At 45.1% G+C, this 144,179-nt stretch overlaps 1 protein-coding gene across 2 annotated transcripts; it reads right to left on the reverse strand.

Annotated features, from left to right (window-relative positions):
* Nucleotides 1-6,999: 6,999 nt before the first annotated feature.
* On the reverse strand, nucleotides 7,000-116,950 carry LOC138299186 (E3 ubiquitin-protein ligase TRIM39-like). Of its 2 annotated transcripts, XM_069237281.1 has the most exons (9): nucleotides 116,496-116,950; nucleotides 109,882-109,977; nucleotides 102,035-102,265; nucleotides 92,547-92,569; nucleotides 60,986-61,092; nucleotides 50,971-50,988; nucleotides 50,854-50,880; nucleotides 34,909-35,010; nucleotides 7,000-8,124 (listed from the first exon to the last, which is right to left on the reverse strand). In XM_069237281.1, exons 1-9 carry the CDS (start codon nucleotides 116,898-116,900, stop codon nucleotides 7,580-7,582), a joined length of 1,554 nt encoding a protein of 517 aa, XP_069093382.1. In that variant the 5' UTR covers nucleotides 116,901-116,950; the 3' UTR covers nucleotides 7,000-7,579. The 2 variants fall into 2 exon arrangements, with proteins under 2 accessions (XP_069093382.1, XP_069093384.1); XM_069237283.1 differs by lacking the exon at nucleotides 34,909-35,010 and having other exon boundaries at nucleotides 116,496-116,948.
* Between the last annotated feature and the right edge of the window lie 27,229 nt (nucleotides 116,951-144,179).

Raw genomic sequence — 144,179 nt, forward strand, 5'->3', positions numbered from 1 at the left:
TTCTGTACGTAGGCAGTGGGGACACTGTGCCAGCTGCAGGGACATTGTGCTGGCTGCCATTCCTGTAAGGTGGCTGTGGGGGCAGAGTGCTGGATGCAGGGTGAGTGTGTTGGCTGCCCCTCCGGCAAGATGGCTGCAGGGGAGGTATGCTGGCTGCTGTTCCTTTAAGCTGGCTGTAGAGAAAGAATGCTGCCCTCAGGGTCAGTGCGCTGACTACAGGGGCAGTGCACAGGATGCAGTAGCCGTGTGTTAGCTGCAGGGGCACTGCATTTGTTCCAAGGACAGAGTGCTGGCTGCAGGGGCAGTGTGTTCGCTGCTGGTCTGGCAAGATGGCTGCAGGAGAGGTATGCTGGCTGCTGTGCCTTTAAGCTGGCTATAGAGAAAGAATGCTGCCCTCAGGATCAGTGTGATGGCAGCAGGGGAACTGCCATGGTCAGATCTAGTGGGCAGGCTGCAGATGCTGGCTGTAGGGGCAGTGCACTGGCTGCAGGGGCAATGCCCTGTCCTCAGGGGTAGTGCATAGTCTACAGGGGCAGTGCGCTGGCAGCAGGGGAAGTGCACAGACTGCAGGGACAGTGCCCTTGCCTCAGGGGTAGTGTGCAGGCTGCAGGGGCAGTTTGCTGGCTGCAGGGGCAATGTTCTGGGCAGATGCAGTGTGCAGAGGGCAGGCTGTGAGGGCAGAGGGCAGGCTGCAGGAGCAGTGTGCATGCTACAGGGGCAGTGTGCAGGTTGCAGGGGCAGTGTGTAGGCTGCAGAGACAGTGTACAGTGGACAGGGGCAGTGTGCTGGCTGCAGGTGGAACTTTTAGCTATTTTTCTAGAGAAAACTCACATTTTATGAACATCGTGGTGGGAGAATTGGTGGTTAAAAGTTTACTGCTCATTGATGACTTAAACGTTGTGCTTCTCAATCCTAACCTCTATGTTCTGGGAATGGTGAAGATGGTGAACAGTCTTGGGATGTGTATGGGATTCAAAGTGAAAAGGGATAAGCCACAAGTAATGCCTGTATTTAAGGGCTGGCGAGAGGATGATTTCAAACTGGAGCAGCCCTTGTTAAGTGGTTCTATGGCATGCAAGGGAATAACAAGAGTGTGCCTGTGGGTACCTTCTTTCAATACCCAGAGTGTACATGTGGGTAGCTTCTGTGAATACCCAGCGAGTGCATGTGGTTAGCTTCTGTGACTACCGAGAGTGTGCATGTGGTTAGCTTCTGTTAATACCCATAATGTGCATGTGGTTAGCTGCTTTGAGTACCCAGAGTGTGCGTTTGCATAGCTTCATAGAGTAACTAAAGTGTGCATGCGGTTAGCTTCCGTGAATACCCGGTGTGCATTTGGTTAGTTTCTGTGAATACCCAGAGTGCATTTGGTTAGCTTCTGTTCATGCGGTTAGCTTCTTTGAACACCAAGAGTGTGCATTTCGTTATCTTTTTTGAATACCTAGAGTGCACAAGTGGTTAGCTTCTTTGTATACCCAGAGTGTGGAAGTGTTTATCTTTTTTTAACACCCAGCCATTGATACATGGGATTATTGTGACTGAAAGACGTTTACTGCTGAAACTGGATGTTTGTTTCAAGCTCAACTTTTCTAAAATTAACATTATCTCTCCTTCGGTGTTTCTCATTTCACAGTACAAATAAAGGCAGTCATCTTTAATCACTGAGACAGTGCCTTGAAACCTTATGGTAAGAGAAGAATTCTAAAACTGCCCTAAAAATTCTTACCACCTGTACAAACACTGGTTGTGGGCTACCTGATGTACAGGCAGATAATATACATTTTATACACGTAAACTAAATAAATGTGTTGCAACTTACAAAATAAATGATCCTTTGTTGGCTGGACTGGAGAGAATCTTCTGAGGGAGCTACCCGTCTGAACTGCTCTTCATGTTAGTAAATCAGGTGGGATTACTACATATGTGTAGGGTGCTGTGATGCAAGGAAGGATGAATATTATTTATTTAATGATGAATATTCAATGTTACGACAGAGACCAGTGGTTAGTGAGAACAGCATAACTGAGTTGGCTGTGGAGTTGGTGGGGACTAGGGATTGGCAGCTCCTGGAATCCTTTGCGGATGAAAGAATTGCTTTAATTCGTGCAGTAGGAATAAAAACATATGAACCAAAATGTTTTTAAACAACTGCCCTTTGGTAACCGTACAGTCTTGTCTCTTCCCAGGAACAGATATCTATCTTACATTAACATTCAGATGACCTGCTGGGGTCTTAGAAGGATCAGAAGAATTGCTGATGGCTTTGTCAGAATGTGTTCGATATTTCCAGGATGAGGTTTGACATATTAAGTAAGTTCTCACTGACATATTAACCAGGTTCCTGTGCGGGATCACTGGTGTCCCCCAAAGTAGTCATTGGTGGGTTTCTCAGTGTCGGAACTGACAGGAACTGGAAGGAAGTTGTCGCTTACAAACACAACATTGGCTTGTTGAAGCGGTTAGAGCGGGATGGTACTGTTGAAGGGATGCATTTGGTGATGAGAGGATAATGTTAAAGGTGTTGCCAGGTTGCCACTGTTTAATAATTCTTTGTGTATGATGATTGATGACCTTCCAGGTTCTCTGGGTCAAAGGGGTGATTGTAATTGTGATGAAAACTGAAAGTGATTATCTGGTAACCGAGGCATTGAAGCTAGGATCTCTGGAGAAAGTGACTTAACTTGGGAGGGAGAGACAGCTGGGCACTTTCTGTTCATATATTTGCTTACATGTGATGCTTTTTGTGCACAGGATATTGTCTTTAATGATTCAGTCCATTTTAATGTTTTAGCAGTACAGAGTTACATGTGACTTTCAGCCCCCTTATCACTTTTGTATTTTGAAAACATTCCATCTGAGAATGCTAACTTCTGTAAGAGGAAGAGACCATGGGCTTCAAAGAGGAACATATTCAATACTTCTTGGGTTAGCTTTCTTCAATGGAAATAATCCTTATTCATGGAGGTTAGTTCTCATGAGAGAAACAGTGTTTGGCCTTTCATGGTCCTTGTCTCTCAGCTTCTCTTTGTTTTTCATTAAACTACTAAACAATCTGAACAAAAAGTAAATACATCCCCAGTTCATAACCTGCTTCCGACTCATTCGATATGATGTTCCTATGAACTAATAACTATTTTTCCTAGATTTACACACAACCTGCTGCTATATCAATTTCCAATTTCTGAAGCCTGTAAAGTAGATGCCAATGCAATGGAGTATCATCATGGAGCTCCCTGGAGCCTGACATCTAGATGGCAATGCAATGGAGTATCATCATGGAGCAATCTGGAGTCTGACACCTAGATGCCAATGCAATGGAGTATCATCATGGAGCAATCTGGAGTCTGCCACCTGCATGCCATTGCAATGAATGATCATCAGGCAGCAATCTGGAGCCTGACACCTAGATGCCAATGGAATGGAGTCTCATCCTGGATGGAGCTGGAGCCTGACACCTAGATGCCATTATAATGGAGTCTCATCCTGGATGGAGCTATCTAGAGCCTGACACCTAAATGCCAATCCAATGGAGTATCATCATGGAGCAATCTGGAGCCTGACTCCTAGATGCCAATGGAATGGACTATCATCATGGAGCACTATGGAGCCTGACACTTAGGTGCCATCGCAAGGGAGGTAACCAGAGGCACATAATTTATTAGTTTACAAGTTCTTAAGCACAGTTATGATTTAGAGGCAGGTTTGTTACTTTGTTCAACCGTGTTAATAAGAAATAGCCATGCACAGTTAGAAAGTCAGATTTATCTGTGTGCGTAGTTTCATGAATACCGATTTAAAAAAACACTCATTTATTTTGCATTTATTTCTTTTAAAGCACTGTTTGTCCCATTGTAGGGTGTCAAAGCGCTTTGCCTCTCATGCACATTAACCAAAGACAATGACTCATACAAGAGTGTAACTCATTGCACAGGAAATGTTGCATAGGACAATAAGGGTTGCATGTACTAATAATTCTTTATTACTACCCAAAGGAACCATTTGAGCTTTAAATAATGAAAGATGGAGAAAAAACAATACAGGTCCAAACTGTTGCCTTGCAGTTTGCATTCAGGTCTGTTGCAGTGGTTCATAGCTCACTGTGCTATATTAGAAGGATTGTAGCTCATGAACTGCAAGATCTCTGTGACAAAAGCAGTAAACCACGGAGCTATCCACCTAAAAAACAAACTTGTGAGCTATATTCTAGGCCTTGTGGTTTGCAGCAGGCACAGTAACCCGCTATGCTACTTTATGATGATTCAAAACTGTGATTAGGCAAAACATAGATCTCGCCATCATGTGCATTAACAACTTACCATTATTACTATCCCATGATAATTGCTGGGTACAAAAAGATCTCTGCAGCAGAGGCCGTAACCCCCTAGATATTTCAAAATGCAGCCTGTTTGTAACTAATTAAGTAATAAGGGATACACTTTATATCTCATGTGTCCTTCTTGCCAATATCTTTGTCAGAGATAGAAAAAATATAATTGACTCTCAAACTCTGCTCTCTCAATACTACACTCTTCACTCTCTCTGCTTCCACACCTTCACCCCCAAATAATGGGATCCCAGTGTAAATAATTTCCATTTCCTGCTCTGTGTAAGATTAACACCCATTAGTGACAGTGCTATGAACTGAAAAGTAGTGCTATGAAGTGGAAACGATTGCTGTAGAAGCGTGCCATCAGCATTATTACTGTTAGGTGGCTGAGGATCCTCCTGGAGAGGAGTGAGTGGGGCTGTTTGATGTGTGGGGTTCAGGCCCCCCCCAGTGACCATACAGAGAGAATGTCCATGTCTGAAGCCCTTATTTTTTCTTAGACAGGAGCTCTCCTTGTCCAGCATCAAAGGAACAAACCCCCTTGACCAGGCTCAGCCAGAACCCAGCTATAAATGCTGCAGGGTTCAGGGGTCAGTGCAACAATGCTGTACATACACTGGAGATTTGTGAGAGGGGGTGATGCCCCTCCCTACATACATGTCCCACTTTACAATGAAAACCTCACAGCAGAGGAAGGCTGAGCAGAAACATGTGAAATCATGAGCACAAGGCGGGAAACATTTCATGGGCCATTTCCAAAAACATGTATAATTCCATATTGCGCAACCCCTCTCACCCAGCGCAGTGCTTTAAATGGAAAAATAAGTGCAGGTACTCACCGAAAAGAGTGGTGGACTGGGGTGGAGTTTGGGGCAGGCATAAGGGTGATGCAAAGGGTGGGGCAAGAAGCGGGGCTAGGTTTTTGGACACTCTAAGCTTTGTATGCCAGAGATCTGCATGCACTGCAAGAATTAATGATGTATCTGTCCATCAGTCATTACACTAATAGCCATTTATATAGTACCTATATAAGAAATGGCGATTATTAACCAAAGTAATCCTTCTTTAGCAACCTTGGAATAACAATGTATTGAGGAAAAAACAGCAATGTTCCCAGTGTATGCCTTGCTGTTTTCATGTATTTTCTTGATGCAGGTTCATGAATCATTAATCTATATCCCAAGGATTTTAACTACAGGTAACACAAGGATCTCTGCAGCAAAATCAATAACCAACTGAGCTACCTACATAAACAAATATGTGATCTGCATGTTTCATTCTGTACATTATGGCAGACACAGTGATCCAGCCTTCCAGGGGGACCTCTGATACAGCCAGCTCTGGAGAGGGTCTCGCCCTGATGACCTTCAATAATTCTTAAACAGATTGTTCCTTTAATATATATTTTTTTTTATGTTGGTGATGTTTTACATTTTACAGGCAAATGTGTTTATGTTTAATGCAACCTCCATCAAAAAGTTTATTTCACATCAAAACAGTACTTCACATATAAGAAAAGGGAGGGTGTTACAGAGAATATTTATAGTAATAGTGAGCTGATGCTGTGTTACAAACTTAAAAACATGTCACTTTCCCAGAATATTAGATGTAAACACATTTAGAATTTGGCCGAGTGTGTCTGTGCACTGTCAGTGACCTGGCCAAAGAGGGCACAAAAGTGCTGAAACTGGATCATAAATTCAAAGCTGTTTCATACAGGGGCCACCAAAATACGTTAGGCCCAGGGGCCCGAAAACCTTAAGATGTCCCTGACTTAAACATCCATTTCATACTCTGAATCACCTTCAGTTTCACACAAACACAAGTTCCACATTTAATTCTCACAGGCATAACTTTTGGATTTTAATGTCCATCCCTCACATGCAGTGCATAATTTGTAAATAAAAACGTGCCAGTGCCCAAAGTTCTCCTCTGAAACACGCAGCTGCTGCAATTAAATGTGAGCGCATGGAACGCTGAGATAGCGTAATCCTGAAGCCATCTCTGGCCTCTTTAATCCATTTACAGCTCCTCCATGCCCCTTCAGCTCACTCCTGCAGCTTTCTGCTTTCTCCCATTGTGAAGCATTTTAGTTTTTCTCTTCCTCCGTCTTTCCCATATGTGTCTTTTGCTCACAGTAAATGCTTGAGGCAGAAAATTAAGTTGCGGCACAAAAAAAATAAGTGCTGGTGCCCCGCATCGGAGAAGAAACCACTGGCTCAAATTAGGCACTGCTCACATGTTGTCTAACACATGCACTGCCGGACAGTGGCAGCTCTAAAAAAATGCTGTAGAGCCTGCACCGGAAGGAGTGCCCTGAAGGATTCAGTATTCACCCAAAAAAATACCAAAAAATGGTCATGTCGATCTTTGTTCTATGCATAATGTGTGTGGACTCCCACAAAATATGTGAGCAGGGCCTGGTAGTCCCAAGTGGCTTGATATGTAACCTTTTAAATCCATTCCTGATTTTTACATTACATGCTTTATATGCTGAGATTGTTTAATCTCTTATTTAGAATGGAAAAAAAGGAAACTACAAATACCAGAATGCAAAGGGTTGGCCTCTAAAATTCCAAACTGTATGAAAATGTCACATCTTCCATGAAACATCCCGTAACAATTGGTTTAGATCTGGTTTTTCATCTAAAGCAAGAGGTTGCCACTTGTAGAACGCTAAAAAAATTATTTATTTTGCATCTTATGTAGTTTTTATTTGAAGTTAATTGGGAAAGATGATGGCGAGGGCAGGGATTTTTTGCACGCCTTCACTTTAAAACGCTGATGGTTGAACATGTGCATGCATTTTAAACATCAGGCTTACTAAACAAGCTGCAGTGCCCTGAACAATGCTTCCCACACCCATGCCCATTAGGTTTGACAATCACCCTTTTAACCTCACCTTTTAAGCTGAAGATAGCGCCCCGCAGCCCCCCCTCTCCTCCCCTGGTCACTTCCACAGCAGCTCAGGTAGCTCACCGAGTCCTACAAACAAGAGCTGCTGCACCGGCTCTTACAGCAGCTCAGATCCGGCTTCCACCCTCAGAGGCATTTGAAACTGAAACTGCTGCTGAGGCAGGAATTCCTGAGCAGCACCACTTGTCAATGCCAGGACCCCCGTGAGTACCGGTACTCTCCTTCTCAGAGGAAAAGCTCCGGTACTCAAGGGGAGAAAATAAAAAACTGCCGGTGCTCAGTCCCGGTGAGTACCGGCCCCTGTGAAGCACTGACCCGGCGCTGCTGAGGGTCTCTTCACTCCTGTCCTGTCACCGGCAGGATCCGCAGCGCCCCCGCGTTCCTCCATCCCTCCCTGAGATGGGGACTGAAGAAGGGCCGCAGGGTGGGGGGGAAGGAGGCCCCGCAGAAGGTGAAGAGCAGAGACCGGTCATCCACATTGTACAGCGAGAGCCTGCCCGCCTCATAGTCCAGGAAGAGACCCACAGCCCTGGGGGGCGCACGGGGGGTCAGGAGGGTGGGACGGGAGGTGAGAGCTTTGTATTCACCATCTCTGAGAAGCACTGCCCAGTATCCGTTCTCAGGTGATGCTGTGATCCCCCCCTTCCTGCTCACAGCCTCGTCACACACCCCCAGGTCCCAGCCCGTCTTGTCCCCCACCTCCACCTCCCAGTAATGCCTCCCGGAGCTCAGCCTCTCTCTCCCCAGGACATTGATGACAGGATTGAATCTCTGGGGGGTGTCGGGCAGGTCCTGTGCTCTGTCTCTGTGCCTCACGCTCCTTCCGTCCTCGGACAGGATGAGCCTCCGATGCGCAGTGTCAGGATCCAGGGTCACCGCAGCTGCAAGACACAGAAGCAGAGGTCAGAGGGTGTTATAAGGTGACGTAACGCGCTGGGGGTCATTGTCACACACAGGATGTCAGGACATGATGCTATGTTTGTAAATATACACACTGTGTTTGTTTACTGCTGTGTATTGTCCACGGCTGGAGTTCAGTTTGCACCTGTAGGTATATAAGGAGCTGACAGGAATGTGACGTCAGTTCCTGTGATCTATCACTTACGGGACGTCCTGCGCCCCCTGGATTACATTTGTAAGCTTACAACTCCCTCCTGCTGAAACGATTGTTTGTTACAGAGGCAAAGAACCAACCCTGTCACCAACAACAGCCCAAGTGCTTTTTTTTAGCCCAGGAGAATGTGCCCAGGAGCAAAGGGTTTATCAGTCGGGCAGTTTCCTGGGTGATTTGATACACTTTTGTAGACAGATTTAAACTCACTGCTCTCCTCAGGAGACTGCACAGGACAGGATGTCCCCCAAATCACATGACGAGCAATAAACTGCTTGACAACACCTGTTATCTTTATTTACAGCGCATAGACAGTAAAGCACTGCGCTATGGGGTGCTAAATAAAGACAAGCTCCCACTTTCCTTCAGTTTTTTCATCCCACTCAAATCCCTGCCGGGGGATCATTACTTGAGCAGTAATAAGTCTACAAAGAACGGATTCTGCTCCCGCCCGCTCAGGTGCAGCGTCCTTTACCACAGATTCGCACCAACTCCCAGGCGACACCCCCAGGATGTCACTCCGTCAGCTCAGTGTTTACAATCAGTGCTCATACCAGTTCTGACTGATACAGCTTAGGGTTTCCCTCGTGTGCTGTTGCATTATATTACATATGTCTGTCCGCCTTTCATTCCTTATTAACCATGAACCCTCGCCATCCGATCTGTACACCCTGAGACCGTGTACACACACAGCTGCGTGTCCTGTACATGTATGTGGCACACGCGGCCCCTCTGGAAGGAAATGCACATACAGTGTGTGACCTTGGCATGTCCTTGTGTGCCCTAAAGACCCCTGGCTGTGCTTCTCTGCTACAAGCAATGAAACAGACCAACAAAAAACAAGTACAAACCATCAACAAGGCCACGGGAAAGAGAAACCATGACTTTACTAGAACACAAAGTCACTTTTAGTCTTTACAGTTTACATTGGTGCTCAAAGCTTCTCTTTCTTTCTTTGGAGGCTGCTGGTCTCCCACAGAAGGTCACACACATCACTGGAAGGAGACAGAATGGTGGAGCTGTTGGGTGGGGAAGAAATCAAAGAAGAGAGCAAGAAAAAAGGAAAGAAGAGGGGGCTGAGAGAAGGATGGATTGATGGAAGAATGGATGGATAGATGGATTGAAGAATGGATGGTTGGTGAGACGAATGGTCAGATGGATGGATACAGGCATCGATGGACTGTTGGATGCTAAGAAGAGTGAACGGATGCAGAAAAGGATTGATAGATGAGAGATGGATGAACAGAACAATAGGTAGATAACTTTATGATGGAAAGATGGCTGGATGTTTGAATTAATGAATGGCTGGACGCATGGATGAGAGAAAGAAGGATGGGAAGAAGGGATGGATGGATAAAAGGACAGAAAGAAGAATGGAGAAAAATAAGGAAGGTAGGAAAGAAATATGAACAAATATGCAAACAAGCAACACGACAATGAAGGAAGGTAAGAAAAACTGAAAGAATGAAGGACATTTCCCATTTCCCTCGAGGAGTGGTGGTGTGGGGGGGAAGAGGGCGGCTAGGGGGCGTGAATCCCCTGGTCTCGCTCACCTTATTCGCTCTCTTTGCTATTTGGGATTTGGAGCTAAGTGAGGGATATTTTATTTTTCTGGCTACTCCCTAGCACATGAGCCAGTAGGTGGCGGTGTACGGCCGCGGGTAAATCAATGTCTCACGTATGAGGCCTCACAGTCACAAATTAATCATGAAACAAGCACTGACAATGCCAGTAGGTCTGACTTTAACATGCTGCTCCCTGCACTCATACAGGCACACTGCTCATCCTGCAGGCAAAAAAGTACAAAACCCTGTTCCTGTGCACTCACAGGCACACCGTGCACACATACTAGCCACTCAGCAGTCATATAAGAACTTCCCACACCCTGCACTCAAACAGGACCGCTGCCCTCACAGAAGTGCACCAGTCACCCTTCACTCGCGTAGGCACAACTCACTCTCCACTCAAACAAAACACCCCTCCCTCTGCAGTCACACAGGCACTCTTCTCACCCTGCAACACACAGGCACATGACTCACCTTTTAACACACAGGCACCACTCTCACCCTCCGGGCAGACAGGCACACCACTCACCCTGTACTCACACAGGCACTCATCCTGCAGCACACAGGCACTACTGTCACCCTGCGGGCAAACAGGCAAACCACTCACCCTGTACTCACACAGGCACTCATCCTGCAGCACACAGGCTCACCTCTCACCCTGCAACATACAGGCACTACTGTCATCCTGCAGCTCTCAAGCACACCTCTCGCCCTGCAGCACACCTCCTGCAGTTACACAGGCACACTTCTCACCCTGAGACACACAGGCACACCTCTTACCCTGAGACACACAGGCACACCGCTCACCCTGCAGCACACCTCCTGCAGTTACACAGGCACACTTCTCACCCTGAGACACACAGGCACACCTCTTACCCTGAGACACACAGGCACACCGCTCACCCTGCAGCACACCTCCTGCAGTTACACAGGCACACTTCTCACCCTGAGACACACAGGTACACCTCTTACCCTGAGACACACAGGCACACCGCTCACCCTGCAGCACACCTCCTGCAGTTACACAGGCACACTTCTCACCCTGAGACACACAGGCACACCGCTCACCCTGCAACAGACAGACACACCTCTCGCCCTGCAGCACACCTCCTGCAGTTACACAGGCACACCGCTCACCCTGCGACAGGCACAACCCTCACCCTTTAACACACGGGCACTACTTTCTCCCTGCAGGCAGACACGCGCATCACTCACCCTGCACTCATATAGTCACACCTCTCACACTGCACCCTGCAGGCACACCAGTGCTTAATTTGTGCTTGTGTTTTCCGGTGCTGAGCACCGGCACCTATTTTTGAGTGCCAGCGCTTATTCTTATGCCTCAAGCATTTGCTGGGAGCAAAAGACACATTTGGGAAAGACGGAGGAAGGGAAAACCGAAAAAGCGCCACAAAGGGAGAATGTAGAAAGCGGCTAGAGTGAGCTGAAGGGGCAGGGAGTGGCTTTAAAATGATTTAAGAGGCCTGAGATGGCTTCAGGATCATGCCGCCTCAGTAGTCCGTGTTCCCACAATTAATAACAGCAGCTGCATGTTTAAGAGGAGGGCTTTGGGCACTGGCACATTTTTATTTACAAATTAAGCACTGAGGCACACAGGCACACCTCCTGCAACACACAGTCACACCTCTCACCCTACAACACCAGGAGCACCTCTTAGGGTGTTCACTCAGGCACACATCTCACCCTGCAACAAACAGGCACATCTCTCACCCTGCAGGCACACAGGCCCACCTCCGACCCTGCGCTCAGCAGGCACACAGGCACATTATTCACAGTGCACTTACACAGGCACACCTCCCACCCTGCGCCCAGCAGGCACACCTCCCATCCTCTGACTCATACAGACGCTGCTCACTGTACACTCACAGAGCGAACCCTGCACCCACAAAGGCACACTCTGCAGCCACACAAGCATACCCCTCACCCATGCGTCCTGTTCTCAAGGCCGCACCGGGCATCGGCTGTTTCCCCGGGAGGCTGGAAGGGAGGTGGGGGGCGGTTTTGTTAGTGGGAGCTGGTTTTGTAGCAGTGCAGCAGCTTTAAAAGCACTGCAAAGTTCCTTGTATAGCCTGCAGTTATTAGGCAACAATAAAAGTGTAAAGATAACTGTGTTGATTAATGCACCTGCTGGGGAGAGATAGTTTTTTCAGTGGCAGTTTTAACTCATCTAAGGTAGTACAGCCGGTAAATATGCCTGCTGCAAAGACTGTGTGCCATGTACACCAAAGAACAGTAATTTATATAATCATGGCTCAGCGGGTTACTGCTTTTGTCACAGAGATTCTTTTGTTACTGTTTCAACAGTTACGACAGTTTCAACAAGGACAACCCATGCACAGAACCCCCCTTCCAAACCCTGACACCAACAAACCTACAATCTCCACCTGGACACCCCTCTCCACTGCAGAAACACTGAAAACAATAAAATCCATACACTCCGGAGCCCCCACAGACCCATGCCCCATCACATCTTCAACAGAGCTGCAGACACCATTGCCCCAAGCTCCGCCTCACCATCAACTGCTCACTAGCTGCAGCCACCTTCCCCGACAACTGGAAACACGCCAGGATCAACCCCCTCCTCAAGAAACCCTCGGCAGATCCCACCGACCTCAAAAACTTCAGGCCCATCTCCCTACTTCCATTTCCTGCAAAAGTCATTGAAAAAGCAGTCCACAGCCAACTCACCACGTTTTTAGAAGACCACAACATTCGACATCTCCCAATCTGGATTCAGATCAAACCACAGCACGAGACAGCCCTCCTGGCCACAACAGACGACATTCGCTCCCTACTGGACAAGGGAGAGACGGCGGCATTCACACCACAACACTTTCACGCACATTGGCACACCTCACACAAACACACCTCTTACATTGCACCACAAGGTCATACAGTCCACCCCGCAGTCACATGGACACTCCCCTCCCTACACACTCACACTAACACACCCCACCCTGCATTCACAAGTGCTCCCTCTTCCCACTGCACACAGCCAGGCACTGCACTCAGCCTCAGCTCACACATTTCACCATGTAATCACACATATACTGCTCACCCTGCCCTCATAAAACACACTCCGCAGCCACACAGGCCATCACTAACAGAGACACGACCCACAGGCACAGATCACTCTACATTTTTAAGGATGCACACCTTCCCCCTACACTCACTCAAGTCACAATTCATTTGTGTGGGTACCACTCAACCACAGTGCAAACACACAGCTCTCAACCTCTGACTCCTGACTCATACAGACACTGCTCACCGTACACTAACAGAGGCACCACTCTCCCTTCACTCACACTGAACTCTGACCCCTCATACAGACACTGCTCACAGTACACTAAAAGAGGCACCACTCTCCCTTCGCTCACAGTGAACCTCTGACCCCTCATACAGACACTGCTCACTGTACACTAACAGAGGCACCACTCTCCCTTCACTCACACTGAACCCCTGACTCATACAGACACTGCTCACCGTACAATGCACACAGGCACATTTCATGCTGTGCATACACTCAGGCACAAAACTTATTGTGCATTCACAAAAATCACACAGGTCATTGGACCCTGACACAGGTAGAACTCACTCTACACTCATATGTGCACAACCCTCACTCTGTGCTCAGAAGGGCACATTATTCACTGTGCACTCACAGGGGCACACATCTCACACAGGCACTACTCACTCTGCCCTCATACAGCTTACCCTGCAAACACACAAGTACAACCCTCCCCTGCACTCATACAGGGACATCGCTGGCCCACTGCTCACAAGGACATACTCACCCTGCACTCACACTGTTCCCCTCACCCTGCACTCAGACACAACAATGTGCAAACATATTCACAGGCACACAGCTCATCCTGTACTCACAAAGGCCCACCCCTCAACCTTCATTCACACAGGAACGCTGCTCATCTTGCACTCAAGGGCACACAGCTCACCCTGTACTCACAAAGGCCCACCTCTCAACCGGGAATCAACCTGTAATGCTGCTCACCTTGCACTCACACAGGTACCACTCAGTCTGCACTCAAAGGCACACCATCCCCACTGCACAAACACATTCACACAGCTCACTCTGGACTCACAAAGGCCAGCTCTCATGCAGGCAGAAGCGCTGCTCACCATGCGCTCGCAGAAACACCCCCTTCCTTATGCATTCACATGAGTACATCACTCTGCTTGTGATCACACCAGCACACTCCTTAGGCTGCTCTTACACAAGCACACAGCTCACGCGCAGTCACAGAGACACCCCCTTCCTTATGCACTCACATGGGTACATCACTCTGCTTGTGATCACACCAGCACACTTCTTAGGCAGCTCTTATACAAGCACACAGATCATCCTGCACTCGCAGAGACACCCCCTTCCTTATGCATTCACATGAGTACATCACTCTGCTTGTGATCACACCAGCACACTTCTTAGGCTGTCCTTACACAAGACCACAGCTCACCCTGTATTCACAAAGGTCTGCATCTTATTTATGCATATTATACACAAATGCAGATGATGTGAAATTCAGGTTTGAGCTCATTTCATCTGATAGGTTATCATGCGTAACGGTTTACAAAAAAAAGTGAATTTAGAGTAAATATTTATAAAAGATCAAATTGGCACAACTTGGTGCCAACATTTTTTGGGGTGCAAATGAAAGGCATCCAGAGCTGTGTTATGAAGAAGCCACAAAGCACATAACAGACATGAGCTTACTACAGGTGGTCGAGCCACTGAGAGGCCGAGTCAGGGTCGAGCCAGAGGCCTGGCTCTGGCGCAACCCGAGGTCCTCTTGGCACCTGAAGTCAAAACGAGCTGAGCTCTTACAGGAGGCGATGTGGCCTAGTGGCCACCACTGCGGACTGTGTAATATGTGGAACCAGGTCTGAATCCTGGCTGCTGCTCAGCATCATGAGGATCCTGGCAAATCTGAAAAACAGGTGTAAGATAGTCTCTTTCAGTTGTGAAGCGCTCGTGTGTTGTTAGGCAAAGTTTGCAATTTTCAAAAATGCCACAAATAAAAATGTGGAATCTGCCTGTCACCAATCCTCTAATCTTATCTTCCAAGAATTAAATTATGAACCTGTGATCTCAGAAAGAAATAACCTTCTAGTGGCTGAAGTGCACATTCTGGGATCTGGGATTTATCGTGGCTTTCATGCTTGACCAAACCGTGTGGTCCTAGGTAAATACTTTTCTCCAACCAACTTTTAGCTCATTATGATATACAAGAGCGCCTACAAACACATTAGTTCAGGTCGTGCGCTGTACAAAAACTTCTCATGTGTTTTATTTAATAGCCTACAGCGCTGCTCCATCTATAATAAAATTCTAGGTCTCCTAAGAGGAAGAGTCCTGCCTCCGCTGGTCTTGTGTCCAGTTGCCTTACTGATGCACCACCATGTGACATGGACAGTTTTGAATCAGTGCTGCTCCACGGTGGCTTCCATGTTGTGTTGCTCTCGTTGGGCTTCATAGGTGCAAGAAATTATTTGCGCTTGCATAGCTCTTATTCTTCTTCCTAACTGGAGAACCATCCAGGCGGCGCCTTAATAACGTTAGATGTATTAATTGGAATAATTATTCCAGTTCTACCTTTTTACTTTTTCCAGTTCTGATTTTCCATTTCGTGCTAGAGAATTTAATTTTCTTTCACTTTCCTTTCTCTGCCCCAGGTGCGATGGAGGTAACTACTTCCGGTCTTTCAGGAAGGTCTTTAGTATATAAGGAGATCTGGAAGGAATCCTGACGCATCACAGCATCTCTTGTTGTTAGTTGCTCGCTTGTGGTTTCTGTTGAGATTCCTTGCTCCTGCTTGTTTTTCTCTTGTTCTGATCCTGCACTTCAGGAGTTGCTTGTCCATGTAATTTGCCTGACTCTTGGAAGATATTTTTTCCTGGGATTCTTCCCTTCCCTTGAGTTTTATTTTTGTGGTAAAGCCCGGAGCCAGGTTTAAATCTGGAGCTGGAACTTGCCACCAGAAGCAATAGACAATACCTGCGAACCTAAAGAACCTTAAAGTTGTCACCAAGAAGGGCTGCTGTGGACAGGTTGTGACACCTAAAGACTGGAACCATGGATCAAGTACAGTACTTGTCGGTAGCAGTAAACTATTTACCTCTTCTAGTAGTTCACCCAGTTGCTCTCTCCCGATTCCATTAATTGATTATAGTGCTGAGATTTTGGGACAATTACTTCTGTCTCGTTTGGAAACTTAGGCTGAAGAAAATAGTATTTTTGCAAAAATGCAGTTTGGTTTCTGACCTGGATTTGGCACTGTGGAACACTGTTTACTTATTTTCTTGCTACAAGATAAAGATTTAATGACACGAGGAGGTGCCCTCCAAATAGCACTTATCGACCTCTCCAGTGCCTTCTATTTGGTAAATCGCTCCAAACTTTGGGCCTTTATGGAGTAGATGGGGGGGTGTAAAAAGAATTGCTCACCCTGGTAAGATGTCTGCATTGGGGAACATCTGTTAAGTTCCGCTATGGCCCGTTAGGTGAATGAACTCCCCTAATCAGATCTAACCGTGATATGCAACTTGGGTGTTTCCTGGCTCCATTTTGTTTCTACTTTATATAAACGGGGTTAGTCATTATCAGACAGGAAAAAGACATACCCCAGATGGGGAACCACTCCATTCCTATTTTACTATGTGGACGGTGCATTCCTTGTTGTCAGACCATCTAATGACCTCCAAATCTTGCTCAACTGATTTTTGTCTATTATGGAGGGTGTGGATTTCAAGTAAATTTCTCTAAATCATTTGTTATAACTTGTGGGCCCTCCAATATCAAGACCCTGTTATATCAAATGTAAGGTGTGCACCTGGAAAAGACAAAGACCTTCAATTACCTGGGAATTCCATTTAATTCGTCATTAAGCTTGGACCCTCTTTTAACTTTGAGATTACAACATTTCAGAAGAGCAACTGAGACAATTTTTAGGTTGACATATAGGGGGTCATTCTGACCCTGGCGGCCGGTGACCGCCAGGGTCACCGACCACGGGAGCACCGCCAACAGGCTGGCGGTGCTCCCAAGGGCATTCTGACCGCGGCGGTTCAGCCGCGGCCAGAAAGGGTAAACCGGCGGTCTCCCGCCGGTTTACCACTGCCCTACAGAATCCTCCATGGCGGCGGAGCGCGCTCCGCCGCCATGGGGATTCTGACACCCCCTACCGCCATCCTGTTCCTGGCGGGTCTCCCGCCAGGAACAGGATGGCGGTAGGGGGTGCCGCGGGGCCCCTGCAGTGCCCATGCCAATGGCATGGGCACTGCAGGGGCCCCCGTAAGTGGGCCCCACAAAGTATTTCAGTGTCTGCAAAGCAGACACTGAAATACGCGACAGGTGCAACTGCACCTGTCGCACCTTCCCACTACGCCGGCTCCATTTGGAGCCGGCGTCCTCGTGGGAAGGTCGATTTGCCCTGGGCTGGCGGGCGGCCTTTTGGCGGCCGCCCGCCAGCCCAGGGCAAATCCCAAAATACCCTCAGCGGTCTTGTGACCGCGGAGCGGTATTTTGGAGGGGGAACATTGGCGGGCAATGTTAGAATCACCCCCATAGTCTACCATATCAGCCAGTGAAGGAATTATTAGAAATCTATAAGAGCAAATGCATTTTGATAGGGGCGTATGGAGCAGGCGTTTGGGGATACAGTAATTTGGATATTCTCCAATGTGCCAAACATTGCCTTACTTGCAGGTTATTATAAGGTATCCCGGAGTCTGGCTACTTTTATTTGTCATAAGGACCTAGAGCCGACCTATTTGCAGGATGCTATTGGTCCAGCATCACTGATTTAATGGATCAATAAAATGGGGTAAATCCAAAGCGGGTTTGAGTAGAACGTTTCTTAAAGACTGTATAGCCTTCGATAATTTAGAGTGGATCCCCTAGTTTACTTATGTAAAGAAAACTTTTCAATTGATGGGTATCTCAGAACATTTTAAGAACTCACACACTATAATCCTTAGATTTAAAGATCTGGTCAAACACTTATATTTTAAATATCTTATGATGGAGCGGCTGGAAAGTGTTTTATTTATGGAAACAGTGATCATGTACTCCTCAGTGTCTACGTCCAGGGGGTGGATCCTTATTAAACTTTTTAAAGAAATTCCAGCTACCGATATTACTTGAATTGTTTAAGAATGAGCACAGTGCTCTGTATGGTAGCTTTTCCATTGCAGATTACTTGGCTTCGGGATCTGCCTCCTTGGCCTTGCAATAATTGTGTGATAGTGTCTCTAGTCAAACATGACTCACTTTATGCTATTTTGCACTTTATACTCAGCCCCATGGATCTCCTTTCTGGTTCCAATTTTACGTCAAGCCAACGTTAGATGTTAAAGGCTGAGTTGACGTTTTTACAACAACTAGAATGGCAATTATACATGCTATTAGAGGTACCTTCACAATTAGGAAATGTGCTGAGGTTTTAGATACTTTATTATAGGATGTAAATATATGAATTACTGTGGTATTCAAGTTATATTTTTAATATAATAACATCTATTTTTTAGGTTGTTTTTCCATTAAGCTATAATTTGTTGGCATTTGATGTTTCAAAATTTGTATATGACTTTATGAGGATTTTCTGATTGCATATATTTCACATTAAATTTATGGCTTTTTAGCCAAATAAATATTATTGACTGACTGACTGAATGTTCAAGTACAAATGTTAACTAACGATAAAGAGCCTTTAGAGAGTCTTTGGCAGTATTTTAAGTATGATCCTTGGACCCTCCGCTAGTTCGATTAGAAGGAATCATCACAAATTAAACATATATTTGGATGTTGGCCAGATTCACTTAATTTCAACCTCATATCTATGTCTCAGATAAGGCCATGGTAGGTTCTATTATTATTAGCGCAATGGGAAATGCCCTTGTTTGGGCCACAACTCATCTCTTGGGCTACTCCTCTCTAGGATAACTTTCTGGGTCATTAGGTGTAGTTCAAAAAGATGTTTGATTGACAGGTCCAAAAATACTCTACTCAAGAGGGAATTTTGGAAATATGGGAACTTTAGATCTGAAGCCTTATGTTGCGAAAATTAAGTAGTAGCCCAGCCAAGAATTTTCAGATGTTTTTTTCTGAACCTCAAGGAAGAGAGCTTTCTCAACATTGTCCTTTCGATTGCACAATAGAGCTGGATCCTGATGCTGTTGTGCCTTTTCATCAAATCTTTTCTTTGCCAGCTCTGGAAAAGGAGTACAAACCCACATAATGGATTGAGAGTCCTGCTGGGGGCGTCATTATTTTTTTTGTTCCAAAGAGAGATTCCCCTAAACTATGCCCATGTATATATTGCAGGGAGCTAAATAAAATATCAATTTAAGACCAGTAACCATCACCCTTGATCTCTGATATCCTTGAAATTCCTTTCCATAATACACTTGAGGGGAGAATATTACTTAATACGCATCAAGCCAGGAGATGAGTCGAAAAGTGTGGGCTAAGTCTTCCTTGGCCTCTTCGAATACAGTTATGTTTTTCGGCCGGTGTAATGCTCCATCTATTTTCCAAAGGTTCATGATAGCTATATTTTCTGAACCTCACTTATTCTCAATGATCGTCTATCTCAATAATATATTTATTTTCCCAAAAGACCATCACCAACATGAGGGCGATGAGAAGAAAGTTCGATCTGGCTAAACCCGAAAAGTGCCTTTTTCAACAGTCGTCAGTCACCTCTGCAGAAGGCATGGGTAAGAATAAGGATAAGTGGGCTAACCAACTACTATCAGAAGTTTATAAAAAATTCCATCACTGATTTAGTAAAGAAGAACAGAAGGCCTAGCTTGGCCACATGTGAGATGGTTGACGGCTAAACCCCTCCTACACTCTGCTGCCTATTTTGCCACAATGTCTGTGGTTGGTGGCCTGATCAAGCGAATGTGTCATCCAGAAGACATCACCGAGTTCAAGAGCTGGAGTGAGCTTACTGATCTGCGAGCCACCGTTGCCCACTACTTCCGTTTCGACCCCCTCCTATGCATCACAAAATGAGGCCTAATACTTGGACAGTGAAACTAAGGGATTCCCTTGCCTCCTAACTTATTCCCCCACTGCATTGTCCCTGGAAAGACCAAGACTCTGACCGGCCTGGAGCTGCTGGTACTGCCGTATCCTGCTTCTTCTCCGACACAGTAAGCTACCTCCGGTACCCGCAACCCACAGTTACTGAGTGCGCAAACAACATATGAATGAAGGTCACTGAAGAAAAACAATCAAGAAACACAAGGGACAGGAAAAATGGACCAGCTCAAATGTGTATATAATGGTCAGGAGTATTTGAAAAGTCATTGTTAGAAATGGGGTCTTTGGTTGACAGTCAGGTTACCCCCTGTTCAAGCAAGGACCCTCACTCTATTTAGGATAAAAGAGAATCACCCTCAGCTAACCCCTGCTTACCCCCTTGGTAGCTTGGCAGAGCAGTAGGCTTAACCTCAGAGTGCTAGGTGTAAAGTATTTGTACCAACACACACAGTAACTTAATGAAAACACTACAAAATGACACAACACCAGTTTAGAAAAATAGGAAATATTTATCTAGACAAAACAAGACCAAAACGACAAAAATCCAACATACACAAGTCAAGTTATGATTTTTTAAAGGTTTAAAATAAAAAGAGTCTTTAGGTAGTTGTAACACCACACTAGCGCTGCTAGCGTGAAAATGTACCTGGTTTGCGTCAAAAATATCCCCGCACGGGCGGTGTGCGTCGAAAGTAACCCTGCACGGCTGTGTGCGTCGAAAACAACTCGGCACGGCGGTGCGCGTTGAAAAAGCCAGCCACACGACGATCCGAAAGTCCCGCGGCGCAGGGTGCGATCTCTCAGCCTCCGTCAGCGATGCTGCGCGTCGTTTCTCCTGCTCCGGGCGTCGGTTTTTCGGTCGCGTTTCCTGCGGCGTCGTTTCCCAGCTGCGGAACCGGCGTCGCGTCGTTTTCTCAGCCGCGATCGGATTCGCGTCGATCTTTTCTCCGCACGGTGCTCGGTGCGTGTATTTTTGTCCTTAGGCTGCCAGCCTCTCCTTTCAGGGTCCCAGGAACTGGAAGGGCACCACAGAGCAGAGTAGGGGTCTCTCCAGAGACTCCAGGTGCTGGCAGAAAGAAGTCTTTGCTATCCCTGAGACTTCAACAACAGGAGGCAAGCTCTACATCAAGCCCTTGGAGATTTCTTCTTCAAGATGGAAGGCACACAAAGTCCAGTCTTTGCCCTCTTACTCAGGCAGAAGCAGCACTGCAGGAAAGCTCCACAAAGCACAGTCACAGGCAGGGCAGCACTTGTTCCTCAGCGATCAGCTCTTCTCCAGGCAGAGGTTCCTCTTGATTCCAGAAGTGTTTCTAAAGTTTGTAAGTTTGGGTGCCCTTCTTATACCCATTTTAGTCTTTGAAGTCACCTTTCTTCAAAGGGGACTCACACCTTCTTGTGAAATCCTGCCTTGCCCAGGCAAGGCCTCAGACACACACCAGGGGGCTGGAGACAGCATTGTCAGAGGCAGGCACAGTCCTTTCAGATGAGAGTGACCACTCCACCCCTCCCTCCTAGCAGAGATAGCTAATCAGGAAATGCAGATCACACCCCAGCTCCCTTTGTGTCACTGTCTGGTGTGAGGTGAAAAACAACCCAGCTGTCAAACTGACCCAGACAGGGAATCCACAAACAAGGCAAAGTCACAGAATGGTTTAAGCAAGAAAATGCTCACTTTCTAAAAGTGGCATTTCCAAACGCACAATCTCAAAATCAACTTTACTAAAAGATGTATTTTTAAATTGTGAGTTCAGGGATCCCAAACTCCACATGTCCATCTACTCTCTAGGGGAATCTACACTTTAATCATATTTAAAGGTAGCCCCCATATTATCCTATGAGAGAGAGACAGACCTTGCAACAGTGAAAACGAAATTGGCAGTATTTCACTGTCAGGACATATAAACCACATTACTATATGTCCTACCTTATCCATACACTGCACCCTGCCCTTGGGGCTACCTAGGGCCTACCTTAGGGGTGCCTTACATGTAAGAAATGGGAAGGTTTAGGCCTGGCAAGTGGGTACACTTGCCAAGTCGAATTTACAGTGTAAGAATACACATACAGACACTGCAGTGGCAGGTCTGAGACATGATTACAGAGCTACTTATGTGGGTGGCACAACCAGTGCTGCAGGCCCACTAGTAGCATTTGATTTACAGGCCCTGGCACCTCTAGTGCACATTACTAGGGACTTACTAGTAATTCAAATATGCCAATCATGGATGAACCACTTACATACAATTTAAACAGGAGCACTTGCACTTTAGCACTGGTTAGCAGTGGTAAAGTGCCCAGAGTAACAAAAACAGCAAAATCAGAGTCCAGCACACATCAACAACCTGGTGAACAGAGGCAAAAAGTTAAGGGAGACCACGCCAAGGATGAAAAGTCTAACACGTGTCCCCCCCAGCTAAAAGTGGGGAGCAACTACCCAACCTCATGGGAGTTCTCATCACTAAGGCGGAAGAACCTGGACAGACCATCAGCATTGGCGTGCTCTGTACCGGGTCGATGTTCCACCGTAAAGTCCATCCCCTGTAGGGAAATGGACCACCTCAACAGTTTTGGGTTCTCACCCCTCATCTGCATTAACCATCTGAGGGGTCTGTGGTCGGTCTGAACTCGGAAGTGAGTCCCAAACAAGTAGGGTCTTAGCTTCTTCAGTGCCCAGACCACAGCAAACGCTTCACGTTCTATGGCACTCCACCTACGTTCCCTGGGTAGTAACCTCCTGCTAATGAAGGCTACGGGTTGATCTAGGCCCTCTTCATTCAGCTGTGAGAGTACTGCTCCAATACCATGCTCTGAGGCGTCTGTCTGTACAACAAACTCCGTGGAGTAGTCAGGTGCCTTCAGCACAGGTGCTGTGCACATGGCAGCCTTCAGGGCATCAAAAGCGTTCTGGCAAGCCTCTGTCCAGATCACTTTCTTGGGTTGCTTCTTAGAAGTCAACTCAGTTAAGGGGGTAACAATGGTACCATATCCCTTAACGAACCTCCGATAGTATCCTGTGAGACCTAAAAAGGCTCTCACTTCAGTCTGGGTCTTGGGAGGCTCCCAAGCCAGAATCGTGTCAATCTTAGGCTGTAGGGGTGCCACCTGGCCACTCCCCACCTGGTGTCCTAAGTACACAACAGAACCCTGCCCTATTTGGCACTTGCTCGCCTTAATAGTGAGGCCTGCCTTCTGCAGGGCCTCTAACACTCTCCAGAGGTGTTGCAGGTGTTCCTCCCATGTGGAACTAAACACAGCAATGTCATCCAGGTAGGCGGCACTGAACTCATCCAGTCCTGCCAACACCTGGTTGACCAACCTCTGAAAGGTGGCAGGGGCATTCTTCATCCCAAAGGGCATCACATTGAAGTGGAAGTGCCCATCGGGGGTAGAGAATGCTGACCTCTCCTTTGCCCCTTCAGTTAAGGCAATCTGCCAGTACCCAGATGTTAAATCAAACGTACTGAGGTACTTGGCAGCTCCTAACCGATCAATGAGCTCATCAGCTCGGGGGATGGGGTGTGCGTCAGTCTTGCTGACCGCATTGAGACCCCGGTAGTCCACACAGAACCTAAGTTCTGGAGTGGCACCAGGAGCAGTAGCCTTTGGGACCAAGACCACTGGGCTGGCCCAAGGACTGCTGGAGTGCTCAATAACCCTTAGGGCTAACATTTTGGAGACTTCCTCCTTAATGCAAGCCCTCACCCTGTCAGTCACCCTGTAAACCTTATGTTTAACAGGTGTACTGTCCCCAGTGTCCACATCATGTGTGCACAGGTGTGTGACTCCTGGGATCAGGGAAAACAGTGAGGCGAACTGTCCCAGCACGTGGCGACAGTCCCTCTGCTGTTCCTCAGTCAGGGAGGGGGAGAGGATCACTCCCTCCACAGACCCATCTTTCTCTCCTGCAGACAGGAGGTCAGGAAGAGGCTCACTCTCTTCCTCCACCCCGTCATCTGTCGCTAGGAGCATGGATAGCTCAGTTCGCTCAAAGTGTGGTTTGAGGCGGTTGACATGTAGGACCCTCAAGGGGTTCCTGGGGGATTGCAAGTCTACCAGATAGGTGACCTCGCTCTTTCTTTCCACCACCTCAAAAGGCCCAGTCCACTTATCTTGGAGAGCCCTAGGCTCCACTGGTGCCATGACCCACACTTTTTGTCCAGGCTGAAACTCAACCAGAGTGGCATTCTGGTCGTACCACCGTTTCATATCCTCCTGGCTTGCTTCCAGGTTCTCCTGAGCGAGACTCCTGAAGCGGGCAGTCTGGTTTCTTAGTGCCAGCATGTAGCTAAATACATCCTGGGGTGGTTTACTAGGAGCTTTCTCCAAAGCCTCCTTCACCAGACTGAGCGGTCCCCTCACAGGGTGGCCATAGATGAGCTCAAAGGGGCTAAAGCCAAGTCCCTTTTGAGGCACCTCCCTGTAAGCGAACAGAAGGCATGGCAAGAGGACGTCCCACTTACGCCTCAAGGGCTCTGACAGGCCCTGAATCATGCCTTTCAAGGTGCGGTTGAATCTCTCAACCAGACCATTACTTTGGGGGTGGTAAGGGGTGGTGAACTTGTAGGTTACCCCACACACCTTCCACAGAGACTTCATATAAGTGGATATGAAGTTTGTACCCCTATCAGATACTACCTCCTTGGGGAACCCCATGCGGGTAAAAACCCCCATCAAGGCACGTCCCACCACGGGGGCGGTGACCGTCCTTAGAGGATTAGCTTCTGGGTACCGTGTGGCATGGTCCACCAAGACCAGGATGAACCTGTTGCCCATGGCTGTCTTGGGATCCAGAGGCCCCACAATGTCAATTCCTACCCTTTCAAAGGGAGTACTGACTACCGGTAAAGGTTGGAGGGGAGCTTTGCATTTCCCCCCACTCTTGCCACTTGCCTGACAAGTCTGACAAGATCTACAATAAGCAGCTGACTGCTTGTTCATCAAGGGCCAGTAAAAGTGGGAGACAAGCCTCTTATAGGTCTTGTCCTGCCCTAGATGTCCTGCCAAAGGCACATCATGAGCCAAACCCAGTAGGAAGGTCCTGAAGCCCTGGGGTACCACCAGCATACGCGCTGACCCCGGCTCAGGAACCTTAGGCTCACTATACAGGAGGCCATCCTCCCAATAAATCAGGTGAGTACCTGGCGCCCCGCCAGCCGCCTGGGCTGCTGCCGCAGTCCCTCAAGAGTAGGGCACTCCTTCTGCGCTGTGCAGAATACTTCCCTGGTGGGTCCCCCTTCCTGCTGCCACTGCGACAGCTCGGGGACCTCCCCCAGTTCAGCCACCTGTTCCCCTGTAGGTTCCGGGGCATCACCCTCAGGCTCTGCCTCCTCCCGGACCGTGGGAACTTCTGGGGCGGGTTTCCCGCGCCTCCTGCCTTTCCTCTTCTTGGCGGTCCCCTGGGCCACTGTTTCAGGCTCCAGGGGCTCTTGACTACCCTGATTGGCTGCCATAGACCGGGTGGATACGCATACCCACCCAGGCAGACCCAACATCTCCAAGTGAGACCTGTGTTCCACCTCCTTCCAAGGGGAATCTTCCAGGTCGTTGCCTAGCAAACAATCAACAGGCATGGTTGGACTCACAGCTACTTTCCAGGAACCTGAGACCCCCCCCCATTCAAAGGGAACCTGCGCCACTCTGCAGAGGCGCTCAGAATTGTCTACTGCAACTACTTGGTGAAGTACCCGGGGATCAATCTGCTCTTCAGACACCAGGTGACTCCTCACTGTAGTCACACTGGCTCCAGTGTCTCTTAGAGCCTCCACCCTCTGTCCATTGATGGTCACCCATTGCCTGTACTTCTTAGTGTTATCAGGCACTAGGTTTCTCTGGACCATCTCACTGTCCCCTAGTGAGACAAGGGTCATTTCTGCTGGTTCCCACCCACCTGAAACCAACTCCTCCCCAAGCGCTACACTGGCCAAACCCTGGGACGGTGCACCAGTGGGTGCCGGTGTACTTTTGGGGCATTTGGGGTCCCCCCTCACATGACCCACCTGGTCACATGAATAGCACTTACGTAGGGGACCACCTGCCATTGGCTTCCCTTTGGAGAACCATGGCTTCTTTTCACTGGGGGGTTGGGAATCCTTACCCTGGGAATCAGTTTGGGGCCCTTTAGAGAACTCATCCTGTTTGCCCTTACCCCCCCCTTTCTTCTGAGAGGGACCCTGCCCACCCTTGGCGTGGTCTCCCCCATACCTCTTTTGGACCCTGGTGCTCTCCCAGCGGTCCGCTTCCTGTGCAAGCTTCCTGGGGTCAGTCAGCTTGCTGTCAATGAGGTGCTGGCGCAGCTCTGGAAAACATAAACTGTACAAGTGCTCCCAAGCAATTAAATTGTAAAGCCCCTCATACGTGTTTACCTTACTGCCCTTCACCCAACCATCCAGTGACCTGCAACAAGAATCAACACATTCCAACCATGTTTGGGATTCCTTTCTCTTGTAGGATCTAAACTTCTCCTTGTACTGCTCAGGGGTGAGACCATACCTGGTAAGTAAGGCCTCCTTCATGGCAGGGTAGGTGAGACTCTGAGCATCCCCTAAGGCCGTCAGTGTGTCCCTCCCCTCTGCCTCAAAATGCTTCCACAGGGCTGCCCCCCAATGAGCTTCAGGGACCAGGTTCATGTGGAGAGCTGACTCATAACCCTTGAACCACAAGTAGATATCATCCTCCCTCTTATAATCCCTCACAAGGTCTTTTGGGATGTGTACCCTTCTCTCAGGCTGCACTGTAGAATTGCTGCCACCATCCCTACTGGACTGACTCCTCTGATCCATCTCTTTTAAACTGAGCTCATGAGCCATGTTTATCTTCCTTTCCTCAAGGTCCAGCTTTCTCTGTTCCACCTCACGGGCCAGCTTTCTCTGTTCCCCCTCTAGACTGAGCTTTTTCAGCTCCAACTGGTACTCCCTCTCTGCCTGTCTGTCCTGTAACTCTCCAGGTGTCAGACTCTTGGAGGACACACTGCTACCTGCCCTGGAGATCCTCCCCTGAGACATAGCAGGCCCACCCACTACATCAGTGTGAGTGACTTGCAACTCCTCTTCCCCCTCTGGCTCCTCATCTGTGTGCCCCTCAGCTGCTTTGGCTGTCACCCAGGCCCTCAGCGCCTTTTGCAGCTCATCCTTCTTGGATGAGCTCTTAATGGGACAGCCAACATTACTACAAAACTGCTTCAACTGAGCCACTTTGTAGCTCTCCAATTTCTCCAAGTCAAAAGCAGCTTCAGCTAGGGCATCTCCAGACTGAGACATGATGAGAGGTTAAAAAAAAATATGCACAGTTCCAAAAACAGAAAAGCAAGTTCTCAAATGAAGTTTCAGCAAAGTCAATCACGGGATCAGCGAAAAAGAAAGAAACTGAATGCAGAGAAAAACAGTCCAAGTAAAAAAACAAAAATCACAAGACTAGTAGTATGTGGTCACGTAGTGGTCTGAGATCAAAACAGTAGTGTACACTTAATTACTGTATGTTAAGTACAAATACAAGTCCAAATCCCGACCGCTGGTCACCAATGTTAGAAATGGGGTCTTTGGTTGACAGTCAGGTTACCCCCTGTTCAAGCAAGGACCCTCACTCTATTTAGGATAAAAGAGAATCACCCTCAGCTAACCCCTGCTTACCCCCTTGGTAGCTTGGCAGAGCAGTAGGCTTAACCTCAGAGTGCTAGGTGTAAAGTATTTGTACCAACACACACAGTAACTTAATGAAAACACTACAAAATGACACAACACCAGTTTAGAAAAATAGGAAATATTTATCTAGACAAAACAAGACCAAAACGACAAAAATCCAACATACACAAGTCAAGTTATGATTTTTTAAAGGTTTAAAATAAAAAGAGTCTTTAGGTAGTTGTAACACCACACTAGCGCTGCTAGCGTGAAAATGTACCTGGTTTGCGTCAAAAATATCCCCGCACGGGCGGTGTGCGTCGAAAGTAACCCTGCACGGCTGTGTGCGTCGAAAACAACTCGGCACGGCGGTGCGCGTTGAAAAAGCCAGCCACACGACGATCCGAAAGTCCCGCGGCGCAGGGTGCGATCTCTCAGCCTCCGTCAGCGATGCTGCGCGTCGTTTCTCCTGCTCCGGGCGTCGGTTTTTCGGTCGCGTTTCCTGCGGCGTCGTTTCCCAGCTGCGGAACCGGCGTCGCGTCGTTTTCTCAGCCGCGATCGGATTCGCGTCGATCTTTTCTCCGCACGGTGCTCGGTGCGTGTATTTTTGTCCTTAGGCTGCCAGCCTCTCCTTTCAGGGTCCCAGGAACTGGAAGGGCACCACAGAGCAGAGTAGGGGTCTCTCCAGAGACTCCAGGTGCTGGCAGAAAGAAGTCTTTGCTATCCCTGAGACTTCAACAACAGGAGGCAAGCTCTACATCAAGCCCTTGGAGATTTCTTCTTCAAGATGGAAGGCACACAAAGTCCAGTCTTTGCCCTCTTACTCAGGCAGAAGCAGCACTGCAGGAAAGCTCCACAAAGCACAGTCACAGGCAGGGCAGCACTTGTTCCTCAGCGATCAGCTCTTCTCCAGGCAGAGGTTCCTCTTGATTCCAGAAGTGTTTCTAAAGTTTGTAAGTTTGGGTGCCCTTCTTATACCCATTTTAGTCTTTGAAGTCACCTTTCTTCAAAGGGGACTCACACCTTCTTGTGAAATCCTGCCTTGCCCAGGCAAGGCCTCAGACACACACCAGGGGGCTGGAGACAGCATTGTCAGAGGCAGGCACAGTCCTTTCAGATGAGAGTGACCACTCCACCCCTCCCTCCTAGCAGAGATAGCTAATCAGGAAATGCAGATCACACCCCAGCTCCCTTTGTGTCACTGTCTGGTGTGAGGTGAAAAACAACCCAGCTGTCAAACTGACCCAGACAGGGAATCCACAAACAAGGCAAAGTCACAGAATGGTTTAAGCAAGAAAATGCTCACTTTCTAAAAGTGGCATTTCCAAACGCACAATCTCAAAATCAACTTTACTAAAAGATGTATTTTTAAATTGTGAGTTCAGGGATCCCAAACTCCACATGTCCATCTACTCTCTAGGGGAATCTACACTTTAATCATATTTAAAGGTAGCCCCCATATTATCCTATGAGAGAGAGACAGACCTTGCAACAGTGAAAACGAAATTGGCAGTATTTCACTGTCAGGACATATAAACCACATTACTATATGTCCTACCTTATCCATACACTGCACCCTGCCCTTGGGGCTACCTAGGGCCTACCTTAGGGGTGCCTTACATGTAAGAAATGGGAAGGTTTAGGCCTGGCAAGTGGGTACACTTGCCAAGTCGAATTTACAGTGTAAGAATACACATACAGACACTGCAGTGGCAGGTCTGAGACATGATTACAGAGCTACTTATGTGGGTGGCACAACCAGTGCTGCAGGCCCACTAGTAGCATTTGATTTACAGGCCCTGGCACCTCTAGTGCACATTACTAGGGACTTACTAGTAATTCAAATATGCCAATCATGGATGAACCACTTACATACAATTTAAACAGGAGCACTTGCACTTTAGCACTGGTTAGCAGTGGTAAAGTGCCCAGAGTAACAAAAACAGCAAAATCAGAGTCCAGCACACATCAACAACCTGGTGAACAGAGGCAAAAAGTTAAGGGAGACCACGCCAAGGATGAAAAGTCTAACAGTCATCAAACATCCACCCCTACTTGAAAGGAGGACATATGCAGATGGAGGGAAGAATCTGGAGCCCGGAACATAAAGACCATGGGCAATACAATATGATGCAGTCAGGCTGCTATAAGGCTAATAACCTGGGTTGGGATGGGAACACAACCAAAGGAAGTGAAGAACATCATTTTAGGCTACACTAAAAACCTTAAAGGCCCAAAGATGCACATAAGAATACACATACATTATGGCTGCATCTTCCAGCCATCTCTCATGTTTCTTCTCTCAAAACCCTCAACTTCACAACACTTTACCACTCATAAAATTATGTTTTACCATGAATACATATTTTAACTTTGGCAAACCCTCAAGAGTCAAATGCCAAATAAAAATTAAAACTGAATTTGAATATCATTGTGCTCTACTTTTATGCAATGGAAAAATCAAAGGGCCTCTTTCAATTGACATTTTAAGTACCTTAAGTACTTTTCTATGGTGCAACTGAGGCAGAGTGAAGTCTGGGATTTTCCTTACACATTCTGCTTTACCAGAAAGAAATCCCAGGGTGTGAGAAAGTGTCTGCATTTAAACCATTTCATGGAGGTTTCAGGCAAGTTTTGGAGACAATGCAATGTGGGAAGGTTACTGATTGTTCGGTTCCTCTATCGTTTTTGTAAGCTTGTAAACCATCTTTTGGTTTGCCCTTTCATTAAAACATACTTCCTGTTGCTTCCAGCCTACAGCGGATAAGAAATGTGGAAGAAGATACTCTAAAAAGGCATCCCATGCACTATGGGAATGGAATGGGATTTCACCCTCAAGGTCATAGAAATAGATTTAAGAATCAGGGCTCCCTATTTAAATGGAAAATTCTCTAAGTGATACTCTGGTGAGTTCTTATAATTGCCCTTAAGAAATGTGGACATTTTAGACATTTGGAAATTAATCCAATGACCGTCTTCTAGAATTCTTTTGAGACCTTAACATGCCTGAAAGAAATTTCCTGATACTTCTTTAAGTTGTAAATAGTAAATTGTATTTTGAACTTATCTGTAGAAGCAAAGATAGTATTTTGTATTTAAAACTTGGATATTGGAGTAGAGAGGGTGATTTGACTCCTGATGAATACCACTGACACCTCGTTTGAGGACTGGCACGGGCAGAAACATGTCAACCTCTGGTTGTGGGTAGAACTATCCCCCACTCTTTTTTATTCTGTTACTAGTGAATCCAATAAAATGGATTATTCTACCTAGCAGGTAGTTTTATTCTCTTACAACTTATCATTCCCCTCTGCACACCCTCACACCACTATAGCGCATACGAGTGGCATAGATAACCCTTTACCTTCTATCCCCCTTCTGTGAATTCAACGATTCCAACTGATCCTATACTCCACTTCCTGCAAGACTGGCATGTATTTATCCTAACCCTTAACACAAACTAAATAATATTTTTTCACAGTGCACGGACATTACCTGTTTGCCTTCAATAAAAAGGGTATTGGTTAGTGCTAATTTGTGCATTCTGACATTTCTTCATCCTGGCAGGTCTCACTGTGAAGTACTGCTAAAAAAATCTGAAGACACATCCTTTCACTTGTCCACACATTCTAGATGATTGGTATAGTTTAATATATAGATCTGAGTTTTGAAGATAAACATGATTTTAAGGTTACAGTCGGCCTTAGTGTATGTTTGGCATCATATTAGTCTTTTAAAATGTATCTTTATTGTTTACAACCTTGAAAAAGTCCCAGCTACATCGTGTTCTGGGTGTAACATGTCAGCTATATGCTTCAACTTCTAAAAATTGCTCAGGCACAAAATGAATGTTGGGTCTTAAATTTAAACTCATGCTGCAATTAACAACAAAAGCCTAGGTATTATAAAGTCCACTCCAATCTTCTTTATATTAAATCAAACTTTATTGCTTCTTCTGCACTCTGTGCCTTCCTCCTTCTCCCTCATCACCTTCTCTGTCAGCTCCTCAACATTCTATCACACACTCCAGATCCCAACCACTTCCAGATCCTTCCATCTTTAATTTCCCAATAGGGGAGGACGGATCATACCATTATGAACTAGGTCTAACAGTGCCTAATACATTTTGATGCCAATGACATTAATCATTAATAACTATATTTGTCTAACGCCATTACCTTAACAGAACTACATACCTATAATTTAGTAAGTAGAACTTTGGGTCAGAATATAACACATCTTCCCCGCACAATAATATAACCAAACTAAAAATAAAAAGAGAAAGGATTTACATTGGAAGGGATTCATTAAATCTAAATTGTGACAGTTCCAGACATTTGAAATTGAGTCAGTTCCAGAAAGCCAGATGTGTTTTACTTAATTGTCAGATTATCAAATATAATCCTTACTCCATGCGGGAGGCTTGGTCACTCGGCAACTAGGAGCTCTCTGCCCGTTATCCCGAATTTTTAACTGCCTTGGTTCCTTCCCATTTGGAATTTCATCTGCAATTTTGGTAGTGATTGGTACATACCTCGCAACTCTGTCCATGCTCCAGCACTGTCCATTTTCTAAAATAACATTCTTCTTTACTTTTGAAATGCAAAATGGTCCCATGAACTTGGTCTCTCTCATCCCCCTTCTCGAGTATCCTGCCGGTTTCCTGATCATAACTTTATCCCCCACCATCCAGCATTGTTTTTTAACACCTAATTTGGTATTATATCTTCCTTTATACTTTTCCTGGTTTACCTCTACATTTGTCTTAGCACCCGGAGATGTATTTTTGTACCGTGTTCCCCCACCCAACCATGAGGGACAGAATTTGGTACATGGTACTCTGCCTCGTAACGCTGAGAAGGGTGATATTTTCGTTATAGAGTTGGGAGTGGTGTGATAGGCCCATAACATTTCTCTAATGGTGTTTTCAATGTTCAATCTGTTAATACTTGCTAACTGGATACATTCTTTTATCATTCTATTAGCTCGTTCTGCTAAGCCGTTGGCTCTGGGACAATATAAAGCTGTGGTGTAATGTTTTACCCCAATAGAATCCAAAAACTGTTTCATTGGGCTTGAAGTTAATTGGACCCATTGTCTGTTATAAGAACTTCTGGAATTCCTTCTAAGCTAAATACATTTTTCAGGAAGTTGATGACTGATTCGGTGGTAATTACGTTAACTAATTTGGTTGTGATCCAGTGCGATTGATAGTCTATAAGTACAATTACAAATTTTGTAGACAGACCAGTATAATTAAGAGGCCCAATGATGTCTTATGCTAATTTAGACCATGGCTTGACAGGAACCTGTACCGGGGAAATAGGAGTCTTGCGTATGGACTTGGACTTATCGCTTAGAGCACAAAAGGAGCATTCTTTAACTTTGTTCTCAATTGTGGAATCCATACTGGAAAACCAGAATCTTTCTCTTACTCGGGCCTTAGTAAGACTTCTTCCTAGATGACCCTCGTGAGCTAGTTTTACTATTTTTTGTCTAAGATTCCGAGGAGGTATGATTTTGTCATTCCTGAGCATATAGTTATCTTTTTTCTTAATTTCCCATCTTACCTCCCAATAGTCTTTGATGATGTCCTCTAAGTCTTTCCTCATCTCAGGCCATCCCTCTTTCGCTTTCACCCTTAAAAGAGCTAAAGAATCATCTTGTTGATATGCAGACTTCCACTCCTCATCACTAATGGATGGTAAGTCAACCGCTAGAATAGGGTACTCTATAGTATCAAAATTTTCTACACAGTCCATTGGGCTTCTTGAGAGGAAATCAGCTGCACAGTTCTTGTACCCTGGTAGATATTCTACTGTGAAACAGAAATTCTCCAAAGCTAGAATCCATCTAGCTATCGGGGGTGTGCTATTATTAAACCCCTTGGTAGAAAATACGTATACTAATGGCTTATGGTCAGTGCGTAATGTGAATTGAGTGCCCCACAGTAAAAATTTAAAGTGTTTCACTGCCCAGAAACATGCGAGTGTCTCCCTTTCGATTACCGAATAATTGGCCTCAGCTTTGCTCAACGTCCTCGACGCAAACGCTACTATCCTTTCCTCTCCGTCAATAATTTGCGATAAGGTGGCCCCCAAACCTAATTTGCTGGCATCAGTTGTAAGGAAAGTTTTCCTACGGTGGTCAAAATTGCACAAGTATGGAGCATTCACAATGGCTGATTTGATATTCTTGAAAGCTTCGTCCTGGACTTCGTTCCAAACATAAGGAGCTTTGTTTTTCAGTAGCTCTCTAAGACTCGCAGAGACCGTTGAGAAATTTGTTTACATATTTTGCCATAAACTCGGCAAGGCCCAGGAATGACCTTAGTTCGTCTTTGTTTTTTGGTGCATTGGCATTCACTATTGCATCAACAAGAGAAATTTTGGGTTTAAAGCCATCTTTTGATATAACATGCCCTAAGTATTCTACTGAATTTACCTTCAGCCTACACTTTTCTTTCTTTAGTGTGAGTCCTGCTGCTTTTAATTTTCCTAGGACAACCCTGAGTATTTTGTGATGTTCCATTTCTGTTGTTCCGTATATAAGTACATCATCTTGGAAAAAAAGGGTATTGGACACATTGCCCAGAATGTTCTGCATAATTTTTTGGAAAACCGCTGCAGCTGACGCCAGCCCGAAAGGCATTCTATTGAACATGTAAGATCCAAATGGAGTGGTGAATGCTGTGAGCCACTTAGATTCCGGGTGCAATTCCACTTGATGGTATGCACTCGAGAGATCTAATACAGAAAAGTATGAAGCTTCCCCAATAGTGCTCAGTATTTCATGTATTCTTGGAAGAGGATGCCTCTCAACCCAGATATTTTTGTTTAGGTCTCTTAAATCCACACAAATTCTAATTTCATTTTTGTTATTTTTCTTGGCCACCACGATGGGGGCCAACCATTTGGAGCATTCGATGGGTTGAATAATTCCTTGTGACTCTAATTTTTCTAGTTCCTCTTTGACTAATTGTTTAAGGAGATGTGGAATAGGTCTGGTTTTATGCACAGTGGGCTTATTTTTGGGCTTGAGTTTAATTTTATTTTGAAAGTTTTTTAGTAATCCTAACCGCTGACAAAAAATATCTGTGAATTCTCGAATGAAAGCTTCTCCTAAATTAGAATTATCAATGCACAGAACTTGTTCAGAATTATTGGGATCTAATGTTATCCCCAGTTCTTTTTGATGTTGCCAACCTAATAGATTGGAACCTTCCTCTACCACATATACTTTCCCAACCGTGGACCTATCCTTGAAGGAAATGATACTTTTAAACATACCTTTCAGGATTATTGGATCTCTGTTGTATCCCTTTGGGCTTATATCTGGATTCTGTAACTCTATTATGCCATTCCTTTGAATTTTGTGATAGTTGTTTGCATCTATTAAGGTAAATGGGGAACATGAATCAGCATACATTCTTATGTTCTCTTTATTAATTGCGATTGTACATACAGGATATTGGGTGTTGATTATATTCTCGCTATTCACCTGTAAAATAATTTTTTTAATTAGTTGCAGTATTTCTTCAGATTTTTTGTTGTCCCCATACTTGGAACTATCTTTACATACCCTCGCAAAGTGACCTCTCCTATTGCATTTCCTGCAAATTGCCGATCTAGCCTGGCAGGATGTGGAATTGGCAAGGTGATTGTTACTGCCACAACGATAACAAGTGAAATTTGTTTTATTCCCATTATACCTTTGGGATTGTTTCTCATTACCTTTGATTTTTAGAATTTTCTCCTCTTTTACTTCCTCCACCACTTCATTTATATGCGTTTCAAGGGAAGGGGAATTCATTTCCTGTAGACAAATTGCTGTGTGTTCAATTGATTTGGCTAACTCAATTGCTTCTACTAACCCTGGTTGCTTCTGCAAAAGCTTCTCTTGTATTTTAATGTTGTTAGTACAACAAACTAATTGATCCCTAATTAGTGAATCATTTAACTCTCCAAACTCACATAACGTACTTAAACCTCTTAATACCGCAATATAGCTTGTTACACTCTCCTGCTTACCTTGGCAACGGGAAAAAAATGTATGTCTTTCTAAAACCACATTGATTCTATCTCCAAATTGCTTTTCTAGTTTCGAGTATGTAGTGACATACTCATCCTGGGCTTGTCCCTCAGGAAAGATTGGATCAGGGAGGGATTCATATATTTTCCTCCCATGAGTTCCTAGATTATGAAGCAAAATATGTTGTTTCCTAATGGGATTGAACTTATCCCCCCCAATTGCAATTAAGTAAGACTCAAAAATGTTGAACCAATCTTTCCAAGGTACATTTGGTTCACCCATCTCATTCAAGAATGGAACTGGTTGTGACATTCCCGCTGCTGCCATTGTTCAAGTTATAACTCAAACTTACTGCTGACAATATGAGAAAACTATTAAAAAAGATATGTCCAAATTCGTAGATAAGCTGTGCCTGTCAGCGTGATTGCTTAACAGGCAATTGCACCTCTTCAAATGCTGTGCTTGTCAGCGATGTTGAATTAGCGTCTTAATTCACTTGCTCGTTAGGGAATTACATTTGAAGGATTCAATTTCAGGAACCATTAACAGAATATTGGCTTCTGTTTAATCCCCGTGTTGTTAAACTATGTTTGACCTTTCTTCGCCGTAGCGCTCGAGTTCGAATGGAATTCCAGTCAGCTCCATGTAAATAGAAGCTTTGTCGCTTGTACTGAAATCTGAATACACGCGGAGCCAATCCGCATGCCGCTCGCTTCGGCCTTTGAATGCCTGAAATTCCTCACACGGCGCTGCTTCGCCTTTCACTCCGCTCGCCTTGACTGCTGACAAATTGCCCTGAACGATTGAACTTCCTCTCACGGCGCTGCTTCGCCTCTACCCTTCACTCACAAGCGCTTAATGCCGCCGTCTATTTTATATCTTCGATCACAGGTAAGGCTTCAATTACATACAATTAAACATGCGCTTGGCTTCACAACTTAAGTCTTCAAATAGCACATCACGAAGCGGTCTACCCTTAAATTTCCAAACCAGATGACAGGACACGTTCGATGTCTACGGGTTCCCTTTAATGTCTTACTCGTTAATGATGAAGGCAGATTCAACTCAAGTAATTAAGTGATACTTAATCTTCGCGTTGTTTGTAATATATAGATTACTTATTTCAGAGTAATCTATTTTACTGTTTTGATTAAATAGAAGGACACAGGACAGGTGGAGTGTCACCAACCTGAAAAGGGGTGAAGAAGGATGTGCCCCCTTACGCACTCCTCGTCGCCAGTATTATAAAGTCCACTCCAATCTTCTTTATATTAAATCAAACTTTATTGCTTCTTCTTCACTCTGTGCCTTCCTCCTTCTCCCTCATCACCTTCTCTGTCAGCTCCTCAACATTCTATCACACACTCCAGATCCCAACCACCTCCAGATCCTTCCATCTTTAATTTCCCAATAGGGGAGGACGGATCATACCATTATGAACTAGGTCTAACAGTGCCTAATACATTTTGATGCCAATGACATTAATAATTAATAACTATATTTGTCTAACGCCATTACCTTAACAGAACTACATACCAATAATTTCGTAAGTAGAACTTTGGGTCAGAATATAACACTAGGACTTCTTGATTTTTGATAATATGCTTTACGATAGGGGACTGTATCACCGTACTGCAAGTGGTATACTACACCACCTACACTTCTCTAAATGTGTTAAGCTGAGGAGGAAGGCAATCCACCACCTGAATTCAGGAAGAAGCATTCAAATAGTTATTTCTGCAGGGCCTCTTTTCTAAAGCGGCCTTTCATATAGTCTCAGGCCTGATGATATTTAAAGGTTAAGCAGAGAGAAGCACCACTGAAGTTGCAATCTTCTCTACTTGTTGTCCCAATATCAGCCGAATGTTCACAAGAGCACAGCGCATCCAAGGTAAGTGGGGCCTCCTGGGATTTCCTTACAGCCCGAGGCAATTGTGCCATCCGAGCTAATCTGTTATTACCAGGTCCTGTGTGTTTAACTTCTGACAAATGGCTTGAATGTTGTGGTTTGCATTTGGAAGCCCCGCTTTATGTAGGCTGCACGCCATACACCAACACAGCACACAGAGGTCAGGGTGGGCTGTAAACTCTGCTGGGGGAGGAAATCCATGCCTTGATGTGCAGGCAGGACAGTCACAGTGAGTCCATTGTGCAATTTACTGTACAAGACAGAAGGTGTCAGACCGGAAAGGCTCTTTGAAAACATCATGTCCTTTTACTTCAAAAAAGTTTCGATGTGCATTGTGCAGCCTGGATTTGTAAGAATGCCCAGGCGAGGCGGGAGCTAGCAGCATACGGTGAATCTTTGAAGCATTTGTAAACGAGGCGAGAAAATAAAAAACACGCGTTCCCTCGGTCTGTCTGGAAAAATAAATGAAGTTGCGCTTTACATATTGAGGAAAGCGTTTGTTTTAAATTAATTATCCACATCCGAGGCGCTCTTCTGCAGTTCTTTGACGATGCACTGACTGAGAATGTATGTACTCAAGCTTTTAAAGCTTTACAGCCTTCTGCAACAGTTCATTTTACATAACACACTCCTGCGGTGTTGCTGTGCTTTGAAAATATGCTGGACACGGCGCTATGATACTATAATCCGAAAAATACTCATCCCTCCTGCAGTGAAGCTTTGATTGTAAAATCCGTTTACTGAGCAGAGTTTCATCAGCCGGTTGCAGTGTCTCTTATGACTGTCTGTGAGCAGAGAGCTTCATCTTGTGAAATACACATTGCTTAAGGGATTTAGGAAGACACCACACAGTCCGTTTGCCAACTGCAAACCTCTATCCCATTTAAATGGACCCATTTTTCTGTTTTTATTTTTGCAGTTTTATATAGCGCAAACTCGCCGCATAGGTATTGCAGCGCTGTAGAGGAGCCCCAGTTACAACACACAACAACACATTAATTTTTGGTAGGCACCTCATGGGGAGATTTAGGCCCAAATTTATGGTTTGGCGTAATTTTTTTTACGTTAATGTGGCACTGAAAGTGCAAAAACACTGCACCATATTTACAAAGCGGCGCAATGCTTACATTGTGCCACATTGTAAGCACTTGCGCCACATTATGCCTGCGCCAGGCATAATGTATGCAAGGGGGGGGCGGTCCGACGCTTGGGGGGGCCCTCAAAATGGCACAAAAGAATCTATGAGATTCCTTTGCAACATTTTTATCTGCATTTTTTTTAACGCCTACTAAATGCAGGTGTTAAAAAGAGGCTCCCATTGTGTTCAATGGGCCTCCTGGTGCTTTGCAGGATTAGCATCATCATTTTTGATGCTAGTCCTGCACTAGGTGCAACACCACTTTTCACAAATCTGGGCCTAAGTGTTTTGCCCAGAAACACACAGGATGTTAAGCCGGTGCAGAGACTCGCACTTATCAACTTCTGCGCCAGGAGCAAATTTAAAATACTCCTAAATGATACACAGCTAAACTGACATCATGGTCACCCATACTCTCTCATGGATTAGAAATAGGAGAGTTTCCCTTGCGAGTGTCAGCGAACGCGCTTGAAATAAATCCAGGGTTTTAGGAAGCAGCATCGTATTATTGAGTTCTGCTGTCATTCTGACCTGGAATGATAACAGAACTCAATATCATGATGGTGCTTCCAAAAATCCAGCACCTACTCCAAAGCTGGGCTGGGAGTCTCAGAACCAGGCCAAGTTTTAGGATTCTTGCCCTGGGAGGGCCATAAACAAGGATGGGTGGGCCACGACAATGACTGGGCAGTGGACAAAAAACAGCGAAGTACTGCAGAGATCTGACATTTCAGATACGGACATCGGTGGACTTATGACATTTTAATGCCATAACAGCCAATGAGGTACATATACGTCGCTGTTCCTGATGCGTTTCCGCTTTGTGGAAGGGGAGGGACGCAGCATGCAGATAGGCTACAACATGCTCCTGGTCATGTGCAGCAGCATAAACATTCCTGATGGCACACGTCCCGGTGCATCTTTCATATTTTTTAATAAAACCGGTAACTTTGCAAAGCATTGAAGTTTAAAACAAAGTGGTGCGGTAAGCCCTGTTACTACGTTGCACCTAATACCATAATGCAGACCTTAGCATTATTTATTCTCCCTTTACATGCACACTGACTAAAAAATACAGTTAAAAACTGTGTTATGGTTTTGAGAAACGTGCACGTCCACTGAAAATACCAGTTGTAGTAACCAGCGCACACAATACAGGACGTAACTCAGGTTGGCGGTGATGCTCAAAACCCATTATCTACTGGGCCAGTATCTTTCTCCCATCTGTGTTTTCTGACCTGGCAGTTCGGGCTCGGCTGTTCCATGAGGAACAGGGTCAAGACTGATTTGCATATGGCTGGGTCCAAACTGGGGTGGCATGGTGAGCAAAAGAACAATGGATTAAACCCAGATCTGTGACTAGGGGTGAGTGTTTGCATTGTTCAGCACTTTGCCCATCATCCTTTTGTATTGTTAAAGTTCCCCTAAGCGGGAAGGTTATGCCTAGACGTGGGTCCCATGCTCACTGTGCCACTGGATTTAAGCCAGCCTGGCTGATGAAGTGTGATACCCTGAAACCGATCCCAGGATGCTTGTTTCTGATCCAGGGAGGACCTGGCCTAGAAGTTTGGGCTGGACTGTTCCCATGAGGAACAGGGTCAAGACTGATTTACATATGGCTGGGTCCTAACTGGGGTGGCTTAATGAGCAAAAGAACGATGGGTTAAACCCTGAGGTGAGTGTTTGCATTGTTCAGCACTCTGTCCATCATCCTTTTGTGCTGCTAAAGTGGGAAGGGTATGCCCAGCTGTGGGTTCTGTGCTCACTGTGTCACTGGAATCAAGCTAGCCTGGCTGATGAAGGGTGATATCTTGAAACCAATCCCAGGATGCTTGTTTCTGATACAGGGAGGACCTGGCCTGGCAGTTCGGACTGGCCTGTTCCCATGAAGAACAGGGTCAAAACTGATTTGCATATGGCTGGGTCCAGATTGTGGTGGCATGGTGAACAAAAGGATTAAACCCTGGGGGTGAGTGTTTGCATTGTACAGCACTCTGTCCATCATTCTTTTCTGTTGCTAAAGTTGCCCTAAGTGGGAAGGGTATGCCCAGATGTGGATCATGTGCTCACTGTGCCACTGGATTCAAACTAGCCCGGCTGATGAAGGGTAATATCCTGAAACCATTCACAGGATGCTTGTTGCCCGTCCAGGGAGGACCTGTCCGGGCTTAACTGTTTCCATGAGGAACAGGGTCAAGATTGATTTACATATGATTGGGTCCAAACTCGGGTGGCATGGTGAGCAAAAGAATGATGGATTAAATCTAGATCTGTAACAGGGGGTGAGTGTTTGCATTGTTCAGCACTTCGGCCATCATCCTTTTGTGTTGCTAATATTGCTGTTTTGGCCATTCTAGTCTCTAACAGCCTTTCCTGTAGTGGTGACACTTCCAGCATTCACATCTCCCCTTAATGAAAGAAGTAACAACAAGCTGGAGCTGCTAGCATTGAAATGTCTGGATTTTTGGTAGCATGACGCAAAGGAGGCGCTAACTTTTCATAAATCAGGCCCTTGGTTTGCTAATGTGGAAATTATACGTAACATACCAAGTGATAAAAGAAGCTTTATTCATTCAAGAAAACAATACTGCAGTGCCCTGTCTTAAACAAACACGCTCAGACTAGACAACACTATACTGTGCACAACAGAGCTCTGCTTAGCCACTCATTTAATATAAAGACTTCAACAGGAGTTAAGGGTACAACAGATGTGCACCAAGAACTATAAAACACGTATCTTGCAGGCACTGCAATACATCAGGTAAGGTGCTTGTGGAAAAAAAACATAATAGTGCTATGCAAAATGTTAATCTAATTCTGAATGATCATTACTACTATGCATTATGAATTCCTGTATAATTTAGTAATAACTAAGATATTTGTGTAGTGCTATAATGTATTTACTTTTTAAAAACACCTCAACTGATGTGTTACAGTACTGTTTAGATGTCCTTTCTTGGGTTGTTGCCTGCAGCAGTTGACATTTTAACATTACATGAAATATATATATATATATATATTCACTTGTTTTATGTGGAATCTGCTACCTCATATTTATTCACACATGATCCTATTAGTCAACAAAGAGACACCCATTTTATCAGCTTCATAAGAATGAAAACCTGAGATGACCCTGAAGGGAATCAAAATGGTGTCCAGCCGGTTACTCATAGGTTCACACACAAAGCACCATTCTATCAGATGTAACCATCCATATGCATATGAAGGTGGTGTGAACTCACGTCATGGTGCATGAAATGTTCTTTCTTTCACCCAATGGTAGAGTGAAACATTTGGGGCATATTTATAATCCCCTAGCGCCACATTAATGTAATTTATTATGACATTAATGTGGCCCAACAAGGCCAAAATCCTTGTGCCGTATTTACAGAGGGCGCAATGCATGCATTGCGCCACTCTGTAACCCTTTGAGCTACATTATGCCTGTGCCAGGCATAATGTATGCAAAGAGGGCATTCCCCAGTTAGGATAGCCGGAAAAATGGTGCAAGGAAATCTATGAGATTTTCTTGCGCCATTTATTACAGCACTTTTAATGCCAGCTCAAGAGCAGGCGTTAAAAGGGGGCTTCCATTCTTTAGAATGGGCCCCTATGTGGTCTGTAGTAGCTCCAACATTTTGGTGCTACTCCTGCAGAGTACATCAACAGCGTCATAAAAAATGACACTATTGCCCCCTACCCTGCCCCATGGTGCGCCGTATTTTAACACATATGGTGGCGGTAGAGGGGTGCTAAGGGGGTGCAGGGAAAGTGGCGCTGCACTCACTGCAGCGCCACTTTCCATAAAACTGTCCCTTCCTTTGTTGACTTTTCCATCCATGCCCTTTTCATATAATACTGCAAGTTAGGAATAGCCTCACTGCAGGAAGAACATAAAACAAACCCCAACCAATATCTATATCCTAATTGTACACTCATTTTCCCTTTTCTAAAAATGGGGAAATTCTTTGCATAGTGGTTCTGTCCTATCACTATATACAGGTACTAAGGCCCATATTCATACTTTTTGATGCAAACGCAGTTTTGCGTCAAAAAGTATAGCGCCGGCTTTCTTCATTCCAGAGTGCCAGCCGGGTGCCAAATTTAAGGAAGCTGGTGCTCAGAGTGCGCCAGCATCAGAAAAAAGGACGTTAGCCGGGTGAGGATGGCGGTATAGGGGTTTTGCCTCAAAAAATAGCACTAGGCTGGTTAGAGGCAAAAGAAAATGCCCCTAACCAGCCTAGTATCATTTCCTGAAGCAAAAACCATCCATACCACATGACTCCTGTCTTAGAAAAGACAGAAGTCATGCCCACCATCCAATATCCAGCACAGGGGACCAAGGTCCCTTGGCCATTGCACCCAGTGCCATGCAGGGGGGCCTATGTCAGGGCCCCTAATGGCACTTGATTTTAGTTTTTTTTAAATATTTACCTATACTTACCTAGGATGGGGTCCCCCACCCTCTGGTGTCCCTCTGGTGTGGGAGGGGGTGTTCCTGGGGCTTGGGGTGGGCACCTGTGGACCCATTGCATGGTGTTTAACCATGGAAATGGGTCCACAGGTCCCCTAACACCTGGTCTGACCCAGGCGTTAAATAATGGTGCAAAGCAGGCTTTGCACCATTGTTGAGCCCCTCCTTCCACCCGTGCGTCATTTTAGCACGGAGGGATAAATATGGGGTCAGCAACATTTTTTGAATGGGAAAGCCTACCTTGTATCTCAATGACGCAAGGTAGGTGCATGCATCCAGAAAATGGTGCTAACTCCAATATTTTGACGCTAGACATGTCTAGCGTCAAAATATAAATATGGAGTTAAGTTTGGCGCAAACATAGGATAAATATGCCCCTTAGCTGCTCTAATTTTCCCCTTTTCCTTCATCCTTGCATGAATTCCCTCCCTCTGACAGTCTATAAACTCCCCTACTCCCTCCCACCCATGTCTCCCATGTACGCTCTATCCTTTGTTCTTTTTCTACCTCCCATATCCTTACTCCCAATCAATTTCTGTTGTCTCTGTGAAAGCATGAGTTTTACTGCAGTTCTTTTTCCTGTTTTGACAATTCTCCCTTTCTTCAGCTGTGTTTTCTCAATTCAGCCACCCTCATTTCTCTCTAGCCCTTGAAATTGTGTTCTACACCTGTTACATTTTGTTGTGTCCCATTTAGTAAATTGTTGTTGTCAGTAACTACCCGCTTTATCAAACCTTGACATTTGCAGAAAACCTTTCTCTGTAGATGTTAAATATATTTGTGTCCTTGTGAGTGCCTTGAGTTCTGGATGCTTCCAATGGTTATTCAGGGAAGAGGAGGGGACATATTCTACCTTTAGTAGAGAACAGTGCAAAAGTCTCATGTAGAGGTGAGTGGTAAAGGAAAATCCACCTATTTCTGGAGGAGGTGTTAGAAACAGTAAAGAATCCATAGGTGACATTTCTTTTACCATGTTATCCCTTTTTTGAAGGTATAGTACCATACTGTCCCTTTTTTGGATCTTCGTCCGAGTTTGGCAATTCCTCTAGGTATCACCATCCTCTAAATCAAGCTGTAGACTGTTGGAACCTCAGAAGTAAGCAGTGTGTGAGTTGTAGTGTGTGTATGACCTTGATACATCATTGTCTTCCAGTTAATTCCTCTCATTTCTTTCTTCATTCACCCTCTTCTTTCCTTTCATCCCCTGCATGCACTCTGTTTTTGCTTATAGCCTCCTCTCAATCTCATGGCTACCTTAATCCTTCATATTGTAATTCCAAAACTGTATGATACTTCATTTCATGAACCACAACATCTCCTCCTTAAAACCCAATACCTGTAAACTAACATTAACCACTAACATTGGGTTCCGGAGGACTGAACTTCTAGCCGTAAAGCACTTCAATACCTCATTAGGGTGAGTAAGCGATAGATAAATACAATTACTTTTACTGAACAGGACACTTCCAACATCCTCTTCTGCATCCATCCTTTGCTGATCTTCTTGTCCCTTTGCCATCGCCCTTCTCTCCACTTGTGCTTCCTATCTATGTCTCTCTGTACCATTCTCTTGTTCTACCCTTCTCTCCAATTAAGCTTTCCTCACTTCATCTGGCCGTTTCCCTCTCTCCTTTCTCCCTCTTTCACTCTGTGTGCTTATCAAGAATTATTTCCCTCCTCTAGCCTCTTTTCCTCTTGTTCAGTTATTTCTCTTTCCTCTCAGTTTGTCTGTACTGCCAACTCTGTCTCATTTCCTATTGTCTCTCACTCTGTCCTTACCTTGTCTCTGTTCTGACCTCTTCTTTTGCCACGAGATAGAGGGTGAATTCATTTTTTAATTGTATTCATTTAGTTCTTTAAATGTAAAGTTATTTAATGTCTTATTGTTTTTTTAAATATTTTATCTGTTGCAGGGGACTTAAGCCGACGTCACCTGCCTAAGGCTTGTTAAGCATGCTACTCAAAAGAAGCAGCTGTTCACCCCACCCCACTCCTGGTCACCTGAGGAATGTAATGGCAGTAGGTGCACCAAATGCTGTGCCTCCTCGGCCGATCCATTGTCATGCGCACGTAGCAATAGACAGGCCTGACTCTCTGACTTGTCCAGTGACACTAGAGTTGTGCATCAGCAGGAAGTTTCGCCAAGGTACGTGGGCCCGCTTTTCCACTTCTGAATGGACTTGGGTGGGCTAGGATCATCCTGGGGTGGGCCTGGCCCACCCTCTAGAACTGGGCCTGCTCACAACTCTCTGTAGCAGTGGCCCTCACAGAGGGGTGCATCGCCATTGTAACATGAGTGCAGGGAGTGGGCGTGATGATATTGTGCAGGGGACCTTCTGTACTGAAGTCTCATACATACACTATCTTGTCACATAGCATATCTTCTCTCTTAGGTGCAACTGTTTTTAAGTTAAGCATGCCACACTGCGGCTGTGCACAACTGTGTTCTTGAGGCAGAAACTGCCCTGTCCAATCACACGACAGGCTGTGGTGTTCCAAATTAACTTGTAACATACACGCCTCGGGGTACACAACCCTGGACACTACTATTGGTGCCCTAGAGGGCCGCTCGTGGCACTGTGTCCCATGTGCCCGGGAGAGTTGAATATTTGAAATCATCCAGAAATATAAAAGCAATGTCATCCTTTCATCCTTATCAGGTGGATAAAATGCCAATCGTTGAGCCTGGTAATACTAAACATCTGATATGTGGCAAGCAACAGTAATAGGAGGCTAAATTGGGACCAAGATAGTGCTCTAGAAATACACTTTTTGTATGATTACTGCTTTTTATTCACCATTCACGTGGGAGAAGGCTAAACCAGGGATAGTAACTTCAAACACAAATTAAATTTAATTTTATCACCTATAAACGCACATATTGAAGACTGTAGTCATCAGCGGTGGCTCCTCCGCTGTGGCAGAGGAGCGTCACGTTGTCCCCCATGAGCAGCAGCAGCTGCAATCCTTTAACAAATAAAAGATAGAAACTGTGTTTATTATTGTTTCATTGTTTAAGGGGCAGAGCCATGGGGGATGATGGGGAGTGCACTGTGCACTCCCATCAGTGAGCATGTGTGTTTGGCCGGCTGTCTCAGGCCGGCCAAACACACATGCGCAAATTTGACTGACAGTCTTGGTTCGGCCAAACACACATGCGCACTGTGCTCTCTCCAACCTGGCACTGTGTTACCGGGCTGGAGAGAGCAGGCACAGACTCCCAGTCTGTCTGGAAGTGCCCTGGCTGGGTGCTCCGGCCAGTCCTAATGCTGCTCTGAGCAGCGTTAGGCTTGACTACAGGGCATGCTGGACGCCTGTGCTTGCCTGCAGTAACCTGTGCACTGTGTTGCTGGGCTGCAGAGAGCAAGCACAGGCTCCCAGTCTGCCAGATAGCGCCCTTGTTAGACACCCCAGACAATCCGAACGCTGCTCTGAGCAGCTTCAGGATTGGCCACAGGGCAGGCTGAGGGCCTGTGTCTGCCTGCAGTGACCAGGAAAGAGGAGCAGTATGGCGGCCAGAGCAGGTAATTTTTTTTTTTTTTTTTTTGTAATTAAATGTTTTTGTCCCCCCCTTCCACATGACCCTCCACCAGCCGCACGCCACGCCACCCCACCCCTTTACCGCGCAGAGAGCCGTGACTGGTAGTCTTTCATTCAGATAGCACCAGACAGACACACTGACTATCCGATACAGTGGGCCCTTGTAAAAAAAAAAATGATAATGGCACACACTTCTGACTTAAGAGGCCTAAATGTGCATCTTGTCAGTCACCCATTGTCAGCTCAGAGGTGGATGTCAGCACCTGGGCCCCTTTGAAGAGGGCGCTCAGATTTCATTACTTCCCTTAATGACCCCCCTCGCTCTGGGCCATTACGCCACTCTGAAACCCTTTGCGATACATTATGCTTGCGCCAGGCATAATGAATGCAAAGGGGGCTTTACCCCGTTAGGGGAGCCGGAAAAATGGAGTAAGGAAATCTATGAGATTTCCTTGTGCCATTTTTTACGGCACTTTTAACACCTGCTAAAGAGCAGGCGTTAAAAGGGGACTTCCATTCTTTAGAATGGGACCCTGTGCCCTCTGCAGGAGGTGCTATTCCTGCAGAGTACATCAAGAGTGTCATGAGAAATGACGCTATTGCCCCCTATCCTACACCATTGTGCGCCACATTTTAAATATGGCGCACACATGGTGGTGGTAGGGGGTGCTAAGAGGCGCAGGGAAATGGCACTGCACTCAGTGTAGCAGTACTTTCCATAAATCTGCCCCTTATTTTTATTTCTTCTAAGACGGCTGCCATGTTTTGAGTTACGAGAGATGTTCTGAATCTGCGTTATTGGTACTTTTCCGTGAAAGCCCCAATGTGAAGCTGACAGAGTAAGTTCCACAGTCTGTACTTTCCCACTTTGCGACATACTGTACTTTTTGAGGGGATTGTTTTCTAATTGCTGTCCCAAGCATGCTGTCTGATCTATTGTTTGGGAACACAAGATCTGTATATGTACATCTCATGCAGATAGGCTAATCAGAGGGGTTCCTACCAGATGCCATCGATGCGGTCTATGCCACATGTCGTTTTGAAGCAGACTCAGCCTTCATGTCATCACAGAGTTTGATCTAGAGACCTCATTCCAAGGTAACAAAGGTTGGGGGGCTCTTTCCATGGGCATGGTATTGTCAGATTATGTGTACCACACCCAGCTCTCTCCCTAGGCTAGAGATCAGGTTCATCATGCTAGGGTGTTAGGGCATATTTCACACATATGGTACATCTTATGTTATTGCAAGATGGTGGGGGTCTTTGTACTCATGACTCATTTTCACAAATCTGTGTCTTGCACTGTTAATTATCCTAATCGTTGCAGCTCATGCATTTCACAGTAGATTGCAGTCTTTTTAATAAAACGTATTGAAAACTTCACTGCATCTCTTTCATTGCCTGTGTGTGAATGAGACTCGTTGCTCTTGTGAGGAAAGGGTAATTTCCGTTTAACCACGACCTCCCTGAGATGTCGTACTCTTGAGTCCATGCGTGAGGGCTGCCACAAATCACCTTTTACTATTTTGGTGAGGTGCTGCTTGTGAGCCGGGAGGGTTGAGCCGACAGTGGCGACTTGTTGTAGGATTGACCTAGTCACTCACAAACAAAAGTGCTGTCATCCCTAAACCAGCAGTCTTGCCTAGAGCAAGAGTCCAACTACGACAATTACACCAACTAATTTTTTAATACACTTACTTACCTGTGTGGATTGTGGAAGGAAACTCCATTCTGTTTTCTGAATCAACCAATGCCTGCTGTGGTCTGTCACCTCATGCTACACCACGAAAATGACAAAAAAAGGACTGGACATCAGGGAGAGAGACAGCCTCCTCCCCCTCCCCGTGCTGCCTCTTGTCATGTGCACCACTGTGCACGTTCAACATTGCACCAGTATAATCCTGAATCGTGGCCCCCGGCACCATTGCCACCTATCAGTCTAAGCAGCCAATCTTGGAGCTGCTCCTGCTGTTGCTGCAACGCCAGGACACTGGGCAGGGTACCTCACTACTCATATTGAGACCAGGGGCTGCATCTTTGAGTCACCCCCGGCTCACTAATGTGGGCTGCATTGTAGACCTAGTGCGCATGTCTGGTTGGCTGGAGAAAGGCTGCCGTCCAACCTGACATGTGCACTTAGGTGCACGCTGCTCTGGGAATCTGACTCTGCCTGGCAACATTGCTGCTATTGTAAGCCCCACCCCCTCAGGCCCGCCTGGCTGTCTCAGGAGTGCTCCTCGCTCAATCACAGAGACACTCACAGCTGCTGCACTTTAAATATATAAAACATTGTTTTACTTAATGCATTTATTGGCAGTTATTTTGGGGCCAGGGGCCAAAATAATCAGTAGGGCAACGCCCTAATGAAGGCACCGCCCCTGGTTGTATCCCTTGTTCCCCTTGTTGTAGAACTTGGTTTTTTTAATAGTTTCTCTTTACAGACTTTCCATTTCCCGATCAAAGCCTGTCCCTGCATACTCCAGTCATCAGCCTCTGTGCTACCTTCCTCCCAAGCCTTCAGGTACTTACTTGTATATGTTTTAACCCAGTGCTGGAAATCCATTTTTCCTACAAAGAGCTCACACACTCTCTGTTCCAGTCTTGTCCCAAGCTCACCCATCTAGACCCCTGACATATACAGAGAGAATTTCTTTGTGTTGAAATTAAATCTACATCATAGACTTTGCATAACTCACTACACTTTGGGAAACCTCCAAGCCATTTATAGGTGGTCACATCATGAAACATATAAGCATCAAGATTCAGTCTAAGAGGCACAAGATTGCTCATGCAATATGAAAACCTGTGGGAGTTGTGATAAAATATGCAGTACAAAACCAGCCAACAGATCCAAGTGTGAAATATGCAGATTAACTTGTGAATACTAAATTGAAACCCGTTTTGGACTTCCAGTACTAGACTGAGAATGAAAATTCAGAATCAGATATTATAGGCAGAATAATACAGTAATGCATTGGATAGATTGTGGCCATGCAATAGAACACTGGACAGTTTGTCCGATCACTGAAGTATCAAATGGGGAAATGGTGGTGGTCAAGAATCAGGTTTTAAGATCATATCAGTAGCATTGGCTTCCAGTAAGAACCAGATATCCCAGACTGAAAGGCTTGCCTCTCTGAGTACCTGAAATTGTCAGACATTTAATCAAACATGGCTGAAGCAGGTAATACCCTGAAAAATCTTTTTGAAGAAACCCTCTAGACAAATAGCCCTGATCATTCATTTGCCAAATTAAGTTGAATGTGGAAGGATAGTTACTTCCTGCTATGTAAATGGGCTCCTCTCAAACAAGACCAGAAGTCATTTTATGCTTTGTAGTCATCAGATTGATGCCAAACGTGCGTGTGGAAACAATCACAAAACCAGTAACATATTGTGCCACTTGACACCGAACCTTTAGAACCATGAAAAGCATGGGAAGACTGCTATCTTTGTTCAAAGAGATAGGGATAGACAACAATGTTAAAATTCAATACATGATATGAAATTGTTGCCAGTGCCCTTTAAATTATGTATATCGACTCGAGGACTATAATTCACATCTTACATTTTTCTATAAACTATGTAATACTGAAAAGCAAAATCCATACCTTGAAGCATGACGCTTTGTAACCACAGGTGAGTAAAGTCACTGCGCAACAACCCCAGTTTATCTGAGCCCCTCCCATGTCTTAGTCTAACCCCACGTTCTCATGCCTATGCTACGATTCAGTATAACTCCAGGGTATCAAACGGCTTCCCTTAGTTTGCTATGGCTTTTAGTATAGCCCATCCCTTGACTTGCTATAACCCATTGTTGTCTTATTACCTACTTATAACATTTGACCTCTCATTATCCTAACCTCTCCCATGTCTCAGAATGACCCTATACTGTTATAGAGATAGTCTATGTAAAGGCTCTGTAGACTCTGCCTGCTCCGTAGGACCCTAGGGCGTCCTAGCTTCTGCCTGTGTTTCAGTTTAACCCCAGGGTATCACAGCCCGTGGGTCAGCATGGCCACAGTGATCATAATCCCACAAGTGGCTCAGTATGACCCAAGTTCATTGTCTTAACCACTTCCATGAAGCCTACAAAGAGGGTGCAGGGTTTAGTACTATCAAGCTGAATTGGTTCTACTCACTTGCATAGGTTTTCATGTATCTCCACTCTGAAAGCAAGACAAGAAAATTAGTTTGTGAAATCAAATAAAACAATGGAAAAGAGTTAAATACAAACATATTATAATTAATTACCTTACCCAGTTCTACAGGAATTGCTGTAAGAAAAAAAAAAAATTGTATTAGACCCTAAACAATTTTAGCCAATTCTTACCTGTATCCCTAATACTTGAAACAACCTGTGAATCATTCTCTACTCACTCCAACCTTCTACTCACTTCACTCTACACCTGTACCACCATCATATCCATATAAAAACTTACAACCTGATTTAATATTTGGCGGACGAGTTACTCGGTTACAACGGTGACGAATATCCCATCCGCCAAACTATAAATCCCATTGAAGATAATAGGATTTAGATTTCAGCGGATGGGATATCAGTCACCGCTATGAAGAAGTAACCCGTCCGCCGAATACTAAATCAGGCCCTCACTCTCTACCCCATGTCACCTCACTGTCATTCCAACACCTGACCCTCACTCCTCCTTTACATGAGATTTTAATCTCCCCTCCATCCATCACCCACTCCCCTCTCCATACCTCATCTGTTCTTCACGTCTCTCTCCCCTTCACCTCTATCTCATTCCCATCCATACCTGACTTTCACACCTTACTCCCGATCTCCCCTCCATACGTCACTCTCTCCTCCACATTTTATTCCATTCCCTCCCTCACCCAGACACCACTTTTCTTCTCCAGTGCTCCTCCACCCCTCCACCTCTCCACCTCTCACACTGCGCTATCTTCAGTCCACTTTCCCCTGAACCACCTCATCTTTCAGCCTCAAACCTTCTGTAGTTGTCACTGTTCCTAGTCTTGCCTGTACTGTTCCTGTGTCTGTGATCTACTTGCCTTAACTATTAGTGCTCCAGTTCTGGAGCTGACCTGTATCCAGACCTGCTCCTGACCTTGATTCCAATCCTGCTTTTCCCTGAGCCCAGTTCGTTTTTGTGTTCCTTGCTCTGTTCCTTACTCTCCTGTCGTGTGAGTATTCTGTCATTTTGATTGTCCCAGCTTCTAAGGGTGCCAGTTAAACTCCAAGACTTGCCTAGCCCTGTGTCACTGAGTAGAGTCCAAGTGGGGACTGCACCTTAGACAGGGGAGCCTCTATCAATAGCGCTCCCTTAGGAAGCCTGGGAGAACCCAGTATGCTTTTGGAACTCTACCTTGAATGCTGAGAGAGTCCTCGTAACAGTGGCTGGGGTCTAGGTCCAAGACAATAACTTTGTTATGTTTTCTGGAGATCTAACTGGGGTCTTTAAAGGACCTGTCGTACCAGAGATGTCTGGGAGGGCCTCTCAGGACATATGGCATTCCAAAGGGAAGCCTTGAGTTGGTAGCTGATCTCTAAGTCTAGTGGCAGCACAACATACCTGCATGGAATCTCCAGGAGTTCTGAGGCAATCTTCATTGGACTATTGTTTTCCAGAGAAGCTGAAAACCTGTCTTACAGGATAGAAGTGATGTCCGGGGTATGTTCTCAGACATACAGACAGCCTCCTTGAGTTCGAACAAAGGAGCATGGGAGTAGCATAGGTGTTCCCTATGGGTTTGTGGAACTCTGCCCTAGGAATGGGTCAGCATTTTGGGCCAATTGATGGGCCCCAGTTCATAGGTACTATCTCAGAAGCACCCCGGAGTTCCATCTTGCCCTGTTCTCCCTTATCAGCCCAAGAAAACCTGGGCATTTAACACCAGGTAAAATTAGCTCTTGCCGCTTGTAGACTCTGAAGTAGGGGTGATTTGCCACCTCGAAAGTCACTCTGAGCCCAAAGCTAAGATATAAACAGACTTTTCTCAGATTACAGAGAGAAGCTGAAGGTGATGGCAAATAACATAACTCTGAAAGCCACCACATCATGGTGCTGAAGCAGTCCACATCACAACGATGCAACCTGTATTCTTGTTTCGTTTATTAGCTTAGTTACAATGTTAGAAATAGACTACAGAATGGAACTCTTGATTTCAAAGAGTAAATTAGGAAACCTGTCTATTTGAAATGATTCTGTCTCTGCACTTAAGAAAATACTTCTCCAACTTTATCAAATGTGACCAAGACAGATTTATCAAAGACAGGTATACAATAACAAATTCTAGATTGATATGCAATAGTCTCAGCATAACAGAAAAAACGTGAAGATGTTATGTCAATTTAAAATATGCCTAAAGCTCGCTGTTACCCAAAAAGGTTAATCTTGATGAAAGGATAGCTAAGGTGAGCATAAGAGATTATGGTTAGAAACCCAGAAAGACAGATGTAGACAAATGTATGACAGCCAAGGCACTTGTTGAAGTAGGTTGGACGAACTGAAACACAGTGATCTAAGCGGTCTACTAGGTGGGGGCGCTGCTGAAGGTATCGTCCTAATTGGTTAGCAAAAAGGTGTTGATACAGAGGACTTCAAATAAGATGTGCTTGGCTTTAGGAAAACAATTGAAAGTGTTCGCATGGTGGGAAATAGAAGAACAAGCAAATACGCCAAGGAGACCTGGTGCGTTTTGAGCCCGTTACAGATGCTGCATAGAATAAGCCTTGTGACCTAGATTTAATGAGTTACAATAATTCATGCATGAGAGGATAAGCGCTCATACTGTGCATTACCTGCAGTTATGACTTAAGAAAGGCAGAATTTTGGAAATAAAAAGAAAAAGAAAATGCATAGAAGTGACCAATACTCCTTGATTGAAAGTTAACAATGACTCTCGGATTACAGCAGGAGCCGAAGGTGATGGTAGAAAAGCTAACTCTGAGGGCCACTACCTCAATTTCCATACAGATGGGCCAACTCCAAAGGTCAAAACCTCAGCCTAATCACTGCAGAGTTTTAACAAATTACTACATATCCAGTGGCCATCACTACCACAGAGTTGTGGAAATTAGATTGGACCCAATTAATAATTACTGAAATCAAACACTTAGATTTTGATATTGAAAGTTTAATGCAAAAGACCATTCCTATACATTGTGAAAGACTGATAAGAAATGTAATTTCTATACTACAATGCTGGTCTGCACCGAACATGTCCTGGTTGGGGTGCTCCAATATAATCTAAATCAGTGTTTCCCAAACTGTGGGTCATGACTTACTGGTGGATTGTAAGCTGATTCTTGGTGGGTCGTGAAAGTTCAAGCAGTAAATAAAGATGCCTTTAACGTATGTATTTATCGCATTTGTTGCATTTCAAAGAGAGAAATTAAGTGTCAGGCTATGTCTTCTGACAAATTGCTGCTCAGTTTTTAACATGGAGATTCGTGTTAACAAACTCCTGTCTCTTTACAGTCCAAGAAGGAAACGTGAAGTGAATTAGGTGACAATCTTGATGGGGCACAGAGTGTGTGAAAGGAAAGGGGGTAAGATGTCATTTGTTGTTACACACCAAAATGTGAAGACCTGCAAATGACCTGTACACGTTCAGCACTTAAGGAAGCAAAAATGAAGTACGTTTTTAAAATTCTGAGGTGTGATGTAAACATATATTTTAATAACATAAAACAAATCCAGACACTTTACCTGGTGAAGCACCAGTATTTTGCTACATCTAGTTAGTCTAGTCTAGTCTAGTGGCTGCATTGAGTTTATATAGTCACTGTCTCCCAGTTATCCCACCAGCAAATTGTAAGCGTCCATCAAGCTAATCTCCAGTTCTCCATATATGTTAATCTTGACCTTTTCTGAAGTTGAATGATGGATGGCTTGAAGACTGCATGCCCAAGTATTGGACCCTCAGTAGCAAGATCTTTTTCAATAATCTGAAGGGTGCTCCTCTCCCCAAAATATACCTCCCTGGAGTTTTGTACTGGGATCTGGCATTTTTGGGTACTATTGTTGAATGGAAAAAACAGTTGGGGAGATACACAAAGGTGTCTGGCTCCCAGGATCAGGAAAAAGAGAATCTTTCCACGGCATCATAACCCTCGCAAGAGATTAAGGACCTGATTTAGAGTTTGGCAGAGGGTTTACTCTGTCACAATGGTGACATATATCCCTTTGGCTTATATGCTATGGGATTTGTGTTTCAGCAGACGGGATATCCATCACCATTGTGATGGAGTAACCGGTCCACCAACTCTACACCAGGCCCTACGTTTTGGAGTTGGCCACAATAAATGCAGCAACCCACCTCATACTATTGTGAAGCATCTACGAACATCAGAGAAGGAAGTGCTCCACTTTCCAGTGTAATCCATGGCCTCACTCTAAAATGAAGAATGCAATGTCCAGATTTTGGCCAGTCTAATTGAATGGCAGATTGTCCTACCAGCTTGAGAATAGAGCAAGGGGAACACAAATCAAAGAGCAAACTTAAGGTGCAATCCAGCCAAGTGTAAGCATTTCAATGATAGCTAACCCTTCTGTCCCACCTAATACTCTTAGTATTGTGGCGGGAACATATCCAGGAGAGAGAGGGCCATGAAAAGTTTGAGGATTTACACTAGAAGAGCAACTGAGCAATAGAAAAGAGAGATTCCATTAAACAGTGTAAGGCGTTGCTGTGTGCAGACTGCAAGGGAGATCCAATGACTCCATTCACTTGGGCGTTCCATTAAGAAGCAGCAAAGGCATTGTTCTAGTGCATGGTTCAGATCGAGGTCTATCGATCTCTCTGTGTTTAATAGAGTGTAAGTGGAAAATATTTGATTACTGTGACTTTTTTCAGTTCTTTCCAGAAATGTGCAATGAATTGTACCACTCAATCTGAAATAATAATGTCTGGGAAACCGTGGAACTTAAATTGAAGAAATTGTGAGCCAGTTCAATAGTAGTTTTTAACAGTTTGAGGGGTGTAAAATGTTCCATTTTGGTGAAATAGTCAACCACTACTGAAATGTGTTACGCTCTGTAACATGGACAGTTGAACAATAAAATCCATAGACATTCTTGATGATGGCTTGTGCTGGACGGTAGTAGGTGCAGCGGGATGGTATTTGCATCATAAAGATCATTGGTGCAAAGTACAAGCCACACTCGAGTGGATGGACCTTTAGTCCCAGGCTGAGCTTTAACATTAACAAATCAACAATATATCAATGGTAGTGAAGTACATAAGGCTCCACGGAATGAAAGTAGTAGAGTTGTAAACCATGAAGGTTTATGAACAGATTAGTAAAGTTCCAAACTCAAATTGTTCAAATTAGTCATAAATCAATGATCAGCTCATCAATGTGTTGGTCAGTATGATTCTGAGTGATTCCAAATAAGAAACATAAAGACAAACTAGTTAACGTTGTCAGTAGCAATTCAAAGCAAGTTGCATGTTCCCCTGAAGGGAAATTCCTTAACATGTTAAGCTAAAGGGAAACCAGGAAATTTGAGGGAGAAGTCACAATAGGTGTCAGTAATTAAAGCCTCTGCAAGGCAGAATCAAATAAAGATTCAGTTAAGTAAGTGAGAATGGATTTTTTCAAGAGTCTAACTCTTTGAGCATGAGCAAAAGTGACTGCCTAGTCTTGAGAGACTGTTATGTAATGTCATGTTATCAGGCTTTGTAAAGCACAGCTTATCACCCGAGGGGAATCCATACACTAAAGCAGTTGTTAATATTGTCTGCTTCATCTTAGTTGAAGAGTCGGGTCTTTATTTCTTGCTTGATTCTAGAAGCGAGGAGAAGGCCCTTTAGTGTAGAGGGAGGACGTTCCAAGTTTTTGAGTGAAAGATAATCCTCCTGTTCTGCTTTTGCAGATGTGGGGTGTGTGCAAGAGAGAGAGAGGCAGAGCATAGGTGTCTGGTACACTGGTAGAATTGGAGGTGGCAGTTGAGGTATGCTGGTCTAATGTTGTGCAGTGCCGCGTATCTGTGTGTGAGGCGTTTGAATCGGCAGCCAGTGGAAATCTCAGAGGTGAGATATAATGTGGGTGTGCCAACAGAAATCTAGGACGAGTCTAACAGAGGCGTTCTGATGGTCTGAAGACAGTGGAGGAGGAGATTGCGGATTCTGACAGAGTGCATTGCCATAGTTAAGTCTGCTGGCAATTAGTGCTTCAGTGACTGTACGTCTGGTGCTCTTGGGAATCCTGCTGAAGATTTTATTTTAAGATACATAACATGTGGAAGCAGGAGGAGCTAACTGTGCTCACCTGTGCAGCCATGTTGAGTTTATCATCTAATGTAATCCCAAGGTTGTGTGCGTGGTTGGCAGATGATGGGAGTTGGACCGAGCTCTAATGGCCACCAGATAGAGTCTCTGGAGGAGTTCTTGTTCCCAAAGATCAGAATTTACGTCTTATCCATGTTGAGTTTCAGACAGTTAGTTTTCATCCATTCTGATAAGTGGATTATACATTCGGGGAAGTTGGATCTGATTGTGGGGGACTTTTCTGACATAGAGAGGATGAGCTGGATGTCATTGATGTAGGAGATGATGGAGAAGCAGTGAGTCCAACACACTTTCACTCCTCTTGGAAAGTTGCAGACTCGAAGGAGGGGTTGATTAAGAATGGGGTGGATGAAGTGGGTGAAGAATTTGCTGATCACGGGTCAAAGTTGTACATATGGTGTGGGCATGTGTCTGTGGGGGACCAAAGTAAATGGTCTTTACGGTTGAGGTAGTGTTATTTTCATGAGTGTTTTCCAGTTGGTTAGGTGTCTGTCGGAGTGGTAGGTGTACAGTTTGCTGATAAAGTTCTCAGGGGTCAGTTGCTTTTTGAAGTTATTGTAGATCTCCTCGATTTTGTTGCTGAAGTAATTTGAAAGGTTATTGCAGATTGATGAAGTTGGTTGAGGCGTTGAGGTTGGTGAATTCCTTGATTATGGCAAACATCTTAGCTGTTGCTGGAACTGGCTTCAATCCTACCCAAGATGGATCTTCTCTTCGTAACTCTTAGGACGTGGTGGTAGTGCCTGAGGCAGGCTTGTAGGCTGATCTGGTGTCCCAGAGTTCTTTTGTGTATCAGGAGACCTAGTTGTTTGTTCTGCAATGTGTATGAGTTTTGATGGGTTCAAGAGCGTTGGCACAGTTGGAGAGCCACTGGTTGAAGTTGGTGATGTTCTCAGCTTGGTTGTTGGTGGTGTTGGGTGGGTTTGTTTTAAGTGTAGCACAAGCTGGGTTGGTTGGTGTTGATGGGAGCTTTGGGTTGTGTCATGGTGATATTGAAATGGCTAATGTTGTGGTCGGTCCATGTAGTGGTGAGGTGGAGCGGTAGCTGATGCTGTTGCCAGAGATGAGGTTTGCATCTAAAGTGTGTCCTGATTTGTGTGTAGGGTCTGTGACGAGTTAGGAAAGTCTCATGCTGTATAGATTCTTGAGAAAATTGGAGGCGCAATGGACAGAGGGGTCTTCAAGGTGGAAGTTGAGGTCACTGAGAATAAGGAAGTCATTGGAGTTGATGGTGACTGATGAAGTCAGAGATGAGGTTCGTAAAGTTGCCTTAAGGGCCAGGTGGTCTGTAAGCTAGAATGCCCTTCACCATTGAGCTGTTTGCTTGCAGGTTGAGGTGCATGTGCTCCATGAAATGGGTGTCCGGGTCAGTGGTGGTTGTGCATTTGAGAGTGTCTTTGTGGATGATGGTGAGACCTCCGCCAGGTGTGTGGAGGAGTTCCTGGCATGAAATTTTTTATCTTGCTTGTTTCTTGTTAGGAGCGGAGGTGGGGTTCATCCAGGTTTCTATTAGAAAGAGGATGTCTGGAGTGCTGTTGTTAAGAGGTCCCAAATTTTTATTTTGTTGTTGTTGAGAAAACAGGTATTTAGGAGCATGCGTGTATGGGTGTGCTAAAGATCAGTCGTGGTGTTGGTTGAGGTGAGGTTGTGAGATGATGAGGTGGGGGTCTGAGGGAAGTGTATGGTGCTGCAGGTGAGGTGACAGTGGACGCAGGAGAAGGGTACTACTGTGCTGTGAGGTAAGGCGTCCTTGAGTGAAGGGGCATCCAGGGTTGAGCGGGGGGAGAGTTGCTGCAGAGTGGAGGCGTGGATGATCTGACCAGGGGGCATGGTCAGGCATGGACGGGCGCAGACGAGTGCAAATGGGTGTGCATTCGGCATGACTAATGTGAAGATTAGTATATGTTATGCAAAATGAAAAATATTGACAATGCATCACCAATTGTGCCTCCCTACCAGCCTGTTGCCCATCACTGTAGAGGTGGGCTTCTCCTTCGCTGTCAATACAGGATCCAGCAATCCTTCATTAAAGCCCGGAAGGGGTTCTGATGTGGGTACAGTCGGGAAGAGCACCTCAGTGAGGATGTTTTCCTGAACCTCCTCTGTTGGTAGCTGCAGCCCCTGTATCTCTGCAGCTTTCTTGATCACAGAATGGAGCTACATTACCTCTGGGGTGAGAAGTCCTGCTGGGAATTCCATGTTCATTTCAGGGCCAGTGTTTTATGTACTAGATGATTACAGGTATGCCAGTTTGCCACCACCATAAGCTTAAAGATTGAGGAAATAAAAATCAGAGCCAAAAATGTAATGGATACTGTGTCTATACCCTTCTTCCTCCAGCTGTCTCTGGCTCTCTCTTCTAGATCTGTTCTCCAGAACAGGTAAAGGAGGAGTCACAGTTGGTCCCATAACTGGCACGGTAGGAGGTGATAGTGGTGGAAAAGGTGACTTCTGTCAATGACTTAGCCTGGTGCTTTTTAATAGCTTGGGGGTGAATGTTTTGACAGGAATCACATGAACTGGAGACAAGTTCAGATCAGAGGCACCAAAGGTAGATGCAATGGGGTTCGGTAATGGACATCTGATGCCCTAACATTCCCTACAGGGTTTGAAGAGCGAACGTTCTGGAGGAGCCATATGCCCTGCACTGTAAATCATTTTTTGTGATGAAAACTCACAACTGCAAGGAAACAGCTTGCTCCTAATCTGTGCCAAATGAGTGGGGAAAAAGGGAATGGACATTGTTATGCTGTGGTGGGTGCCATATAGCTTTGGCAAGGTCACAACTTCAGTAGATTCTGATTCATCATTCTCTATTGTGAAGGGCACCAGCAATTTCAAATTGACAGACACATTTGAAAAATGTAAATTTGACTTTCACCTGTTCCTTAAGGAAAACCTTTTCTTGCCGAAAGAAGGCACCTTTTTAGGAAATGTCTTCTACAGCCACAGTATAGAGTTGGTATAGAGTTGCTCTTTGGGGTGACATTCCTTTTCTTCCACTGATCGGGACTCCGCACTCCTCTTAATTGCACCACTGGATCATACCTGTATTGTTGTGTCATTCACTTTTGTTTTTTGCCCATCTCAGCATACAGCATGGGGCTTTGTGTTGGCCCACTTCAGTCAGTGGCTACCTTCACTCTTAGTGAGGACCTTTTACCTTTTTTAAGGGCACATCCTAACACAAAGATGTCCCCTTCTGTACCTGGGATTACTACTACTATCTGTGCTTTTTGAGAATAAAATACATTTCAGTTTGCCCTGTTATGTGTGTTGTATATTTTTCTCACTTTTAGCTTTTTTAGAGCTGTTCCTTGCATCGTAATAAAACCTAAGTGTTATTTTTATTAAGCCCATTGTTTTTTTTTCTCTGTAGTACACTCTTACTTGGACTGTGTCACATTGAATTCTCACTTTCAGTTCATATCGCACACAACATCCCCACTTGTGGGGCTGGGCCTAACATCTGCGACAGGAATGGATAAAAACTGTGACCATATGATGTCAATATGGTGTTAGCACGGTCCACAGTTTGGTCTGTTCTTGTCTCAGGTAATAGGCCCAGGCATTTTTATCAGGAGAAGTGTGTAAATGTTAGGTGGTAGGAATTTTGCTGATTCAGATGAGCCATAGGTTTACGCTTTCATCAACTCAACAATTCATAGATATCTCACTGGCCCTGTTCCTACAGTACACTATCTGTAGCACACTTTCCTGGTGCTTCTTTTCCTTCCATTGGGAGCACAATTCAAACTGTGATCTCACACCACTTTATTCTCTTTCACTTTCTATAGATTCCAAACTCACACACCTTACACTACCCTCCTACACAACAACAGGATAATGTATAGGCCATAACAACCACTTCCTGTAACATTAACCTTTGAGTGTATTCTTTATAGTATGCAAAGGTGCCCTGGCCCTGCACTCAACCGTCCAGCATAAACAATTCTCCCTTAGATGGGTTTCATTAATAATCAACTATGTATTTACCTTTTAATTCCAGAAGCTTATCCTCCAGGGAGGCATGTTTTCTGCTCTGCAGAGTCTGCTCCACAGCAGCCTCTTCCTGGGGTTTCTCGGCTTTCATTTGATCACACCTGCCGATTACAAAACAATATTGTACATGACCTCTGCGTTCACAGTACATTTTTCTCACTCACACTTATTTACTCTAGGATGTAGGACACTCTCTACAGGTTCTCAATGCACATATATAAATGTTATAGGGTGCAACATTGTCTCTTGGATCTGATGCAGCGTCAATTTTAATAAAGCTTTTTTAGTGACCCAGATGTCAGCACAGGTGACAAATTATGTCTCATGTTTAACAGCCTAATGTAGAAAGATGCACTGACATGTATTTTAAAAGAGTTCATGTTTTCATTTGTCGTGGTCAAAATTGTGTCTACCGATTTAACAATGTACTAATAAGATTTAAATAATGTCAAAGTGTATATATCGAACGTGATGCAAGAGTTTTACAATTTATAATGAAATCTTTATTCTTTTTGATGGTATAATTATTAATGCTTCATTTTCAAGTTTGCATATTAATTGGGTTTATTAACAAGTATTTTAATGTGGTTTATATTTCTCGAGTTAGCATAACTAGGTATGCAAAGCTTGAATTAGCAGTCATTTAAAGTGATAAATCAGTGTTATTTGTAACGTGAATTTTTCCTTTAGGTTTCGTTCCTATGAGTAGCAATAGGTTTTTTGTTCGATTTTACAGAGGCTTTTAGCTTAGTGACCTTGGTACGTAACATTTAGGCCTGTGGGCTTAAAGTTAAACAATTTGCTTCAATTGGCATACAGATTCGCATGGAACTGAGGCAAGCATATTGCAAGCCCTGAGAAGAAATTGGAATGCAAAGATATTTTCATTGGACAATGCCTTTTTTTGCTTGATTTGGTACCACTGGATCAACAAATCAGAGGATAATGTGCATTTTGAATATTGATGGACTTCATAGGTTTTAGTCAGTCTTTTCTTGGCTCTTGAGACCGCTAGACTCTGTGTAGTCTCTCTGCACCTTTCCTGATGATGCTTTGGACTGGATTTGCTGCTGATCTATTTGCTTTGTTGATGAAGAATCCTTGAATGCTGTCCCTTGGAGAGGTAGGTCTCTAGGCTGACTGCCATTTCCATTGACATGTCCCTTTTTTATAGATTAGAAGCTCCAATGCTGACACTCACACTCTTTTTATGTGTCTAGTTAGTATTCTGTAGCCCTGGAGATATCCTTTTTTAATTTATTTGTGTCTAATTTTCTATTTTGCCTTGATGTGTTAGCCCGTCCTCACAAATGCATCTCCTAATTTAGGTCGCTGTAGGGACAAGCCATGTCCAGCCCTGAATTTGTATTCTCTGCTTTATTGAGCTTGACAAATGCTAATGTAGACTGACCTGAGATATGGTTCTGTGTCTCAGATAATTTCCTTAATGGTTTTTATTCTTCTTCTTCAATGCTTAATTATGTTGATGCTAATTGTATTAAACTTGTTTTGCCTCTTTGGGCAGCCTATGATGTTGATAAATCTTTATAATTTGGTTTAGCCCACAGTTTTCATGACATTAACTTTGTGGTTGTAAACTTAAGCTTTGAAAAGTTTCATTGATTGGCATTTCCTTCCGTGGCCACATTTGTCATGGTGTCTTTATTACTGGGATGGTGCTAAAGTAATTGTGTATGGTTCACTACACTTCTTTCTGGGTCAAAAGGTCCGTTGCCTCAGTGAAGCGTTTGATTCCTGTGAAGGATGAAAATACATTGAAAGTTTTGGTAGCAGAGTGACGGTTTTGTCCCATAAGAGGGGGAACCATATTTTAGATAGTGATAGGGAGTTCACATGTCATTGCCCAGTCTAAATTTTGCCTACTCTATAACTTATCCCTGGTCCGTTCCAGAGATTGTTGAAGTTCCAGCATTGTGCCTTCAAGTGATGTGCTGTGTAAGCATAAGTAGGGATTTGCACTTGTGATGCTTTTTCCTTGAAGACTGCGGTGAAGTGTGATGTTGTGAAGTGTTTCGCGAAGTCGCCCTACTCAAAGTGATTGTGGCGCTTTGTGCTTAATAATTGTCCACGGTTGTTGTTGTTGATAGGTCCGTTGAGGCCTGGGATAACGCAGAAGTGTAGAAGACACTTGGTTAATTTGTCTGCATTGAGATACTTGTCATGAAGTACCATTATCAGTGCCATTAGTTTTCTTTGAGTGAGTGTCAGTTGTGGTTGGTATTTGGTGAATCTGAAAGGCCTACAGAGAATCTATATCATCCAGAGTGAGAACTGCTGGTCAAGTTTCACTCTTTGTTTAATTGCAAAAGACACAGTCGGAAGTGTAGCCCGTATAGCTTTCAAAGCGTTTGAGCCCTACCCATAGTGTGCAGCATGGTTTTGGTTTTTGATCTTGCTCTCAATATTTTTTATTTAGTGCATTTTGTGTGAGAGACAATTGTGAAGTGACTGCTGCTGCTGATTGATTTAGTGCAAAAATGAAAATTTTCAAAGTTTTAAGAAATGCACTAATAGGAGATGTGTTTATTGCAGTTAGAGAGGCTGAATATGTAGCACCTGAGGGAACACCAGCTTACAAAGTGTCAGAAATGAAAGGAGTTTCAGTATGTATATGGGTTAAACATTGGTTTAAGATCACTGAGTTTGAAAGTCCATTACCCTTTCCTTGGTATGGAACTTTTAATTTGAGAATTTTAGACAATTTGAGGGGAATGATGTGTGAATCGAAGCCTCCTGCAAGGCCTGCACAATTTAAAGCTCTTGCTATTCGGAAACTTGATGTAAGACAAAAAAGAAACGGCAACATTTGAGAGTAGAATAAAGAAAGACATTAGTGGAGGCTAGATGAGATGCATAACAGGAAATGTGGAGAGCTGAGATACCAGATGGAGTGAGAATGTTTCCAGCTATCACAGAGGAAGATGATGGGAGTACAAAACCTAAAACAAGAAAGAAACAGGCAGCTAAAGCAGAGCAGACAACAGAGGAGGGTAAGAGGACAGCTACACATGAAAGTGATTCAGAAGACGAGTACATAATCAGCTTTTAATGAATCACCCACCACTGTATCATTCAGTTGAGGAAGCAGTGCAGAATGTAGCCCTGATTATGCCAACTGCTCCAGTTACACAGAGCCCAATTCAGATAGTTCCAAGTACACCTTCAAACTCAATGACACAAGTGCCCACAGTTCCGACTGTCAATACAGCACAGTACATTACAAGCCCAGTTACTAATCAGGTAATGCAAAGTTGTAATGTGAACCAGATGGTGCAGATACCTAATGTGACTGCACCTGTGCAGAAATTTTAATCAGTATTGGACTATGCCCATGTATACACAGGTGCAGAAAATGTCAAATGCTACCCCCAGGTCAAACAGGACAGACTTTCAGTGCTGTTTTAACAGGTCAGTGTACTGGAACGCAAATTCTACAGAAACAAACGGGACACATTGGACCCGATGCATTAACAGTTCCCATTAATATAGGTCCAGATGTTCCATTGTATGCTTCAGGCAACCCAGTCAACGAAATCAGAATCTGCAGGGATGTCAGCCTGTGGTATATTCAAACAATTTGAAGATGGAGAGGAAAACTTCTGTTATTCAAACGTTGATCCTTAGGCAAATTGCAAACTCTAACCAGATGTTAAATCAAGCAGGAAAAATATTAGATGCAAGATGCCCTCAGGGAACCCAACTTCTTTACATGCCCACACCACATCAGATTATGAGTGTCCATTGTAGTACCCCACAAAACATGCCCCAGAGAAACATTATCTGTTTGCAATTTTTTTCAGTGCAGCAGTTAATCAATTGGTTTTACAATCTGAGAATTAAATGAATTAATTATGAGAACGCTTGAGATGGAGCATTTAGAAACACACAAAGAAGATGAATTGAACTTCATGTGCAAAGAGGTTACACAACGTGCAGAACTGACTTCCAAGAAATTAGCAGAATTGGCTAGAAAATATGAGGTAGAATTAGAAAAATCAAAACCCTTAAGAAGAAGTTACAGATTAGAGTTCAGTACCAAAGACACAGCAAACATGAGATCACCCAGAATAAGAACGCACATTAAGGAAGTAATTACATACATGCAAACATGGAGTGCATTAGATAAATGGGAAGGCAGATGGGCTAAGAAAAGAGGTCAAAGGAAAGCAAATTAAAATTTTCCTCTCGCTGGAGTAAATCAAGCTGATGACAATGTAAAAAGTATGCCAATGAGAAAAATTCCAGATGACGGCTATGTACATGTCCCATGGAGCAGAAGTGACATTCTGTCATTTACAAATGATTACCCAAAATTGAATGAGAAGCCAGTAGAGTGGTATAAGCAGACAGATAGTTTGTGAAACTTTCAAAATGCCTGTGGGAGGATTTGAACACATTGTTTGACGTTGTGGTTCCAGTTGATTTGTGGGTTGAGTGTGATAGAAGTGTTGATTGGCTGGATCATGAACCACTGAGAGATCCAGTAACAGATGCGCCGTCTGAAGAGGTGATGAAAGGATATTATAAAGTGATTGAATTCCTGAAAAACTAATGTTCCCCAAAATATGTTGATTGGCAAAAGAATGACAGAACAGCACAGGAAACAAAGGACTCAATTCATGCCTATTATGAGAGATTGTTGCAAGCCAGTAAAAATAGCAGTGAAGCCAAATGCAGTGTAGCAGAGGATACTGCTTTATGATATGACTCCAGAAGTGATTGCAAAGAATAACTCCCAGAATTGAAAATGTAAACTAAAAGAAATCTTGGGAAGCCCATGCAATTCCCTTATTTTAGGTTTGTGGAAGCCCAATGGAAAATACCGCACAGTCCAGGATTTGAGAAAAGTGAATGAGACTGTTGTTCCATATTGTTCTGTGGCACAGAATCCATCAGTGATTTTGTTCCAGATTCCTTGTGAGGCAGAGTGGCGTTTGGTCATTGACTTGTGTCAGGCATTTTTCTCCATTTCCTTCATGAGGACATCCAGCTCTTAATTGCTTTTAAATTCGGAAGCTGTGTTTTTTCACAGTGTCATACACTTCAAGGGTTTTCGGAAAACACCATCAATTTTTAATCGGATTTTGAAAAAGAATGTGGAGTCCCTTAAAATGCCTTTTCATTTCGGTGTAGTACATTGATTTTTTGATTATTGCATCAAACACACCTGAAGCCTGTAGGAGAGATACTTTTGCCATGTTAAATCAATTAGGAGAAAAAGGACATCAAGTTTCCCCAGCAAAGCTGGAGTTTTGTCAAAAAGAAGTGAAATACTTAGGTCATCACAAAGAAGGGTGCTAGGGAGGTGTCCCAAAAGAGAATTTCAGTAATCATGCAGATGAACCCACCAGTGACACAGAGAGATGTCAGAATGTTTTTGGGAATGACTGGCTACTGCTGCCAGTGGATTCCCAATTTTTTTGTGGATTCCCAATTTTTTTCTTTTAGTCCAAAACTTTACTAAAGCTGACACAGAAGGATGTGTCTGATCTAGTACCATTTGATGACGCATGCATGAAAGCCTTCTCTGAGCTTAGAGGAAGCCTGTGCCAAGACCCCCATGTATATTCTTGTTTTGGTGCAAAAGAGATGGTTGTGCGCTTTCTGTTTTGATGCAGTTACATGGAGGTGCCAGAGGCCTTTGGCTTATTTTTCAACCACACTTGATCCCGTAGCTGCTGAATTGCGTGGCTGTTTAAAAGCTGTTGCGTCGTGGGTGTCAGCACTGGATAATGCTAAGGCATTGTCATGGGTCATCCCCTGAATGTTTTTGTGCCCCATTCTGTTGAAGTTCTTTTGACCCGAACAAAGACCCAGCACCTTACCCATGTATGTTTAACTCGCTATGAGCAGGTTATTTTGGGATCCCACAATGTTAACATCAAAAGATGCAATGTCCTGAATGTGGCAATGCTTTTACCAATTACTGTTGACATTGTAAATGAGCGCAAGAATGAGGTAGAGCATGACTGTCTCGGTGTGACTGAATTGTGCACAATACCATGACCCGATATGACCCGATATTCAAGATACCCAACTAGATGGAAATAACTAGGTCATGGTCTTTGATGATTCCTGTTTAAGAGATACTGTTGGAACTCTAAGAGCTGGTTATGTTGTTTGTAATGTCTTAGGGGTGATAGAAGTTTCATGGCTTCAAGGAGTCTTTTCTGCCCAAGTAGCCGAATTGGTTGTTCCTACTAGATCATGCTGTGCTTCAGAACAGCTTAAAGTGACAGTTGTGGTTCCAAGGAGGCTTCTGGATCACCTATCTGAAACAGTGACAGGGTTTACTAATTATTGAAAGCATTACAGTTGCCGGTAAGAATTGCAGTTGTTAATTGTGTAGCACATCTCGTTAGGCAATGCCTATGCTGACGAAGTGGCATGTTATTGTGCTCTCCATGGCACATACTTTAGTGAGGAATAGAGTGATGGAAGCAGCACCACTCAGATAAATCAAAGTTTCTTTATGGCAGCAATTGATACTTGGAAAGAAGTCAAAAGGTTGCAAGAAGAAGTGACAGAAGAAGAACAAAGGGGTTGGAGTAGAGCAGGTTGTGTTCAGAGAGATGAGGATGATGTTTGGGTTTGCAGTGAGGGCAATAGTGTTACCCAATAGCTTGTAGCCCCCGATGGCTAGGTACTGTCATGGACAAGCACACATAGGCAGAGATGCAAAGATCAGAACATTCAGACAAACATGGTACAATCCCTAATTCAGATTGGGTGCAGAAGCAGTGTGTCACAGATGTGTAAAATGTCAACAAATGAATGTAGAGCAACGCACTGTGGTCAACCTGAGTCACATATGTAGGTCAGGACGTCCTTTCAACAGAATGCAACTTGATTTAATTGAAATTCCTGTGTGGAATGGATTGTTTTGGTGGTGGTGGTGTCTCTTCTCACATTGTATTGAGGCCTACCCAACTCATAGAAATGACAGCCTTACAGTTGCAAAGCTGCTTTTGAGGGAATGGATACCTCGATTCAGACTTCCGACTTATCTGGAATCAGACCGAGGAAGTCATTTCAATAATGAGATCATAAAACTGTTGTGTGTGGCATTATGAGCTGAGCAAAGATTGCACTACAGTTCCAGACCAGAAGCCTCAGGATTAGTTGAGCAGCTGAATCGAAATTTGAAACCTCGACTGGCAAAAGTGTGTGAATTTACAACGCTGAAATGGCTAGATGTATTGCCTCTTGTCCTGATAAGAATTTGCAGCACACCCGAAAGAAGGACAAGATTGTCCCTTCAGAGATCATTAGGGGGCGTGCTATGAGGGTGCCAGCTGTACCTGCAAATGCACCTGTTAACATTACAGATGACTTCGTGCTGGATTATTGCAAGGGACTAGCTGATGTGGTTCGCTCTTTGTCTCATCAGGTTGAAGAAGCTCCTGCTCAACCACAACAAGAACAGTGCTGCGACCTAAGCCCTGGAAACTCCAGCAGCTGAAATCAGAGTTGTGCCTGAGAAACAAATTGTGGTTGGAGACCAATGGCCCTCGAAAAGTGCAGACCCATTAGTAAATGTGCCTCCTACTTTTGCTGATGTAACTGAAGAAGTTGATCAAAGTGACAGTGAAGATCGTGTAGTAAGGAGATCAAAAAGAAAAAGAGTGCCCAGTTGAAAATACCCCGCTCCATAAATGACTTATAACGCAGCTGATGACTGGGGGAAGGAGTTCATTGTCTTGTGTTGACAATTCAAATTCAGCTGAACACTTTGGAACTTGAAATTGCTTGAGAACTAAACTTTTAAATCTCATCGACTCATGATGAACAGAGACATTATTTGATGGAAGTGCTAATCAATGATTACCAGATGGTCTATTATTAGAGACATTTGAACTTTTCGTAGTGATTTGAACATGTGCAAGTAGAAAATCTTGATTAACTTTCTAGAAGAATGAGTACTTTGTAAATAACTACAATGATTTTGAAAAGGAATGCTGATGCTTGTTTTTGCTTTGCTCACAGAAAGAAAAGAAAAGACACAAAAATAATTAAAAAGAGCTTTTGCATTTTTTTTTTTTAATTCGCTATTTTGGACTGAATTTGGTGCCATCCTCCTTTCATGGGCACCAGTGGAGTATCCCATGTCACCTGTGGAGCGCCTGAAGAGTGCTTTATTGAACCCAGTGTGTGAAAAGTGGTTTGTGGAGCGCTGTGCTTGGAGGATCAGGAGCGCGAGGACAGCGTCCCTGTTTACCCTGTGGTTGGAGCTGTGGTGAGCCCTGCATAATGTTTTCACGTAGCACCTGGTGAGTGCTACTGTTTCTTCTTGCTGCATCACCAAGAGTACCAAATTGTTTCCACCCTGCGGTCCTTGGACGATGAGGCACACTATGTGGTACCCCCGGGGACAAGCAGGAACCTCCTTCAGTGCCGGCAGCCCCGGGGTGACAACTTTGCTCTCTGGGAATCCTGCGCACCTTGTCAAGTGCAAACGCCTGTGCTGGAGGGTCTGGGAGCCAAGGGAAGCCCCAGTGTAGCGGAGTACCCCCTCCTAGTCTGGCGGACATGGACTGCTGGAAGTGACTCTGGGGGATGCACACTCATGCCAGCAGGCGGAAGAAGCCCAGCCATAAGAACCACTCTCTTCTGGCCAATGGACTTCCCTCTGCCACCCCCCACTGCTGGTGAGGGCCACCCAGGAGCCCGAGCGGCCTCTGGGTAGCAAAAAGGGGAGAAGGTGAATAGCTACTGGAGCCATGTGCTGGCTCATCCCCTGTGGCCCTCCGGTCACTATGGAGAGCGGCTGCAGGGAGAGGTGGCCTCGACAGCGGAGAGGAAAAACAGAGGCCTCTGCGTGGAAACTGACCTTGGCCCGAGAGGCCCCTTTATGATTTCCCCAGTTGGCCACTCGGGCAGGTATCCTCCCCGGAGGATCCAGTCAGGCCAGCTCTGATTTTGCCACTGTCATCAAGTTGGTGGAAACACAGGAGCCCCTGAACCTGACGTATAGGTCTTGCCCTCACCATATCATTTGGAAGGGAAGTGTGGAGGCACTGTGACTTTTTTGGTAGAAGGTGTTCTGGATGATGGTCCCACGTTTTGCATTTCCCTACAGTATTTCTGCCTATTCTGCATTACTGGGCCCCCACTGAGTCTACCTTTGGTCTTATGATCTGAGGTAGGCAATATTGCTCACCAGGTTGGGAGTTATGTGCATACTTTCAGGATCGGTATATGATGCAGTAGGAGGCTGTGCCTGGGATTTCTGCCATTTCTGGTAATGTTTCTCTTGGATGTGCATTCATGAATATGGGCCCTATTTTGAGTTTGGCGGACGGGAAAGCCCATCCGCCAAACTCCAGACAGGGTGGCCCCAGCCTACGGGGCAACCTTGCCGCTGGAGTCATTAAGAGCTTACCGTCAGGTCAGCGGTCGGAAACCTGAGTTTCCACCTACTGGCCTACAGAGAAACAGGCTACAGCATTGTAATTGAGCTGGCTGCAATGCTGTAGCCTGCAGGGTGCACCAGCAGCTCGCAATGTTCACTGTCTGCAAAGCAGAGACCGCCACACTCGTAATGAGGGCCTATGTTTTGGCATTCATGATAATATGTTTATTCTGACATGTGCATTCTTGATAATACTTTCAACCTGACTACTGGTTGTATTGCATACCAGTAACCTACATGTTTACCTGACTACTGCTTACTTTTGCAGAGTACTAGTAACCTGTGTGATGTTCTGACAACGGCTTGCGTAGCAGGGTATTACTGATGCATGTCATGTTTGGTCTTGTTGTGTAGTCTCTCATTATTCTAATGAAACTACTGGATTTTGAGCAGCAGAACTGGGACAACTGAGTCTAACCCACTGCAGGTGACACCTGTTGCTCTAAATCCGGGTTTTGCTCCGGCTAACTAGCAGTGCCTCATTTCCACTTAAGGGCAAGGATGATTGGGCAGCCAAGCGCATGACAATTGACTCCTCAGCAGGGAAATCGTGGTCACTCCGATCATCTCCGTTTCTCTCATTTACATTAGTCTCACATGTACAAGGACCATCAGAGGCAGTATATGTTTCAATAAGATTTTAATGAAGCAACTGCATTTTAAGATACTGAAGCATGTACTGCAATAACTAGGATGATACAGCATAAAAGGATTACAATTGTGACTAGGAGAGTCATAAAAATAATGCTACCATATTGTCACTAGAATGAATGTACTAATTCCTAGGCTATATTAGAGCACAGCATGTTATGCTCTAGATCTGCCCTTCAGGTTCCCCTGGGAAGACATCATCCCCCATACCTGAGCAAAGGCCTGAAATCTGCATAGGCAGCTGCAGCGGAACATGCAGCAATCAGCATACAGTCGTGGTCATCTGGCTGAATCTCCCTCTAACGTGTTTGGGACAAGGAAGTGCTTTTATAATAAAACAGCAGATGTTCTGAGAAGAATGTCCCTATGTAAGAATGTGTTTATTTCTATGAACACCAGAGACCTAAGCGTTACCACGTTTTACCGGCAACATATCTTGCGCAGCCTTGAGAAAAGCACAGAGTGAAAAAAAGAAAGTCTTATTTAAGAACACAGTGCTGGTCTAGGCAAGGAACAGCTAGATAGTGAGAAATAAAACAATGGGGCTATTGTTAATAAATGAAGCTGACTAAAACATCTCTAGGTTAAAGTGCACAGCTGCAGGCCTAGTGTGTTAAAATAATGTGCATGAAGCTATAGCTAAAATGGCTACACAACACCCTCTCCTTGTCGGTATAAAAGGTGGTTCTAAGCCTAAAGATATGCTAAAAAAAATTACCTAAAAAAATAAAATAAATGCCAATAATGACAAGTTAAAAAAGACATGCGAGTATATAAAAGGACAATTTAGAGAAATGTTAACATGTGGCGTAATAAGGTGCTGAATTAAAGAATCAGAGTAATTTTGAGAATTGCCGATTGAATACGGGATAATCGAAGACAGGAGATCCTCCACTTCGGCAGATGATAAAATTAAAACCTCATCTCCAGGAAAAACCACAGAGCATTCGTGTTCCAAAGCCTAAGCGTCAGCTGAGGCAGCGGCATTCCGTGGTGTGCCCAATAATGAGTTGAGAGCCGCATCCTCTATGAAGGGCAACTCATAAGTAGCTTCCCGTAGCAAACGCACCCTCAATGCGCATGTCCGGTAATGCACCCTCAGCGAGAACATCAACAGATCAGCATCCAATGAAAGCAAGCGCTGCGTAGAAAGACAAACTTCCAGCACATGCTCAAATGAACACCAGAGGCATCGAAACAAAGGCTGCACACAATGAAGAACCGGTCTGAATGACAAAGACCAGTCACACTCCAATTGCTCCAGGAGTGTTGCTCCGAAGTAATGCATCATGCTTTCAGGACACAGCTGGGCCGGTGGGAGCGATTTCATTCCTCCGGATTGCAGCGGGCAGCCATTGCGCAGAAAAAGTAGCAATAGCAAAATGGCACCTATTATAGCCAAAGTTATCGGAAATCCCCCGAAAACACTGGAGAATATTGAGTGGATGGCTAATGTTATCAAACCGAAAATAGAAGAGAAGGTGTGAATGAAACAAGAACCAACAGCCTTAAAAAAATCTTGCTATTCCAGCATTACTGGACGCATTAAATATTCATCCCACAAGTTTACCAAAGTGTCTTGGAAAGTTGGTACTTAAAAGGGACTGTATCTCTGCCGATGACTTTGCCACCTGGAGTGCGTAGGTCTCGCTCGCGGATGTGAGCGTCACATGTTTTTGAAACAATAAAGCCTCGAGTCTGCTCAACTTGTCAAAATTCACATTAGAAGTAGCAATATGGGACCAAATCTCAGCTACTTCTGTTTGTCCTATAGGAGGGAAAAGTACATTCCCGCAGCATGTAACAATCTTAGAGAACGAAACAACAAACTATTCCGGCCCTCATCCCACAACAGTCTTCACTATTGAGGAGAACATGGCTGCCATTTGAAAGCACCTGGAACACAGGTCTAATCAAGGTGACTGGAACTCCTTTCAGATAACAAGCCAAGTTTGCTGCCGAAGCGTTACATGCCCCGTGCAAGGACACCTGTTTACAAATCATCAAATGGTTGACAGAAGTCTCGCATTCACTACCGCTAAGAAAGACCTCTTTCATGCCACTGAGACATTTGTTCGAGAAGGGCAGCTCCCACACCTCATGGATGCAGCTATCTCCCAGCCTTTCATATCTGCCTACTGGAATGTGTTTTAAACAGAATGTGAACTGAAGTGTTGAAATAGGCAGATTAATGACCCCGTGTATTAACCACTCAGCAGGTGGTAGTTCAGCCACAGTAACAAGCAATTTTTCTAATTTCTCGATGTTAAGCATGACAAAAGTTGCTTCTTTTTTGCCATTAGTAGTTGTTGACGCGTTAAATTAAATGTAGAAAATATGTCCCTTATGCTAACATGTTGCCAGGGAACGCGACCTGCCTTCAGTGTTTGAAGTGTCCAACCCAACTGCATAATAGACCTTAGCTGATTCTGTCCAAGATATAAAGAGGACATATCACTCTGTATAACGTCTATTGCAGAGGAAACAATGTTAATTAGTGTATATATCCGGTCAGACAGTGTATTAATTCTGTTATCTACAACAGCTAATGCCTTCTGTTAATATTCCTGGTCTATTTGCTTTAACCGGGCAGCAGCTTCTTGTTGGGAAAGCTTCAAAATCTCATTATAAACTTTGTATAAGAAGCACTTTCTGAGTTGTCTTTTGGGGCCATCTAGTGAGGCGCTCTTCAACCATTGCTGGCATAGTTTGCCTACACTATATGTTGCTACTATACCTGCATGTTCGGATGACACATAGCGAGGGTCAGGCCTATTAGTTCTAAAGCCCCCAGTGGAGTTTATAAACCGTTTATGACACCCATTGTTATCGACTGGCCACAATAATCATCCGCCAGGACATGACGGTGAAACATTAAATGTACCATACTGGACCCATTCATCGAGCTGATCTTCAGTTGCATTTATATATTTTTGCAAATCGTACAATGTTACCATTGTGTATAATTATAAATAGTTTTTAAGGTACGTGCTCTGGATTAGGTGGTGCCCATAATAACTATAGCAAAACATATCTCCATAATTCTCTTTGAACTGATAAACATCTTCACTTTCAAATACAGTATAATACTGTAATACAGTCATCATAGAATCAACTGTTTTCACATCCCAGTAATCAGAAACAACTCCAGGTAGTATTACATTGTTCATTGAAAGTTTAAACACATGTGGTATTTGAATGACCTCCGTGGGGCCATATATATATATATCAAATGTTACTTGATCCCAAACAATCTCATGAGGAATTGGTACAGCGGAAATATTCACGAAGGACAAGTCTCTGGAGACCTTGTGAGAAGAAAAATGGGGTTTTAGGACCTCATCCACCAGTTCAACTGTTATTCTTTCAGGAAGAAAATGACCATTTATTAACAAGAAAAATTTTATGACAAAAACAATCCAAAGGAGGAGAGCTGGTAAAGTCAAAGAAAGCCATAGATAGTTCCATGGGAAAATAAAGTAATTTACTTTAAGCCAGTTTATCAGCTTACGTGCTCTTGATAGTTCAGGTGTGGAAGAGGCGAATGAGTCAGAGAAAGGGTCATTGACGTCTGCAAAGTATCCAGAAGCAGTTTGTGCAAAAACATATTTATAAAGGAATAGTCGGTAGGGGTCACCCATGGTGGTTCAAAGTAAATGACGCTATCCATCTGTTTTGAAACTGTGTCAAGTTGATCAATTATTTCTCTGTTGTCTGTTGAAACAGAAGTTAGTGAAACCAATGCAAGATCATTTTCCAACCTCCCCAAGCTCAGAGAGGTATCAGCGTTAATGCTCATAACTTGTAGAGGGACTTCTTGACCAGTAGTGAGAGGGATTCGGGTACTACTGGCTGCTCCTCTTGGTCTGCTGTGCAGGATCGGCCAATTGGTGTAACTTGACAGTGTCAAAAGATACAGAGCGATTTTCTTTAGCACCAGCCAATGGTGGTAGAATGACAGTTCTGATACTGTGTATCCCCAGTACTGGGACCCGTGCACGATAAGAAGGACCAAACTCTTTTTTCACAGCAACCTTTCCGCAACCTTAGGAATCCTGCTGGTAGGTGTTATTGGCACATCCTTAATTCCTGTGGAGGAGATATTGGCAGAAGCGTTGTCATCACGGAACTGTTGTAATTCCATCAAGACAGTGACACGTTCATTTATGTCAAAAGGTGTTTCTGCCGCCTCCACGCCAGGACCATCAAGATCTGGAACATACATTCTGGTTTCGAACAGGCACTCATATGAAGTACGGCCCCCCCAGGACCTTCTAGGCAGATTATTAATTGCTCTCTGGACTCCATGCAGGTGGTTAAGCCAACTACGACCCATACCTATAACTCTGGCTATCAAAGATTGCTTTAAATCACGGTTTTCTCGCTCCACAACACTATTTTCCTCAGGATGAAATGGAGACGAGTAATGGAGTTGGACCCCTAACGAAGCCATGGTGTCCCTGAATGCCCTTGGTACAAAAGCAGGGCCCTGGTCCGAGTGGAAAGCAGCAAATGCATATGTGCCGATAAAGACTCGCAGATCCTTAATGACAGTCCGAGCGTCAGCCGAGCATTGTGGCCACACCCATAGAAATCTGGAGCAGGAGTCAACAGCGACTAAAATTTATTTGTATGCACTATCCGGTGTTAGGGGACCACAATGATCCAAGTACACACATTGCAATAGTTTGTTTGAAATTAAGAGGGGTGTCTGCAGTGGGCATTTGACGGTGGGACCTTTGATTTGTTGGCAGATGTCACAGCAAAGGACATACTGCTTGGTCTGTTTGTACAGTCCTGGCCACCAATAGCGTGCTTGCAACAATTATATTGTAGCCGCCACACCAGCATGGGCAGATGCTACCCCCTCGTGCACTGCTTTAAGCAACTCCGATCTTATATTTTTATTGGGAATTACGCGAACCCCCAAGCCTGGTATTGTTACTTCGGCATCTAGGTAGCCTCCCATTTGGTAGGAATATTTAGCAGGAAATGCTTTTGAATATGGCGTGCCCTAGGCCGTAGCTTTCACGGCAGCCTGGAAATCCTCGTCCAGTTTCGCACCTGAGAGGGTTACTGCAGCCACAGCAGCTGTAGCTACTGCTGATTTTGGGGCTTCATCAGCAAATGTATTTCCAGCAATTTGTATCCCAACGCTCTGGTGTCCAAGTGTATGTACAACATGGAAATTTGGTAGAGTTTCCTTCAGATCCGCTATTTTACCCCACAGACGTCTGTGTTTCATGGTGTTGCATTTAGACTGTCTGAACCCATTCTGGTGCCAGTAATGCAGGTATTCACTGGATGCAGTAATATGAGTCGCAAACTATCAGTGTTAGCTGTGTAGGATCCGTATATTACAGTGCCATTACCAGAGCTTTTAACTCTGCTAGCTGTGCAGTGCAATCCCCTAGGGTTTGCGTGAAAGTATGCTGTGGATTGAATTTGCTACCTTCCATGTAGCCACTCACGACTGCGCACGCAGCGGAGTATTGATGTTTGGTACCTACAGCAGGTTGTGCTGAGACATTGGTATACATGACTCTTTGATATTGATCAATAGGCAGTGTATTTGCTGGAACTGGGTATTTTAGATCATTTTGCAAAAATTCATGAGTTTGTAATTTCGGGTCAAAGAAATAGTCAACATCAGTGGCTGTCAAAGACGTTGCCATTGGATCCAGCGTGGATGCAATGCCTTAGCGTTTGGACTGCTGGCTTTGGTAACAGCCCCAAGGGCTGGGATTGGTGAGACAACAATAATGCGTTTGCCTTGGGCTAGTGGTCTTTCTTTAATGAAGGCCATCTGGACAGCAGTGAGAGTTTTCTCAGTGGGAGTAAATCGTTGTTCTGCTGGTGAATATAAATGTGATTTGTATCCAATCGGGGCTGTCTCACCCTCGTTGAAAGTTACATAGGTGAAACCAATGGCACCAGCAATTACTCTGATGACCAAATGTGTTTTGTTGTCCCTTGTGTGGAGGTGTTGTGCTGCAAGCATGTCTGTTTGCAAAGCTCTGAGAATACGTGTGTGTTCCAACTGTCCACAATTTACTTGTAAAATCAAGACGTATTAAGTCATATAGAGGTTTTATGCATGATGCATAATCAGGAATGTAAGTTCTGCCAAAATTTAGAAAACCCAATAGCGATTGGAGTTTCTTGATTATATTTGGTGGTTGTAACTGTGCACATTTTTCCAAGACTTGTGGTGCTAGGCTCTTTCCTTCAGTCGATAGCTCATATCCCAGAAACAGGAAGCTAACGAAGGCAGTTTTTGTTTTTTTTTAAAATTGAATTTGTAGCTGAACTTGGGAAATCCCACAACAATGCGGGCTACCCATCTTAGATATTGCAGTAATTCAACATCCGTAAGATATATATCATCTACATAGGACAATGCTTCAGGGTCTATGTCGTGCAATATTGAAGTCACACGAGCAGCGAACAGTCCAGGACTGTTCTTGTACCCCTGAGTTAAACAACAGAATTTTTGTCTGGGAGCCTAGTGCGCTGAAACATGTTAAGTCTCTACTCTCAGATGCTATATTGTGGCAGAAAAAAAAACATTGGAAATATCCAGTATTGCTTTATATTTTTTATGCACTATGTTGTTCATTACTGCTGTGCTATGTGAGTTTTGTATAGCATATGTGGGTGTAGGACTGTTAAATGTCTGCAGTCTAAGACTTTCTGTACAAATGGTCTGGTTTAGCTACTCGGAATAATGGATTATTTATTGGTGAGACACAGGGTGGGACCACTGCCTCCTCTGAAAAAATATTTTCGCTACCATTCACAAAGGGGAAGGGGTCCCATGGTGACCACTTCCCATTTGCGAATGGGTTAGCACCAATTTAAATTGGTGCTAACTGCGCATTCACGGTCACAAAAAAATCCTACATCGCACTGCGACTCGCAATTAGGAAGGTAACGCCCGTTTCTAATTGTGACTCCCAAACCTATTTTGCGATTCAGTAAATAAATTACCGAATTGCAGAATAGGGACTGTACATACCAAAATGAAAGAAAAAAAAAGGTACGTACATCTGGTCCATAGTTACTTGAGATACCTCTAACTATAACAGGTGAATTTCTATGGTTCGGTACGTTTAAAATATGAGCCTAACTATGACGTCCCTATATCATTTTTTAAGTGAATTTCTATGTTTTTTTTAAATTCCATTTCCTAACTATAATGTTTCTGTAACCTTTGGCTTTTTCAGTGAGTTGTCATGCTAAGTCATTTTCATTACTATGCGTTAATCCAACCATCACCGTGCACAGCCTTTGGCCGTGAGTGGCAGTGGTTGGCTGCAGGGCCTGTTATGTTGCCAGACCCTGCAGCCAACCCCCCCTAACCACCCAACCCCACACTGTGCACAGCAGAAGTTGGCCGCAGCCTGTCTCTCTGGGTGTGAGAGGGTGTATCTGGGGTGACAGTGGGTCTGCGAGGTTCTGTCTGGGTGTGAGAGTGGGTGCATCAGTGTCTCTGTGAGTGGGTGCATGAGGGTTTCAGTGGGTCTGTGACTGGGTGTGTGGGAGCTTGAGTGGGTGCGTGAGTGTCTGAGTGGGTCTGTAAGTGGGTACGTAAGGTCTCAGTGGGTTTGTGAGTGGAAGAAAGATTCAACAAGAGAGAGAAAAAGAGAATTCTTTAGGCTTTGGTGAATGATATACTTAAAATGAGACATTTCTGGACATATTGAAAAGAAAAATATATTGTCAGTTGAAAAGAGTGAGATCACATTTCAGTATGAACCTTTAACCTTACAAGTTTATAAGACACTAAAGAAGGAAAATTACCACAGACATGCCTGGAGTAGAACTCTCAACTTTCAGTGTGAGGGTCTGTGACTATAAGCTTTAGGCCATGGGTGACTCCTTACTGTAATACTGCAGACATACCTCTGACAGTCAACGCACACATATGATTGGAGAGAAACTTGAATGTTCCATCACTAGGAAGGTTTAACAGTGAAAACACTAGCAAACAAACAAACACACGGCCAAACAACAGTACACAGCTGTGACCACACCAACATCTGCAAAAAGTGAAGGCATAAGTGCCGGTCAATTGAAATGAAAAGCTAGTGATTGGCACAATTAAGCTAGCACACAGCACTTAACTGAACTGGAGATATGAACAATATTACAGTCTTACCTGTGTGTCATTGGAATTACTGCTGTATGATGTGTCCTGTTGTCCACATCCTCCTCCTCATCACCGTCTTCACTGTCCTCTGCTGCCACAGGTTCATTGTCTACCCCTTCTCCTGCACGTAGAGCACATAGCGTCTGAGGGCCAAATTGTGCAGCATACAGCAAGCCACCATCACCACTATCTGGCAGACCTTCCTAGGGGTGTAGCATAATGATCCACCTGTTAAATGGAGGCACCGGAACCTGGCTTTCAGTAGACCAAATGTGCGTTCTACAACCCTTCTGGTACGGCCATGTCCTTCATTGTACTGATTTTCTGCCCCTGTTCTCGGATTCCTCACAGGGGTCAACAGCCAGGACAAGTTTGGGTATCCTGAGCCACCTGGAAATAGTGAGGGACACACATTACTCATGTACAATGGCATGGAGTAAAACTCCAGTTGGCATAAACTGACATACACTGTGTGAAGACTCAAGCTCACCTATGAGCCACACTCTGTGCCTCTGCAGTTGTGCCATCACCACTGGGACGCTGCTATAGCTCAATACATAGGCATCATGCACAGATCCATGAAACTTAGCAGTGACATGGGAGATGTATTGATCAGCAAGGCACACCATCTGGACATTTAGAGAGTGGTAACTCTTCCTATTCCTGTAGACCTGCTCATTTGCCCTTGGAGGGACCAAGGCAATATGGGTCCCATCAATAGCCCCAATCACATGTGGTATGTGTCCCATTGCATAGAATTCAGCCTTCACAGTGGGAAAATCTTCACTCTGGGGGAATGAGATGTAGCTGCTCATGTGTTTGAGCAAGGCAGCCAAAACCCTTCCAAGCACAATCGAAAACATTGCCTGTGACATTCCTGCAGCGAAGCCCACAGTCACCTGGAATGAACCACTTGACAGAAAGTGAAGCACTGACAGTACCTGCACTACAGGGGGAATTGCTGTAGTGCTACGGATAGCAGGAAACCGATCTGGCTCCAATTGTTGACACAGCTCAGAAATTGTGGCCCTGTCCAGACGATAGGTGAGTATGATGTGCCGGTTCTCCAGTGTAGCCAAGTCCACAAGGGATTTGTACACAGGTGCTTGCCTCCTCCTCCTCTTCTTCCGCAGTGGTTGATATCCAAGTGAGCCAAACATGATATGTGTGAATACAGGAAGTATGGACACACAATATCACAATACACAGAGCATGTATGTATGAAGAAGACTGGAATTGTATTGGTGTGTACAATCAATACCTATGATGCATATATATGTGTCCAACATCAGTACTAACATAAGGAAATGATAACCGCCTGTCCTGTATGCAGGGACAGGTGGAAGTGACCTCACTCCGGCGGCATTTGGCGTCATGGCGAAAGGCGATCTGCACCACCGTGCAACTCCTCATTGGCTATCATGGAGCTCAAGGGAATACAGGAACCAATGGTGATCAACGCCGGTGGTGACGGTGTTCATCGTCACGGACGTGACTGCCATTTTCTCTTTACCACTTCACTTGATTCCTGACTCTATCCGGGTCAACATCCCCATTGCGTGTGCTGCTGTGTCCTGTGTCTCGAACCTGCGATGGCCCGTGCTACAGGGGAAAGGGCCCCAGCCTTCACACTGAGGTGCTGGAGATGCTTGTGAATGGGGTCCTGCCCCTGTCTGGGCAGTTGTATGGGCCTCCAGACCAACAGGTGAGTAGATCATGGGTACGGTGGATGCAACACGGCTGTATGAAGATGTATGTGTGCTGTCAGTGTGTCATTTTGGGGGGGGGGGGGGTTTGGCTGCATGCAATGTGTATGCAGAGGTACGGGTCATGTGTGTGCTTAATGTGGGTCATATGCAGTATGTAAGCCATTTGTGTTACAGAATGGAGTGTTGAGTTCATGGTGTCCTTCTGTCGGTGTCTTCTCTGCAGGTCAGCGCCCATAAAAAAAAAACCGGTTGTGGCGTGCCATCGCCAAGGACGTGCGGACCCTGGGGGTCCATAGCCAGCAGAGCACCCACTGCAGGAAACAGTGGGAGGACCTGAGATGCTGGGCCTGGAAGACCGCAGAGGCCCAGCTGGGGACGGCCTCTCAACGAGGGAGGGGTGCCGGTCCGACCCTTACCCCCCTAATGGCCTGCATACTGGCAGTAGCCAATCCGGAGTTGGATGGGCACTTAAGAGCAGCACAGCAGCCACAAGGGGGTGAGTACAGACTGTGTGGTATTTTGTTTTTGTTGCCTGGCTGGGGTTTGGGTGCAAGGTTCTAGTTAGTGGTGGCCCAATAGGCTGGTTTAGCTATTCTGTGTGGTCCTGCTTAACAATGTAGGGAGGTATGTATATTTGGTTTTGGTAAGAAGCTAGCATACCATGGCAGATATGGCTTAGTGAGTCTCAGTAGGTGTGCAGATGCTGTTGTACCAGGTAATGGTTTGTCATTGTGGTCCATATTGCACAGTGTTAGTCCCAGTGAGTGATTGTGATGTGTATGCCATATGTGCTGTTGATGCTGTGATTGATCCTGTGCTCCCTTTCTTTCTCCCCCACCCTCTCTCCTTTTCTCATCCTGTCCTTGTGTGCATTAGCATCATCTGGCGAAGGAGCGGGGGTACCAGCAAGTGGGGGAACTGCAGCCCATGGGACCCAGGAGGCAGAGTCCACTGACACCGAGGGACAGTGGGTTGGTGGGCGAGGGGAGCACCACGGGGGAGACAGGAGCAACAACATCTGACTCAGAGTCCTCCTCCGATGAAAGCTCCCTGGTGGTAGCAGACCCCTCTGTGACCACCCCAGCTACAATATCTTCCGCCAACCCCGTACCAGCACCGCCCTCCCAGTAGCCCCCCACCCAGTTGCCCATGCCCGCTCACCCAAGATGGGTGGGCGTCTTCTTCGCCCCAGGCAGTCCAGGCCCTGTCCCAGTCAGCCCTGCTGACCTCACTGAGGAGGCTATTAACCTCCTGAGATCCATCTCTGTAGGGCACTCAACCATAGTGAATGCCATCCAGGGGCTGGCATCCCAGATGCAGCAATGCAATGCCTACCTGGAGGGCATTCACGGTGGCTTGTCTGCCCTACAGAGATAATTTCAGGCTCTGGCTTCCTCTTTGACGGCAGCCAGTGTACCTGGTTCTTCAGTCCCCCCTCCAACTACCACTTCCCAGTCCCAAAGCCCTCTCCCACTACCCATCCCACGAACACAAACAGGACTTGCACAGGCACCACACTTCACAAGCGCACACATACACAGATGAACATACAACAGTAGCCACTGCCTCCACTGTCTCCCCCTCCTCCTCTTCCCCCCTCACATTCACATCAATACTCACACCTGTGGCACTGCATCATCAGTCCCAGATCCTGCCACCTGTTCAGTCTTGCCCACAGTCACCACAACAGCAGACAAGCACCCCACAGACCACAATGCGCAGTCACCACCACAACATACATTCACACGTCCTTTTTCGTCTCCCATCCTGTCTGCCTCCTTCCAATTACACATAAACGCTCCAACTCAGACACTTAACAGCCATCCACCTCACACACGCACACTGTCCATGCACCTGCACCCAAGTCCAGCACACCTACTCCTCCTACAACCACTCCCTCTACCTCCACTCCCAAACCCTCTCTTCCCTCCTCCTTCCCCCCTCCTGCCTGTAAGAGAAAGATCCCTCTCCCCCAGCCCAGTACCTCCAGCTCCCAGTCCACTCCTGTTCCTCCCCCTAAAGCTACACCTGCCACTAAGGGGCACAAGAGTGACACTCCGGCCCTCTGCCCCAAGCCCACTCCTCCGCCTCCTAAACAAAAAGAGTAAAAACCCACCTCCTCCCAAACCCAAGTCTAAGGACCCCTCCTTCGAAGAAGACCCCCCCCCCCCCTCACACCCACTCCACCCCACCTGCCCCCTGAGGTGCCTGGCTACCATCACCATGATGCCCCTGCCCAGTGGAGTGACTTGGGCTGTCAGGAGTCAAGTTGGGCCTTGGACGTTGACCTGTATGTATGTATATATATATTTTTATTAGGTCTCTGTTCCCACATAATTACAGTGGTTGGACCAGAGGCATATGTCCTGGCTTTCTTTGCTCCTGGGTTAGATTGATGTTGTTGATTAACTCTGCATATGGTTCTCGGAGTGTGTATGGTGTGTGTTGTGCGTGTGTTGTGCGTGTGTTGTGCGTGTGTGTCACTCTCCCCTTCCTCCCATGTGTACTAGGCGGCTGTATTCACCGTCGTAGTCGTCTTCGTTGCCGTAGGTGCTCCTGGACTGCCATTGTGTGGTACAGCATCGGAAAGACTTCCAACATCGGCTGCAGACTCCTCTGTGTCCCTGGAGGTGAGTGTCTCCTTTGATATGATGTGTTTCTGCCAGGCTTTTGGTGGCGGTGGTCCCGCCCTGGAAATCCTGGCGGTCTGCTAGGTCATAATATGCGGGGTGGGTCGTTGTCTACCACCTGTCTGAAGATGCCTACTGCTGTGGGCGGTGGACGGACTGAACTGGCGGTGCGGGTGGTACATTGACTGTCTATGGGAGGGATCACCGCCATGGTAAAAATTTGGTGGTCTTCACCCCCAGCCTGGTGACGGTACTACAGCCATCGCCGGCGTGGCGGTCAGCTGCCCGCCAATGTCATAATGAGGGCCTTAATTTTGGAAAGGTATTGACAATCCTCAACCACTGAGACATAATTGAAAATCTTTTGGAAACTTTGGTAGACATATTTTGACGAGTGACAACTGAGTCCATTTGAGAAGAGTCAAAAATACCAACGCTGATCAATAGACAAACCCATGTGATGTGACAAGGAAATGTGTTACTGTTTACAGCCATCTTAAGTAGACATTAAGAGAGACATTGCCATGCTGACACAGCTTATCATTTAAACTCTTTCACGGCTTCTGAAGCAAGTGAGTAAGTATCAGGTTTGACAAAAGGGCATGTTATGAAACTGAATTCAATATATCCTATTTTCATGAGATAAAGAAACAGCACTGGAAAACATATTCTTCGTAGAATGGGAATACATTAGGCAGAAACAGTGCTAGCTTTTTGCATTAAGAGAACAGTTACAGCTAGGGCAGCTTTCCCCATCACAAGGCAGAACGAATTAGAGCTATTAGCGTTTTAAACCCCTAATCGGACTTTTCTTGCCACATAAACTGAAAAGTAAAACAGTTTCACATAAGCAAGCCGATGGACGCAATGAGCGCAAAGCAGACACACAAAAGGAAACAGAAGTTCGCTCACAGTGAAATGGATTGGTAAAAGTCCAATTATCCACAAAACAGTGTCGATGTCATGCGAAGTGCTCAGTTACTGCTCAGCGAGATCGCACTGCCTACGTGTTAGACCTGACAGCCTTAGGGCAGTTACCCCTAACTTTTTGCCTGCCTGCCTCCCTCCACTTTTTAGATACTGTTTTTGCTGGTTTTAGGACTCTGCACACTTTACCACTGCTAACCAGTGCTAAAGTGCATATGCTCTCTCCCTTAAAACATGGTGACATTGGTTCATACCCGATTGGCTTATCTTATCTACTCGTATGTCCCCAGTAAAGTGCACTACATGTTCCCAGGGTCTGTAGATTTAATGCTACTAGTGGGCCTGCAGCACTGATTGTGCCATCCACATAAGTAGCCCCTTAACCATGCCTCAGGCCTGCCATTGCAAGGCCTGTGTGAGCAGTTTCACTGACACATCGACTTGGCATTTAAAAGTACTTGCCAAGCCTTAAAACTCCCCTTTTTCTACATACAAGTCATCCCTAAGGCATGCCCTTGGTAGCCCATAGGGCAGGGTGCTATGTAGGTAAAAGGCAGGACATGTACCTGTGTAGTTTATATGTCCTGGTAGTGTAAAACTCCTAAATTTGTTTTCCACTATTGTGAGGCCTGCTCTTTTCATAGGCTAACATTAGGGCTACCCTCATATACTGTTTGAGTGGTAGATTCTGATCTGAAAGGAGTAACAAGGTCATATTTAGTATGGCCAGAATGGTAATACAAAATCTGCTGACGGGTGAAGTTGGATTTCATATTACTATTTTACAACTGCCACCTTTAGAAAGTGAGCATTTCTCTGCACTTAAATCCTTCTGTGCCTTACAATCCACATCTGGCTGGGTTACTTGACAGCTACCTTGTGCATTTTACTCAGATAACCCCAAACACAAGATGCTCAGTCACACCTGCACACATATGCATACTGAATGGGTCTTCCTGGGCTGGGAGCGTGGAGGGCTTGACACTTACATGTCAAAGGACAGTGGCCTGCCCTCACACAATAGACTGCCAAACCCCCTACTGGGACCCTGGCAGACAGGATGAAACTGAAAGGGAACCTTGTGCACTTCTAAGCCACTCTTTGAAGTCTCCCCGATTTCAAAGGCACATTTGGGTATTTAAGCAGGGTCCCTGACGCTACCAACTCAGACACGTCTGGACCTGTACCTGCAACCTGTCAAGAGGAACGGCCTGGCTGCCCAAAGGACTCTCCTGACTGCTTTTCTGCAAAGGACTGCTGCCCTGCTGTTGCTCAGCTGCCTTTCTGCCCTTTGACTCTGCTGAAGAAGTGCTCTTCAAGGGCTTGGATAGAGCTTGCCTCCTGTTCCTTGAAGTTTCAGGACTGAAAAGACTTCATCCTGCAAAGAACTCCATGTGTGGTGAAAATTTGATGCACAGCCTCCCAGAAACGACGCACAGCCTGCATCGCGGTGAGAAAATCACGCATGCCAAACCGGAATGATGCAGCCTGGCCCCCTGAGGGGAGATCAACGCAGCGCCAGCATTGCAACCGGAACTTCGACGCATGGCCCAGTGGATCGTCCCATAGCCGAGCCAGAACAATGCAGGCCGACTTCCTGGTAAGAATCGAAGCAGCGCCTGCCGTGTGACAGAAATTTCCCTGCATCGCCCACGGGATCGACGCAGCTCCTGTGACTTCATCCTGCACACCCAGGATTTCTCTGCAACGTCCATGGGGTGTCCAAATACCCCGCAACCTGAGGAGGATCCAAGTCAGCATGCCGGAAATCGACGCAAAGCCTTCCCTGCATTGAAAATTGACGCATCAACTGTGTGTGCCCGGAGAAACCGACGCACACCTCCCTGTTTTCCACCCATCTCCTCCTCTGCAGCCCCTTGCGGATAATTTCAATGCAAACCAGGTACTTTGTGCTTGCAAGAGACACTTGTTGCTTTTTAAGAACTAAAGACTTTTTCATTTTCTAAAGAGATATCTCAACGTGTACTTATCAAATCTTGTTCGTTTTGACCTGCATTTAACCAGATAAATATTCTATATTTTTCTAAACACTGTGTGGTGTATTTTTGTGGTGTTATACTGTGTTATTGCATGCACAAATACTTTACACATTGCCTTGTAAGTTAAGCCTGATTGCTCAGTACCAAGCTAAACATACACACCTATATACAGACCTATAAATAAATAAATATATATATACACACACACACACACGTGTGTGTCTTTATACAAGTATATATTTATATGTACTAATATACATTAGTGAGATTTATTTAATTAGGTAATTGCAACCATCATATTAATCTTATGTATGAAACTATTTAGTACTTTAAAATATTTATCAAGATCTCGTATGAGGTCGAAATGCATTGTCTTTATCTCTGCTAATGGAATAAATTGACAAACGCAGCAGCATTTGGTGTGGCTCGTTATTCAACCTGAAAATGGGAAGAATTGTCTTTTGGGATATATATATATATATATATATATATATATATATATATATATATATAGAGAGAGAGAGAGAAAGAGAAACTATATTTTTGGATGTTTTATAACGATAATAGTGTAAAAAGATACATTGAAACAATATTTTAATAAAAAATACTTTTGCTACACTGTTTTTGTCACAAAATGTTGTTGTTTTCAAAATTGTAAGTGATCCGCAGTGTGGCAACTGTCCAAGGAGAAGGTCAGTGGGAGTTGTCATTTTCTTTTTATAGATAATAAAAATGTCAGTTTTTGAATGGTTGAGCTTCAACAAATATTTTGTAATTCGGTTTTGAGTGGTAGTAAGTACAGAGTTAAGAATAGCTTTTGAATTGTTGGGCATACCAGATAAACACAAACTGAGTGTCATAAGTTTGTGAAATAAGTTTCAATTTATTTGATAATTTTGACTTCGGTGTGGCAGGGTGTTAAAAATTGAAACGCAGTGGGGGGAAAAATTGATCACTGTGATAGCCCCCATAATTGGGGCTTGGGCAGTGGATCAATGTTTTACATAGTAATGGATTGAGACCTCCTTATGAAAAAGAGGAGATCCATTTTTATTACTGAGTTTCACTCCTACTGTGAAAGAGACCGTAGGGGTAAACGCAAGATTTGCATTGAAAAGTTACTAGAAGGAAAAGGAGGCAGTCATTACTCCCCAGTTTCCCACCTTCCCAGGCAAAACATTATGAGAGCCACAAAACATCTCTACGAGTGTACTCTGAGAATAGAGTACACTACTCTAAGATATCTCACTCAGAAGCAAGAATCCAACGTATAGTGTTTATGTTATTTAAAAAAACACAGGGATAAGAAATCTCAGAGTAGTTGAGATAGGAGGGAGTCTGCACAGTAATGTAGCTGTTTTTTGGAGACACTACAATAGTCATTATTTTTGTGGGCTATTTCATGTGGAATTGAAATCCATTAACAAGTGAGGTCTTATTAGAGTGCAAACACCAGAATCATCTTCATTGGGCTCAACCTTGGCAGAAAGCAGTCTTAATCACCACAACTTCATTGCCCACACAAAGTATTCACAACAAGTCCACTTGTCTTAATTTTGCTAAAGTCTATTTTAGATTAACAAAAGATATCTACATGAGGCTTCCTGGACATGTGAAGATACCAGAGGGACTACAGAATTCTGCAGCTTGTGCCGTTACTAGAAACAATCTGCAAAGACATATTTTTGCGTCAAGTGCACTTACACCCTATGGATAAGCCTATAGTATCTAATGATCTGTACATCATTTACAGGAAAAATCAACAATCCGTGTTCACCAATTGCTAGGTTGGTCATGGGCACTTCATATTGTCATAGTGGATGGCACACTACTGTATGCTTTAGCAGGTATCTGCTGAGATTTGAAGCACATTGCTTCCAACTCAGTCTTGTGCAAACCATGTTAGATCAATTAACTTCTTAAAACATGGCTACTTATTTAAGGTGGGTAAAATGAGTACCATTGAGCTGGTAAAAGTAAGCATGTTACTTGGAGTCGAGATATCCTGAATGGAGAACATGCGCTTTCATGAATGTGTATGCTATGTGTGTGTTAGTATGTGTATGCACACATCAGTGTGTGCCTGCATGTGTGTACATGATTGTTAGTGTCTGTTTAGAATTGAGCTAATTGACAAAAGTAGAAGTTTGTCCAGAGAATGAAATTGAATACTGCAGGTTATTGCTGGTCGGGAGGAAAGTGCATCGCCATAGCTCTGTGTGACTTGATGAATTACATGGGGTGCTTGAACTTCAGGAGTGAGCTGTACTATGTGGGGGACGGGTTACAGTGCTGACATCTCCAATGTCAGAAAAAGACACTTACAGCACTATGTTTTGCACATAAACTTGAAACCATGACAATACATTGTCAGTTGCACTCTAAACTACTTTAAATATGTATGCAGTTTTTGGATCATACAAACCTAGACAAAAGACAGTAGAGCACAATACAGGAGAAATGGGAAAGGTACAGTTAAGAAGTGATTGGAAGTGGAGGGTTTTGAAAGTCGACGTGAACAGTTACTGTGTCACGATATAGTTTTCTCTAAAGAAAGGTCTCTTCAGGTATTTTTAGGGCCGAGCCTGCGTTGTATGCGCTCGCGCATGCGTATCGCAGCGAGACGCTTTAGTATTTAGAAAAGGACTCGGAGCCCTGTCAACTTCACGTCAGTGTTTTTTATTGGTTTGTGGGCTTGACTAATAAAATCTGCTTGCTTTCATTAGTCGAAGGCACGCATACGTCATGCCTTTTCCGGTGGCTAGCCCTCCTCGAGCGCAGCGACCAAGTACAGAAAAAACATGCGAGGCTCGCTGTTTTCTATCGGGCTCGTGGACTTCTTTTTCTCTAATTTACGAGCGCGATCTCGCTTGGCAGAAGTCGAGCGCTTTACATAGTTAATTTCACTTTTTCGGGTTATGTACATAAATGCACTTTTGCCCGATAGGTGAAAAGTCGGGTTAGGAGTTAACAACGCGATCAGCTCTAACATGAGCAAACGCGAGGCCCGTTGCATTGTAAATGCTTGTTTAATTTGGAATGGGTCTGATGGATATGAGTTCTTTTGCTAGAACTTGGTTCACAGATGGAGAAAGCCTGATTCCTTGGGCTTTTTCCCCCCTTTTTTTTTTTTAGGCATTCTTTGTCGCCAATCCTGGATGTGAGGGTCAGGAGGTGGTGAGGTTTCTCAGAGGAATGGTTTCATTTTCTTAAGTAGGGAAAGCTGGTACCAAGTTGTCTTGGTTTCCTTGGTAATGTGTTTCTTGATGGTAAAATCAGTCTCCATGGTAAAACCGAGTGACCTTGGTGACAGCTGGGGTTTGACTCTTGAGGTTCAGGTCAGCCTCCCCAAAACCATCAAGAATTTCAACAACTTGATCACCTCCTCCACCAACTTCCTTATCCCCTTTCAAAGACAGCAATACAAGATTTAGACCGACAGGCAGATAGTACACCTTGGAACACAGACTGATGTTATGTCTCTGCATCCAACTGAAGTGCAAATGGATAATGAACCAGGACAATGCAGACAGAAGCATGTTCAAATTTGCCTATGATGCTACCACCAAACGAGCTGTGCTGACATACCGCATAGATTCTAGCACCAACAGAACCAAATACATCTTCACCATTGTGAACAGTTTCTCCTCACCATTGCCTGCCTCCAACTCGATAACCCCCTTGCAGGACCTGTGGAACAATCTCTCTCAATTCTTCAGGAACAAAATCAAAAAGCAACTTCAGCTCATAATCAGATCTGAGAGACTTCGCTAAATGCCTCCCAAACTTATCTAAAGGCCCAGTGCTAACCACATGTCCCATATTCACCCCAAAAGAAACGCTGCCACCATGAAGTGTCCCCACCATGCCTATTCCAGAGGATTGCAAATCATCAGCACTATGCTTACACTCCTCCTGAATGCCTCCATTTCCTCCTTCCCATACATTTAGGGGCATATTTATACTCTGTTTGCATTGAATTAGCGTCATTTTTTAAAAAAAAAACGAATTCAGCACAAACTTAATTCCATATATATACTTTGGCGCTAGACATGACTGGCGCCAAAGTATTAGAGTTAGTCATTTTTTGCCTGTAGAAAACTACCTTGCGTCAATCAGATGCAAGGTAGGCATTCCTGGGCAAAAAATGACGATATGGCCTTAGCGCCATATTTATCCCCGTGCTAAAATCAAGCACAGGGGGTTGGGGGCCTTAAATAATGTCTCTAAGTTTGTTTAGCACCATTATTTAATGGCTGGGTCAGGGCAGGCATTAGGGGACCTGTGGGCCTTTTTCCATTTTCTGAGACCATGGAAAGAGCCCACAGGTGCCCTTCCCTAGCCCCAGGGATACCCTCACCCACACCAGAGGGACAGCAGAGGGAGGGAGACCCCATCCCAGTTAAGTATAGGTAAGTATTATTTTTTATTTTCTGTAGTGCCATGGGGGGGCCTAACTTGGGCCCGTACATTGCACTGGGCCCAATGGCCATGCCCAGGGGACATATGTCCCCTGGGCATGGCCATTGGAGTGGTGGGCAGGACTCCTGTCTTTTCCAAGACAGGAGTCATGTCCATGGGGTTTTAACGTCAGAAAATGACGCTAGTCTGGTTAGAGGCATTTTTATGCCTCTGCCCATACTAGCGTTATCATTTGACGCTAACCCCCCTGTTCCCCCTACGCCTCCCCCACCCGGCAAGCGTCCTTTTTTAGGACGCTAGCCGGGCCTTACCCGGCTAGCATCTTGGGATGGCGCTAGCCGGCAGTATACTTCATGACGCTAACATGCGTTAGCTCAGCTTAGCATCAAAAAGTATAAATCAGGGCCTTAGAATCAATGAAGTGACTTTCCATTTCTGAAGAAACCTTACATGCACCCTTCCACACTTGTCAACTACAGACTGGTGTCCCTGCTACCATTCCCAGCCAAGGTCTGGCCATCTGGTGCCAATATACAGTTTTTTGGCGGGATTGAATGGTGGCGGAGGTTTCAAGAATGCAGAAGCATTGTATTTCATATTTCTTGTGGCAGCCTTATGAAATCTGCACTATCATGAAGATCTTCTGAGCTGTGCTGAAGGCCACTGACTTCCGCCTTCCCTGTCCGTGGCAGCTTCTTTGGGAACCAAAAACCTGTTGAGCACACCCTTGTGTTGGCTCTCGAGTCACCTCGCCCAGTCTGAGGTCATAAGGCAGGAAAGTAGACTTTGTTGTTTGCGTCTGGTTGTTGCTGACTGCTTGTCATTGTCTTTAGCGTTTTTTTTGCAGGACTGATGATTCAGTGTTGTGGCGCAGCATCTTCTTTGCCCTTAACCTGGTCGGCAAGTCTTGGTGCATCCTTGTTGGGCTTTCAACTTTTCCACAAGGCCTTGTACTGGCTGGAGTGGTGCTTGCACTCAAACACCAACTGGAGACTTCTTCGATGTGGCTTGGGCACACGTGGCACGCACAAGCTATTTGCTATTTCCTGCAAACTCTCAGGGAGAGCACTTCTGTTTTTTCAGAGAGGGTATCCCCTACTCATCGCCGGTTGCTGCATCTTCCCCAGCCCCATAGCATGTACAAGAACACATACTTATCAGGGAACAACATTCAACGGAACTTTCAATATCCCAATAACCATTAGACCACACTCTGACGTCTCCCAGATTGAGTACATAATTTCCATCATAAGTTCGCCCCTTGTGTCACGGGGTTCTAACACTTACAGTTCTAAGACACTACAATCACAAGTGCTTGTTATTGTTTTTCATGGATGTCAGGCTGCTGTGTTACTCACCAGACACCTCGTCTTTGAAGCTCACTTTCAGCAAATTATTATTCTTGCTCAACCCCTACTCAGTTCATCGAGCTTCTTAAAACATGCCCACCTAACCTGCTGTTTAAGATTCATACTCAAGTACACGCTATTACAATGTAACAGTAATGTGCAAATACCACCTTTTAGATAATGTTATCATTAAAAAAACGTGCACTATAATATGAGTGAGGATAAGGATTCAAGAACTTGACAGAATTGGGTCATGGTTGTCATGAGTAAAAGATAACATACCTGCCCAAGATGATCTGCACATCCTAGAGAGAAAAATGAGACAAAGTAAAGAGATAAATATTTATACCACCTGATTTTAGACATGGATTTCTTTTATGAAGACACACTAAGCTACTACTGGGGTTGGAGAGGTTTCCTACTGATGACAAAATACTTTGGCCCATATTGAGTCACCCTGCGGCTAGGAATTCCACACAAAATGGAATGTAACAGCAGAAAACTTACAATGCACTCCAGATTATTAATAACTTATGAAGCGCATTGCGAACTGCGCTAAACTTTCTGGGAAGCAAAAAACAGCTTCCTGAGCTAGTTTGTGTAAGCTAAATGATGATCCAGAGCTTCTAATTGCTGTGAAAAGAGACATTTGAAGCCAAGAATCCATATATTGATGCAGGGTATCCTGGCGTGCTCTTTTATATCTGAGCACCTTTTGAAATAACACAACTGTTTGTATAACTGGAATGGCTAAACCACCTCTGTGAAAACCAGTGAACCAAAAATGCCAAAATCTTTTGGAACACAGATATGAAATCCTAAATCTTTCTGGAATTTTTCCAGCATCCTGCATGAGATATGGGCTCTCTAAACCCTCTGTAGCACAGATTTAGTCAACATACCAACATGAGACAAATAACCCAGTGGACTGTAACTCACGTAAACCATTAAACATCACATAACAAGGTTTACTCTAGGCAATGATCACTCCTGTGGGACTCACAGAAGTAGTTGTAATTATTGGACTTCAAACCTCCTTTCACCATGGATAGTCCCAATCAAGAATTCACACCAGAAATATACTTTTACTTTAATAAAAATAGTGCATATAATATGAAGAGTTTTAATTGTAAAAACAACCAAAAGAAGGCAACGATATTGGCATTATAATTGCAATTTCTCTGCATTTCACGGAGATTTAATTTGTTGGTCATTACATGAAAAGTCCATCTCAAACCACCTTCTGTGAAATATCCATCAGTAATGAATTTTGAGAGTTTACAGCAGGTCTCACCTTTTTCAGAAAAATAGATCCAACATGAGACTTCAATATAGTGCCTCTGAAGATTATAGGTCTTTCTTTTCAGCTTCAGTAGATTAAAAAATTAGTTATGGAGCTGGTTTCTTACTTTTCATAATATTGGGCCTTGATGAGTAAGTGAGGCTCAAGCCTTCACAGCTGTCAATTCTTCCACATTTTTACAGAAATAAGCAGATGTATGGAATTTACCAGGGAATATTGTCTAAGATAAACACATTTTTATGTAAAACATTTAATGATTTTGACTTTTACCATTCCTGAACCTTTACTGGATGTGAAGATGATACCGATATGTTACACAAACAGAATTACAAATCTGCTCCCAATAGTGAGGCACTGACTAGCTCAAAGTCCACAGTATTGTGCATACAATTCTGTGACGAAAAGTCAACTGTGCTCTTCTGAGAGACCCTCAAACACTGACTGGCAGCAACAGAGGCAACAATGGTTCTGATGGACACTAATCCTCAGGTGGAGGTGGGTAAGGCTTCCACTTGAAAACATTACTGCTTGTTCAGAAAACATTACTGCTTGTCATGAAGTACCTGAGCTGAGTTCTTGTGCAATGAGGACAGGCAGTGCTTAGTAACCTGTTAGGGTGGCATGTGGTATTGTTTTTTTTAAAAAGAGTAGATGGCAATTCTACAGTAAAAAAATAGAGCTGCAGGTTTCCTGTTGCTTTAGACTGATCAGAGCGGTCCGGTGATGGTTGTGTGCTCTGGGACAATTATTTGTCACTCAACCAAAAAATCTTACATTTTTGTAAATGTAAGAGGTGCAGATTCCCTCCTAAGACTGTTTGGCAGGAGAATCAATGACTTGGCTGCCAAAACAAAGAACCATACCCAAATCAGATGTCTGAAGTTTGAAATCCAGTATTGGGAACTTGGAATAAAAGTAGGAGAGGAGCAAGCTGATTGGGTGCTAGTGGTGATACTTACTTTAACATAAATGTGTTCTAATACTGTATTAAGCCCAAAGGACATAGCATAGATACTGGCAATTGACTAATGGACAGGGGGGCAAGATGAACTAAAAATAATGATTAGATAATTTCTATTTGAACAACATAGGGGAAGCACATTCTGGACCTTCTGAAGAAGCCATGAGGTTCAGAATACTTTTATGTTTACGTACTTGATGTGTTAGGAATGAAAAGGCATTTCATTTATTTTTTAAGGCTGTAAAAACAAGCTATTCCGTGAGAATTTTTGCTGAAATATATGGGCTGCAAAATGGATCACGGGGTCAGCTAATAATGGGAAAACACAACTTTCTTTAATGGATAATGACTAGTTATAGAAACATGGGAATTAGAGACAACTTCCATTTTTTAAAAGCGGAGCATGACCACAGATCAGCTGGAACAGATGTTTCTCTCTTAGCTGAAGAAGAAGACATGGGCACTCTCCTATAGAACTGTGTTTATTCCTGCAAAATGTCAACATTTTGTATGAGTATGTAAGTAAATTTACTGCATTATTAATTAAAATCTTTGCCATTCCATCAGGGTACATAAAGGCAACAGATAAAACCCCGCATTATAAGAACATTAGGCTAAAACCAGGAGCCATACTAAAACATAGAGCATCCTCTAATATAAATCCAGTAGGGTTGATGCAATGTCTTGTTGCCTATATTTCAGACAAACATCCCGCGGAAGGAGTGATAGACAGGAGGATCAAAACAGCACAGGCCTTAGCATGAGGGACTCTCCTAATAAAAGGGCGCAACATGCTATTTCCAAAAAGTGCAAGTGTGCTCCAAAGTACAATGTGCTGTGCACTGAGTCTGTACAACTATTTAGCTCAGTAAAGCCTGTGAGGGAAGTTGTCATGCTTATCCATGAAAGGAAACCTTTGTCCCGCCAGTAAATTATTTGTATTCAAGCAAGTTTGTACTTGATGCCTCTTGATTTGATGTACCCAGGTATGGACTACTGGCACTTAGTAGCCTTCCAGCAGTACCAAAGAACTTGCCAATCCGTGCTAACTCCATTGCGACATCAGATGAAAAAAATGTCACAACACTGCCTCTTTGCATGTTCTTATGCCGAGCTCAAATAATAATGATCTTATTTAAGTACGCCTTTGGGGAAGCAACACTGGACAGCAGCATATTGAGTGCTCTGTTGATTCCGAGGTGTATAGGTACAACCTGCGCTGCCTTTGCCCTAGTGGCTTTGTTTTCCAGTGAGTCCTATATTCCCATATAGGCAGTTTCAGGAGCCTGGTCAGCAAAATGTTTCTTAGGGCTGGTCTACCCATGGCCGCTCTCGGATATGGTTGACAGGAAGCGTCTTCATGGGATCTGTCAAGCACCACAGTGCCCGTGATGTGTCTAATTTCATTTATGTCCTGCACCTTTGATAGGTTCTTACCTTGCAACATTATGCTCTAATGTCTCTGTGAGCATGCCGAAAGCGAGGTGCCCACAGCTTACAGCGGTTTGCAATTTTGCCCACGTTACTTTTTGGATCCTCTCGCTGTAAAGGTCTGTAATTCTTGGTAAAGTTTAGTTAGGACAAACAATGTTTTGGCTGCTTTTTCTTCAAGGCCTTCAGAAGAAGAATGGGTTTACCTGTGTCAGACAGCCAGACGCCAACGTAATTGTATTTGCATGTTGTGGTTGTGTTTAAGCTGCTCAGGTGCCATACCAACTGATGTTTTTTGGCTTTTTGCCCAAAGATCAAAACTTTAGTTTTTGTGGTGTTCGTGAACAGGGAGTTGTTGGTGTTATAGGTATGTAGTATGCCAAGTGCGCTCTTCATGCCAATGAGTGTATGGTCAAATATCACCAAGTTGTCCGCATACTGTATAATGGGGAGTTTTGTGTGGCCTAGCTTCGTTGGATGGAAAGAGATTTCCTTTCAGCAATTTCAAGTCTAGGTCTGCAGATTAAACAAGATCGGTGCAATGACTTATCCCTGCTTCAAGCCTTTATTTGTATGCGTTTTTAAGGTGACATGGATTTGGGTTATCTTAATCTGGACCCCAGTATCTGTATACAGTGCTATAATGGCTGCCAGAAGTTGTTTTGGGATTCCCCAATCGGCAGGTTTGGCCCATAATATGCTTCTATCAATTCCATCAAACACAGTACTATAATCAATGAAACAAGTGTAGTGCAGGCTCACAGATTATTTAATGACCTTGGCTCCCAGATAGGAGAGGGCTATCACACTGTCCATTGTTGAGGCGTTTGGCCGGAAGCCCATTTGGTAGTATGGGACGATGTTATTATCCTTGATCCAATTCCCCAGCTCATTCAGGAGCACCTTGGCAAAGGCTTTTCCGTCTACTTCTAGAAGCGCAATAAGCCTATAATTTTCAGGTGATGTAGCTTCTTTTAAAGGATTGGGTGCAAGATGGAGCCTTCACAAGATTCCGGGATGGCAGACAGCAGGATATATTCATTAAAGAGATTATGCATGTAGGGTGCCCAAAGTGCAATGTCCTCCTTGAAGATGCTGCCCAGCAGGCCAGTTAGCCCCGGGGCTCCATCCCTGAGAATAGACTTCAGGATCTTTACTCTCTCCTTTTCAGTGACGACTGGATTTTCCTCAAGGTCCTTTAGTGCTCCGGCAAGTAAGTTCTCCATTGCAACCGTTAGTTTGATAGTGTCTACAAAAGGTTTGATACACGATCGACCCATTTTCCAGTGGGGACAGCGAGCTCCTTACTTGCCAGGCCTTCAATGAAATCCCAGAACTCCTGTGACTTTCTTGGTGCCAACAAAGAAAATATGTGTTCCTACTCTTCCTCTATGCATTTTTGTTTTAGAGCCAAGACTGTCTTTTTATGTTTTTCCTTGCTTCTTTTAGCACATTTTCTGTGTTTAGGCCCTTCTTCATTCTATGTTTTAGTTCTGCAAGAACTCTTTATTTCCTGGGTATGGGGAAGACGTTCCTCTCATAAGCATACAAGGTATGGTTTGGGCTTATTGGATATTAGGGCTGCGTGTAGCTCTTTTATTGTTGCTCCACGCTGTGCTTCTCTACTAGGGTCGTTTTGTGACCCAGAGCCGATCACAGGACATTTCTGATTGGGCTCCATTTAATTTATTTTTATAGAGGACCAATGTTGGTTGGATGCGGTTGGCCAGCAGGGTTAAAGCCCCTGTGAATCTTCAAACTCACATTGACCAATACTGATAGTGGATGATGGTCGCGTTCAGTTCTAGTTTGAACTTGGTATGCCTCACATTCACACTGCAAATGTCTGCTTAGAAAAATAAAGTCCAATGTTGAAATATTTTTTAAACGTGGGTTTTGATTTGTCCTCTGAGGTGCCTTTCTGGTTGGCGAGCACAAAACAAATTCTCTGATGCAAGCCACTGGTAAATTATGAGATGCATCCTTGTGGTCTCCCCCTGGTTGACAGATGTTTTGTTTAATAAAATCGCCAGCCACTATGCACTACTGGCTTGGGTGTTCATACAGGTGAGTTTTTAATCTGGCCAGTGATGTTCATTTTCTCGTCCCTGTGCGGACTGACTTACAAATTTACCACCATGATGGGAATGACTTTTCCATCCATTACCAGGCCTTCACGTTTGAGGGCCTGTACATCATAGGACTTAGTTCCTTTGCATTTAGCCACAGGTCAAGTTTCACAAAGATGGAGAGACCACCAATTTGTCTGTCGAACAGGTTCTTTTTCTGAGCTACTATGCGGAATGCATGGTACCCCAGTACAGAGGTGGGCAGAGTAGACCATGTTTCTTGAAAACTTAAGATGTCCCCTGTGTTCAAGTATTCAAGGGTGCTTGTATTGTTCATCAGAGTATTTTTAATCCTGTCACATTCCAGCTTATATATTTTATGTAGCTCTAATCCCCTTTTCAGTGTTCCTCTACTACTAGCAACTCGTCTTACCCTTGGTTATAAGGACAGCAAATAGCCATCTCCAATTAGACTGTTCATTTTGGGGTGGGGTGGGGGGTATTAGAGTGTACGTTTAGAGAATCTGGGGCCAGATGTACAAAACGTTTTGCGACTTGCAAACGGCAAAAATTGCCGTTTGCGAGTCGCAAAACGCGTATCCCAATGCAGAAATGCATTTTGCGAGTCGTTACCGACTCGCAAAATGCATTTCAGACTCGCAAATAGGAAGGGGTGTTCCCTTCCTATTTGCGAGTCGCATTGGGATGCAATACCATTTGCGACCGCATATGCGGTCGCAAATGGCATCGCAGTTACCATCCACTTCAAGTGGATGGTAACCCAATCGCAAATTGGAATGGGTCCCCATGGGACCCCTTCCAGTTTGTGATTGCACCCAAAAATATTTTTTCAGGGCAGGGAGTGGTCCAAGGGACCACTCCCTGCCCTGAAAAATCCGAAACTAAAGGTTTCGTTTTTTTTTTGTAGTGCAGGTCGTTTTCCCTTAGGGAAAACAGGCTACACTTCAAAAAAAAAAAAAAACCTGCTTTATTGACAAGCAGGTCGCTAACATGGAGGCCTGCTGACGTCAGCAGGCCTCCATGTTAGCGAGTGCCCATACTCGCAATGGGGCCGCAATTTGCGACCCACCTCATGAATATTCATGAGGTGGGTCATTGCGACCCCATTGCGAGTTGCAGTCGGTGTCTGAGACACCGTACTGCATAGCAATTTGCGACTTGCAAATTGCGAGTCGCAGGGACTCGCAATTTGCAAGTCGCAAATTGCTTTTTTCGTACATCTGGCCCCAAGTGAAGACCTGCTCTCTTTATTGCTTGTTAGGCATACAGTGATTTTCATTCCCCATATCTGGGTCGTTATATGCTTTCTTCCTCTCAGTATACTATTTGCTGCCTTTTGCTTCACAGTAGTTTTGCCTCTTTGATAAGACGTGGGGGTATTTTTCCATCATTGTTAAGGATGCCCCACTCCTTGAACTGCTAATTTTCTGCTATGATGTTTTTAAAGTCTGCATAGTCATTCCGCTCGGTTAACGTGGATTCTTTACGACTGATCCAGAAATAGGTTTTACATTTTACTAATTTAAGGTGCTTCCATGTGTGGTATTAAAGTGGGGGAATGTTATGTAGGAGCTGTAGGATGTTTGAACTGTTTAAAGAGAACCAGGGCCCTCTCAACTTTAATTCCAGGGTAAAAATCAGTCCTGCTGATGTTGGTGGATATTCATCTTTTTCTTCGTCAACATTGGGGTGTAAGTGGTAAAGTCTGGATCCCTGTTGGGTCTTCCCCATCCTAGCCTGGCTGCTACCTTTCATGTAGGGAGAGATTTGGTGTTCCAATGTGCTGTCTTAGATTTAGTGGCCACAACCTGTGAGAAGAATTTTGGCAAAGTGTTATGAGTGGATTGGTTGTGGTTTTCCTTTTCTTGTGCCTTTCAGTGCAAGGTCTGGCTGATGCTTATTAGTGCAATGGTACTTCCCGGGGTGTTTGCGCCTTGATCTTCTTGTGGGGTCTGTTTAGGCAACTTCTTCAGTGCTGTCTTTCGATGGAAGATCGGATAGATGTCAGGGTCCTCAACCCTACTGTCGTCGCCCTGCACCCTCCCATTTGTTATGATGTTTAGTCTTTGTGATTGACTGTGCATTCCATTTTGTACATTGTGGATTTGTCTCATTTCTTTTGCTGTTTTTCAAGGATTTTCATGTTTTTTTCTTTTGTTGTTGTGAATGAGGTCTTTGAGTATTTTAAACTGCTGGAGGTCAATTGCATTATAACGTATTGATGGCGTACCTGCTATGGCCACAGGAGGACCTGCTATTTTCGGTCCAAACTTCATATTGCAACTGCTTACTGCCCTCAATATTTCTGCGGAGGATGCCCAACAGGCTGGGGGTGGGGGCATGTTGTGACTTCTCATTATTACCACTGTCCCCGCTGTTACTTTTGGAGCCTTGATTTATTGTGTTATATTGCTCATCCAATTCTCTTACGGCAAGTCTCCCAACAGGACCTCTCATCGAGTCACTGCCTGCATGTCCCATGGCCTCCTTCTGCACATGACTGTCTCGGGTTGGAGTATCTCCACCATGACCAGTGCTGGACTGTGTAGTTCCTGATTTACTAGCCTGGTCAATAGAACCGGCAATGTAGCTACCTTATTGATTATGGTGTCACCAGCTACTCCGTTTCCTCCCTAGTGCTTATTTACACAGAAATCCATCTTCCGATTGAGCATAACACACTGATTGAGTGTCAGGTACATCGTCATTGCTTGGAATATATTGCAGGGTATAATCCCCTGAGTGTGTAGACCCTGATATTCCCAGGGGCTCTATCACCTCCCTGCTTGTGGAGTTCTCCACACCAGGTGAATTCAATGCATGGTTTTGCCAGGATTCCAATGTGTGGGAGCTGTGAAACCCCCAGGGGGACAGAGAAACCCAGCTTGTGGGAGTTGCGAGGGTTCTACAGAGTCCATTGTGCCCTTTAAGAGTTATTTAGGTGGGTGAACGTTCCCAATTATATCTCCCATTTTCCGTGCACTGTGAGTTGTTGAACAGGCAACTGGCGGATTAGTGGACTTGGGCCTGGGCTGAGATTTTCTTTCTTCTTGGAACCCCTGCAAGGGTAGCCCCATGTGGGTTGTCTACCTAGATGGTCTGTGTGTGGATTATCCAGTTTCAGTCATTTACCTGGTCGATCCCTGTATGGTCTTGGTTAAGGGTCTTTGGGCTCGTGTCTCCTCCAGTCATTGATGAGGAGTTCTGTTTGACCTCCCAGAGTACACTTAGGTTGTGGAAGTTTTTTGTGCATTTGTTCTTTTCATCTGCCATCTCAACCATTTCCGCTATTATAGATGTTTTGAGGGAGGGGCTAACTATAGTGGAGGGCAATTTGCTGTTTTGCTTTGGTTTCTGAGCCATCCTTATTAATAAAAATCAATTGCGCATCCTTATTAATAAAAATCAATGCTTTAAAACTAAATATTTAATGAATGGATATATTGTATATGTGCTGGTGACAAGTGCAGTATAGTACAGTAAAGTAGAGCATTCAGGTGCAATGCAGAATACAGAAGAGTACAGATGACCCTCCCACTTTTTGGATCTCTATGGAGCTCTCTCTTCTTACCCGTCTTACAGAAGGCAAACTTCAGACGTGACTGAAAGCCCTTCTTTCTTAACAGGTTGTTGGTTTTTATCTCAGAGTCTGAACCTTACTTGAACCTGCTCATCTTCCGCATCTAATAATTGACCCTAACCGGAGAATAATAACCTCCCTGTCTATGTAACACTTTCTGCAAAAGCACTTTATCATGGGCCTCGTGCTGTGTTTAGTGGTGTATGGAAACAAAAACATACAACAAAATAAACGGTTGAAGTAGTCCCTTATATTGCAGTTGACACATCTTGCCTCAGAGGAACTCTGCTCTTCTAGATCTACAGATGTTCAAATCCAACCTTCAGTAGCTCCACATCCTACTGCTGACACTTTCTCCTTCAGAAGAACTCTACTCTTTTAGTTCTACAGAACTTTACTTCTCACCTTCAGGAGCTCCACGTCCTGCTGCTGACACTTCCCTTCCACCTCTGTGATCATGTCTTGGTGGGTAGATTGCAGCTTCTCCAGTTTACTCAGTTTCTCCCGAATCTTTGTCATCTTTTCTTCATGTTCCTCTTCCAGTTCACTCAGAAGTTGTTTCTCTTCCTTCTCCAGAAACTGCTTCAGAAGCTCAAATGTATTCAGTATCTTCTTGGTCTGGTTCTTGAAGATTTCCTTCATTAAAAACCAAACAAATCACATTATGTTTGTATTATTATAATACAGTGAGATTTATCACATTCTCCCCATATATTTCACTGATAATGCTTTTCATGTTAACCACATACCACTACCACGTTTCTCTGAGACAAACACTATGTGCAGTCAGTCTGATCCCACCACAGAGCAGAGGAGTTTTAACTTTGCAAAAACTCATCTTTATCGCTCACTCTCCAATTGTCTTCTGTTGCGTAGGCTCTCATTATCCTAATGAGACTACTGGATTTTGAGCAGCAAGATCGTCCCCTATGTGGGGAACTGAATCTGACCCACGGTGGATGACACTTGTCACTCCAAATCCAGGTTTTGCTCTGGCTAACTAGCAGTGCCTCATCTCTCCCAAATGGTAGAGACAATTGGGCAGCCGAGCGCATGACATATAAGTACTTCTCAGGGAGGTCGTGGTCACTCAGGTTACAACCGGTTCTCTCTTACACAGTACGGTCTCATATATAAATGACAATAGAGGCAGTATAAGTTTTAAAGATTGGTTTAATAAAACGACTGAATTTTGGATAGCAAAGTGTGAACTGCAATAACCAGAACTACACAACACAGTAATATTAAAATAGTGATGATGAGAGCGAAGCACAAGAATAAGGCTATCATAGTGCTGTTAGTATCGACGGATTATTCCCTCTCTAAATTATATTTCGAGCACAGCATGTTAAGCTCTAAGCCTGCCTTTCAGGTTCCCCGGGGAGGACATCAACCCTCATACCTGAGCAAAGGCCTGTGCTCTACATCAGCATCTGCAACGGGGAATTCAGCATACAGTTGAGGTTCCCTGGCTGGAATCTCCCTCTTGACGTGTACTAGGACTAGAAAGTGTTTTTATAACTAACACAGCAAATGTTCTAAGAAAATGTCCCGATGTAAGGATGTGTAGTTTCTACGAATGTTGGAGACTAAACTTCTACCACGTTTACCGGCAATGTACCAGATTGTAGCCTTGACTGAAGCACAGAGCGATCAAGAATGCATTGTTTGAGAACACAGTGCTGAACGAAGCTAAACAGTGTGATAGAAGAAATTAAAACAAGACAATAAAAACTGGTTATTGTAAAATAACAGTACAAAGCTGAATAAAAGATATCTAGGGCAAAGTGCACATCGGCCTAGTATGTTAAACTAACGTGCATGGAGCTATACTTAAAATGGCTACACAACACTCCCATCACAGAGAGCTTAAAAAGCGGTGGTGAGGCAGCCATCAAGCCGGCGGCCTCCCCACTGTCGTATTATGATGTTTCCACTAGGCTGACCGACGGAAATGTTGTAATATGTCAGCCCGGTGGAAAGAGTGCAGTGGCATTGGCATGGGCACCCTCAGGATGTTCACGGTCTGTGTTGTCAGTTCAAGAATGAGGAAGGGTAGGAAAAAATAAAGCAGGCTACAAGGCAAATTAAATAAAATATTATGCCAAAGGAAGTGAGTAAAATGGCATCCCTGAGATTTCCAGGTGCTGGAACATGATGCCAAGTTGTTTTAGTAGAAACCACTGGGGCTTTGGGCCAAGCTAAAGGAAGGAGAACCTTACCGGCCTCCACCTGACCCCATTCCACAGCATGGTGGAGCATCAAACTCTCATCCTGGTCACATCATAGTCTACCATCTCTGCCCATACCCTGTTCATCGTCATCAAGGAACCGCTATAGCTCCCACTCACATTTGCCAGCTGCTCATAGAGAAAGTGTCCAGAATCGGGAATGACCGTTGGAAAAGAACTTGATAATTTCAGGTGCACCTATTGTGAGGACTAAAACTTGGTATGCACACAGTTTATGGGGTCGATAAAGGTCAAAATCAATATTTACAGCCCTGGTATGACCCATTCTACATTATGGAAATCTTGTAATGTAGCCCTGTTAAGCACTAGAGTATTAACAACATGGAGCTCATCTTTCAGCACTGCATTACCAGTTGCATCATGTACTCTGAGTTCTGGCACTAAGTCCAGCTGCTTCAGGTGCACTGTGAGAATACCAGGTCCTCGGACACCGATATCAGGATGCTCAGCATGCACAGATGATATTAACTGCTTTTGCAGCTTTGCCTCTACAGATGCGACAGAGGAAAAGTAAAGTAGAGACTATTCCTTTTTGACACTTCCAGGGGTACTATAAGTTTGATATATAGGGCCTGCTGGCTGTGAATGTCCAGAAATTCCCTTCACACACCAGCAACAAACCAATTGCAGAGAACAAACCCACTGGCCCTATTCACCCCTGATAAGCATGGATCATTTGACATGCACAGATCTGGAATAGCCAGCAACACTCATTAGATATCAGCAAAAAGGAACCCAGCAAAAGCTGCCTTTGTTGGAAATGACCACCTTTTGCATGGTATATACCCCGTTTTTTTCTTCTTGATCTAAACCTGTTTTGATCGCCACCAGACTCTGCGTGCTATACCCCTGCAAACCAGGGCTAAAATGCCTAAGCTCTCATTTTCAAACATTACTAATTTAGGTTATACCTAATTGGCACATTAAATTTACTAAAAAGTACTTAGCATATGGTACTACATGCACCCAGAGCTGGAATATTTTATGCTAAGAGTGGGCTGCAGAACATATGGTGCTACTCACTAAACTAAACATGTCTCTACGCCTGTCAATGCAATCTGGGCAGTCTTAAACTGCCCAGATTTCGACCTGGCAAGATAAACCTTTTGCCAGGCTTACACCTTCCTTTTTTAATGTTTATAAGCTACCCGTAAGGTTGTCCCTAAATGCCCATATGGCAGAGGTCATTGTATTTGAAAAGCATGACATGTATGTTTAATGCTTTAAATGTCCTGGCAGTGATAAACATCTAGTCATTTATCACTGTGGTCAGGCTGGCTGGCCAATAGGAAAGCACTGGGTTATACTATTAAAACAACATATAGGTGGTCATTTTGACAGGCTGGCGGTGCAGACTGCCACATTGTAAGTGTGGCGGGTTGGCCACTGCCAACCTGCCTTATCTCCACTCATACCGCCATGGCAGTCAGAACTGCAGGGCCAGAGATGATCATCTCCGACCCAGCGGTCCACAGAAGACCAAAGGTGGTATTAGGAGCCGCCTTTCCGTCATGGTTTCTGCAGCGGTAGCACCACCACGAAAACAATGGAGGAAAGGCTACTGGTGACAGGGAATTCCTTACTACTCATTTTGCTTACTACTGGTATCACCTGGATGCCAGGACATCATACCTAAATCCAGAGACGCGTAGGAACCCAACTTCCCACTCTTTTCACTGAACCTCCCTAGACCCCACGGATATACACACTTTTGCTGCCACACGTGCTGGGCTTGGTTTCAACTTCAACAATATCTAGGTGACCCGCCCTTATAGTCACCACATTTACCCCTCCATAACAATCCTTGGTTACCTCTAACTGAAGAGCGCTTGATAAACACTTACATATGGTAGGAGACCTCTTCCAGGATGGTAAATTGAAACCTACTATAGAAATTACCTTGGGTGCGATCCCCACACCTATGTCTAAGTTCATATTAAATCACTTGTATAGTACTCTGTGAGTCAGACTACCAACATACCCTGAGGAACCTCTCGACTCCCCCCCCACATGTCCATTGTCATTTCCACACCGGATAACAGCAGGCTGATTTCCCGCCTATATCGTACCTCTTTTCCGTTATGTACTATTGGGCTGGAAGAATCTAAGAAAGCGTGGGAGAGAGACCTAGGGTGCGCAGTCTCTGATAAAACTAAATGTAACGCTCGATACAGCATTAAAATATCAAAAAAGTCCCGAAAGTAAATAATGAAGCCTTGTAGAATGGCGTTGGAGACAGATAAGAGACTGAAAGAGCCAGGCGACTGTCCCTATGGATCGTGTTGCTGTGGGCTGGATCTTTGGGAATCATAGCTCAGCTTGTGCGCATGCTGAAGTAGTTGTTGCACAGTAGAGATCTGAGGTCTTGTTTGAAGCAATAAAAAGAGGGGTTGCAGCGAAGGTCATTAGGGAGCGAGTGCCAGATCTTAGGAGCTTTTCCTGGGAAGGAGCGTGCCTGGGATGATTTCTTTTTCAGATCAGGAGATATGAGAAGAAAAGATTTGGAGCTTGCTAGTGATGGACGCTTCCTAATCTCAACAGTATGGTTTCTACGTCATTGGTTTTTTTTTGCATTAAGGCTTTGTAGGTGATGCAAGCTGTCTTGAAAAAGCACCTTCCTTCAACGGGAAGCCAAATGAGACTGTTGGAGGGCAGGTGAGATGTGATCCCATCGTTTAATTCCTGTGAGGAGACTTGGAGCCGCGTTGACATTTCTGAGTTTCTGCTAGGATGGCATTGCCGTAGTCAAGTTTCGAGAGGACTAGTGATTGCATTACCATCTTAAGATCGTCAAGGGAAATAAACAGTTGAGATTTTTTCTTGAGTAGAGTGCTCCTTTGGCTGCGTTATGCTCCATCAACATGTTTTTGTCCAGAGTGATACCCAAGGATTTGATGGAGTTGGAAAATGAAAGAAAGAAGGTTAGCGCATCCAGTCGTGAGCCATTCTTGGATAGGTAAAGGATTATTTTTTGGGGAAGAGGAGTAGTAGTTCTGTCTTGTTGGAGTTCCGCTTAAAATGGTTGGTGTTTAGTCATGTTTGTATCTTAATTAGTGTGGTGTTAAGATGCAGTGGTCACTAGGTGATTTTACACTGTAGCAGAGGTGTCTGTCATCTGCATATAGGTGAAAGTTGAACCTTGCTTGGTTCAAAATAACTGTGAGGGGTTTCATGAAGAGATTAAATAGGGCTGGAGAGAGGAATGAGCCTTGAGGTACACCTTGTGAAACTGGTGCAGGTTTAGAGAGGCAACTGTTCATTTTTATTTGTTGAAAGCAATATTGCAGATAAAACGTGAACCATCTCAAGGCAGTGCCATTGATACTAGTGCAGTTCTTGAATGTACCAAGTGAAGGTAGATGATTTACTATATCAAATGCCACAGAAATGTCCAGTAGGATTAGGAGGCAAGAGTCGCCTTCATCTAAGGATATGAGAATGTCATCTAATGTACTGAGAATGGCACTTTCTGTGCTACAGCCTTTCCTGAATCCTGATTGGAATGTGCTGTGGAGGTTGAATTATTCTATGTGTTGGTTGAGTTGAAGTAGGACACACTTCTCCAGTGTTTTGGCTAGGAAGGGAAGGTTGGTGATAAGTCTGAGGTTATTGAGGTCGTTGGGTCCACCCCTGTTTTTTTTAGAATGGGTGTGACTTGGCCTCTGTGGACGTATTCCGGTACACAGCACGATGATAGAGAGGCGTTGATTTTGGTCAAAATTAAGGAGATATTATGGTTGAGGATCTGCACTAGGGTGAAGGGGAGGGAATTAGGAGTGTGGGATGTGGGCTTCAGGTTCTCAGTTATTTTGAAGACTTCTTCTTCTGTCATGGGTTTGAACTCTGTCCACTTAACAATATTTTTCAGTTGTAGGAGAACACTACTGTTTTTGATTTTTCTTGGATCTCTCCAGTCTTTAATTAATTCTTGGTAGGGGGTGTCCGTGATGACTTGTGTGTCATTGAAGCAGGCAGGCTGGGATGTTGGACCAGTGTTGCGAATAGAGATTGTTGACTTTTAGCAATACAGTCAGTGAGCAGTTCGTTATTTCTTCACAGCGTTCAATGGAGGCTGTTGTTTCACATTGGAAGGTAAGTGTAGTTTGTTGTTTTACTCTGTTGAAGAGCTCCCTTGGTCTGTTCTAGGCACAGTCCAGTTGATTGTGAAAGAAAGTGGCATTTTCTCTAAAGATGTGTTTCTTGTAGGAGAGCCATTTGGATCTTAGGAGTGTGAGGTGTGCCGGTGAGGGGTTCTGTCTCCATAGCCTTTCGGTCTGTCTTAGTGGTCTCCTCTCATTGTTAAGCTCTCAGTTGAACCAGGATCTAGACTGGATTTTTCTAGATCGCTTTAGTTTGAGCAGTGCAACTTGGTCAAGAACGTCTCACATGCCGGAGCTATACTGGGCGGTGAGGTCATCTACGGTGTGAATGAGAGGTTGCAAGGGTAATTGGACGCTGATCCTGGATTCCAACAGTATTCAGATGGTGATCAGACCAGTTGATGGGCATGATGGATTGAAGGGAGACAAGCTTGCTTGTGGAAATTTTAGGCTCTAGAGTACAGCCTTTGCTGTGGTTCAAAATTACCAGAAGTGAGCTTGTCTCCCTTCAATCCATCATGCCCATCATTTGGTCTGATCACCATCTTAATACTGTTTAATCTCAATGCCCATCCCATCAAACAAATCCCGCTAACCGAGCTGGAATCCTCATTTGCTGCAAAGTTGCTTGAGGTCATTGAGATCAAGAAGGCTTATTAGGTTACGGACTGTGGCGTCTTCCGTGTCGTTCCAGTGCAGGTTGAAGTCCCCTGGGAACACATCATTTAGGGAGTTAGGATGTGCTGTGCTATTAGGTCGTATTGAACCAGATGTACAAAGTTTTTTTGTGTGCGCAAACAGCCAGATTTGCAGAATCAGGCCGTTTGCACACAGAAAAAAGCATTTTTGTATATACAAATGCTATTTTGCCATTAGGGTAATCTATTTACCAAATCGCAAAATAGGTTTGTGAGTCACAATTAGGAAGGGCCATGCCAACGGCGTCCCTTCCTAATTGCAAGTCGCAGTTCTATGTATGATTGTTTTGTGAACATGAATGTGGTCACAAAACAAGCACAGTTAACACCAATTTCAAACTGTCAGGGTTGAGTTCGAAGGGGGTTCAGTGGGTACGGTCTAGAATTGGGGCTGGCATTGTCACGTACACTGTGAATCAAGGGTCTGTGTTTCAGTGTGGTCGTTAGTTAGGTTGGGTGCAGCGGAGTTTAGAATGACGCTTTCTAGACTAAGGAATGTGATGGGGGTGGCAGTGGTGTATAGTGTGGAAGAGGAGTCCTGGGAGGGAATAGGTTCTGGGTTAATGGACCGGGGATGAAGTGAAGGAGGTGGGTGGGGAGCAAAACCAGCTTGAGTTAATAAGGCGAGAAGTGACTAGAAGTGCTGATTAAAGATGGTGAGGTGATGGTCTGACGCTTGAATTAGTTCAATGTTCCTGTCAAGCTCATATATATGGAAATCTCACCTCTAAATCTTTGGGAGGGGGCACTGGTGAGTGTAGTTCCATGGGGCATTCTGTAATTTGTAGGTAATGAAGGAAAATGTTTTCCATTTTGCGGGGCGTTTAGAGTAGAAAATGAAGTCGGTTTTCCAGTTGCTGTTGTTTGTGCTGTAGTAGGTATTGGCTATTTATTTTCCTGGAAGTTGTTTGAGTAGGTTATGTTTGAAGTTTTTTTTTTTTTTAATTAATTGAGAGATTTAACACAAGCAGGCCCTGTTACCCTTTACATAAGCACAAGCAGGGCTCCACTCACCTCTAGTTTAGCCTCTCAGGGGTACCCTTGTGCCTTTCCCCTCACTGCACTGTTACAGCTTACTTCTCATAAACACCATCAGGGCTCCCCTCACCTCTAGTTTAGCCTCTCAGGGGTACCTTTGTGCCTCTCCCCTCGCTGCACTGTTACAGCTTACTTCACATAAACACCATCAGGGCTCCCCTCACCTCAAGCTCCTCCGCTGTCCTGCTTCCTTCAGCTGTCCATGTCTGCAGGTCCTTCAGCTCCTTCTTCAGTCGCTCCACATGGTCATGAAGTGATTTCTGAAATGTAGACCACAGATTCTTATTACCCAATCACTTTACTGAACACCAATATCTGTGCTTAATCAAAGAAAACAAGAACAGTTACTTTATCAGTTACCATGTGGTTAAATGTGACTGTCTGTAGCTATGTTCAGCGATACTAACATAATCTACAGTACATTTGGTAATGTTTTTTGCAAACTTTAGATCTTGAATATAAGAACTTTGATTTCCCCGAACTGCAGCCAACTTGTGTTTTAATCTGGCTACTATCACCTTAGAGAGAGTCACCAAACAGTCTCATAATTGTGCACAAGGGGCACTAACTTATGTCTACATTGTCATAATTCAGTCAATTGTGTTACTAAGGGCCATATGTATGAACACATTTTCCCCATAGACATAGAATGGGTAAAACTCTTTGCTACATCTGGCCCTAAGTCTCTATAGGTCGTTCAAAAGCGTACACCAAGTTCCTCTTTTCTGAGCTGGTGCAGAACGGATCTGTGCATTTCTTTTTGGGGTCTTGAGCACATACACTAACTTAAAAAACCTCTGAGTTAGTGCATGTTTTGTAAACAGCAGAGTTCAGAAACACAAAGAGGTACTTATTGCCCTGCTTTACCAAGATTGCTGTCTGCAACCCAGCACTAACTCAGAGATATGTCTAATTAATATGTGCACTCAAGATGCAAAGCGCAGAAAAAAGGCTAATGATATAGTCCCTGTTGTTAGTGTAGCACCCCGGTTTGTGGGTCTATGCACATAATTTTGTGTTCCTTCGCCATATTTATGGGACCACTCTCTCAAATCCTACCACGAGAAATCCTTGAGTGAGAAGCATACAACAGTTACTAGGGGGTGGTAACTTAATACAATGAGATTGCAGCTTCAGGGGAAGTTGAGAGAAGCCCTGTGTGAGACTTAGGGGGTCACTGAGTACTTGGCAGTTCAGACTGCCATGCCGGCGCCGGTGGAAAAGACTGCCACTGGCATGGCGGGTTGAACCGCCATATTATGAACACAGGGAGGGCTGTCTGCAGCGGCCCTCCGCCACCACCAGGCTACCGCCGACAGGCAGCCTGACGATGGTGGATTACATTATCCGACAGGGCAGCGGTGCAAGCAGCGCTGCCCTCTGCATAATGTACCCTGTTTCCCCCAGCCTTTCCCTGGCGGAATCCCCCACCAGGAAAAGGCTGGCGGAATGGGTGCTCTGGGGCCCCCTTTGCTCATGCACTTGGTCCCCATGCAGTGACCCGTCGCGCAGGTCACTGCCCAATTTATGGGCAGTGATCTGCGCGACGGGTGCTGCTGCACCCGCCGCACTGAGGCATTGACGACGGCTCCATGTGGAGCAGTTGGCAATGTTCCGGCCCTGCATTCTGCTGGGCCGGCGGGCGGAAACACTGCCCGCCGGCCCAGCAGAATGTTCTTCATGCGGCTGGCGGGGTCTCAAGGAGGCTGGCGGTCTATAGAAAGACCGCCAGCATTAAATTATTAATGAGTGTTTATGTATTTTGAATAATGACTTATATAGAAATTGAATAACGTAGAAAAATAATGTGGACATTCAAAATTGTGACCTCGAAGAATGGCCACCAGTATTAATGAAATGTACTAATTAAATGATTAATACGTATAAGAAATATTGAAAATGTATTAGATTAATGTAGTAATATGTCATATTGAGAGATATGAACTATGTTCTTGCTTTTTAATTGTAGGCCTTAACTTAGTGAGTATCTTGGCCTAGTTTTGCCTGGCCTCATGCAAAAGCTGTATTTCTTAGCGTTTAATAGAAAATGCTGACAGAGTGAATTAACTGTGAAATGCTTATTGTTTTAATAAAATGCTTAGCAGAAGCTTTCCATGAGAACCGACTAGCAGAAGACAGGGTCCTTAAAAGCGTAAAAATTGTGTGTAATATGTGTGAGAAGTACTTTCCCAGGACGCGAACAGTGAAGGTACTGACTGTAGAAGAAGATGCAACAAAATTGATACCAGACGAGCTGGATGATGAGAACATTGTAAAGCAGACCAATTAACGTTGTGTGAATGAAGAAATATTAGAATTCATAGATTTGGTATAAGAAAACTATTGGGTAGAGTAATAATGTACGATTATCTGACCAATTGGAAGTTAGAGTATAGTTTGGGTGACTGATACAAGAATGTGACAGAGGGAAAAAGACTTGAGACCTTATTCAGATTTACTGCAACATTGAGAAGAAGAGACTCGAGATTATGACATTGGGCTCAATCTCTCTGAGAGCCTGATGTGTTGCTGATCGATTGATGACCTGAGGACGAAGACTGATTCTGTTTTGCTGACCCATACCGTGGATAGGTAGATATGACAATATGACTGAAATGCATCTTATGCCTTTTCTTGCTAGGTACCAACTGCGCTGTCTTGATTAGTTTTCCTTAGCTAAATATTTTCTAAATTCATGTTCTAAATTGTTTTGCATGAAGCCCCACATGCTGATGCTATTTTGGGTTAGTGTAGGGTATCTACAGGACGACTGACAATTTGCAGAGACAATGATTGACGAACTATGTTGCTGAACTATATGGATTATGTAACATTATCGAAGCTGACTTTACTAATGATTTGCACTGATGCTGTAAAATGTATTGTGATTCAAGTTTTGATTAGGTTGTGTTTCTTGCGTCTTATTGGTTAATCAATACTATTCTCTTATGCAGTTTTGAATTGATATTGAGACTAATCTACATGACTTTAGTATTGTTAATATAAGTGAAATAAAATTACTAGACTTTTTCCTAAAGGTGTGATTATTCATGACCCTTCAGTCGTGATGCGTAACAATTACTGACTCCTTAGATTACTGATTATTGATTTGACTGTTTATTGATTATTCTGTATTGATTTTTGTTTCTATACTGGAGCTATGGTAAGAACATCTTAAACGAGTCAAAAGGTTCATCAACCTATACACGTCTCCTTGTAAGTTTACTTATTAAGGACCGACGTGCTAACAAGCCGCATAGGTAAAATAGAGAAAGAGGGGTGAAGTTTATGCTAAGATAGAAAGTTGTGAGATAGAAAAAGAAAATAAGATGGTGAGATACAGAGATCAATAAATACAGAGGTTCAAAGAGCTAGTTAAGGAGGAAGAGGTGAGTTGAAATCAGTAAGGCAGACCAGAGACATGTGTGTTTGTGTGAGAGTGGAAAACAGGTACACATAGACACAGAGGAGTTGATGACAGAGAAAATGGGTAGAGGTAGAGAAATAGAGGTAGGCAGAAATGAGAAAGACATTTATAGTGGTGAAAGAAAGGGGACAAAGGCAGAATGAGAGAAACGGAAGGTGGAGCGATGAGGTAATAAACTAATGATGAGGTTAATTGAAAGGTTACCTAGCGAGAGAGAGAGAGCGAGGACAGATGGGTAGAGACATGAGGTATTGAGGTAGATGTGAGGTAGAGAGAGAATTGAGCTACAGTGGAGAAGGCAGTGATAAAGTAGAAAAAGGACTGAGCGAGAGGTAAGGGAATAGAGACATGAAGAGAGAGAAATAGAGATGTGGGGGAAACAGAGATGGAGTTGAGTTAGAAGTGAAGTGGATGGAGGAGAGTTACAGGGAGGTTAGATGGAAACAGTGCTCTGAGTTCAGAGAGAGGCTGCCCACCACCACGCACATCCTTTGCAACATAATGTGGAGCTGTGTGCACTTGCTATCTAGCAAAGATAGGTACAAAATCCTATGACTAGACAGAATCTAAAACATTCCACACATTGTATGTGTACGTACAGTGCTGCACACATTCAGTGTGTGGTGTAGAGTCCAACATTCTCTGTGTTACTGCCTGCTTCAGGGAGGCATTATTTCCACTCCAAATCGGGCTTTGCATCACAAACTATGGGTGATTGCGCTAACCCAAGTAACACACCATTGTTGCAAAGTGCACCAGGCAGAGCAAAGCACTATTTGTGTAGAGAAAAGAGCACCTTTCCACAGTGAAATACCCTTAGTGCTGGAAAGTAAGTGCCTTTGCAGGAGTTTGCATTGCTTTGAGTAATTATGTGCGACTTTGCGTCAGAGGAAACCATTGCTAAATCTGCACCCACGTTTCTATTAAGTTTGCTCAGTTATAAAATTAGACCAAACCCAAGTAACACACACTGATGCAAAGTGGACTAGGTAGAGAAAAGCGCTACTTGCGCAGAGAAGAGAGCACCTTTCCAGAGTGAAATACTTTTTGTGCTGGAAATCAAGGGTCAGATGTATCAAAGGGTTTTACCCATTTTGTGTCAATGGGAAAATGTCTTCGTACATATGGCCCTAAATGCCTTTGCGGGAGTTTGCAATGCTTTGCATCACTCTGCATGACTTTGCCCCATGGCAAACCCTTGGTAAACCTGCATCTATGTTTCTGTTAAGCAAGCTCGGTTCTGAAATTAGAAAAAAAGCTCTTTTTTGTTTTTTAGCAACAGTATTATGGACAGCCTGGATTTTGACTGTCCCACTCACTGTACCAGAGGGTCCCTTGGAAGGTGGGGCCCTGGACAATTGCCCACTCTCCCTATGCCTTAAAAGTCTCTGAATGCAGGCCTAGAGAAATGGCTACAGACCGCTGAGAAGGAGTTTATATGTGCATGATGGCAGCCACTGGAGAATCTTTGGTAAGTGTTGGACCAATGGTTAAAATAGTAAAAGAGAAAAGTGAAATATGAATATTAAAAACCCCGGATTCATCATTCATCGGAGAATCTGAAGGTAGGCGCTTCAAATGTGATGCTGATTTTTGGATTGATCTTGCACAATTCACTCATTGATATAAATTAATTTGGCCTTCTAATGATTTGTGCTGAAGGACTCTGAATTCAACTAACATTTTGTTTAGCTGGCAGTCATCTTGTTTCTAGCTTAAACTGATCAAAAGTTACAAAAAGTGCAGCAACACGTTTTGCCACGAAATGGAAGGCCCTTCATAAAGGCTGACTGGTCACCTTTCTGTTGTACTTGGTTGTTAAACTGATACTAATGTCCAGGCAGTGTTAACATGGGTAAAAGTAACAAACTAATAAAGTAATATTATCCCAAAGTGAGCCATATTACACAGCATGATTTGCCTTTTCTTGATGCATAATTTAACGAGCCCTGCCGCATAATTTGATACTTCGCTGACAGATAATTCCAGTGGCCCTCCAAATAGCTCAGTAATCCGAATCCAGAGCAGGGGCACCTGGGTAATCCATGGGAAGGATGGACTATGTGAGGCCTCCAGCCGACGCAACGTGGGAAACAAGGATACCACAGAGATGTCGGAAGAGCCTCCTTATGGTACCATAGAGATGTGAGGGAAGCCTCCTTATCGTACCATAGAAATGTGAGGGAAGCCTCCTTACTGTACCGTAGAGATGTGAGGGGAGCCTCCTTACTGTACCGTAGAGATGTGAGGGGAGCCTCCTTACTGTACCGTAGAGATGTGAGGGGAGCCTCCTTACTGTACCGTAGAGATGTGAGGGGTGCCTCCTTACTGTACCGTAGAGATGTGAGGGGTGCCTCTTTACTGTACCATAGAGCTATGAGGGGTCTTCTGAACTGAGATCCGAGCCATCAGTCCAGCCCTAGGGGGAAATATCCCCCATGAAAGGTCAGGGCACTGGATATTTGTTTAAGGGCATCAGCCAGTTAGTTCCTTGATACACAGTCTACATATGTACAGGCAATGTCCAGGCCCACCCAGGACTGGTGAGCACGCCCTGACCCTGGCCAGGTACTTCCGAAGGGAGAACAAAAAGGAAAGACGCAGGGTTAGTTTAACCGATTTATTGGAGCCCAGCGATGGGAGAAATGAATTTCGACTCAGTGGGTGCCAATATGGCCGTCTATCTCGGGGTACGGATACACAAAGGGGGGGCAGAAGGGAGGAGGAATGGAAACAATAAGATATTGGAGGGCGCTATATGGGGCTGTGTCCACCTCAGTCCAGGAACTGTTAACACTGCGTACTCTTGGGCATATTGTGAGGTTCCACCCGTGACTAACACCTGCACTTGGACACCAGCAGCCTCCTGCTCCGGGTAACAAAGTTCACTAACACATGGTATTATACACCTTGTACTCTTGGAAGCCTCGGGAATGTAGGGGTGCAGCGAACGAGACCTACTGCCTGGGAGACTCCTTAAAGGGGGCGCTGTGTGGTACGATAACTATAGATTAATTATTCCGCAAGCAAATGGCGACCTTGTGCTGATGAACATGTACTAGTGTTTAATGAGAAACTGAAAGCAGACTGTCCGTTTACCACATAATTGTGATTCTGTGAACTGACCTTTGTGGACTAGTTTGTCCAGAGTTTATATGAAGCAAACGTCAACTTTATAACGGCTGCAGGAGTAACATATCTCTCAAAAAAACGCAAAATGGAATGGGGCGGGCGCACGGAGAGAGACCCTCCCAGAGCTGGGGCGCACTCACCTTGTACTCCTGGGCAGCCAATGTTATGGAACGCTCGGAGTGCGACCACATCCGTATCTCAGAACTGGGGCAGACTCACCTTGTACCCCAGGGCAGCCTCTGGAATGGGGAGCACCGAGTGAGCCTTGTGCTCCCTGGACTCTCGACAGATCACACAGATGGGCACCTGGTCCTCTTCACAGAACAGCTTCAGCTTCTCTTCATGTTCTCTGCACAGATTCTCCCCCTGGGGCGCCGCACTCAGGGTCTGAAGCTGTTTCAACAGCTCCACTATGTTTCCCAGCTGTCTGATGGGTCTTAGTATTTTGTTTTTAGAGGTTTCTCTGCACTGAGGACAGGGGAAGTCTGTCTCCAACCCTTCCCAGCACCGGGTGATACAGGACAGACAGAAGGCATGTCCACACTCCGCAGCCACGGGGTCTGTGAAATATTCCAGGCATATGGAGCAGGTGGCCTCCTCCCTGAGCTGTTTGTTTGCCGCCATTTCCTATATTAAAGTTTCGTTTCTCCCGGTCTGTGAAGTGGGCGTGTCTTTGTCTATTCTCTACTCCTCTCAACAGGAGTCTCAGGGCTGGATCCAGCTGAGGTGGGCGTGTCGCACCAGATGGGCGTGGCTTTCCTTGGAGGGGTGTGGTCACATCTATGCCTGGGAGTGTATGCAGTAGACAGGGGCGGGTGAACATCTGTAGATGGGCGCGTCTACAGCTGCAGAGGCGTGGCTCCAGGTGTGAGTGGGCGTGGCTCCAGGTGTGAGTGGGCGTGGCTTCAGTTGAGCTGGCCCTCTCGATAATAAGTCTCTGCCTGATTTGACTGAACCACGCTACATGGTTCAGTCGCTTGTGTTTTACTCTGGACCCGGTGAGGAGGGGCGGAGATTCCACTTCTCTGCAGCTCCAAAGCGGAAGAGGTTTAAATTCGAGTCCTGATCAAAAGTAATCACTTTCCATGTGTGTGTGTATTCCAGCACACGTCATGCTGCACTTACAATAAAAACTACAAGTTCCAGCCCAAGAAGGAACAGGATCACGCTCCTGTTTATTTTTGAGTTTTATGTCGCGCAAAGTAGCCTCAAGGCCCCACCAGAGCGACTTACGTGACTCGCCCGCTACATTACAGAAAGTCGGATTCATATATTTTATGTTTTTTTAGGTACATGGAAGTGAAGCGATTTCCCAGAATCACGGGATGTTGAACCAACGCGGGGAGTCGAACTTGCTTCCCCACTTCCGAAAACTCCAGTTCTGACGTCAGGCTCCTGCCTGACCGCATCCTTTCCACACCTGACCCCTCCTACAGCTCGAGGGCTCTGCAGAATAGATTTTAAGAGGTGAATTATGAAGCAATATTACTGTCACAGTGCCCAGTTTACTTCCTGAATGCAGCCTGGATATGATTAGATAGTGTTTTTGGGTCAGTGACAATCAGGAAACAAGTCCTAAAAACTGAAGGGGGGCAGGAGGGGCTAAACAAGATAGGCAGAATGCAAGTGACATGGAGCGTGACCTCACGGGGAATAGCATTAGAACCCAGGACCTCACAGGAAGTGAGAAAGCTGAAATCATTACAAAAAAAATTGCATTGATTAAAATATCTAAGAATTTACATGAATTCTGCTAACATAGAGAAATCGAGTATCTTGGAAAATGTGCCCACTGAAGTTGCCACCATGACATGTACGACATTAATAAAGAATTGAAATTAATAGATTAAATGATGTGCAGGAGTAGAATAAAATGTTTTAGTGGATCATACTAATGTATTAATGCTATGTAGTTGCTTAACTATATTAGGCATTTAGTGATTGTGAGATTTGTGGGCCTAGTCGACAGAGCCTCATGTTAAGCTTCATAACATAAACAAATGATTGTAAATGTTTTTTTGTGAAATGAGAGAATGAACACTTGTTCATTGTTTATGCAGTGCTGACCAAATAGATTTGTAACCTTGCAATGTTAAACAAGTTGATGTCTTAAACTTTCTTGTGAGAACTGTCTGTTGAAATGTAGTGTATTTCCTATGGATACAAATGTTTCCTTGGTGCGTGAGAAGCAAATGTTCTCAGGCCTTAACGAAGGCTTCACTGACTGGAGCTATGATTGCAACTAAAAAGTTACTTGACGAAACTGGTAATGGGAACGGGAGAAGAGGAGCCAATCATCGGCGTATGAAAGACTGTCTAGTTATATCATACATTTAGAAATTAATGTTTATTGGTTCTACTGTGAACACACGATATTCCGACCAATGGCGACATGAGAAAATACTTTTATGTAACCCCAACTACATGGAGAGGGGAGAGCGGTTCTTTTAGCAGTTAGTCTTGTTCCAGTCCTGTGCGAGGAGCACAGCAGTTCCTGATGTTTTCCCTTCCTTACTTTGGCCTTTTAGCTTAATTGTCGTGCTATTGATGCTGTTTCTTAGCTTGATGCCCTATCTAAGTTAGTTTAGTTAACTTAGAGCCTGACCGTGGCTGAACCAAATCCCTTTCACTGTCCTTTCCTGACGCTGACTAGATGGATGTCCAACTGATGAAGAAATCACAGCTTGCTGATGTAGGAAAGTACCATCTTGCCTGGCATGTTACCCCCATATTTCACTGTATATATGTTGTTTTAGTGTATGTGTCACTGGGACCCTAGCAGCCAGGGCCCCAGTGCTCATAAGTGTGCCCTGTATGTGTTCCCTGTGTGATGACTAACTGTCTCACTGAGACTCTGCTAACCAGAACCTCAGTGGTTATGCTCTCTCTTTGCTTTCCAAATTGTCACTAACAGGCTAGTGACCAATTTCACCAATTCACATTGGCATACTGGAACACCCTTATAATTCCCTAGTATATGGTACTGAGGTACCCAGGGTATTGGGGTTCCAGGAGATCCCTATGGGCTGCAGCATTTCTTTTGCCACCCATAGGGAGCTCTGACAATTCTTACACAGGCCTGCCACTGCAGCCTGAGTGAAATAACGTCCACGTTATTTCACAGCCATTTACCACTGCACTTAAGTAACTTATAAGTCACCTTTATGTCTAACCTTTACCTGGTAAAGGTTGGGTGCTAAGTTACTTAGTGTGTGGGCACCCTGGCACTAGCCAAGGTGCCCCCACATCGTTCAGGGCAAATTCCCCGGACTTTGTGAGTGCGGGGACACCATTACACGCGTGCACTATACATAGGTCACTACCTATGTATAGCATCACAATGGTAACTCCGAACATGGCCTTGTAACATGTCGTCTAAGATCATGGAATTGTCACCCCAATGCCATTCTGGCATTGGGGAGACAATTCCATGATCCCCCGAGTCTCTAGCACAGACCCGGGTACTGCCAAACTACCTTTCCCGGGGTTTCACTGCAGCTGCTGCTGCTGCCAACCCCTCAGACAGGTTTCTGCCCTCCTGGGGTCTAGCCAGGCTTGGCCCAGGAAGGCAGAACAAAGGACTTCCTCAGAGAGAGGGTGTTACACCCTCTCCCTTTGGAAAAAAGGTGTCAGGGCTGGGGAGGAGTAGCCTCTCCCAGCCTCTGGAAATGCTTTGATGGGCACAGATGGTGCCCATCTCTGCATAAGCCAGTCTACACCTGTTCAGGGATCCCCCAGCCCTGCTCTGGCGCGAAACTGGACAAAGGAAAGGGGAGTGACCACTCCCCTGACCTGCACCTCCCAGGGGAGGTGCTCAGAGCTCCTCCAGTGTGCTCCAGACCTCTGCCATCTTGGAAACAGAGGTGCTGCTGGCACACTGGACGGCTGTGAGTGGCCAGTGCCAGCAGGTGACATCAGAGACTCCTCCTGATAGGCTCTTACCTGTGTTGCTAGCCTATCATCCTTCCTAGGTAGCCAAACCTCCTTTTCTGGCTATTTAGGGTCTCTGCTTTGGGGAATTCTTTAGATAATGAATGCAAGAGCTCATCAGAGTTTCTCTGCATCTCTCTCTTCACCTTCTGCCAAGGAATCGACCACTGCTGCTCACGACGCCTGCAAAACCGCAACAAAGTAGCAAAGACGACTACTGCAACCTTGTATCGCTGATCCTGCCGCCTTCTCGACTGTTTTCCTGGTGGTGCATGCTGTGGGGGTAGTCTGCCTCCTCTCTGCACTAGAAGCTCCAAAGAAATCTCCTGTGGGACGACGGAATCTTCCCCCTGCAACCGCAGGCACCAAAAGAACTACATCACTGGTCCTCTGGGTCCCCTCTCAGCACGACAAGCGTGGTCCCTGGAACTCAGCAACTCTGTCCAAGTGACTCCCACAGTCCAGCGACTCTTCAGTCCAAGTTTGGTGGAGGTAAGTCCTTGACTCCCCACCCTAGACTGCATTGCTGGGTACAATCTGATTTGCAGCTGCTCCGGCTCCTGTGCACTCTTCTAGGATTTCCTTTGTGCACAGCCAAGCCTGGGTCCCGACACTCTAACCTGCAGTGCACAACCTCCTGAGTTGTCCTCCGGCGTCGTGGGATCTTCTTTTGTGACTTCAGGTGAGCACCGGTTCACTCCTCTTCGTAGTGCCTGTTCTGGCACTTCTGCGGGAGCTGCCTGCTTCTGTGAGGGCTCCCTGTCTTGTTGGGCGCCCCCTCTGTCTCCTCACGCAAGTGGCGACATCGTGGTCCCTCCTGGGCCACAGCAGCATCCAAAAACCCTAACCGCGACCCTTGCAGCTAGCAAGGCTTGTTTGCGGTCTTTCTGCGTGGGAACACCTCTGCAAGCTTTTTCACGACGTGGGACATCCATCCTCCAAAGGGGAAGTTTCTAGCCCTCTTCGTTCTTGCAGAATCCACAGCTTCTACCATCCGGTGGCAGCTTCTTTGCACCCTCAGCTGGCATTTCCTGGGCATCTGCCCAATCTCGACTTTGTCGCGACTCTTGGACTTGGTCCCCTTGTTTCACAGGTACTCTCGTCCGGAAATCCACTTTGGTTGCGTTGCTGGTGTTGGTCTTCCTTGCAGAATTCCCCTATCACGACTTCTGTGCTCTCTGGGGAATATAGGTGCACTTTACACCTACTTTTCAGGGTCTTGGGGTGGGCTATTTTTCTAACCCTCACTGTTTTCTTACAGTCCCAGCGACCCTCTACAAGCTCACATAGGTTTGGGGTCCATACGTTATTCGCATTCCACTTTTAGAGTATATGGTTTGTGTTGCCCCTATACCTATGTGCTCCTATTGCAATCTACTGTAACTTTACATTGCTTGCATTACTTCCTTTTGCTATTACTGCATATTTTTGGTATTGTGTACATATATCTTGTGTATATTTGGCATCCTCATACTGAGGGTACTCACTGAGATACTTTTGGCATATTGTCATAAAAATAAAGTACCTTTATTTTTAGTATATCTGTGTATTGTGTTTTCTCATGATATCGTGCATATGACACCAGTGGTATAGTAGGAGCTTTGCATGTCTCGTAGTTCAGCCTAAGCTGCTCTGCTATAGCTACCTTCTATCAGCCTAAGCTGCTAGAAACACCTATTCTACACTAATAAGGGATAACTGGAACTGGTACAGAGTGTAAGTACCCCTTGGTACCCACTACAAGCCAGGCCAGCCTTCTACAGCTGATCCATTCAGGAGAGGTATGATAACATACTAATGTTTCTGTTATAGATTATTGTTCTTTCTTTTGGGTACCAACCGCTATTTTGTTAGAGCCCTAGTTAGATGTTTTCCAAATTAACTTTTGACTAACTTATTTTTGCATGAAAGCCAAACATGCCATTCAAATTGAAGGTTTAGTTAGTGTGCCATGTGATAACAAATGTTATTAACAAATAAATTATTTTGTTCACATTTTGAATCAATGTATGCCATCTCTGTTGTTCAGTTATTTTTGTTATTAATTTGTACGGTAACTCTTGAATGTTTAATGATAAATGCTTTGGTTAAATTGAGATTCTTCCGCCGCTTTGGTCAGCCTGTGTTGTTTGTATATACATATCACTTGGTGTTGAGAATAATTTATGTGATATTAGCATTGTTAATCTAGCAAAATAAACTTTCTAACTTTACTGAAAGGTGTGGGGGTTCGGTCCACATGGGTCGTGGTACGTGAAGATTATTGACTCAAAGTTTCTGATGCTTGATCTGTTAAACATGTTATATTGTTGCTGGTTAGATTATGAGTAAAGATTGTGTACATGGTGGAATCACTCTAAGTGTAGTCAAAAGCTCCATCGAACCTCTAACGCATCTCCTTATAAATAAATTACCAAATACCAAATAAGGCCATACACGCTCACAGAAGTGACCTCAGATCTTAATCTTAACACTTCACACATATGTTTAGCAGGTCTATCGTGTACATTTACGCTCATTAAAATAACATTTTGAGTGAGGTTGTATCATAAAAGTGACGCAATCCTGCACAAGAGCTGGGCCTTAACTTACATATTTAATTTTTAAAAACTCTGCCACAATGTAATTGGCAACAAGGAGAAACATGGCAGTACATTTGTTCTGCTCAATTGTTTGCAAAGTCTGCATTTTAAAATATCTTATGCTGTTAATGCAACTGCTGCAGGGATCTTTGCGTGTGTATGGTAGATTTCAGGGAATATTAATGATGGTGAGATCATTCTGGAGGTTAACTCTTTAGCTGGGGAGTTTTGTGTTTTGTTAGTCCCAGTTTTGAATCAAAGTAACATGGCGTGTTAATGTGCCTTTTGCAAATCACACCATGTAACATAAAGATTACAGATTTTATTTAGCAAGGTAAGTGGGTTGCTGCTTTTAACACAGATATACTTTTGTTACTTGCAGTTCATAAATTGTATTACTTCTAGCATAGCACAGTGAGCTATGGAGGACATGTTGTAACCCTCACTATCTTATGTAAGACATTCTGTACATTGATTTACACACTTATATGATTTATTGTCAATGTATAATGTGTACATGTGATGTAAAGAACTCCGACACTCTTCAATGGATGAGTACCGCTTTAAAAGAAAAGAAACAAAATAGTGGTATCTAAATTGTTATTTGTGTAAATACTGGGACAGACTAACACGTGACATTCTTACTGTGCATGCATATCTCTTATAAGCAGGGACTGAACACGTCAAAACCATGCCTCTCCTAAGTACCTGTTAGGTGATAAGCTGTGACCCTTTGTTTTCCCTCCATTGCATTTGAAGGTGTGAGGCTGCACATAGCTCCCAGCCAGGATACTCAAACAAAAGGATGCCTGATGATCCTTAGCTTCGGCCTCTGTTTGGACCTAGCTGAAACTTAAAATAACAGAGCCCCCTCGCCGCCTGCATGTTGCTGCTGGGAATGAAGGCACACTACATGCAGGAGCTGCTGAATGTGCCCTGGTGTCTGAAAATTACACTGGGATGAGGTCAGCATATTTTTGGTGTGGCCCAACTGCTTAGCAGCGTGGACAGTGTCTGCGCTGTGAAAATAGTCGGTAGACACTGTCTTCCCCGTGTTTCCCCAACTTGTGCCCTGGTGACAACATGAGGAAGATGTGCTGTGATTTAAAAGCTATTAACAGTGTCTTCTAAAATATTTAGAAGGGTGTGGGAGGGTGTGAGAGTGCTGCTAGTGTGTCATTCCAGCTTTTAGCTGGCAGTGTGTCACTGCATTCAGGCTGCAATGGCCGACCTGGGACACATTTCATAGTGCTACTTATGTGGGTGACACAATAAGTGTTGCAAGCCCACTGGTAGCATTTAACTGACAGACCCTGGGTATATGGTATACCACTGTACAAGGGATTTACAAGTAAATTAAATATGCCAATTAAGTATAAACCTATTAAACCATGTTTGAGGGAGAGAGCACAAGCATTTTAGCACTGGTTAGCAATGGTAAAGTGCACAGAGTCCTTAGGCCAGCAAAAGCAAAAAAAACAGTAAAAATAGGAGGATGAAAGAAAAAAGTTTGGGATGACCCAGCAGAGAGGGCCATTTCCAACATTAACTTCTGCCCTACATCCAATGAATATGATTTAATATGTGTTGAACAGAAAAATGATACTGCATGCAAAATATAAACATTCTCCGTTTGACCAAATGAAAGTGGCCGTCATTTGTATAAAACTGGAAATCTGTCCCCCACAATCCACCAGCAGAGATCCTGCTTACCACCAGGAACTTCAATTTGCGGGGGGCAGGGGGAGTGCGGGAGGGAGATGGCCCCCCTGGCATGCGTCAACCGTCCTTGGGGACTATTAATAATATTTATTGATTTTCTCTCTCCTGCGGCACTGATTGGCCCCTGAGGGAGGGTGGAATTGCCTCTGGCATCCCAGGGAAAGGAAAATTAAGAAGCCGTTTTGGTTTTTCTCCTTATGCTGCCCAGCACGTATCTGCCACCCCTTGGGCAGCACAGTATTCGAAAAGACATTTTGGAAAGGGGAGAGTTCCTACTGCAGAGCATAATAGTCACAGATATCGCAGATGCAGAGTTTGTGCTGGGCAAGGAAAGAGGTAAGAGGGTCAATACTATTGCCCCTAGTGCCCATCTCAGCCTGGCCTGTGTTTTCCTGCTTGCTTCACTTTGTACCACACAAAAGGTATGGGAAACTGACTGAAATGGAGCACATGGATTAAGAGCTATAATCTGCCCCAAATTACTGTTAATGGCTACATACTTCCCATGGCCAATTACTTGAGTAGCACTGTAGCTTTTTAAATTCTCCCATCTAATTTGGAAAGAAAGACTCAAATCTAAGATTTTTTCTTCCTTAATTAGATTTGAGCCACCGTGTCTTTACTGACTTCACTAAAGAGGCACACATTGGTCTTGCTTTTGGTTGCTTGCCACCTTCATCCTCCGTCAAACATGATGGATCTTCCGCCATATTACAGTGCATTACAGTCAATGCACTACACCTAATGGTTGGACAGGACATGTGCCCTTTTTTGACTGAGTACACTGTTTATCAAACCCTAAGGTATTTTGGGGCATATTTATACTTGTTTTGCACCGAATATGCTTAATTTTTTTTACGCAAATTCGGTGCAAAACTAACTCCATAGTTATACTTTGGCGCTAGACCCGTCTAGCACCAAATTTATGGAGTTAAAGTCATTTTTTTGACGTGGAAACCTACTTTGCGTCAATGAGATGCAAAGTAGGCGTTCCTGTGCAAAAAATGGCTCTATGGCCTTAGCGCCATATTTGTCCTCTAGTGCTAAAATCATGCACAGGAGGGAGGAGGGGTCAAAAAATGGTGCAAAGCTAGCTTTGCCCCATTATTTAACGCCTGGGTCAGGGAAGGCGTTAGGGGACCTGTGGGCCTCTTTCCATGATGGAACAGGCCCCAGGGACACCCCCACCCACAGCAAAGGATGGGGGACTCCCATCCCATGTAAGTGTAGGTAAGTACAGGTAAGTATTTTATTTATTTTTTTGAAGTGCCATTGGGGCCCCTGAAAATGGGCCCCCCTACATTGCACTGGGTGCAATGGCCAGGCCCAGGGGGCCCTACTCCCCTGTGCTGGCCATTGGGGTGGTGGGCATGACTCCTGTCTTTTCTAAGACAGGAGACATGTTGTATGGATGGTTTTGCATCAGAAAATGACTCTAGGCAGGTTAGAGTCATTCTTTTTTACTCTAACCTGCCTAATGTAATTTTTTGGTGCAAAACCCCATTCTTCCATACCGCCAGCCCCACCTGACTAACGTCATTTTTGTTGACGCTAGCCTACCCTTGGCACTGGCTTGCACAATTCCATAAATATGGTGCCCCGCTGCTGCACAGAAATGGTGCAAGCCGGTGCTAAACGTTTTGGTGCAAAACTGCATTAGTGCAGTTTTGCACCAAAAAAGTATAAATCGGCCTTAGTGACAGGTAATAAGAACTGGTTACAAAATACTGGTCGCAGTTTATGACCACCATTTTTACAGCAAGTGTGGTATTTTGCAAATCAACCTATATAATAATAGGTCGGTTTGCAACATACCAAATCGTAGCAAGTCACAATTTGACCCACCTCATCATTATTAATGGGAAAGGTTTCAACTTCCAAACCGTTATGAGTCGCAGACACGACAGAGATGGTGGCCTGCTGGGGTCAGCAGACCACCATAACTGTGATTGCTTTTAAATTTTTTTTTATTTTTTTTTTATGCAGCCCATTTGCTTTAAAGGAAAATGGGATGTTTTTTTTTAAAAAAAAGAAAAGTTTTACTAACATTTTCTTAAGAAAAGCAGTGGTCCATGGCACCACTGCCTACTCTTAATTTTTTTTTTGTCAACATTCATAAAGGGGAGGAGGTCCATTAGGAATGAGTTTGTGAATGAAGTATCATATTGAAGGTGAGTATATGAATTAATTATTAATGTGATATGCCCACACTAATGCATATAATTCTTAATCCATATTTGGAAGGGATGCCCTAAACACGGCTCTTCAAAATACTGATTCAGATTTTAGTCGCGAACACAAATTGCCATTCAATAACATGTTACAGAATCACAATTTGTGTTTGTTGCATACCAAAATGTCTTTTAGTGGTCGCAAACGGCCTGATTTTGTAAATCAAACCCTTTACAACTGCAAAAGCTCTTAATACATCTGGCCCTTATTCTTTCCAGAACTGCACTTTAGGGAACTTTAGATTCTATCCAAACATGTTTAGGCTAGTTTTCAGTGCATACTCAGACACCCCAAACTTACTGCCACACGCTGGGAGGAGTGGGATTTACTGCAGTGAGCACGCTAACAGAACATGGAACACAAATCTTCCTGAGCCTAAGCAGAATGGATAGATGGTAGTTGTAAGGAAATGCCTCCTTGGCATGGTTACCCCCTGACTTTTTGCCTTTGCTGATGCTAAGTTTTGATTTGAAAGTGTGCTGAGGCCTGCTAACCAGGCCCCAGCACCAGTGTTCTTTCCCTAACCTGTACTTTTGTTTCCACAATTGGAACACCCTGGCACCCAGGTAAGTCCCTTGTAACTGGTAACCCTGGTACCAAGGGCCCTGATGCCAGGGAAGGTCTCTAAGGGCTGCAGCATAGCTTATGCCACCCTGGAGACCCCTCACTCAGCACAGACACACTGCTTGCCAGCTTGTGTGTGCTGGTGAGGACAAAACGAGTAAGTCGACATGGCACTCCCCTCAGGGTGCCATGCCAACCTCACACTGCCTATGCAGTATAGATAAGTCCCCCCTCTAGCAGGCCTTACAGCCCTAAGGCAGGGTGCACTATACCATAGGTGAGGGCACCAGTGCATGAGCACTGTGCCCCTACAGTGTCTAAGCAAAACCTTAGACATTGTAAGTGCAGGGTAGCCATAAGAGTATATGGTCTGGGAGTCTGTCATACACGAACTCCACAGCACCATAATGGCTACACTGAAAACTGGGAAGTTTGGTATCAAACTTCTCAGCACAATAAATGTACACTGATGCCAGTGTACATTTTATTGTAACATACACCCCAGAGGGCACCTTAGAGGTGCCCCCTGAAACCTTAACCAACTACCCGTGTAGGCTGACTGGTTTTAGCAGTCTGCCACACTCGAGACATGTTGCTGGCCACATGGGGAGAGTGCCTTGGTCACTCTGTGGCTAGTAACAAAGCCTGTACTGGGTGGAGATGCTTATCACCTCCCCCTTGCAGGAACTGTACCACCTGGCGGTGAGCCTCAAAGGGGCACCCCCTTTGTTACAGCACCCCAGGGCATCCCAGCTAGTGGAGTTGCCCGCCCCCTCCGGCCACGGCCCCACTTTTGGTGGCAAGGCCGGAGGAGATCATGAGAAAAACAAGGAGGAGTCACTGGCCAGTCAGGACAGCCCCTAAGGCAACCTGAGCTGAGGTGACTCTGACTTTTAGAAATCCTCCATTTTGCAGATGGAGGATTCCCCCAATAGGGATAGGAATGTGACCCCGTCCCCTTGGGAGGAGGCACAAAGAGGGTGTAGCCACCCTCAGGGCTAGTAGCCATTGGATACTGCCCTCCCAGACCTAAACACACCCCTAAATTCTGTATATAGGGGCTCCTCAGAACCTAGGAACGCAGATTCCTGCAACCTAAGAAGAAGAGGACTGCTAAGCTGAAAAACCCTGCAGAGAAGACGGAGACACCAACTGCTTTGGCCCCAGCTCTGCCGGCCTGTCTCCCCCCTTCTAAAGACACTGCTCCAGCTACGCTTTCCCCAGGGACCAGTGACCTCTGAATCCTCATAGGACTGCTCTGCTCTAGAAGGACCAAGAACTCCCGAGGACAGCGGCTTTTTTTCACCCAAGACTGCAACTTTGTAACGAAGGAGCAACTTTAAAACAACTTGCGTTTCCCGCCGGAAGCGTGAGACTTGCTACTCTGCACCCGACTCCCCCGGCTCGACTTGTGGAGAACAATCACTTCAGGGAGGACTCCCTAGCAACTGCGAGACCGTGAGTAGCCAGAGTTGCCACCCCTGAGTCCCCACAGCGACGCCTGCAGAGGGAATCCCGAAGCTCCCCCTGACCGCGACTGCCTGTTCCTCAGATCCAGACGCCTGGTAAAGACTCTGCACCCGCAGCTCCCAGGACCTGAAGGATCTGAACTCCAGTGCAGGAGTGACCCCCAGGAGGCCCTCTCCCTTGCCCAGGTGGTGGCTACCCCGAGGAGCCTCCCCCCCTTGCCTGCCTGCATCGCTGAAGAGACCCCTTGGTCTCCCTTGAAACCTATTGAAAACCCGACGCGTGTTTGCAGACTGCACCCGGCCGCCCCCGTGCTGCTGAGGGTGTACTTTCTGTGCTAACTTGTGTCCCCCCCCGGTGCCCTACAAAACCCCCCTGGTCTGCCCTCCGAAGACGCGGGTACTTACCTTCTGGCAGACTGAAACCGGGGCACCCCCTTCTCCATTGAAGCCTATGCGTTTTGGGCACCACTTTGACCTCTGCACCTGACCGGCCCTGAGCTGCTGGTGTGGTAACTTTGGGGTTGCTCTGAACCCCCAACGGTGGGCTACCTTGGACCCAAACTTGAACCCCGTAGGTGGTTTACTTACCTGCAAAAACTAACAAACTCTTACTCCCCCTAGGAACTGTGAAAATTGCACTGTGTCTAGTTTTAAAATAGCTATATGTGATTTATATGGAAACTGTGTATGCTATTTTGATTATTCAAAGTTCCTAAAGTACCTACCTGCAATACCTTTCATTTGAAGTATTACACTTAAAATGTGAACCTGTGGTTCTTAAAATAAACTAAGAAAATATATTTTTCTATACAAAAACCTATTGACCTGGAATTGTCTCTGAGTGTGTGTTCCTCATGTATTGCCTGTGTGTGTACAACAAATGCTTAACACTACTCCTTTGATAAGCCTACTGCTCGACCACACTACCACAAAATAGAGCATTAGTATTATCTCTTTTTGCCACTATCTTACCTCTAAGGGGAACCCTTGGACCCTGTGCATACTATTCCTTACTTTGAAATAGTGCATACAGAGCCAACTTCCTACATTGGTGGATCAGCGGTGGGGTACAAGACTTTGCATTTGCTGGACTACTCAGCCAATACCTGATCACACGACAAAAATTCCCAAAATTGTCATTAGAAACTGATTTTTGCAATTTGAGCTATTTTTCTACATTTTTAAAAGTCCTGCTAGGGCCTTGTGTTAGTCCCTGTTAGCATTTCTTTTAGAGTTTAAAAGTTTTGTGAAAGTTTGAATTAGGTTCTAGAAATAGTTTTAGATTCTTAAAAAGTATTCCAACTTTTAGAAACATAATGTCTGGTGCAGAAGAGAATGTGATGGAACTCGACCTCACACCTTACCTCCATCTTAAGATGAGGGAGCTAAGGTCTCTCTGCAAAATAAAGAAAAAAACAGTTGGCTTAAGACCCTCCAAACAACAGCTCCAGGAGCTGCTGGCAGAGTTTGAAAAAGCCATCCCCTCTGAGGATGACCTCCCAGAGGATGATGTTAGTGACTTGGAGGAGAATTCCCCCCTTCCAGTCCTAATTAGGGAGATCAGGGCCCCTCAAGCCCTGTCTCCAAATATAATAGTCAGAGATGCTGCTTCCCTCACAGGAGGGTCCAGCACCTCTGTAATCACTGAGGAGAGCCTCAGTGAAGATGACCTCCTGTTAGCCAGGATGGCCAAAAGATTGGCTTTGGAGAGACAGCTCCTAGCCATAGAAAGGGAAAGACAAGAGATGGGTTTTGGTCCCATCCATGGTGGCAGCAACATAAATAGGGTCAGAGATTCTCCTGACATGTTGAAAATCCCAAAAGGGATTGTAACTAAATATGAAGATGGTGATGACATCACCAAATGGTTCACAGCTTTTGAGAGGGCTTGTGCAACCAGAAAAGTAAACAGATCTCACTGGGGTGCTCTCCTTTGGGAAATGTTCACTGGAAAGTGTAGGAATAGACTCCTCACACTCTCTGGAAAAGATGCAGAATCCTATGACCTCATGAAGGGTACCCTGACTGAAGGCTTTGGATTCTCAACTGAGGAGTATAGAATTAGGTTCAGGGGGGCTCAAAAATCCTCGAGCCAGACCTGGGTTGATTTTGTGGACTACTCAGTGAAAACACTGGATGGTTGGATTCAAGGCAGTGGTGTAAATGATTATGATGGGCTGTACAATTTATTTGTGAAAGAACACCTATTACATAATTGTTCAAATGATAAACTGCATCAGCATCTGGTAGACCTAGGACCAATTTCTCCCCAAGAATTGGGAAAGAAGGCGGACCATTGGGTCAAGACTAGGGTGACCAAGACTTCCACAGGGGGTGACCAAAAGAAAGGGGTCACAAAGCCTCCCCAGGGGAAGAGTGTTGAGACATCCAAAAACTAAAATAGTAAAGAGTCTTCTACAGGCCCCCAAAAACCTGCACAGGAGGGTGGGCCCAGAACCTCTTCACAAAACAATTTTGGGTACAAGGGTAAAAACCTTGATCCCAAAAAGGCCTGGTGTCGTAGTTGTAATCAGCCTGGACACCAAACTGGAGACAAGGCCTGTCCCAAGAAAAGTACCACTTCTAACTCCACTCCAGCTAACACTGGAATGGCTAGTCTCCAAGTGGGATCAACAGTGTGCCCAGAGCAAATCAGGTGTCACACTGAAGCTACATTAGTCTCTAAGGGTGGGGTGGATTTAGCCCCACTGGATGCCTGGCCTCCTAACATGCAAAAATATAGGCAGCAGCTCTTAATTAATGGGACAAGTGTAGAAGGCCTGAGGGATACAGGTGCCAGTATCACCATGGTGACAGAGAAACTGGTTTCCCCTGGTCAATACCTGGCTGGACAAACCTATACAGTCACCAATGCTGACAATCAGACTAAAGTACATCCCATGGCTATGGTAACTTTAGAGTGGGGAGGGGTCAATGGCCTGAAACAGGTGGTGGTCTCCTCAAATATCCCAGTAGATTGTTTGCTTGGAAATGACCTGGAGTCCTCAGCATGGGCTGAGGTAGAACTGAAAACCCATGCAGCCATGCTGGGAATCCCTGAACTTGTGTGTGTCAAGACAAGGGCACAGTGCAAGGCTCAGGGTGAAAAAGTAGAGTTGGAGCCTGGAAAAAGGGCCCAGCCTACCAAGAGAAAAGGAAAGACAACTGGGAAACCAGCTGCAACACAACAACAAAAAGAGAACCTCTCTCCCCAGGAAGAAGTTCTGCCCTCTGAGGGAACTGAGCCTATGGAGTTAGAACCTTATCAGGTTGAGCTCTTAGGCCCAGGGGGACCCTCAAGGGAGCAGTTGTGTAAGGGGCAAGAAACCTATCCCTCTCTTGAAGGTCTTAGGCAGCAAGCTGCTGAAGCGTCCAATGGCAAGAAAACTGGAACACATAGGGTCTATTGGGAAGATGGACTCCTTTACACTGAGGCAAGAGATCCCAAACCTGGTGCCACTAGGAGAGTGGTAGTGCCTCAGGAGTTTAGAGAGTTCATACTGACCTTAGCCCATGATATTCCTCTTGCTGGGCATTTGGGACAAACCAAGACATGGGAGAGACTAGTCAACCACTTCTATTGGCCCAACATGTCCCAGAAAGTCAAGGAGGTTTGTGTCTCCTGTACCACCTGTCAAGCCAGTGGTAAGACAGGTGGACACCCAAAGGCCCCCCTCATTCTACTTCCAGTGGTGGGAGTCCCCTTTGAAAGAGTGGTTGTGGACATAGTGGGTTCACTTGAACCTCCCACTGACTCAGGGAACATGTACATACTAGTAGTAGTGGATCATGCTACTAGATATCCTGAAGCTATTCCCCTTAGGTCGACTACTGCCCCTGCAGTAGCCAAGGCCCTCATTGGTATTTTTAGCAGAGTGGGTTTCCCTAAGGAGGTGGTGTCTGACAGAGGTACCAACTTCATGTCAGCATACCTGAAACACATGTGGAATGAGTGTGGAGTGACTTATAAATTCACTACACCCTACCATCCACAAACTAATGGCCTTGTTGAGAGATTCAACAAGACATTAAAAGGCATGATCATGGGGCTCCCTGAAAAACTCAAAAAGAGATGGGATGTCCTCTTGCCATGTCTGCTTTTCGCTTACAGAGAGGTGCCTCAGAAGGGAGTAGGGTTCTCACCCTTTGAACTTCTGTTTAGCCACCCTGTAAGGGGACCACTAGCTCTTGTGAAAGAAGGCTGGGAGAGACCTCTTCATGAGCCTAAACAAGACATAGTGGACTATGTACTTGGCCTACGTTCAAGGATGGCAGAGTACATGGAAAAGGCAAGTAAAAACCTCGAGGCCAGCCAACAGCTCCAGAAGATTTGGTATGACCAAAAGGCTGCAATGGTTGAATTTCAACCAGGGCAGAAAGTCTGGGTTCTGGAGCCTGTGGCTCCCAGGACACTTCAGGACAAATGGAGTGGCCCTTACCCAGTGCTAGAAAAGAAGAGTCAGGTCACCTACCTGGTGGACCTAGGCACTAGCAGGAGCCCCAAGAGGGTGATCCATGTGAACCGCCTTAAGCTCTTCCATGACAGGGCTGATGTGAATCTGTTGATGGTAACAGATGAGGACCAGGAAGCTGAGAGTGAACCTCTCCCTGATCTCCTCTCCACAAACCCTAAAGATGGCTCAGTTGATGGAGTGATCTACTCAGACACCCTCTCTAGCCAACAGCAATCTGATTGTAGGAAGGTCCTGCAACAGTTTGCTGAGCTCTTTCCCCTAACCCCTGGTCAGACACACCTGTGTACCCATGATGTGGACACAGGAGACAGCATGCCTGTCAAAAACACAATATTCAGACAGTCTGACCAAGTTAAGGAAAGCATCAAGGTGGAAGTCCACAAGATGCTGGAATTGGGAGTCATTGAGCACTCTGACAGCCCCTGGGCTAGCCCAGTGGTCTTAGTCCCCAAACCTCACACCAAAGATGGAAAGAGAGAGATGAGGTTTTGTGTGGACTACAGAGGACTTAATTCTGTCACCAAGACAGATGCCCATCCCATTCCAAGGGCTGATGAACTGATTGATAAATTAGGTGCTGCCAAATTGTTAAGTACCTTTGACTTAACAGCAGGGTACTGGCAAATCAAAATGACACCAGGAGCAAAAGAAAAGACAGCATTCTCCACACCTGATGGGCATTATCAGTTTACTGTTATGCCCTTTGGTTTAAAGAATGCCCCTGCCACCTTCCGAAGGTTGGTGAATCAAGTCCTTGCTGGCTTGGAGTCCTTTAGTGCAGCTTATCTTGACGATATTGTTGTCTTTAGCTCCAGCTGGCAGGATCACCTGGTCCACCTGAAGAAGGTTTTGAAGGCTCTGCAATCAGCAGGCCTCTCTATCAAGGCACCCAAATGCCAGATAGGGCAGGGAACTGTGGTTTACTTGGGACACCTTGTAGGTGGAGGCCAAGTTCAGCCACTCCAGCCTAAGATCCAGACTATTCTGGACTGGGCAGCTCCAAAAACCCAGACTCAAGTCAGGGCATTCCTTGGCTTGACTGGGGATTACAGGAGGTTTGTGAAGGGATATGGATCCATAGTGACAGCCCTCACAGAACGTACCTCCAAGAAAATGCCCAAGAAGGTAAACTGAACTGTAGAATGCCAACATGCCTTTGACACCCTGAAACAAGCAATGTGCACAGCACCAGTTCTAAAAGCTCCAGATTACTCCAAGCAGTTCATTGTGCAGACAGATGCCTCTGAACATGGGATAGGGGCAGTTTTGTCCCAAACAAATGATGATGGCCTTGACCAGCCTGTTGCTTTCATTAGCAGGAGGTTACTCCCCAGGGAGTAGCGTTGGAGTGCCATTGAGAGGGAGGCCTTTGCTGTGGTTTGGTCCCTGAATAAGTTGAGACCATACCTCTTTGGTACTCACTTTGTAGTTCAAACTGACCACCGACCTCTCAGATGGCGGATGCAAATGAAAGGTGAAAATCCAAAACTGTTGAGGTGGTCCATCTCCCTACAGGGAATGGACTTTATAGTGGAACACAGACCTGGGACTGCCCATGCCAATGCAGATGGCCTTTCCAGGTTCTTCCACTTAGAAAATGAAGACTCTCTTGGGAAAGGTTAGTCTCATCCTCTTTCGTTTGGGGGGGGGGGGGTTGTGTAAGGAAATGCCTCCTTGGCATGGTTACCCCCTGACATTTTGCCTTTGCTGATGCTAAGTTTTGATTTGAAAGTGTGCTGAGGCCTGCTAACCAGGCCCCAGCACCAGTGTTCTTTCCCTAACCTGTACATTTGTTTCCAAAATTGGCACACCCTGGCACCCAGGTAAGTCCCTTGTAACTGGTACCCCTGGTACCAAGGGCCCTGATGCCAGGGAAGGTCTCTAAGGGCTGCAGCATAACTTATGCCACCCTGGGGACCCCTCACTCAGCACAGACACACTGCTTGCCAGCTTGTGTGTGCTGGTGAGGACAAAACGAGTAAGTTGACATGGCACTCCCCTCAGGGTGCCATGCCAACCTCACACTGCCCATGCAGTATAGATAAGTAACCCCTCTAGCAGGCCTTACAGCCCTAAGGCAGGGTGCACTATACCATAGGTGAGGGCACCAGTGCATGAGCACTGTGCCCCTACAGTGTCTAAGCAAAACCTTTGACATTGTAAGTGCAGGGTAGCCATAAGAGTATATGGTCTGGGAGTCTGTCATACACAAACTCCACAGCACCATAATGGCAACACTGAAAACTGGGAAGTTTGGTATCAAACTTCTCAGCACAATAAATGCACACTGATGCCAGTGTACATTTTATTGTAACATACACCCCAGAGGGCACCTTAGAGGTGCCCCCTGAAACCTTAATCAACTACCCGTGTAGGCTGACTGGTTTTAGCAGCCTGCCACACTCGAGACATGTTGCTGGCCACATGGGGAGAGTGCCTTTGTCACTCTGTGGCTAGTAACAAAGCCTGTACTGGGTGGAGATGCTTATCACCTCCCCCTTGCAGGATCTGTAACACCTGGCGGTGAGCCTCAAAGGCTCACCCCCTTTGTTACAGCACCCCAGGGCATCCCAGCTAGTGGAGTTGCCCGCCCCCTCCGGCCACGGCCCCACTTTTGGTGGCAAGGCCGGAGGAGATCATGAGAAAAACAAGGAGGAGTCACTGGCCAGTCAGGACAGCCCCTAAGGCAACCTGAGCTGAGGTGACTCTGACTTTTAGAAATCCTCCATCTTGCAGATGGAGGATTCCCCCAATAGGGATAGGAATGTGACCCCGTCCCCTTGGGAGGAGGCACAAAGAGGGTGTAGCCACCCTCAGGGCTAGTAGCCATTGGATACTGCCCTCCCAGACCTAAACACACCCCTAAATTCTGTATTTAGGGGCTCCCCAGAACCTAGGAACGCAGATTCCTGCAACCTAAGAAGAAGAGGACTGCTAAGCTGAAAAACCCTGCAGAGAAGACAGAGACACCAACTGCTTTGGCCCCAGCTCTACCGGCCTGTCTCCCCCCTTCTAAAGACACTGCTCCAGCTACACTTTACCCAGGGACAAGCGACCTCTGAATCCTCAGAGGACTGCCCTGCTCTAGAAGGACCAAGAACTCCTGAGGACAGCGGCTCTGTTCACCCAAGACTGCAACTTTGTAACGAAGGAGCAACTTTAAAACAACTTGCGTTTCCCGCCGGAAGAGTGAGACTTGCAACTCTGCACCCGACGCCCCCGGCTCGACTTGTGGAAAACAATCACTTCAGGGAGGACTCCCTAGCAACTGCGAGACCGTGAGTAGCCAGAGTTGCCACCCCTGATCCCCCACAGCGACGCCTGCAGAGGGAATCCCGAAGCTCCCCCTGACCGCGACTGCCTGTTCCTCAGATCCTGACGCCTGGTAAAGACTCTGCACCCGCAGCTCCCAGGACCTGAAGCATCCGAACTCCAGTGCAGGAGTGACCCCCAGGAGGCCCTCTCCCTTGCCCAGGTGGTGGCTACCCCGAGGAGCCCCCCCCTTGCCTGCCTGCATCGCTGAAGAGACCCCTTCGTCTCCCATTGAAACCTATTGAAAACCCGACGCGTGTTTGCAGACTGCACCCGGCCGCCCCTGTCCTGCTCCTTTGGTAAGCCTACTGCTCGACCACACTACCACAAAATAGAGCATTAGTATTATCTCTTTTTGCCACTATCTTACCTCTAAGGGGAACCCTTGGACTCTGTGCATACTATTCGTTACTTTGAAATAGTGCATACAGAGCCAACTTCCTACAGTAGTCAAAGTGCACATGACACCCCTGCGTTATTAGGACTCAGGTGAAAGACAGATATAAACAGGAAATCAAGGTTAGCCTGCATTTGTTTTCACATCGGTAGAAGAAAGTAAATGAACAAAAAATGGCAACAGAGCACACAAAAGGTCAGTGTTACAACAAGAAGAAAAGAAAACAACTGTGGTTTGGTTTATAACAAAGTTATATCTAACTGTACAGAAACACCTAAGAGATGTACATTGTTCATACTCCCCAAGGCTCTAAAAGAGTATATTAATACCATCAATGCAATAGTTAATAACATAATTATAAAAGGTAATAGCCCCAACCAAAAAACACAAGTCAAGTTCCACAGACCACATTCCCAGTATTGACCTCCTCCAGGATGTGTCAAACAATAAAATAACAATACAATGAGAATAATGACTCCAAGAGTATCTACACAATGTATGGTAAAAATAATTATAACATATTTGTTTGATCTGTTCCCATGACACAAAAGCGAACACAGTGTGCAATACTTCCTCTTCATGGAAAAATGCTTAGAGAAGATGTGATGGTTCCAGATAGTGTTGTGAAAAGAAATGATTTCAACAAGGCACCAGTGCCAAGAATGGAAGAGTGCATAATGTAGGAGGCTGGCACTCTATGTAGTGTGCAAAGCTAGGTACACTGTGCAGGAGGTCCAGCCAACCACACATTTGTTTACAGGGTTAAAAACGAGATCACCTAATGCTCTAATTTCTAAGGTAGCTTGGTCGAGCAGTTAGGCCAATCTTGGAGAAGTGCAAAGCATTTGTTGTACCCACAGCATCAATCCTGCAACTCACATGCTCAAGGGAATAACTCGAGACCGATTTATAAAAACACCAGTTTTTCTGTCATTTTTAAGACCAAGATTATCAAAATTGTTTAAGTACTTTTTGAGGTATGAATTTTTGACATTTTAGTAAAAATAGTCTTTTTGTGCATAATTACGCACCATAGGAATCAGTGGAAGATCACCTTTATAAATACATGTAAAATTGTACACTTTGCAGGTTGGTCAAGGTCGTCGGTAGGCACATTGTGTCAGCTGGAGACATTCAGGTGGCTCTCGGTTCTGGCAGGAGCAGCAGGAGAAGGTCTCTGGAGCTGGTGCAGGGTCACTGCGGAGGACCACTTGGAAATGCGCTGCACAGGTAAGTTTGAAGATGGTTGCTTGTGGTTCCCTTGGAGTGTCGAGGACGCAAGGGGTGGGGGACCCTTAGGGCACAGCAAGTTCTTCTGCCCACTTTTGGCTGCAAGTTCGGCGGGAAAACTAGGGAAAGCAGGGAGGAGTAAGCCCCCTAAGGTGTCCAAAGCTGAGGTGACCCCCTCCCTGCAGAATCCTCCACCTTGGTTTGGGGGACAGGGACTAATTGGATTAGGTTTGTGCCCCCTCCCCAAAGGGAGTGAGCACAAGCAGGGTGTGCCACCCTCAGGGTCAGTAGCCAACCCTAAAACGCCCCTAAATCTTGGATTTGAGGGCTTCCTTGAACCCAGCTCACCAGATTCCTGACGACCTCACAAGGAGAAGGACCTCTTAGCTGAAACCCCAGCAGAGAAGAAAAGGAGGCAACAACTGACTTGGCCCCAGCCCTACCAGCCTGTCTCCTGCTTCAAAGAACCTGCAAAAGAAAAGTGATGCATCCTGCAGCTCCAGCGACCTCTGAAAAACCTCCAGAGGACTTCCGGCATCACAGAGGATCAAGAACTCCTGTGGACAGCGGCTCCGTCCAAAAGAAAGAAGAGAAGAATCTGCTTCTAAGGACTCCAACCTCACTCTGAATGTGTGAGTCCTAACCCACTCTGCACCCGACGCCTACAGCCTATGTCCAGGAGGCCCAACTAGCCAGAGAGGATCCCCAGGCGACTCTGAGCAAGTGCTCACTCTGAGCTTACCTCTCCATCCCTCCACGACGATGCCTGTAGAGGGAATCCCGAGGACCCCCTGACCGTGACCACCCTGGACGAAGATAACCAACGCCAAAAGAACCCACTGCACCTGCAGCCCCCAGGCCTTGGAGAATCCAACCCCCCGGTGCAGCATCGGCCAGCAGGCGTCCCTCCTCCCTGTCCAGTGGGTGGTTTGCCCGAAGAGACCCCCTGGACCTCGCCTACAGCATCTGAGTGACCCCCGGGGTCCCCTCATAGAGAACCTTTGGCAACCCGACGCCATGGTTGCACCCTGCACCCGGCCGCTCCAGTGCCGGCTGAGGATGTGTATTTGGGCCTACTTAGGGCCCCTCCAGTGCTCCTCGGACCCCCCAGGTCTGCCCTCAGAAACCACGGGTACTTACCTGCTGGCAGCCCAAATTCTGAGTGCCCCCTGCCTGCATAGGAGCCCATGTTAATTGTGCCCCCTGTCTCCATAGGAGCCCACGTTAATTTGGCTCCACTTTGACCTCTGCACCCGAGTGGCCCCGTGTTGCTGGTGGTGGGTGTTTGGGATTAACTGGAACTCCCAACCGTGGACTGCCTAAAAACCCAGGAACAGGAACTGTAAGTCGTGTACTTACCTCTAAAACTGCTTTATTTTCTTCCCCCAGGAACTCGTCTGAAAATGCACTGTGTCCACTTTTTAAATAGTTTTTCTCTGTTTTGTTAAAAACTGTTTACTTGACTAAAGTAAAAAAAGTTACATTGATGTCTAAGTTGAGTACTTACCTGCAACAGTATTTACTTCTGAACTGAATCTTGTGGTTCTAGTAATAAAGTAACAAAAATATATTTTTCTATATAAAATCCTATTGATCTGGAGTTAAGTCATTCAGTGTGTGCTTCTTCTATTGCTTGTGTATGTACAACAAATGTTTTGCACTACCCACTGATAAGCCTAACTGCTCCACCACACTACCACAAAAGAGAGCATTAGTATGATCTACTTTAGCCTCTGTTAAGCCTCTGGGGAGCCCCTGGACTCTGTGCACACTAGATCTCATTTTGATATAGTATGTACAGAGCCAGCTTCCTATACCAGGATATTGGCACATTTCTGCCACTGGAGGGTGTAGTACCACTGAACTTGGCAGAATTGGTAGGGTTTGTCCTTGCGGTTGTCGGTGTTTAGCTTGGTCCAGATGTGGCATCGGTTTGGTAGTTAGCGGCTGGTCAGTGAAGTGACTCTTGGTGTCATTACTCTTGCTTGCTGGTTTCTTGTTTCTAGAGCAATACCTTCGCTCTGGAGGAAGTTCTGTGGCGATGTTCAAAGTCTCTGGGTCCTCTGGGGTTCTTTAGAGTTTTTTTAATTGTCCAGCAGCTCCTCAGCGGCGATTGTCGGGCCCTGGGTGCAGCAGGCAGGGTTTGGTGCCTTTTCTTTGTTGCAGCAGGTCCACAGTTTTTGTGCCTTGGATTTTCTTGGTGTTGGTCTTCTTTTGTCCGTTGAATCTGACTTCTTGGTCTAGGGATGCACACTAAATACTGTATTTAGTGGGTGTTTTAGGGGGAACCTCGTAGTGACCAATAGGTCATCTACCTTAGGGTAGCTACACCCAATAGGTGACCACTTCCTGTGGAGAGGGGTCACTTCCCTATACCTGGTTGGCTATTTTTCCTCCATTCAAGATGGAGAGAAGTGAAATGGAGGGTTTACCTCGCAGGCAATACCTTAGAGGTGGTGCCTGCTAGGTAGGGCCACTCCTCCTGTCCTTTATGTGTTTTTCTTGCCAAAAGTGGGGGTTTGCAACGGGGCAGCCATCTGCACCTCGCAGCAGGCCTGGGGGTTTAGGGCCATATGTACGAAATCTTTTTCCCATAGACACAGAATGTGTAAAATCCTTTCATACATCTGGCCCTTAGTTTCAAAGACGGTAAGCCCTATTCAGTTCACTGCCAGGGCAGTGCACATTCCTGAGGAGGAGGTGTTGGCACCTCCACCCAGAAAGTGCTTTGTTCTGCAACCCAGGGAGAAGAATCTCCCACCCCAAGGTTGGATAGGACCAGTCAGCAACCATGCCAGGGTAGTTAGCTTTTGCAGGGGGCACCCTCTAAGGCGCCCCTGGGTACTTTTTGCAATAAATCCAATACTGGTGCCAGTTTGGATTTATCATTCTGAGTGGTTTGTTACCAAACAACCCAGTGTTCAGAGTGGCCATAATGTAGCTGGGGAACTTGTATTGACCAGTGTCCAGCATATGTATTAAAATGGCCGCTCTGTTCACTCACTATGCCCCAGGTTTGGCATGGACACAGTGGGGGCATATTGCTCATGCAGCAATGCCCTCACATACAATATGGTGCACCTTGCCTTAGGGCTGTAAAGCCTGTCAGAGGGGTGTCTTACCCATAGTGTATGCAGAGTATGGTGGACAGAGCACACAGGCAGTGTGCCATGTCAAATTTGTGTTTTAGGTTTGCCCTAGAGTACTCAGCCTACAATGGTAGGACTGGGTGTATCTGGGTACATGGCCCTAGAGGGTGGCACAATTAGTGCTGCTGCCCTCAGGGACCTACCCTTAGTACCCTATGCCCTGGGCACCTAAGTACCTTTTACTAGGGACTTATATTGGTACCTAAAGGTGTATCCAATTGTGCCAATACATAGCAACAGTTTAGGGAAAGAGCTCTGGCCCAGGGAACCTGGTTAGCAGGGGCACTGGGCACTACAATTTCTAGGCTACATCATACACCAGGAAAAGCTGGGGGCTAACCATTTCACAAAGAGGCCCTTCCTCACACTACCCCCCCTCCAAACAAAAGAGGATGAGACTACCCTTTCTGTAGTGAGTCTTCATCATCTAAGTGGTAGAACCTGCAAAGGCCATCTTCATTTGCATGGGCAGTCCCAGGTCTGTGTTCCACTTGAAAGTCCATTCCATCTAGGGGAATGGACCAGCTAAGCAGTTTAGGGCTTTCACCCTTCATCTGTTGTAGCCATCTGAGAGGCCTATGGTCAGTCTGAACTATGAAGTGAGAGCCAAACAGGTATCTCCTCAGCTTCTTCCGGGCCCAAACCACAGCAAAGGCTTCCGTCCCTATGGCATTCCAATTTTGTTCCCTAGGGAGTAGTTTCTTGCTTACAAAAGCAACTAGCTCGTCATTGTAGGAAAGTACCATCTTGCCTGGCATGTTACCCCCATATTTCACTGTATATATGTTGTTTTAGTTTATGTGTCACTGGGACCCTGCCAGACAGGGCCCCAGTGCTCATAAGTATGTACCCTGTATGTGTTCCCTGTGTGATGCCTAACTGTCTCACTGAGGCTCTGCTAACCAGAACCTCAGTGGTTATGCTCTCTCTGCTTTCCAAATTTGTCACTAACAGGCTAGTGACTAAATTTACCAATTCACATTAGCATACTGGTACACCCATATAATTCTCTAGTATATGATACTGAGGTACCCATGGTATTGGGGTTCCAGGAGATCTGACAATTCTTACACAGGCCTGCCAGTGCAGCCTGAGTGAAATAACGTGGACGTTATTTCATAGCCATTTACCACTGCACTTAAGTAACTTATAAGTCACCTATATGTCTAACCTTCACCTGGTGAAGGTTGGGTGCAAAGTTACTTAGTGTGAGGGCACCCTGCCACTAGCCAACGTGCCCCCACATCGTTCAGGGCAAATTCCCCGGACTTTGTGAGTGCGGGGACACCATTACACACGTGCACTGTACATAGGTCACTACCTATGTACAGCGTCACAATGGTAACTCCGAACATGGCCGAACATGGCCATGTAAGATGTCTAAGATCATGGAATTGTCACCCCAATGCCATTCTGGCATTGGGGGGACAATTCCCTGATCCCCCGGGTCTCTAGCACAGAACCCAGGTACCGCCAAACTGCCTTTCCGGGGTCTCCACTGCAGCTGCTGCTGCTGCCAACCCCTCAGACAGGTTTATGCCCTCCTGGGGTCCAGGCAGCACTGGCCCAGGAAGGCAGAACAATGGACTTCGTCTGAGAGAGGGTGTAACACCCTCTCCCTTTGGAAATAGGTGTGAAGGCTGGGGAGGAGTAGCCTCCCCCAGCCTCTGGAAATGCTTTGATGGGCACAGATGGTGCCCATCTCTACATAAGCCAGTCTACAACGGTTCAGGGATCCCCCAGCCCTGCTCTGGCGCGAAACTGGACAAAGGAAAGGGGAGTGACCACTCCCCTGACCTGCACCTCCCAGGGAAGGTGCCCAGAGCTCCTCCAGTGTGCCCCAGACCTCTGCCATCTTGGAAACAGAGGTGGTTGTAGAACACTGAACTGCTCTGAGTGGCCAGTGCCAGCAGGTGACGTCAGAGGCTCCTTCTGATAGGCTCTTACCTCTCTTGTTAGCCAATCCTCCTTCCTAGGTAGCCAAACCTCCTTTTCTGGCTATTTAGGGTCTCTGCTTTGGGGATCTCACCAGATAACGAATGCAAGAGCTCACCAGAGTTCCTCTGCATCTCCCTCTTCACCTTCTGCCAAACGATTGACCGCTGACTGCTCAGGATGCCTGCAAAACCGCAACAAAGTAGCAAGACGACTACTATCAACCTTGTATTGCTTCATCCTGCCGGCTTTCTCGACTGTTTTCAGGTGGTGCATGCTCTGGGGGTAGCCTGCCTCCTCTCTGCACCAGGAGCTCTGAAGAAGTCTCCAGTGGGTCGATGGAATCTTCCCCCTGCAACCGCAGGCAACAAAAGACTGCATCACCGGTCCTCTGGGTCCCCTCTCAGCACAACGAGCATGGTCCCTGGAACTCAGCAACTCTGTCCAAGTGACTCCCACAGTCCAGTGACTCTTCAGGCCAAGTTTGGTGGAGGTAAGTCCTTGCCTCCCCATGCTAGACTGCATTGCTGTGTAGCACGTGATTTGCAGCTGCTCAGTTCCTGCGCACTCTTTCAGGATTTCCTTCATGCACAGCCGAGCCTGGGTCCCCGACACTCTAACCTGCAGTGCACAACCTTCTGAGTTGTCCTCCGGCGTCGTGGGACTCCCTTTTGTGACTTTGGGTGGACTCCGGTTCACTTTTCTTCTAAGTGCCTGTTCCGGTACTTCTGCAGGTGCTGCCTGCTTCTGTGAGGGCTCCCTACATTGCTGGGCGCCCCCTCTGTCTCCTCATCCAAGTGGCGACATCCTGGTCCCTCCTGGGCCACAGCAGCATCCAAAAACCCTAACCGCGACCCTTGCAGCTAGCAAGGCTTGTTTGCGGTCTTTCTGCGTGGGAACACCTCT

The sequence above is a fragment of the Pleurodeles waltl genome, chromosome 6, assembly GCF_031143425.1.
Source record: "Pleurodeles waltl isolate 20211129_DDA chromosome 6, aPleWal1.hap1.20221129, whole genome shotgun sequence".
Lineage (NCBI taxonomy): Eukaryota > Metazoa > Chordata > Amphibia > Caudata > Salamandridae > Pleurodeles > Pleurodeles waltl.

What these genes read in the sequence shown, in the direction of transcription:
- LOC138299186 (XM_069237281.1), bottom strand. Translation starts at nt 116,900, where the DNA reads ATGGCGGCAAACAAACAGCTCAGGGAGGAGGCCACCTGCTCCATATGC. An exon ending in AGGCTGCCCTGGGGTACAAG is followed by an intron (nt 109,978 to 116,495) that starts GTGAGTCTGCCC and finishes TCTACATTTCAG; the next exon opens with AAATCACTTCATGACCATGT. An exon ending in GGACAGCGGAGGAGCTTGAG is followed by an intron (nt 102,266 to 109,881) that starts GTGAGGGGAGCC and finishes TTTTTAATGAAG; the next exon opens with GAAATCTTCAAGAACCAGAC.